The sequence below is a fragment of the Panthera onca genome, chromosome B2 (assembly GCF_046562875.1).
Source record: "Panthera onca isolate mPanOnc1 chromosome B2, mPanOnc1 haplotype 2, whole genome shotgun sequence".
NCBI classification, from domain to species: Eukaryota; Metazoa; Chordata; class Mammalia; order Carnivora; family Felidae; genus Panthera; species Panthera onca.
The window spans coordinates 117,086,318-117,230,496 of NC_138343.1; the positions used below are offsets into that span (position 1 = coordinate 117,086,318).

Here is a 144,179-nt window from a genome sequence, read left to right on the forward strand (position 1 = left end):
CTTTTTTCATTTAACAGTATCTCTTTGAAATCTACCCATATCACTGGATATGGATCTTTTCTGTTTAGCGCTGCATGGTATTCCGTTGCGTGAACATATCATAATTTGACTGCTCCTACTGATGAGCCCAGAGGTGCTTTCCAGTTTTTATTGAAAAGCAGCTAACAGTTCTTGAGAGCTCAGATTCTGGCATCAGCTTGCATGGCTCATAAGCCCAGTGGCTCTGCTTACTAACTTGTGTAAATCACTTCACTTCCATCAGAATGCTTAGAATTATGCCTACTTCATAGTGAGTACTATATGAAGGTTCGCTATGGTATTGTTGCTATGGATAATAATGCAAACCATTGCTTTTATATATACCTGATTTTTTTTAATGTTTATATTTTTTGAGAGAGAGAGAGATAGAATGAGAGAGGGAGACACAGAATCTGAAGTAGGCTCCAGTCTCTGAACTGTCAGCATAGAGCCTGACGTGGGGCTCGAATTCACAAGCCAGGAGATCATGACCTGAGTTGAAGTCAGACACTTAACTGATGAGCCCCCCAGGTGCTCCAATATATACCTGAATTTTAACTCTTTAATGGATCAGATATTTTTGAGGACACAGAATTATACCATGGTGGAAACCGCCGATGAACCCTTACCTTAGTCTTCATTTCTTATTTAGCAGGAGAAGAATTAATAGAAAAAGTATGCATTGCTCTGCTCATTGAATACCAGTGCTAGAGAGTGTAAATAAAAATATGTGTTTTCTGAATTTTTCCAATTCATCATTACTTCCAATGTCCTAATTCAGCCCATCATCTTCCCTCACCTGGGCTATTACAAAAATCTTCTAACATTTTTGCCTGTCTGCTTCTGAGTTTCTCACCCCTTACATATAACCTCTGCCACTTCTGCCAAAGGAATAGTCTAACGTTCGCTAATTTTTCCAGGATAAAATCTGAACTCCTTAACCTGGAATGCAACGCCCTCTGTGAGCTGGTCCCTATCTCTCTCTCCAAATTACTTTCTATAGCTCTGGCTTATTTCCATACTCCTGCCATATTGGCTTTACCTACACTCCTCTGAATGTACCACACTGTTTTCTCCTCTGGAAATTGCACACACAGAAATTCTGTTTCTTTGAATTCTGTTTCCCCTGTCCACCTTTGAAGCTTCTTCCTCTTTTAAGACCAAGATCTGGCCTCCCCATGTCTTTGAAATCTCCTTTGAGCTATAGCTCTCCAAAGGATTTCTGACAACCCTACTTTATATCATTTTGTACCCCTATTAGGGCACTTTTCATATGGCAATTGTATTCGTATGAAAGTTCAAAAACACACCAGACCACAATAAATATGAGGGAAAGGGCTCTGACTCGTTCATTTTTATATGGCTTTAAATGAATATAATGTCCAATACATTATGTGAATGCTTTCTGAATTAATGAATGAACAATCTAAAACTGAATTTCTATTCACATTTTATTATAAGCCTGTTTTCTTAGGTGTGGACATGTGGTAAAGCTGGGGAAATGCATTTACTTCCAGGGATATACTAAAATCTTTCAAACAGTCACTTTAAAGCTGACTTTAAGGCAGCCCAACATGAATCATGTTTTATGTGAGTGAATATTGAATAGACTCTGAAGTAGGAATAAAATGACCCAAGTTCTAGTCATGCCCTTACCACTCTCTAGTTATATGATCCTGAGACAGGCACTTGTGTTCATAAAGTAAAAAATGAGGGAGCCAAAAGGAATGATATGTCAAGTATTTCAAAGCCTTTTTTTCCAATAAGTTAAAGAAATGAAGATCATGCCTAAAAGAAGATTTGGCCTGCTCAAGTTCATTATAGCTCATTCCCTTATAGAAGAAACACCTTATAGGTGTTTTCAGATCAGCAGTGGCACAATGAGCAGTGATTCCAAGTGTCAAAACTCATTAAATGACTATTGTAACAGAACAGATTATCAGATTTGACATTTCTTTTGAAAAATGAATGTGTCAACATTTTCTCCTGTTTTAAAATAAGTGTGTGAAAGGGTATTCCCAGGGATCCTAAATAGCACAATTTAAACTGCATTCCAGGGGCGCCTGGGTGGTTCAGTCAGTTGAGCGACCGACTTCAGCTCGTCATGATCTCACGGTTTGGGAGTTCGAGCCCTCTGTCAGACTCTGTGCTGACAGCCCAGAGTCTGGAGCCTGCTTTGGATTCTGTGTTTCCATCTCTTTCCGCCCCTCCCCCACTCATGCTCTGTCTCTCTCTGTCTCAGAAATAAATAAACATTTAAAAAAGATCTTAGCGGCGCCTGGGTGGCTCGGTCGGTTAAGCGTCCGACTTCGCTCAGGTCATGATCTCGCGGTCCGTGAGTTCGAGCCCCGCGTCAGGCTCTGTGCTGACAGCTCAGAGCCTGGAGCCTGTTTCAGATTCTGTGTCTCTCTCTCTCTGACCCTCCCCCGTTCATGCTCTGTCTCTCTCTGTCTCTCTCTGTCTCAAAAATAAATAAATAAATGTTAAAAAAAATTAAAAAAAAAAGATCTTAAACTGCATTCCATTTTTTTAAACCAACATTGTGGCTTAATTAGAGACTATACATAAGTGTAAATGGTTACTGTTTACAATGTCAGCTGTACACGTGTATGGATTTTTGTTGGTAGTAGAATTAAGGCATCCAGATATTTATAAACATTTTTACAATTCAAAATAACAAGTCATCTTGCTTTAATTTAATAAGAACAGGCTCACATAATTGTCAAGAAAGAGCATATCCTTCTTTCCTCTAGGTCATAATTATGGGTGGAGACACAGAATACCAAAAGAAGATTTGTTAGGTATTAAAATCGTACTTTATTAACTAATTTAATGTCGTTGTACTGTGATTTGGTGGAGCAGAAATTAAAGATTAAATTGTTTTACAATAAATTTTCACCATGTCCAAGAGTGTGATACTGAGAGGGCACCCCAGTTTGGTAAAGGATGTAGCACTCACAAGGTGATTGAGAGACTTGTTGAACATTTGCTACCTGCCAGGCTAAGTGCTTTACAAATACTATTTTATTATCATTGAATTCTTAAAATGGCATTATAAGGACATACTATAATGGTTGACAGTTCATGAATGAGGACAATGAAGCTCAGAGTGGTCAGTACAAGTTGAGATTTTAACCTAGTTGCTTGATTCCAAAGCTATGATGTCTGTGTAATACCACACTCCCATCACCAAATAAAACATAGCTTAAAAGGCAGCATTTGGGCTGTGCCTCAGGAAGGGACTGGAATGAGGGGTGATATAAGCAAAGCACCAGGATAGTTACAAGATAATGTGAACTGTGTCCTAGTGCAGCACTTCTCAAATTTTCATAAGCCAATGGATCATTTAAGGATGTTGTTAATTGCAGAGTATGGTTCAGTAGGTTTGGACTGGAGCCCGAGATCCTGCTATTCTAACAACCTCCAGTGATGCCAATGTTCCCATCCTCAGACCACACTTTGAGTAGCCAGGCACTGAGGCCCAAATGGTTCAGTACCATGGACAGTGGAACAGGTAGGTTACCATTACCATCTTTTCCACTATTTCAGCAAAATCTACCATCTTCTGTGGGAAGATTCTTGTAACAAAACACACAGTCAGAAACTTTTTTGAGAAAGTGCTTCCTGGATTGCCAGCAGTCATAAAATGATCCTTCCCCACATTTGGTACAAATCTGTACAAAGGAAAGAATTGGGACTTTAGAAGAAAGACATTTTGAATCTATATGCTGTTAGTGTTCCTCAGGGAAAAATAATCTAATCCGATTATCATCAGATAAGGGGCTTAATACAGAATTTATAAAATATTTAAGTAATAGTGTCTGCTGTAAAGTTATGAAACCTCTATTTGAGAGGAGTTAGTACTCTCACTTGCATGTTTAATGAAATTAGCAGCATCTTTCTCCTGCTAAATATGCTGAACTATCAGCCAATTGCCCATAATGAGAAAGAAAAATTAAAAAAATGTGCTAGAGTGGTATTCAAAATCATGGTGAAATAAAAATGACCTTAAAGATTTATTTGTAAATGTATTCCTGCTACCTTTTTCTTTCCCCTGTATTCCTTCTGCCTAATTCCAAATTTTAAAGATAAAATCAGATAGCTCATTTTCTTTAATTGACTTTGTCCTTTTTTTACCCCTTACTTTGAAACAGCAACTATGGCTTCCAGCAGAGATACCTTGGGGGCTTTGAGACTATCAATCTATTTCACAGCTGGAGTGAAATAATTCAGATGAGAATCTAGCAAACAATTGCATTTGTTTTCCATTGAAGATTTAAAAAAAAGTTTTTTTGATTGAGGACCTCTTCTCAAGTCTGGAGATGCTATGGGTTACATTTACGGAAAAAGAAAATGGGTATATCACACAAACTTTCCAACACTCCATTTCTTAGCCTTGTTACATGATCTACTTAAAATACTTACTCTTTTTATTCCAGTGTATATTTTCAAAATGAATTTACTAAAAATTTGTTGCCATCCATTGGGCTTCCATTTATAGTATACCAGCAATGAAAATGTAGATCTTCATATTTCAAAAATTTTCTCAAGTTAATTCTTGATTCCAAAGGAAAAGTCTTCTTTTTTACTATGTTAAATAACATTAAAACAAGTTTGGTGTGTGTGTGTGTGTGTGTGTGTGTGTGTGTGTGTGTGTTTAAACATGTATTGAGAATCTATGTCACAGCTGTGAAGAGTCTTATATGTGTTGTTTCATTCAATTTGCACAAAAACTTTGTTCCTACTTAAGGAATGGGAGAAATGAGGTTCAAAGTTCCTCTGTTAGTAGTGTTTGTAGGTAGTTGAACTTGAATTACAGAGATGAGTGCTCTCTTCCCGCTGTGCACTCTTTCTTATAAGATGGACTTATTCTAGTGGAAATTTACGAATCTCATAAGGACAGGGCAACAATATTATGTGTGAAGTGCAATGCAGCCTGATGGTGAGAAGTCCCATCCATTACTTCAAAGGCAGATATGGAGCTAAATTCAAAATCCATTATCAGCATGTTATACTTACTGGACTTTTTTTTTTCCCCCAGATGGAGAGACACTGGCCATTAGCAAAGATTAAATAATTTACCTGAGCTTGCCCTGAGCACTCAATGCCAGGAAAGGATTTGTAGCTATTATCTTGGGAGTTGCTTAGTCTACTGAATTGTAGATAACTATTTATAAAACATTTAATCTTAGTCTTATCTGAGACAGATAATAATTATTTTTAGAAGAAATGTAAATAATTCTTTTTTGGTGGTCTCATGTAGTCCATCTCTGCTTCTTCTTCTTTTTTGGCTGAATCACTGAAATCTAACTTCAGGAATGAGGGATCATCAATACCTGTGGCCATAAGAATGGGATTATTTTTTCTTTCATAGCCCTTATCACTTCCTCTTTGAGGAAGGAAGGCTCAGGTACCCAATGTGTAAAATGGTTAGATGACCATTTTAAATGTTTCACCACTTGTATTACACACAACGTCATGTTTGATGATTCTATGGACACTATGAACCTGATATTCATTCTCCAGAAAGCTAGTGAACATGACCAAGAGATGTCTACTCTCAAGAGCTCTATAGTAAAATGTGGTTTCATAAATATATAGAGACTACAACTAGAAGAAAGTCCCAGTGAAATCACACTCCTTTGGCGGGTGCCTTGAAAAATGTGTAAGAAAACCAAGAGAATCGAGCAAGGGGCTGTGGGCTAAAGACTACTAGTTGCAGGTGGGGTAAAAATGAAACCTGTGGAGGTGGTTTATTGGTGTGACTTATTTCTTCACCTCTCTGCCTACTCCTTCAGTTTTTGTTTTTGTTTTTTTAACATGTTGGTTGTGAAATTTTTACTAAAAGTGCCAAATCTCCAAACTCTTTAAGACAGGAAGATTGAACCACAAATCTCCAATTTCTATAGTCTCTCTCCTCATTGCTATGTCTGAATTCCGAAATGTGGAGTTGTTACACGGAATCCCTCTCCCCACTCCCTCTTTCCTCCCATGTCAAATACACAAATATACTTCCTGGGAACCCCATACTTGCTTTCTAGTCCGTCCCCTAAAACATATTCAGGATGCACACAGGCGTATCTCACTCCCAGTGCTGCAGCTGATGTGCTCAGCACATGCCAGTGTCATGGCTGGAATATCTAGTAACCCAGAGTTTTACATGAACCTTTATTTACTGAATTGACCTGTATATAATAAAATCACCACTCTGCCACTGCCAGATTGGAGGTAATTACCATATCGTTTTACTCTATGAATAGGGCAGTCTCCACTCACTGGACGTTTGGGAGCAAGGAGGAGTAACCTGTACCCCTCACTGACTTTGATGTTTGCAGTTCAACGTCAGCACCTTTCATCAAAGCTTTCAGCCATCTGGTTCGCCCTTATCAAGGCTTCCTGCCCATAACCCTCACCCCCTAGCCATCTCTCAGAGCCCTTTCGGAGGCCGACCTGCGACTGACCTGTTAGACGTCCTAGGGCGATGTAGACAGAGGGGGCGTCCGCAGTGTCAGGTGGGAGCAGTTTGGCTCCGCTCGCGCAGCGCCCGAGCAGCCCGCCAGGGGGACCCCGACCCGCCCAGGCGGCGTCTGATAGGAAAGAGTCTGAGGGGCGTGGGGCCATAGCGCCTGCTCCAGGAAAACCGGGAATCCGCAAGGGCTCCCCTATTGCTCCAGAGGACTGGCGGGGCGCCGACCTCGGTTCTGGGACCCGGGGCTCCACCACAGCAAGAGGCGCGCCCCACTGGTGGGTGTGTCCGTTTCCACCTTCTGGCCTTCCAGCCCAGAGAAGAGCTCCTGAAAGCGGGTATTTTGCTCCCACAGATAGGTTTTGTCTGTGGTAATCCCGGCTCCAGAAGTGCAACTTTGCGGCCGGGTCACCCGTTGGGGGACTGGGGACCTGGGAGGGGGAAGAGCGGATCTTGTCTGCATCATCAAGGAGGAGGCGGGCTGCGAAAGCGGGGGCAGCAGGGCGGGGGGAGTTCCCACGGGTGGTGGGCGGCGGCGAGCTTGGCTCGGACCCGGGTCCGGATCGTGCTGTGACGCGCCTGGAAGCCAGCCCCGCCCCCCGCCCCAGCCCCCAGCCCCCAGCCCCCAGCCCCCCAGCCCGCCTCTTCCGCGCTTGGAGCGTGAGGTTTGGTGGGGATCTGTCTGGAGCCGAGCAGAAAACTTTTCCCCTCCCAGCCCCCGGGTCCCTTTTGTCTTTCTTGGAGGCGGCGACGACGCCTGAGCCGCGAGTCGCGCGCCGCACCCGGTGACCTCCGAGGGCTGGAGCGCTCAGGCTCCTGCGCTCGATGGCGGCGGCCGGCGGCCCCGCGACCCGCGGCGGGCACAAGCAGCGGCACGTCCCCCGCCCCGAGGCCGCCGCCGCCCCCCCGGCTCGGGGGTAGGGGAGCCCCCCACCCTCCCCCGCCCGCCCCCTCGCCTGACTCAGCCGCACTCGGTGGCCGCGCCGCGTCCGCTGCCCGAGCCCCGCCGGGATGGGGAGGGAGCCCGAGGCTGCCCGCGGCTGCCGAGATTCCCGCTGACGCCCCCGAGCCCGCCGCCGCCTCCTTCGCTGGTTCCGGAGGCGCCCGACGTCCCAACTGCTCCTGCAGTGCGAGTCCCGAGAGGCAACTGGACCCCTGAGGCCCCGCGCTCAGGACAGGTGAGGGGGAAGGGAAGAGTGCTGCCGGGCGGCGGGGAGGTGGGTGGACAGCCACAGCAGCCTTAGCGGGGCGCTTCTTCACCCCCACGCCCCCTGCTTCAGCCACCAGAGTTAGGGTAAACACCGTCTCCCGAAGTTTGGGAAAGGAACCAAGTCCGCCATCAGTTTCGGACTCCCCAGCGCCGAGAGCGCAAGAGAAGCTTTGCGGGGCAGCAGCCTCCCGTAGCCCAGAGCCTTGGAGCGCCTGGCTAGGTTTCTCCGAGCTACACCCTCCTTTGTCTCCGTTCCAGAGAGTCAGCATTCTCTGTGAAGACGTCCACAGCGGCAATTTATAGTAGTCCTTGGCAGGAGCAAAGTGTAGTCAAGGTTTCCTAAAGCAGTATGTGGTAGTATCTACCTGGGCGGAATGGGGAGGCGAAGCAATTATTTGCCAAATTCAGCATTACTTTTCTCCCCATGCAGTCATTTGGTCTGCCCTCAGGAAAAAGAGCTTGGGGTTTGCAAGATTTGCTTCAGTAATCATTCTTTTGCTGTAATTAATTGTCCAAGCCAGCCTTTCACATTGTGTAGGTGCAAGCTCTCTGTGTCTATGTACTGTCCTTAGATTTTGATTGAGAAGTGTATGTGTGTGATAATTGGAAAAAAAAAAAAAAAAAGATTCATTATTCAGTACCAGGCACTGGTAATGCCAGGAAGTCACATGCTTCACATGTATGTAATTTACTAATTGGAGTCATCCCAGTCCACCTTAGCCTGGTGTATTTCAGAACTAAATGTTGCACTAAAGTGTCTCTTCACCTTGTTCTTTCTTCTGAAGACCTTCAGAAGTACTTGTGGACAACTGTATATAGAGAATACATGTAAGGAATCGACAACTATTCTTATTTGTCAGTAAGAATATTCAACTCTTCTGGATTTGCAGTGAAACCAACTTCTGAGGTACACTTTCTGAGGGGCATTATATGTAAATATTCCCAGGTCCTGTGAAAGCTACTCACTATGATGGTTTGTCATGACTTGCATTATAGAAATACTTACTATCAAATGACCTTCAGTTTGTTACTTGGCTACTGACTCTAGAATATATTACCATTTTGTGAAAAGCAGGCTGAGTTTTGAAACTTTTTAAACCTTTGTTTTTCTGCTGTTTATATAGCAGCAACTGCTTGTAGTTTCCTGCTTTTCAAACAGCATAAGTGAAGAAGAGGAGTCCTTCTAAACAAAATAATATTTAAGTGGAAACTATAGGGAAGTGTTTTAGCAATTTAATATTATGAGATTTTTTTTTACTCTTACAAATGTATACTGAAGTGTTAGGAATGATTTTCTCTAACCAAGTCCTAGTAGAGAGCTCATAATTACAGGATGATTTAGCTGTAATTTGTAACCCTGGTTATAATTAGCTTTGTATCCTAGGCTGGGAAAGCCTTCAGTGAAGGAGGGAGTTGTTGCCTGGGAAGTCTCTGTGTGTGATTTCGAGGCAGTTGGCACAGAAAGTCTTTACCTGTTGCTCCTGAGTCTGGTCCAGGTAAAGGTATGGGGTATCCCAAGGGCACCCATAATCAGAAGGGATTTTTCAGGAAAGATCACTGTTTGGAAGGATGACTGTACTTGTTATTTTAACTTGGAGGAATTTTTAGTGAAGCTTTTGAGTGCTCCAAGGGCTAGATTGCTATAGTCAGACTTGGGTGGTTTCAGCAATAGCTTATTGGCAGAAGAAGAGAACTACTCATACATAGGGGGGAGTGAGGCTGAACTGATTGTTTAAATCCATTCATTCTCGTAAAGATTCTCAGCATCAAGGAAACAAAAATACATATTTAGCTTAGGAAAATAGATAAGAACAAAGATAAAAGCAGATGTCACCTTTTACATTTCTTGAGCAAAATTAGAAGATAAATTAATAAGTCCTCCTAATAATGCACTTTACTTACTAAACACAATGTAGAGTCTAAAAGGGAAGGCAGCTTTAAAATAAATTTTGTTGACTGTTAACTCTTCCTTGATAGGAGACAGCACGGAAAGTCTTCCTCAAGCAAAACACATTTGGGAAAAAAACAAACATGTAGAGACCAAAAAACAATTCTGCAGTGAGATAGACCCCTCATTTTATTAAGGAGTATATGATGTGTGTCCATTCCATTTCACGACTTAAGGCAGGTTTTGTCTGCTAAGGTCTGTTATGTGCGCAAACACTCAGAGAACACGGAGGGACAGCTGTTGTGTCCTACTAGCCGATGGACTCCTCTGGGAGCCAAAGACGGGTGAGGAGAGGGCTGGAGAGCATGTCACAGATCCCTGAGCACCTGGGATGGTCCTTGAGCACTGGGGGTCTGGTGCATACTGGGAGCAGTGCGGTGGGTTGCAAAGAACCCTGGATGAGCAGTTGGAAAACCCAAGTTGTCCTGACCAGGCTGCTGAATACGTGGCCATGGATATGTTCCTTGGCCTTTCTGGGCTTCTGTGTGTGCCCTTGTCCCCACATTCCCTTATCCGCAGATCGAGGGCTTTGGACCATGATCTTCTGTCCTCTTTTTAAAATGTTGTACGATGGGTTCCGGTGGAATTGAGAGGGATAAATCAGAATGTAGTGTGCGAAGGGTGCAGTGAGTAGAGTTTGGGTCAGGGGAGGACAAGCTGGAGACCACGCTGGGCACAGGGAAGGGGTAATAATGATGCTAATACCAAGTAAAGGGGCACCTGGCATCTGGCCCATCATTGATTATCTTCGCTATTTATAATATGTAATAAAATAATAAATACCAACTTTTGCTTAGTTGGCTTAGTTGCTTAGATGGCTTTTCATGAGTTTTTGCAAATAATGGCAATTGATTTTTCACAACATCCCCAGGAGGTAATTAGAGCGTAAAGGTGCCGAGGCCAGGACTAATACTGCAAAGCATGCTTGCACCAGTGCACCTCATTGCCTTTCTGCAGAATTGTAGAGATGGGAGAAGTTAGAACGTGCTTTGGAAACCCTGTGTTAATGGGACAGAGTGATAAGGTTGGTGTCAGATTTTAGTGGAGGTGCAAATTTCTGAATAAAAATTTAGGTTGCCTTCTGGAAGCTAAGTCTGCGATTATGGGATCTCGAGACTTCCTGAAATGTCTTGAATCTTATTGTTGATGTTTAGTCTGATTATTTCTGTATGCTTCCTCCCCACCTAACCTTCCCCAGCAGGAATTCTGGGGATTTGATTACAGGGTCATCGATAAGACTCTTCCAAGAGCTTTGAGTGCAGATGGGAAAAGGAAATTCTCATAGAAAGGTGGGGATTTGGGGACCATTGCACTGCTAATAGGATATGTTCTAGTAGCAAGTTGTGCTCTGGAAACTTTGTCACTGGGGGTAAAATTACATAGAGTCATAAGAATGTGAGCAAGGTGTGCAGATGTGAAGATGTGTGTCTATACATTCCCTTCTGCTGCACACTCATCTCTGCCCTAAGCATTAAGTGCATCGCCAAGGGTGAGCAAGTTCCCCCCAACCCCGCCCCATTCTGTGTTCCTGGTGAAGGGAGTTCGTCAGGATTCATCTGATTATTTGTGTGAGGAGCCTATATTTCACTAGCTTAAGCAAAAAAGGATTTATTGGCTCATGTGACTGGAAAGTCCAAAGATGGACCTTGCTTCACTCATGGTGAGAACCCAAAGACTCACGCGGCTTTGTCAGGGTCCTTTCTCTCTCCCCCCATTTCTCAGCTCCGCTTGTCTCCGGATCAGCTCCATTCCAAGGCCCCTTTCTATGTACTAGAAAGCTGACTCTCAGTAGTTCCCAGCCTATATTCTTGGGCTTTTGAGACATAGAAAAGAGAGGTCTTATTTCTTAGAGGTCCCATTCATAGAAATTTCCTGGAAGAGCTCTGATTGGCCCTGCTTTGGTGGTCACCGAATCAGTCCACATCCACCAGAGAGTGCAATATGTTAGGTCATGTGCCCCATGCTGTGTATGTGGTGCTGGTGGTGGGGTGGAGGCTGATAAGGGCACCATGATGGACAGTTCCCCCATGATCACATACAGTTGTGCCTCTCCGAAGCTGATGATGCTGCTAATCAAAAAACAACATTATTGAGGAGAATTGCCCTCTCCTTTTGTGGGACAGACCCCCTAAACAATGATGTGAAGATTACATGTGGAGGCAACTCAGAGGTCCAGGACCATGCAAATTCCAGAAATGGGACCTTCCTCCCAGCCAAGACAAAATCCAGTGATGAACTAACACTCTCCATGTCTAGACTTTGCTGAAAGGTTGTGGTTGCCAGATGAGGAGCCTGCCATTTATCCATTTCTATGTACTTTTAGTTAATATCCTTGTGCTTTATTTCCAGCCTGGTGATTTCATTATCAGAAGTCCCAGTCATCTAGAGATCATGGGATTGGAGACCCCCTACTTTGGTCACTATAAATCTAGCAAAAGTTTGAATAGGACAGTGAAGTGATGAACACAGAACTGTTGTTCATGGAAATTCACTGAGGTTGTGGGAGATGGGCCAAGGGGAGGCAGCAGGCATAGAATAGAGTTATCACTTAGGAGGCATAAAATTATATATTGGCATGTGTTAGTGACATTATGAGACTATGGTAAGGGTGTATGTCAGGATAAAGGAGCATCTGTGTGGACAGAGCATTTGTGGGATGAAATGGATCAAGAGGGACCAGACCAGGATGATCAGCTGGGCCAGCAGGTGAAAAGGCTGTGTATTGTGGGTAGGTTCATGGCAACTGGACTATGTAGAAAAGAGGCCAGTGGTCACTGTGAGTCTGGTGGTCAAAATCTTTACATGTGTAGCACTGACATTTATTGAGGACCTACCTGTATGCCAGATCCTGTGTTATATGCCTTAAAATCATTATATGATTTAAATCTCATAAAATCCCTCCATGGTGAGAAAACTGAAAGTTAGGGATGTAATAACTTGCTCAAGGTTATGTGGTCATTAAGTGGTAGCACTGGATTTTCAAACCCTGGCTGTCGAAAACAAATATCCGTGCTTTAATAAACCGTGTGATACTACCTCTCAAGCCCATGGTCAGAATCCTGTAGATGAGGTTAAATTGAAGGTCGAGTCTTCTAACAGGCAACCACAGTGACAGAAGTTCCAGAGGGGATGGAATAGAGGTTATCCAGGCGAAGGTGGAGAACATCCATGCTTAGCAGCAAAATGGACAGGAATCCCAAAGCAAGAGTAGGACATACATAGGTTCTTGGTTTGGGAATTGGGGTGTAGCAAGGGAAGTGGATGGGAGTGGTATCAGGAAGTTGAACAGGTGGGCAGATCAATACAACAACCTGAGTTTGAATGTTGATCTGAGAACAGGAACTCTGCCATCTGTTCTGCTTTAAATACCCTTCCTGATGTAAGGCAGTAAGAACATATATTGGGTGGGTCCTCAGAGGGAAACAGGATTCTATTAGTTGTCAGGGACCATTAGGAAAAAAAAAAAAAAGAGCTAACATTTGTAGAGTATTTGACATGTGTCTTAGATACATAATCTCACCAAATCTTCATTATAGTCCTTGGCAGGTAAATATTATGGCTTTTTATTTTTTTTCTTTTGAGCCAGGAGCTAGAGCCTTAGAAAGGTTAAATGATCTGCCTGAGCTCCTGGAGCCACACTGGGGATGAGGTTGCTGTCATGGAAACCCAGTTCTGTCTGAATCTAGACCTGATTCTGGATCTTCAGGGAGTCATCCCCGCCCTGGCAGGCAAGGTCAATGTCAAGTCTGGGTGATAGAAATGGGGAAGTCAGCAAGGCTGACTTGGTGAAAGGTTGTGAAAGGAGATCAGGAGTGAACTTTGAGTCATCAGAATGTGAGCGGGGTACAGGTCATCTGAAGGGAGTTGTCCAGCAGGATTATATCCGGCTTTAGCAGAGAATTTAATAATCCAGTAGGTTGGTCCCCTTGGTGCAGGATCTCTATCCTTATGCAGGACAGATACGTCAGCAAGTCAGATGTTTGGAAGGCTTAATTTTAGTCACTGATTTCTTTTGAAGGGAAGGAACCTTTGCCAGCTGCCATGGCCTGAATTTACCTTTATATGTACAGGTACTTTGCCCTGAAATATGATACACACACACACACACACACACACACACACACACACACACGCAGAGATGGGGGGGGCAGGAGAGAGAGCACTAGCACATACTGAATATAGTAAGTATGTGGAGCACATACCAGCTATACAGGTCTCTACTTGAAGATACTCTAAATGAAACTGCTTACTAATAGAATATGAGTGACATCATGTCATTTCCCAACAAATCCAAGATCAAACTTATAACTGCTTAGACACGTGACTGTAGATCTTAAGTGCAGTGGACTTTGTGTGTGTCTATCTATCTATCTATCTATCTATCTGTCTATCTATCTATGATAACTGGAAAGGGAATGTGAAGGTATATAAAAATACATGTTTTAGGCCCATATGTGAGAACTGCAGAGGTAAAACAACCATGCATAAAACTTTTAAAGCAACACAATAGAATAATATGATTTTAGAGTTAGAAGGATTTTTTCAGAGAGCAATCAAGACCACAGTGTTAGCTAGTATTTTGAAATACAAACTTAATAGTAGCAGTTAAACACAAATGTTATGGAGACTAAAGGGAATGGAACCATCTAAAACCTAGAAGGCCAATCCAGGGAGGCGTCTGGGAGGAAGTGAGTTCTGATGACTATGTATGAACAGAGAGATGAGAGGAGAGTATTGCAGGTAAGATTAAGAATTTGTCAGTGCTCTCCAGCCAGAGGCCACCAGGAATTACCCGTGGTTGAACAGGTTGGGTTTGCAACTCGTTTCAGCAAGGGAGAAGGTATACCATAGGGAGATACGGGGCGTCTCAGTAAGAGGGTGTTAGAAATTAATTATAAGATTTTAAGATTTGAGCTTGTGTTATGTGATTTGGGAGAAGGTTTAAAGAAGCAGGGCTTTGCTCTGGATTGAAGTAGGGATAATCCTATGACTTTGTATCTTAATAAATCTTATCTAGAAGGAGACAAGACGAGAGAGGCTAATACTATTATTGGCAAGGAAGTAGCAGTTACTGATTAGCCAGATTAGAGGGATATTGGTCATTTTGGGCAATATCCATGTTTTTGTTTGTGTTCAGATATGATTACAGAATGGCCTTGTTCCTGTCCTGCACCGTCATGGTCACAGACTGGCCTGTCTGGTGTTGACGTTCTGTGAAATTGTTTCTATCGACAGGAGCACATCGGGGCCTGGTTGTGAGCGCCAGGCCAGCTCCTGGATGTCGGGGGTGGCTCTGCTCTTTCATAAACTGGAAATTATATCCCAATGTGTTTCTGATTCCATACACCAACCAAGATTTCCCTTACAAGAGGGTCCTGTTAGGGAATGTTTCTCTTGGGGGTTATTGAGTGGATTTTCTTCCTATATTGTAATGGTTTGTTTAACAACATTGATTAAATGCCACTGTTTACTAGGGGCTCAGCTAGATTCTGTGGGTCTCAGGATGACAAGGGTCTCAAGAATTTCATAATCTAGTGGAGCCAGAAGTAAATGAGTGATTACAGGACATTGAAATAAAGCTGGCGGAGATACCAGAGTCAGTAAAGAATATTAGAGGCTCCTGCGATGAAGGGAATGCTGAGAAGGAGCAGGCTGTTTTGCAAATAGTAAGCTAATTACAGAGGTGCCGACAGGTTGGCAGCTGCTAAGGAATATTTTCCTTTTTGAGAATCAGCATCTTTGGGCTGAAGTGCAGGGTGAATCCAAGGAATCTCAGTGTTCTCTCTCTGAGATTTAGGTACAGGAGAGGCACAAATTTGGGCTCACTTGGCAAGCCACATATCGGATCCGCTGTGTGAACACACCTGTGCCAGTATTTGTAATACGGTCGAGTTACTTAGCATTTCTTAAGAGATGTTATTATTTCTAATCATAAAAGCAACAGATGCTCCCAACGAAAACTTTGGAAAATGCATTAAGTATAAAAAAATCAGGGAGAAAATTTGCCTATGACCCCAAAGCACCCATCATATTTTGGCATTTTCTTCTTCATTTTTAATGAATTGTTTCCATAGTTAATAACATGTCACAACCTGCTCTCTTTGCTTAACCTTATGTCCAAGACATTTGCCGACTTCTAGGCAAGCTTAATTCATGTCTGCATAATATTTGATTGTGTGGACACACCACAATTTATTAACTGCTCTTAAAATTGGACCTTAAGGTGATTTCCAAATATCTGGCATTATAAATGGCATTTTGATGAAATCTTTGTTCACATTTCAGATTACTTCTCTAAGCGAGATCTGTGGAAGAGATTAATTCCTGGGTCAAAAGGTATGAATGTCTTAAGACTCCTGATACTAAATGCAAAACTGATTTTCAGAATAGGTGAGCTTGTGACTGACAGTGGATGGAAATACCACCTGTTCATGCCTGTACTAGGGTTCTATGTATTCATTTTTAAATAAGAAAAGCTACCATTTCGAAATGAGTAACAGTGTTTTTTTAACTGCAGACTTTGTTTCTTTGTTTTCAAAACCGCTCTTGGATCATGTAACCTGTTAAACTATTGCGATCAACCATTCAAGTTTTAAAACTTTATTTACCTGTGTTCCTGATTATACAGATTGAGGCACAAGACAGAGAGAAGATTAGCCGGTGAATAATTTTTTAAAATCAGTAATATGCACACCCTGCGAGGGTGCTTTTCAGACCACACTGTTGAGAACGTGCAATGCCAGAGCCCCACTTTGCAGAGTGAACCTGGTTGTCCTCTGCCTCCATAGTTCCGTGGCCAGGTCCTCATAGCCGGGGGGTGTTGTAACTATTATGTTCCCGGTCCCTACACTGTTCAGAGGGAGTGTAAGCCAAGTGAGGGCAAGCTTGTGCCTATTTTGTTTATGGCCGTGTTCCCAGCAGGTGACCCTGGACCGGGTTGAGCCAGTACGCAGTATGTGAAGTCCCAGCTAGAATATGAAAACGCTTGAGATATCCCCCCTGGAGAACATCTGCTCTGTTAAACACCGATTCCTCTCGAATAAGCCAAAGATCTTGAATTCGGAACCTTCTGACTTTGCTCCCTTTTCAAAAACAGAACAAAACAAAAACAAAAACCCAGCCCAATCATTGTATCTAGTTCTCGCAGTTGTGAACATTGACTTCGTCCGTAAGAACGAGGAACTTGCATCCTCGTTAGACCTCGGTACGGGGTTTTGTTCAAAAACATTGCCTGAGACTGCAAGAGAACTGTTAAGCTTACTAGAGTAGTCAATTTGAGGTGGGTGTTGAGTACCATTTTCAACCTTTCCACAACTGCTATTTTTCTATGAAAATAATACACAATTAAAATAAAAATAATTTTGGTTTTCTTCTAAAAGTCGAAGGAGAACATTATAGCATTATAACTCCATTTTCTGTGATGGATCTCAGTCAGTTATTTTGAACATAATTATTTTCATTCATTTACTCACCAAGCCATGATTTAGTGAGCTTCATTCAGGAGTTGCTGCTAAATTATACTTATGACCCATTTTGCCAAATGTGAGGCACATCGTATACAATGATAATGTAAAAAACCACATGGGAAATCATGACCCATACTTTTATTGTTTGCTTCCTGATAAGACATGGATGGATAGGATAGTCAACTCAAGCTCTGTAATAATTAATTAATAATTAATAATTAATTCCATAAATACGTGCTGGCAGCTGGGGATAGGGGAGGGATCAAAACCAAGGTTGTGGTGAGGGTACATTCTAGATGGGGGGAGACAAACAAGGCAGGTTCAGATGTGGAAAGTGCTATGGAGTCTGATGTAACAGAGAGCCTGGGTTTTGCAGATCAGATGATCAGGAAAGGCACCTCTGTGTTTGAGGCTTTTGGGCTGAGACCCGCAAGATAATAAGAGCCAGCCTTGCATACTGCGGGGAGGGAAGGCTTTATCCTCAGGGTACTTGGAAGCTATTGGAAGGTTTTTCTTTTGGAGCATGACGTTTGAGATCGTTTATTAAAAGTAAGGGGTTGGGAGCAAAAACAACATTCATGTTAGAAACTCAAGATGTACCATACATCATTGCATGGCTGAAGACATTCCGTATATGGTATATCCACCTTCAAAGAGTGTTTAATATAAATAAAATATTAAGTACTAATATAAATATAGCTCTCTCAGTAGAACATAAACACCTTAGTCCACTGCACATTTTTTTTGTTATGTGAAACTTGTATTTTTTAACTGTGTGTGGCATAGTGACTTATATATTGTATGCATTCAGGAAATGTTGGCTGAGTTAATTATATTCGCTCCTCTGATGTCAGGGAGAAATATCACTGTGAGATATAAAATCACATTGAAGACACAGACTTTTTAGGAAAAGACTAAATCATTCCTTTGGAAATATTTAAAGTGCACGGGGCGCCTGGGTGGCTCAGTCGGATAAGCATCCTCTGTCTCCTTTGTCTGTTCCTCCCCTGCTCATGCTCTCTCTCTCAAAATAAATAAACTTAAAAAGAAAAGAAAATATGTAAAGTGTTAATTTTACTCTGAATATTGATAATATTTAAAAATTATATTCAGTGCTAAAATGCAATATTCAAAATAAAAATATAATACACAGATATAATTATCTTCTTTACATACTTTCCCCCCTGTGGTGTATATGCAGAAATTTCTGCAAAGTCCGCACGGTGGTCTTATCACACCTTACTTGACACGTGGCAATTCCTTATTTATTTTGTGAGTCTTCCAATTCTCAAACTAATCTCTGTCCACAACTAACTCTGTTCAATGCCTGCATAGTTGAATAGAAGACAATAATAGCATGTAATTAGTGATGTTTGTTAGTGAGTGTTTAGCTCAGTGTCTTTGGGGAGATCTAGTTCAAAATATACTTACTGAGTCATCTGACGTTTTTTGAGAGCAGGCTAAGTGCCAGTCACCATGGAGCACACGGGCTCTTCTGGAGGAGTTCACAGTCTAGAGGTTGCCAGTAAGGCTGAGTACTAGAGGGCGCGGAACAGCTTTGGAAGATAATATACGGGTCTCCCTGAGTCCAAGTTTGCGGGAAAGGGGCGATCGTGAGTGAGACTGTGCACTAATTCACAGATGCCTTAAATTCAGAATTTGGTTAAGTGATTTTTAAAAGACAAATTACAAAAAGATGACAAAGATAACACATGCCATCCATCTCCGGGTAACAAGGCCACCTGCAGGCTCTCACTTCCACTGGTACTGCCCTGGGGATTGCTGTTCTCCTGCCACAGCTGTCAGAAGTTCATTGCTCATTTGGCAGGAGACCTGCTGACTGGCAGCCCCTGGGACTCACCTCCACCTGCCACCCCATGAACCAAGCTCTTTCTTCTTCAGTGGGGGGTGGGTAACAATTTGGGGGGAGGTGCCTATTGGCTCTCCTGCCTTGGGGTCCAACAGCCTAAGCTCTTTCTCATCACACTGCTCCTTTCTGACCTTTACAGACCCCTGTAGCTGTAGATGGGAGACCTTCAGTCCCGCTGTCCTCTTGATTTCTTGTAGAGCACCGCTCATTCATTCCTTTATTCATTCATTCAGTACCTATTTTCTGAGTGCGTACAATGTACTGTTTTAGGCCCTGGATATCTAACAGGAAACAAAGCTCCTCTCCTTAGGACTCCTACGTTCCAGTTGGAGGAGACAGACAATAACCTATAATTTATTGTAACAGATAATAAGAAAAATTAAGCAGGGCCCACAGACAGAGAGCAGTTGGGATGGGGACTCGTGTAGCATCGTCATGGAGAAGTCCTCTGGTATTTGAAGCAGACACCTGAATGAAGGAAGGAAAGTAGTCATTTGAATGTCTGGGGGAGGAGAGCGCCAGGCAGGGGAACGGGAAGCACAAGGCGATGCAGAGGCAGCCTCCCAAGTGGGAGCTGCTTTGGAGTGTTTGAATAGCAAGGAGGCCAGCACGAGGAGAACAAAGCAGAGGATACTGGAGGGCCGTGGGACCACAAAGAAACTTTGGATTTCAATCTGAGTGACTTGGGAAGCATCTGCCAGTCCTAACCTGCAGCGGGGGCTTTGCTGGGCCCAGCCCTCACCATCATTACTAGTCCCCAAAGGAAATATGCAGTGAGTGGAGGCCTAGGTGTCTGCGTTCACCATCTAGAGACCCTGCCTGATGGTTCTGAATTGTAATTCAAGGTCCTCAGAAATCATGGGAGCAAAAGAAAGTGAGATTGATAAAGACCTTGAAGCAAGAATAACCAGAGGATTCTAAAGCCCATAGGAGATGTTTTTTTTTATTTTGGATGTGTACAGAATTTTATTGTGGATTGAAAACACTGTGTATTCACAGATTGAGAGTGTGAGAGCTGTGAGGAGTTTTTTTCATACAACAGTGAGAAATCTGAGGTCTGGAAAAGCAGTTCACTTTTTTATAAGTCTGCCTACTAAGCACAGGTGCAGAGACCAGATTAAAATCCAGGTCTGTCTCCTCCTAATCTTGGCCCCTGGGTGACACATGCATGTTAAGGAGCAGAAAATCTGTGAAATTTGGACTGAAATTAGCCATCTAATATTTACTAGGGCTGTCAGGGTGGGGAGAGTTGGGGCATACCCAGAAAACTTTCTTAAATATCAGCATTGTTTGGTCAACAGATACTCACAGAGCACCTACTATGTTCTAGCCACTGACTATATCTTGTGCGGGAGAAAATCTGGACAGGGAGCTTATCGTCATCTGGTAGTGGGGCACAAAAAATTACATCCTAAATAATGATGTGCTGATAAGTGTGAGTAGTGTCACGAAAACATACAGGGAGCTAGGAGGAGAGGGTCATGAGTCAGTGGGTTTCCTGGGAAACATTCACCTTGTAAGATGGGACTAGAGACAAGAGGAACTTGTCCAGAGAAGCCTTGCCAGAGACAGAAACAGTGCATGAAGGTGGAGGAGAGAAAGAATTTGATGTTTTTAAGGAACAGAAAGAAAGCCCTGTTACTGGACCACAGCAGGGGAGAGAAGGTGGAAGGAGAGGTTATAAGCTGGGCAAAAGCCATCATGAAGTGCTGTATGGAAAATGATAAGGGCTGGATACTTGGCTTCCAAAGAGCAGGCTTTGAAAGAAAGAGGAAATGCGTGAACTGCTTTACGTTAGACACCATTTGGGCTGTTTTGTGGTGAAGGTGTTGGAGGAGGCAAGAATGTATGGAGGAAGAAACAACAAAGCCTTAGACTGGGTGGTGGAAGTGATGTTGGAGATTTCTGGACAGAGTGAGGACAGGTTCTGAAGATAGCATCAGCCAACACTGGTAACTGACAGGACGTGGGAAGTTGTGGTCCAGGAAATGTCAGGATTTTAGCATGACTGAGTAGATGGATGGTGGTATCGTTTCATAGGTGAGGAAGACTTTTCCTAACTTTGGTTCATGAGTTCAATTTTGGACTCATTACGGTTGAGACACCCATGAGGCATCCCAGGGAGAAGAGCAAGTGGACATTTGGACTGATGGGTCTGGAGCTCACATGTGAAATTTAGAATGGAAGCATAAATTTGAGAGTTAATGAGCATGTCATTGGTAATAAGTCATGGAGTGAATAGAGTCTGAGCTTCAAAGAAAGTGACTTAGGATCATGCTTTGGGGATTTCTACGTTTAGAGGTGGTTAGAGAACATACCAAGAAGTAGTGACCCTAGAGGTAGAAGGAAAGCCAGGGCTGTGATATCAGTGATGAAAGGTACATTATATTAGCAGTAAAGCTTTGCTTGCAAATGTCCCTTAGTGAACACTTTCTGAAGATCTGGGTTCAATTTCTTTCTCCAATTTAATCTCCCAGATGTAGCATAGCCTTCAAACTTTTGGGTGAAATGGGATTAGAAATTACTGAGCGTTTTCCTTTTGAATTTCATGTCATAGTTGTTGGTATTGAATTAGAACAGAATAGATACATGAGTTAATTTCTTCACAATAAAATAAGGATTGAGTAGCACATCTGAAGGTCAGTTTCATTATTCCGCTGACTACCAATCTATTCTCTTATCAACTCCACTGCTGCCTTCTATTTGACTAGGTCTTTATTCTTTTTAAAGCATTTGCATATACTTCTAAATTAATAAAGCATATATTTTAAAGCCTGTCATATATTAATTTTGCGATAGATGTTTTTGAAACCACAAATAGGAGCTTAAGCTATTTTATGTTCCAGGACACTATAAAAAATTATGTAATTCAAGATAGTTGCTTGAACATCTAGCTGAAGACTCAGGATTATGCTGGCTCTTATTACTAATGCATTTTTAGCTCATTAAAATGGAAGAGAAAAGACACCTGTTATTAGAGGTTACTTTTAGCCTCTCCATCTGGGAGCTTAGTTTAGTCCATTCAGTATCTGGTGGTGGACCCTGAGGGAGCATCACGTCCTTGTTCGTATTTTCCTAAAGGAAAAAACAGTGGAGAGTCACCAGCAGTATGTGACACTAATGTGCAGAAATCGAAAATCATCTTTGTCAAATTAGAGGTTGATTAACTACGTTTCCTTTACATTTTCTCAAGTCTCCTAATGCAGTCTTCTCATTTTTTATATTTGTCGTTATATGAAAATATCTAAGATTCAGGAATAGTCTTATGTATAAGATGAAGTTATCAGAGCACTTACTAATGCTTATTATGTCTCCAGTACTTTCTTAGGTTATAACTGAAAAGTATGAAACGACAACTCTCTGGACTTTGAGTCCTTTGGAAGCTAGCACCGTGCTGCTCAGCGTCTCTGGTGACAGCGAGAGCCTTTAGTATCTCCTTTGGTACTTTTCCACGTCTTATTTGAATGCTTAGAAGGGGGATGTTGGCAATGGTTTTATCCATTCCGGCCTAAGTGTCCATCGGTTATGTAAGACCTTCATCAATGACGCAGTGCCAGGTACCCCTTGCTGTGTTCGCTGATCCATCCATCTTCTTTCTTGCCCCTAACAAAAAAAAAAAAAAAAAAAAAGAAAAAAGATGGAAGAAAAGAATCTGCCTTTTAGTGAACAATCTCTGAAGATAACCTTTGAAGAGAGGAGCTGAGCTGTCTCCCATTTTCGGAGAGGACTTTTATGAGTATTGGTGGAAGTCGACCTGCCCTTGGACCAGTGTGGCTGGTCACTGAGGTTGCGTGAAGAACCGCTCTCTAACTTTTCCCCAGGCACAGTGCTCTCAGGATGTTAGCTGTCTTCCTGTGGTAACTGCTGCCCATTGAGTGGCAGTCACAAAGCTGCCAGACAAACATCATCACGCGATATTACACCTAGATAACGGGAGGTAGCCTTTTCCTTCTGTTGAGGTGCGCACCTGAAAGGCAGCTTGTGGAAAGAGTCAGAGTGTCTTTGTAAAATTTAAGTAGGGGCCAGGAGGGTTTATTTGGTTTTTATTCTTTAGTTTTCTGTGGTTTACCTGATAGGATTTGGGGAATTGCTAACTAACGGTTATCGTTTGAAAGGCTGGCTAGCTGACCTGCCTGGAGTTTCTCTGGGTGGGATTCCCTCTCTGATCTGTGCTCTCTCTGAACATTCATTCTGGAAACCACTGCCGTCTGGCTCCCTGGCCCAAGTGACTCTCCTTCAGAGATATTTTTAAAATATATAGCCAGCTTTTGATTATCTGAGCTATTTATGATATAAGTGAGATTTGGGGGGGGGGGGGAAGAATCCCATTGCTAGGGATAACTTGAAAATCACTGGAAAATTTCAGCTTTACCACCTAAAAGCTATGTGACCTTGGTTAAATCGCTCAACCTTGCCGAGCCCCACATTGCTTATCTATAGCATGTGACGTGATCTCCTTAGAAGGGTTATTTGGGTTGTAAAAGGTCATGTAAGTTAAAGATCCTGCAGAGTGTGTGACTCTAAGTGGACACTGCCCAGTGCGGTCTTTTCTCTCCTTTGACTTCCATCAGGATGACCTTGCTTTGTACACCTGCTCTGGGTGAGGCAACTGTTAGCTCTGCCTGAATGTGATATTCTTGTAGGGGCTGGGGGAGCGAGGAGGGAAGCACTCTTCATTCTTCTAATCCACCTCGAATGCACCTCTTCTGTGGACTCTTTCTGTGCCTCTCTCGGGAGAGTTGGATGCATTTTCCAGAACTTCCAAGGTGCTTTGCACATGCCAGCAGCTCGGGCCAGTGCCCTGAGAATGACTTGTCCCCCTTCTGTCTCTCCAAACCACAGGGGTGTAAGTAGTAAAAACGGATCTAATGTCTCTTTCAGGACAACAGAAAGAATCAAATGGAGAATGGAAGGGGATTTTTTTTTTTTCTATTAGTGGTGTTACCACTAGTGATGTCACCAAAAAACAGAGCCTACTTCAGTTGTATTGTTGGAGAGCTGTGCACTTGCCTTTGGGAGACCAGTGGATTGAAGAAAGGCTGTCTCCGCACAAGAAGTACCCCCGTCCCTGTGCCCAGGCAACGTCCCCCACCACTTGCCTGGGGCAGGGGCGAGGAGTATGCACCAAGCAGGAACGTTTCTGCTATTCAGGCTGCTGAGTTTGCGCTATCATATTTCTACTGTTAAGTTCTTCGTCTGTGGCCAGGCTCCTCAAGGCACTTGACCTCAGACAGGAAGCAGACCCTCTCACCTGATGAATTGTGTGCACCCCATAAGGCCAGGTGTGATGTCCTATTGTGTTTATGACTCCTCTCAGGAGATTGTGGAATTGTCAAATTAAGTTGAATTAGGACAGTAGTTCTGGGAAGGGGAGTGGTTTATTAGGTGCCTGTAGTATAGTGGCTCTTTGATCGGAGGGTCTTATCAAGCTGAAGGTATTAACTAATTCAGAGGAAGAGCCACTGTATACTTAGACATTTTCTTCTTTATGATTGCTAAGAAGTCAGCAGTGCCATCCTGAGGAGAGTGAGACACTGAGGCGGTGAGTCCGGGCATGCTGGCATTCTAAAACATAGCCAGATGGGAATATTGCATGACAATAGATAATCCAGTCTTTTCTTGGCCTTATTCATTTTGATGTTTTGAAACATCCATGAAGCCATCTTAATAAAATTGACAGCTGAACACTTGAACGCCTGGCAGTGGCTAATAATCTGGTCCCCGTAGCCATCAGAACTCATCAGAACTAGACAGTGTTTTCCGCGTCTCTCTGAGGATACTGATCGATAAATTCTGAGCTGTCGTGCTCGAAACTCACTAAGCGTCCTCAGTTTTATTTTTTAGCGTTTTAGTAAATCACATTTGGTTGCGATAGAGATAAAAATGAATATCAAAAAGTGCTGAGTAATGTCTTTATTATGAGTACAAATGATTATTTTTCCCTTTTTAAATTTTTCTGAATAGTTCTGATAAATAGTAAAACTTTGCAAGAGCCAACGGACCCAAAGTAGTTCGATTCAAATAATCAAAAAAAAGAAGAAATCACTTCTTAAGTACTTTCTGAACATTATTAATTTTTTTTAATCAGTGCTTTATATAAAATAACTTTACCCTTTATGAATGTATTTCTTTTTGTTTATTAACATTTGCCATGTTACTAAAGATTTTGTTAACATACTTTTCAAAAAGCTGCACGATATTGTTACCTATGTTTTTATAGTTTTTAATTAATAAAAAAGGAAATAATAAGTCTTGTGACATTTAGGGTTTTCCTTTGCAATTTTCTTGATTTAGGAAAGAAAAAGCATGTCTCCCAGATGTATCTTCGGGTATTTTGGCATTTCCTATCAAGCTTAACACTTGAAGTGATGATCAAGTCACACTGAAGTGAACTTGCCAGGGTGGGGGTGGGGCAGATAACTCTCCCCTGAAGTTTTCTGACGGAGTCTTTTTCTTTTCCCCTTGTTAGAAGCTTTAGTGTATCAGACAGTTCAGGATTATTTTTGCTTTTTCTCACATATCACAAATGCTTGTGTTTGGAGTACATTTACTTATTGTCTTTTTGCAAAGGGATTTCTATCGCAGCATCTCACCCACTGATGGAAACACGAGAAAACCATTCTGTCATTTTTAATACAATCTTTTGGATATAAATATAGAAGAAAGCAGTCAGAAAAAAAGCAGTCTTTTTTTATGGTTTTTAAAAATGTATTTATTTATTTTTGACAAAGGAAGAGCACAAGTGGGAAAGAGAGAGGGAAATACAGAATCCGAAGCAGGTTCTAGGCTCTGGGCTGTCAGCACAGAGCCTGATGCAGGGCTCAAACCCACAAAGCACAAGATCATGACCTGAGCCCAAGTTGGATGCTTAACCGACTGAGCCACCCAGGTGCCCCGCAAAAAGCAATCTTTATCTAGAAAAGGGGTTTTGCATTGTTAACATGGTGTTCCATGCATGTGCTTTGGGGGCATTGTAAGTTACAGAGATCATAACAATAGAACTTTAATTTCTTGGCTCCTGGAGCCACCCCAAGGACAGAGGAGGGCCAGGGCTCCCTGCTGGGACGCTTTGTCCTGGAGGTGAGTTGAGAAAACACACCCATTCCCCCCAAGACCCAGGGAGGACTCAGCAGCTTTTTATGGCCATTTTTATAATCTGTTTATTCTTCCAGTAATCTAACAGAGTTTGTTTACATTCTAAACAGAGTTTATTATTGGGGATTTGGCAGACCATTTCTTCTGTTAACCTTATTACATAAAACAGTTGTGTTATTTTGTCAAATCAAAGCTCCTCCAATAAATAATTGTAATGCAAAATAAAGCTAGGTCTCTACCCTGGCTAAACACTCACCATAAAACTAAGTTTATAGATCATTTTGTAGAGGAGGCTGTTTAATAGGATTGCTTCCGATTCTTCCAGTTCTTTCAGCTCCACCAAAACCCTCCAAAGAAACGCCCTTAATTAGAAGCTCATTGTCTAAAAAAAAAAAAAAAAAAAAAAGGAAAGAAAAGAAAAAAAAAGTTAATTTCTTTGTACTTCTTTAATTTTAAAGTTATATTATGTTCCACTTGGAGTAAAAGAAGGCTTACAGCCTTGCAACCAGTGATCATGCATGCCACTTTCTTTTTTGAAAACCTTTTCTAGGAGTCTAAGCATCAACCAACTCATAGCTATGTAATCTCTCATTATTATAAATAACTTTCAAGAAGGATTTTCAGGCATATTTTTAGGGGCCACCTTTTGCCCTTTGGCCATGCTTTGAAATGCAAAATGCTCGGTTGAGAGAATTATCCTTTAGTTGAGGAAGAAACTCCCCCTTTTTTCTGAAATCTTACTGATATCCTGGAGAAAAGTTGTGTATTTGTGAGGCGTTAGGTCTTAAACTTGAGTTATCCAGTTATCCTGTGTTCTTTATTTCACTTACATGTATGTGTCTGCGTTTACACAACTGACATGCAGTCGTCGGGTGAGGGGGGTGGGGAAGATCTGAAGTACTGAAAGCTTTGTGGTTTCCATTCTGTTGGCTCATCTCAACCCCATCCAGGAAAGGGAAATGGTCTCTAACAAAGTAAAACAGGAGCCCCATTAGGGACCAGTCCTGTGCACTCAAGCTGAGATGGACAGGGGAGAGATGTCCGTGTGGCCCACATGTGAATGGTATGAAATCTCTGAGGAAAAGACTAGCCACTCAGTTTGCTTGCAACAGAGCTAAGAGCTGTCCTGGACCGAGCTCCTGTTTGTCAGAGAGGCTAGAATTGCCCTAATGGTGCCCCTTGCACAGTTTCCTTTTAGAGTTACTAAAGGAGACTGTGTTATTGTCAGCCATAAAGACTGGCCCTGGGGAATCGATGGGCTTTTCAGACCAGTAGAGAGAATGTGGGGAGGTGATTAGAGAAAGCTTCTAAACTCTTCACCTTGTGTGCCACCACCCCCCCCACCAAGCCGCCTGGCCCACAGATGCAGCACTGCCCAATCTCTGTCCCTGCCGAGCACCAGCTTTCTGGTACAGAAAGGAAACCTTGGGTCTTTAAAAGCTACTGTAGGTGATGAGCACTGAAATATTTTTTTCAACAACAATAACCACTACCCCCCCAAAAGAAAGAAAGAAAGAAAGACCGGTAAAAATGTAATCTCAACAGATAATGACCTTAGAATGTTCTCCAATAAAACAGGTTTGCTTTGCATTACAATACCATTATTTTAGAACTGTGTCCAAAGGCAGTATTCCTTTTTCTTCACCTGCAGCATTGGAAAGCCAGGTCCTTTTATGGATAACCCTGCAGTAGCCCAGGCACTCCTTCTTGGAGAACCTATTTCTAAACCTGATCCCTTTGTGGTGAGGCAGTCATACAACACAGCTCATTCGTCAGTAATCCTTTAATGCTATTAAAGTGAGTAGGTGGAAGAGGGCCCTTCTTTAATTATCAACTCTAAGAGGATTTGGCCCCTAGGATGCTCCGGAACGCTATCATTTTGTGGCAGTACGCCTTTCTTATACAGAGGTGTTAGGTAAAAGATGCTGGAATGCTTAAAACGAAAGAATCAGGGATCACCTGTCTGTGACTGTCTCCTAATCCTCTTGTGTTTATAATAAAAGTAATATAGCCATACTAAAGGCCTTTGGGATAACTCCTATAATTCCTTAGTAGCAGAATGAATGTTATTGTTTGGATAGGGTTTTTAAAAGGATGGGAAACCTGTATCTTTTAAGTTTGAGTGCAGTCATGTAGACTTGACCACATGGCTTCCCAAAGTTTGTTTGCAGTTGGTTGAGTTATGGGGACTCAAATCTGTAGAGGGAATTCTAGATGAAAAATCATGACACAGTTTCCTTACCCATAAGTATCTTTCCCTGAAATTGTCATACATGAGCAACTAGACCTAAGGTTTACACCGACGAGGCTGGTGTAGAGCCCTGTCCCACTTCTGGTGTTTTATTTTTTTCTCTCTGGGAGGTCCTTTTTTATGTCCTTTTGTGACGGTAGGAAAGGACACAAAAATGGGAGGTGATCCAATATGTTAGAGCATTGAAAATTTGTAGTTAGTTTCTGCTTCACAGGCAAAAGTTTTCATAATCAATAGTATGAGAGTGGAAGAGAGAAAGGCAAGTTCCACTCAGGAAAGAGGAGAGTACAGTTTTAAAATTCAGTAACTTTATTATACTCTCCACTAGTGGAGATCCCTTGGGGAATATGTCCACTTCAGCAATCTACATATCGGGAGGGAAGTGAAGGAATTGAAGTTTTAGGTGAGCATTAAGTCTTGATGAAGAAGTTGGAAAATGGGGAAGGATTCTGGAGATGAGAAGCCTTATTTATATTAATGGTTTTCAAATGTGTAAGAATCAGATATCTCCCTCTTTAGGAAAAAACCAATTAAAAAGGAAATGTGCTTAAACTATAACATTAGGAAATTATTTATCTGTAGATGCTTCCAAAGAAAGTTGATAAGCCCCAGAAAGAGTTATCAAGAAAGGTATTATATCTGTCTGTGGAGAAAATGGGACCTGTCCCCTGGGTGAGATGCCTCATTGCTTAGGTTTCTGTTGATGTGATATGTGTATTCTTGCTTAGTGTGTTTTCATTCATGTATAGTATTTTATAATAAAAATTCATGTATCTTTATCTTTTCTATTTCTGATTAAGATGATTGATTCTTTTACTGAGTGGCATAATTAGGTAATTATGCTTTCTCAATCTTGTCATCAGAAATGATGACTATTAATTTTTATGTCTGTAAGTAGATACTGGATTTTTAAAATAATCATAATACTTAAAAATACACACATCATTCAGTTATAAACACTAAAATTATCAAGACTGAAAAAAGAAAGCATTTGAATGTCCTTACTGAAAAATATTTATTGCAGTTTATATGAATGACATCAATTGCTGCAGGTATAGGTGCCTTTATAAAACCATTTAACTCATGACATTCAGCATATCACTAAATGGCAATCATTTTTTTAAAAGATTTTATTTTTAAGTAATCTCTACACCCAATGTGGGGCTCAAACCTACAACCGCGAGATCAAGAGTCACATGCTCTACACCCTGAGCCAACCAGGCACCCCTACATGGCAATAATTTTAACACTAATCATTATGTTTAAGGAGAAGACAAGCAGAACTTATTTTTTTGAAAAAAACAATGCATGATTCATCTGATAAAGATGTATTGATATAAATATAAAATAAAACATGTTTTATATAAAAATAAAATAGATACAATATGAAAATACTAGTATATTCCAGTTCCATTCATTGCCTCTCAACAAATTATAACTTTAGAATAAATTTTAGATTGAAACTATAGATGGTTGGATTTGGGTAGTCCTCTGATTTTACAGATGAGGAAACAAAGATTTAGAATTGGGGCTCAATCATGCAGCAAGGCTTGGAGAAGCAGGAACCAGATTGGGGCGGGGGGCAGCTCCTTTTTCTGAGCCCAGGGCTTGTTCCCACTGTTGTGCCCTGTCCAGAATGCCAAGTGTGGATTTTGAGAAGGGCAGTCAAGATACACACTGGGAATAATGATGAGGAGGATAGCTATTTCGGTGTCTGTACCTTTAGGGGAAGACACAGGCATGAGCCTGCAGAAGAGAACTAGGACCAGGAACTGTAGGACACCAAGCCAACTCCCTTGCTTAGGACTCTTGTGAAAGGTAGGCTTTTCCAGTGTAAAGGACTGTGTGACATAGGTACTACTTTAGAACTTGAATTTCATCTTTCTGTGAAGGATATGCCTAAAGTTTGTTAGTGTGTACTCTGTGTACTTTGCTAGGTACTTTGTTCATGCCTTCTCATTTGATTCTCACTACACCCTGTGAGGCAACAATTCTCCATCTAAGAAGATTCTAGAAAAATGAAGGAACTTACCCTTGGTTGCTTTCCAGGTAAGGGGTTCGTCCCTAGAACTTTTGCTCTTTGACACTATGTTACCTCCCTCAGCCCACAACTCTATCATTATATAAGAAAAAAAAAATTGAGGGGCGCTTGAGTGGCTCAGTTGGTTGAGTGTCTGACTCTTGATTTTGGCTCGAGTCATGATCCCAGGGTCGTGGGATCTAGCCCTGCATTCAGCTCTGCACTGAGCATGGAGCCTGTTTGGAATTCTATCTCTCTGTGTCTCTCCCTTCCTCCCTCTCCCCCCTCCCCCACTCACACTCTCTCTCTCAAATAAAAAATAAAAAATAAATTGAGGGCAAAAGTTGTTATAAACTTGAAAGTAATATACAGTGTTAATATGGATCCCAGGGCTCTCCAACCAAAGATTTTTTTTTTTTAATTTTAACGTTCATTTATTTTTGAGACAGAGACAGAGCATGAACGGGGGATGGGCAGAGAGAGAGGGAGACACAGAATCGGAAGCAGGCTCCAGGCTCTGAGCCATCAGCCCAGAGCCCAACACGGGGCTCGAACTCACGGACCGTGAGATCGTGACCTGAGCTGAAGTCGGACGCTCAACCGACTGAGCCACCCAGGCACCCCCAACCAAAGATTTTTTAACATGATAGGGGAAAACAATGCTATAGTTCTTCAGAGTTGTAAGAAACCATTAATTTTACACATAGAACCTCAACAAGCCAGATTTTAGTACCATCCGTTGATTCTGATGATTTACTGATTTTCAGATCTCAAAAATTTAAAAATTTATTAAAAAAATTTTTTTTTAATGTTTACTTATTTTTGAGAGATGGAGAGACAGAGCATGAGGGGGGAGGGACAGAGAGAGAGAGAGAGAGAGAGAGAGAGACAGAATCTGAAGCAGGCTCCAGGCTCTGAGTTGTAGCACAGAGCCTGACACAGGGCTCGAACCCACAAACCACAAGATCATGACCTGAGCTGAAGTTGGACGCCTAACTGAGCCACCCAGTCGCCCCCAAAATTTAAAAATTTCTGAGTAAAATTTCCAGGTCAGTTGTATTAAGTAAGGGACAAAAGTTCAATATTCCATGGGCTGGTTTCATTCCATGGGCTTCCATTGTTATAAGAAAGCCACAGGGTCTCCACTCAGTTCTTTGTTAATACCCATAACTTAAGGGTAAAAACTGCTTTATAAAAATGGCTCATATTGACACTTAAAGTTACTAATAAATAGTATTCTGCTTTCCAGTGCATTAAGCATTTGTCAAGAATGGCCAGAAATAAGTGTTTTGGTTTCTTGGATGTTCTAGTCAACCAAGAATTGCTCTAAATGCTTTATCAATTTTCAAAAAGTAGAACAAATGAAATGTGCAACAAGCCCCCAAACTACTTTTGACTATAAATCTTTCTTTGATGAAAGAAATCTCATGTCTTGGCACACCTGCGTGGTTCAGTCGGTTGAGCATCTGACTTTGGCTCAGGTCATGATCTCATGGCTGGTGAGTTCGAGCCCCACATCTGGCTCTCTCGCTCTCAAAAATAAATAAACATTAAAAAAAGTGTTTTTTTAAATCTCATGTCTTGATTGACACGATTATAAATCATACAGTTTTATTTATTTTATCTCAGTTGTTTAGGTCCTGGAGATTTTATTTTAACTCTCAGTCATCTAATTTTTTTAACTTTATTTTTTCACTTTAGAGAGAGAGAGAGAGAGCATGTGTGCATGCACGTGCCACACAGGAGAGGGGCAGAGAGAGACAGAAAGAATCTCAGGCTGTCTCCGTGTTCAGCAAGGAGCACATGCGGGGATTGATCCTACGACCCTGGGATCATGACCTGAACTAAAATCAAGAGTGGGACCCTCAACTGACTGAGCCACCCAGGAGTCCGTCAGTCATCTAATTTTAACCAAGAAGCATTCTAAAGTTCTTAACGGTAGCTGGAAAGCAAATTTGAATATGTCACATTTTGGAAATGACCAGCACCATGTACCGTATCATGCAAAGATAGCACACATTATGTAGGGTGCTGTCATGCAGAGGCTAGGGGAGCATGAGTGAGGCATTCAGAGAAGTTCTGCCACTTTGTGGTCTGAAGAGTGTCATTTAATCTCAATAAACTGTTCCTGAATTTGCAAAGCAAGATTAGTACTAACTACTTCATAGGATTGCTGCGAGGTTTCAGTAATGAAGTATACGAGAAAGCTTGACAAGAATTAGTATTCTTTATACACTTAAAAGGACAAACTATCTTTCTCATGAATATCTCTCCTCCATAGCAGGAGGGGGATGCATTGCATATGGTAGGTGCTTAATAAATGCTGATAATGGACTAGGACTGTGAAAAGAAAAGACTGCCCAGTAAGAAGTAGATGTCCACTAACACCAGATATTGCCTCATTGCTGGTAAATTCCTTCTGGATCAGCTCCCACGTTTGTGGGGTTGTTCTGATCCTCCAAGGCAACCTTGAGTGTTTGGTTTCCTCTGCCCTGGTCTTCGTGGGCTCTCCTTCATTACAGCAGGATTCCTCAACCTCCACACTAGTGATAATTAGGACCAGATAATACTTCGCTGTGGGAGACCATCCTATGTGTTTTAAGATGTTTAGCCGCATCTGTAGCCTCTACTTACTAGATGTCAGTAATGTCCCACTCCAAGTTATAACAATAAAAATGTCTCCAGAGGCGCATGGTGTCTCAGTCAGTTGAGCATCTGTCTCTTGATTCCCACTCAGGTCATGATCCCAGGATCATGGGATTGAGTCCAGTGTTGGGTTCCATGCTGAGTGTGGAGCCTGCTTGGGATTTTTTGTCTCTCTCTCCCTGCCCCTCTCCCCTGCTTGCACTCTTTCTCTTTATATAAAACAAAGAAAAAAAAATGTCTCCAGACATTTCCTCTTGTCCTCTGGGCACAGGTTGCCCCTGGTTGAACACTACTGTTGACAGCAGACCTACAGCATTCCATGCTTTGCAATGTGGTAATTGGTTTGTCTGTGCGCCTGCCCCTCAGACTGCCACCTCCAACGGGAAGTGCCGTGTCTTTCTCTGAGCCGTGGTTCCCATGCTGGTCAAAGAGCAATAAATACAGAAGGGGGAAAAAGAAAAGATGCCTAAAGAAGGAAACAGAGTAATCGCGTTGGCCCCTTACGTATAGAGGATTTTTGTTTCCTTTTAGAACAAAAGGGCAAGGACTCCCCATCACCTCAGGTCTCTTTTCCTGAAGCCATTAATGTCACCGCCTTCTTTTCAGATCTTCTTCCCCCTTCATGCCTTGATCATTGACAGAATTATGCAGTGTGTCCACTCAAAGTAGATGTTAATCTGGGATTGAATACTTGAGATTTTAGACTTCAAAGTCCAGGCAGGGATTAAAGGCACCTCTCTCTCTTAAACTCCTTCTACACCTGGAACTCCTTCTACTCCTAGAACACCTTCTACACCTGGGCTCCAACCACCTGTTCCCTGAAGACCCCCCAATATGTGTCTTTAGCTGAGAACCTCAGTCAAGTGGATATTGATCTCCCAGGGCTGTTGTGAGGATTACAGGAGACAATGTATGCAAATTACTTAAATGAAATAATGTGTATAAATAACCTAGGGGAAAAAAATACCTGTTCTGCTTAATAAATGGCAGATGCTGTTATTGTCTAAAAACATGTTTTAACCAGCTACCTGAAAGCCGTCTCTTACTCTTTTCCTCACCATTTCCCTCTTAGTATCCAAAAGGTCCCTACCTTTCGTTAGTCCTGCCTCCCATTTAAATTCAGGTGGTCCATTCTTGCCCACTTCTGGTGCAGTGGCTTCACTGATCCTTGGTCCTTTTAACCGGTCTTTCTGCCTCTAGTTTCACCTTCGGCCTGTCTATTGTCTTGTTCCTGGACAGAGAGATTCCTTAGTGTCTGCCATTGCCTTTATAATAAAGGTTAGCCTTGAACATGATGTAGATGGCCCTTTGTGACCTGCCTCCTGCTTCCCGAAGTTCAGTCTTACCATGGATAGTATCCTGACATGCTTTAGCAACTCTGATCCCATCATGCCAGCCCCTCATACTTCCGTGCATTTGTGCTGGCTGTTCCCCCTTCCTTGTTTTCTTTTCTCTTCTCTGTTGAACTAACATCTCTTTAAGACAAAGCACCATCATCTCTTCAACTCAGAAGCAATGCTTGATCACCCTCCACTGAGATGACTTTCCGCCATGTGCTTACTAGCACGCCAACGCTCTGTGCTGGTGTATCTTCTAGCACTTACCATGCATAACTTATGTTTCTTAATTGTGCCCCACACTAAATTGTGAAATTTTGATATCATGTTCATTTTGGTTTCCTGTTCATTTTGTTTTTCTGTGATGGGTAGCCCACTTCTTGACACATAGTAGGCATTTAATGACAATTCATAGTCAAATGAAGCTAGGATTCCATAAGATTGAATCAGGCAATATAGACTTACAAACATGTAGGAACGATCGAATCAGAATAAGTTGACGGCATTAACCAGCAACAATTAGAAATGAAGAAACCAGGCAGGTATCTTTATTGGGTAGAAGCAGGAGATCATAGATACAGAATCTAAAACAGAATCTTAAAGCTGAGATCAAGTTAGAAGTGCTAGCTGAGTAAGATAAGCTTACTAGTAACAGGTAGTAGAGGGAGAAATACCAAGGGGTCTGGGTATTAAGGTATGCCGCCTTCTTTTATTGCCCCAACTTCAAGGAACTAGATGTCATGAGGGAGAAACAACAGAAGAAAAAAATAAATCAATTCTTATAAGAGAGTGCTATTTAAAAAAGTACGTACCTAGTGTTATGGCAATAGAGACTAAATAATTTTTCAACAGCTGGAGTCATGACATTGCCTGGGGACCAGAAATGACCAGCTAAGATATCAGAGGCAGATGTGTGGTAGGCAGATATCTTACATCAGTTTCAAGCCTCCAGTGTCAATAACAGCTTCATGTAAAGGGCCTGATCAAGGATCATATTGAATCTGCCAGGCTGCCCCCAGATCACATGGTCTCAGCCGCAAAAGGTGCCAGTATTTTGTCATTTTCTGCCTAAGCATTTTTAAGCTAGTGTGCTGCTAGAAGCAACAGTCTCAAGAGCCCTTGTTTTTCAGCAAGATTATTTTCCAGGCCCATCATGTAAAGCAGGGAAACATGACACCCAGGTTTCTCAGCACGAAGATGACCAAAATCACTTAATAACATCACTAACCATTTTAACCCATGATTTCGTAAAGAACTGTGTTGATCTGATTGGACAAGGAACATGTTTGTACATTGCCCAAATATGTGCCTTCATAAATTAGATTTGAAAAATCTCTATCCGTGTTTTATCTTTTGAAATCTCACCTCACCTTTTGAGAAAGGATTTTGCTTCCATTTTTTTTTTTTTTTTTAATTTTTTTTTCAACGGTTTTTATTTATTTTTGGGACAGAGAGAGACAGAGCATGAACGGGGGAGGGGCAGAGAGAGAGGGAGACACAGAATCGGAATCAGGCTCCAGGCTCTGAGCCATCAGCCCAGAGCCTGACGCGGGGCTCGAACTCACGGACCGCGAGATCGTGACCTGGCTGAAGTCAGACGCTTAACCGACTGCGCCACCCAGGCGCCCCTGCTTCCATTTTTGATCTGAGTATCACACACTGCTCTTCAATTAGAATAATGAACGCGTTTCCGTTCCCATTATTTGTGCAGTGCTTTGTTGTTGAGGTGAAACAGCAATGAATCACATCCCTGGTTGTATTTAATGATTCAATAAACTATACTTGTGAGTCAGTTGTTCGGGTTTGAAGTCAATATTTGTCCGTTTCTCAAAACTTTATACCAACCCCGGAAGATTTGGCTCTTGACTCTTCTGTGTCGAAGGGAGCCAACCTCCTTCGGCTAAACCCAGCCTAGAATCTGTAAGATCCGAGACCACCTGAAGGGAAATACTGAGCTGATATGCAAGATGGAACCTTTATCAGGGCTTGAGATGATTTTTTGCCATTTCACAACTATCGTATTGAAATTCCCTTCCGTTCCTGCAGAAGGGAATAGTTTCTTCTGCCAGCGGGTTCCTGCCAGGAACTGGAACGAATCCCTGTAAATACTCAGAGTGCAGGGGTGGAGAGCTTTCTTCTCCCCCTACGCTGCTTCTGCTTCTGGCAAAGGTTTGGGTGTTGGCACGGGCGCCCCGCCTCTGCACAGTCTGCTCCAGGAGGTGGGGGATTCCTCTTCCAATTACCAGTTTCTTTACATGTGGGAGGACATTTTTTGGCACAGATTATCCTCATTTCTTCATGTCTGGCTGACAGTGCCCTTGCTAATTTATTTTTTGGCATCCTTTATGCATTTGTTAAGATGTCAAAAGGTATGTGCAAAGTATTGGAGTGAAGGCTGAATTTACATTCTGGAGCTTCCTGTGGATATGAGATATTAGAAATTCTCTCTTTGGAATAGAGGTTACAAGACTGGCCAAATAGAGGATAGTGAGCGTGAGTTGCTGGCCTTCTTGCAAAAGTCAGAGGACCCTTTTGTGAACATTGAATCACACAACCCTAAACTTGTAAGCAGGTAAGGATTCAGAAGTTAGTGTGATCTATTCCCAGATGAGGAAATTGAGGCAAGGAATACTTAAGTGATTTGCCCAAGCTCACCCAGCTGGCCCGTGCTAGATCCTATACTAGCATTCTGGTCTCCTCTCTTTGTTCTGAATCATTTTCACTACATTGCAATGTTTTTACAAGTAGTAGGCACTCAGTAGATTGTATTAGATATATCTAGTTATTTATCTGCATAGTTCTTTCTGCATATAGGGTGGAACAAAGTAAGAACCTCTCCCGGTTTCTCCTCCAAACAGTTCTGACTAGCTATGTAGCCATTCTGGATGGATTGGCTATAATTCCTGCAGCTAGATTGAGTTGCCTGGAAAAGGGGTCATTTCAGTAGTTTTCCCCTTTCCCAAGTGGTTGGAACCTTAGATGAAATGCCAGCCAGCTGAAACATGTCAAAATCAATCTGTAATTTTGGAGACTTGAAAAAGCAGTTCCAATTGCCTGCCCTGGACAGTCTGTTCTATTATACTATCTGAAACATTAATAGCAGATTTGTGAAGGCATACTCAGGAAGAACGGATCTCCCAAATTGTTTCTTCATAGGGAATGATTATATAAACAATCTGAGTAAAAGTAGCTCAGAATATTTCAGGTTCTGGTTGAGACTCTATTCAATTAAGTGATTAAAAAAAATTTTTTTTAACATTTATTTATTGTTGAGATACAGAGAGAGACAAAGCATGAGCAGGGAGGGGCAGGGAGAGAGGGAGACACAGAATCAGAAGGAGGCTCCACGCTCCGGGCTGTCAGCACAGAGCCCGTTGCGGGGCTCGAACTGACTGTGAGATCATGACCTGAGCCAAAGTCAGACACTTAACCGACTGAGTCACCCAGGCACCCCTCAATTAAGTGATTTTTAAAAAGCTGTTTATTAAACCTGATATTAGGAAGTGACTTTTTTTTTTTTTTACATAAAAGGTTAATGAACTACATTTCTATTCATAATAATTGCTTCTAAGTTCTTGGTCAAAAGGAGAAGATTTTGCTGGTAATGATGATAGAACAGGCTTGCCACAAGAACGTAACTCAAGCTGGATCAAAGTTTGAATTTAAAGCAAATGCTGCATGTAATGGCAATTAAAATATAGAGGACATAATGGTGTGATTATTTAAGACAATGACCATTATTTATTTATTTGTTTATTTACTTATTTATTTTTCTGAGAGAGAGAGAGCAGGAGGTAGGGGCAGAGGGAAAGGGAGAGGGAGAGAGAGAATCTGAAGCTGGCTCCACGCCTTAGGCTGGCTCGATCCCATGACCATGAGATTATGACCTGAGCCTAAATCCAGAGTTGGACATTCAAGCGACTGAGCCACCCTGGTGCCCCAACCATAATCATTTTTTGATGGCTTTTCTAAAAAGGGCAGGGATATCAAGCTTGAAGTGTTTCCCTTATGTTAAGGGCTGGCACTTAACACTGTAACATCTACATCTTCCTCCCTGGAGTAAATATTTAAATAGTGAGAAGGGACGTTTGATGTCAGAATTATTTTCAACGAAAAGTATCAGACATACTTTAGTCTGAACTTGTGTGCAAAATCGTGATTTTTTTTTTTCTGGCTTAAAAATACCAACTGCAGCTTAAAAAAATTTCTCCACTTTCATACTTTTTATGTATTAATTTAGTCGTTTCTACATTTACGGACATGGGGCTAGCAGTGTCTTCCACATGGTGGGTGCCTTGCAGATATTAGCGGGTACAGGAGATCAGAAAATTCAAGAAGAATCTTTTGCACCACTTTTTAATTTATGTATTTTTGTTTTCTTATATTTTTTAGAATTTTGAGAAATTCCTCAGACTTATTTTGGATTTTGGATTTTGACCAGTTTTTTTTTAAACTAAAATATTCCAAATTGGTGAGATAAAAGTTGTAAGGAATCAGATTCCTCAGGAGGAAATGAGGGAATTGGTTTTTGTGATTGTCATGGTCATTGGTTTTATCAAAATAATATTTCTAAAAAACAAATCAGATAAATTAGAAAAACTTAAAGAAGTAAATAAAAATTAACGATAAACTCTCTCTAGAGAAATTAGCTATCCATATTTTGGGCATAGCCTTCCTGATTTTAAAAAATTTATAAAAATATATGCACATTCAATATGTATATACATGTGCACATTTATATACTTAATGCATCGAACAAAAATAGAATCATCATATACCGACTTCTAAATTTGTTAATGTTTTATGTTTAATAGTGAAATACCTCAAATATAGAAAAATATACACAGTAGGAGGCACTTTATGTACCCTTCTTCAATTTAATTTATTTTAACAGTTTGTCATTAAAAAAATTACTTTTTAAGAAATACATGCTTTGGGTACCATTGACAGCCGTCTCCTACCAGATCCCGTGCTCCGCCCTCCCTCCTTGGAAGTAACTGGCACCTCATACAGCTTCCACCTCCCTTTTTTTTGTACTTCTGTTGTATATGTTTGTACCTCATCTATTTAGAGCATTGTCTTGTGTCTTTTAAAATTTACATAAATGTTTTCCTATCCCACATACCCAACTTTATGAAGGAATAAATGCCTAGAAAGGGAATCATTTCTTTGTGTATTAATAACCTTTTTCAATTTTTTATAAATTGCCTGTTTATGTCCTATTTTTCCCCCCAGTGGGGTGTTATTGTTGCTTTAGCCATTGATTTCTAGGAACTTTTTACATAGTAGGGAGGGTATTCCTTTGCCTGTCATATATGTTGCAACTTTTCTTTGTTTGCAGTTTCTTTTCTAAATTTAACTACAGTGATTTTGCCTTACAATAATTTTAAATTTTATATATTCATAGTTTCTCTTCAAAAAAACCCAAAAACCTTAATGGCTTTTGGCTTTCTTACTATGACTAAATTACTCAAAAGAAGGAATTTGTGAAGTGCTTTTATCAGAAAAAAAAATTCTAACTTGCCATGAGTAATTCTAACTTGCCATAATAAATAAATGGAACATTATGTAAAAATAACATTTCTCAGAATATATAGGGGGCAAAGTTATATGTATACACTTAAAATAATAAAAATAATGAAACTTTAAAGTGTAACACAAGCAGTTTTCAAGGAATGAAAATTCAGGCACTCTGCATCCGGTAGAGATATTACAATACTGTTCATGGAAAATGGGACACAGTTCAGTAAAAAATGGGAAAAAAACGTTGAGACTAAGTAAATCTAAATGAAAGAAATAGAAAACCCACAGTCAGCCGTTCTGTGTACATATTACTTGGCGATTTATTATTAATTGGATAAGATCTACAAAGGAACTTTTTATTACACTTAGGAGCGTTACTTGGGCATCCGTTCAACTTTCAATAAACTTAATTTTTGCGTTTGTTATTCAGTAAACATGTTTCATTACCTGCTGTGTTCCAGAAAATAATTTGTAACTGATTTTGGCTTATTGATCCCGATGAAATTGCCTGCACCTGACCTGTTTCTTCCTGACGGCCTCAGCAGTGTCATCTGTTTCAACCTCATACCAGCGCGGCTCATCCGGCCCTTCTCCCGTCTCCTTTCCACTTGACCCCCAGCTGCTAGACGGATCCAAGGCTCATTTAGCCACCTCAGGACTCCATAATTCCTTTTTCTCTTCCAGAAGTTGACTACATTCATTAAGCCTCTCTTTCTGTAGTTCCAGCATTTCCCCCTTTCCCTTTGGTTCTTGTCCTCTAACGTATCCCATAACCAAGATTTTTCAAAATGGATGTATTTTACTGTGAAATGCACTGCAGGAGCCAAAGAGAAAGCTATGCTGTGTGCAGCTTATACAACTCACAACCACCTCAAGGAATTTCTATAAATCCTAGGTTTACAATTTATTTCATTTTACAGAGATTTGTTACACAAAATGTATTAAAAAATACATAAAAACAGAGAGAGAGGCAAACCACGAGAGGCTCTTAAACACAAAGAACGGGCTGTGGGTCGCTGGAGGGGAGGTGGGTGGAGGGATGGGCTAAATGGGTGATGGGTATTAAGGAGGGCACTTGGGATGAGCACTGGGTGTCATACGTAAGAGATGAATCGCTGGGTTCTACTCCTGAAACCAAGACTACACTGCATGTTAACTAACTTGAATTTAAAAACATAAATTTAAAAATTCACATTAATGCACAAGATTAAAAAAAATACATGTGTTAGATAAAGTGAAATACCCCTTTCTTCTTTTAGAAATTTATTTACATAATAACTTTTTAAGTTATTATGTAACTACATTGCATATTTAACTTACCTATTTGTATACAAGAGCGTTTCTTCACCTCTTTTCTCTGTCCTCCCGCGCACTTCTACCGTAGGTTTTACATCTTAGTCCCGTTTCCCACTCTCCATCCTTCGAATCTGCAGGGCTTCATTTTGTATCATTTCGGTCATGGGCAGCACAGCTTCTGCTTCTTTAGGTGCAGCCACACCAGGTACAAACCACCTGGAAAAAGCACAGTCATGGAAAGTTCTGTCTTGGGCTCCTCACATTAATGGTCCCATCGCTTCTGAGGGGTATCTGACATACAACCGCCTTAGTGATCACTAATTACTAAGTTGAACGCTGTTGATAAATGTGACAAAAATTCACCGGAATGTTACAATTAATGACGGCAGCTCACAGATTTCCTTTCCAGTTGTTGGGATAGAACGAATGACCAAAGAAGACACCAGTTTCATACCAAGTAAATTCTAGATACTGTAAATTCTAGATACAAGTAAATTCTAGATGACGAACTGTTCCTTATTATTGTGATTACTTAATAACTTGTGTCCAGAAATAGTTCCCTCTTTTTAACATCAAGGGAATTTGTTTTCCTGCTAATTTACATTGATGATCATTTAGATAGTTATTGGAAAAGTACAGTATTTTGAATGAGGAAGACATAACCTTTGATAACTTGTATTTTTAAGTGAAAGGACATGGAGTGTTCATTTTACTGCTTTTTAAAAAAATTTTTTTTAATGTTTTTATTTATTTTTGACACAGAGAGATAGAGCATGAGTGGGTTAGGGGCGGAGAGAGAGGGAGACACAGAATCCGAAGCAGGCTCCAGGCTCTGAGCTGTCAGCACAGAGCCTAATGCGGGGCTCGAACTCACGGAATGTGAGATCATGACCTGAGCTGAAGTTGGACGCTCAACCAACTCAGCCACCCAGGCGCCCCCATTTTACTGCTTTTGCATGAAATCCTTATTTCTGAAACTTTTCAGGGCTGCTCTCAGTGCTGAAACGCACTACTGCAGCTGTTTTCGGATTTCTTCTTACAGTTCACTTGCCATTAGTTGACTTTGTGTCATGGCAGGAGAGTCATTCTAACTAAGAGTAAGAAATTACGTGCGTTCATGTCCGTGTGCCCAGCCCCTCACCTCTGACAACTGGGTTGCTCAGGGCCACTGGAGAAAATGCCACAGCTTTGCTAGTTGGTGCCATTACGCCGTTGTGGTTTCCACCCCGGGTGCACTTTCCAGGCTACGCCACTGCCCTCTGGCGCATCTCGGGTCCTCTCCCTGTGCCTGCTCTCACCGCCCACGGCAGGCCTCCTCCCTCACTTCTCCCTAGTGCAGATGACAGACCTGTGATGGTGAGCCCCTCAGTGGACCGTCGTCTGTCCACGTCTTGTATGGACCCATGTGAAATTACCAGCGTCTCACTGGTGTTGGCTCGCCAAGTCAGCAGCCGCATCTACTTCGAGCTAATCCGTGCTTGTCTTCATCCTTTTATCATTCTCCGACTTCCGGGAAGAGATGATCCTCTTCTCCAAGGTCAATTCATCCACCTCAGAAACCCATAAATTGCTTCCCTCTTGGGCTCTGCCGCCCTCAGTTATTCTTGTCAAATCTTTTCATTTCTTACCTTGCACCTTGGCTCCTTTTTATTAGCAAATAACGTAGCCTGGTCTTTTGTGTCCTTGTATTTGGTTTTTAAGACCATATACAACATACCACACATAGAAAGGAGAAATACAAAATATATGAGCAGTTTAAAGAATACTCATATAACAAATGCAATCTTAAAACAAGACCCTTTCCAATATGTCTGAAGCTCTTGTGTGTTCTCCTCCTTCTTCCCCCAAGCACTATCTTGAATTTTGTATTTTATTCCTTGCTTTATAGTTTTGTCACATGCATGTATCTCTCCTAAAGGTCTTTTGTTTAGCCTCACATGTTTTTAACTGTAAATAGAATAAAAATGTATATAGTCTTCTGAAACCAGCTTTTTCACCCTCTGTTACGTTTGTGAGATTAATCTATGTTAACAGGTAGTTTTCTCTCATCTGATTCCCATTTGCCTGGTGCACCCTTGTGGACTCTGCACCTGATGCATAATGTCCTCAATTCCAAACAAAATAACCTTACTTCTCAGTTTTTATTCCCTGAAAATTGCTTACTCTGTTTCACTTGGTCAGCCTCGTTGCCAGAAACAACATTCTTCTGTCTTGAACAGAAAACCAGATCCCTCTCCTTAATTGTGTATCCATCTCAAACTTCGTCTCTGCCTTTCTCCTTTCCTTCAAGACTAAAAGTCTTAGAGTGAGTGGTTCATACTGTCTTTATGTCTTAGCCTCCCATTCAGGCTTCATTTGACCTCTTGATGGTTGATCTCTCTGTGTTTAAAAAAAAATTTTTTTTTTAATGTTTTATTTGTTTTTGAGAGAGAGAGAAACAGAGTGTAAGCAGGGAGGGGCAAAGACAGAGGGAGACACAGAATCTGAAGCAGGCTCCAGGCTTAGCTCTCAGCACAGAACCTGATGTGGGGCTCGAACCCCACAAACTGTGAGATCATGACCTGAGCCGAAGTCGGACGCTTAACTAACTGAGTCACCCAGGCGCCCCTCTCTGTGATTTTTAAACTCTCTCCTTTGGTTTTCTTCATAAAGCTCATGGTAGGTTCTTTTTTTGCCTCTGCTAAAGGTTAGTGTGAGCCTCAAAGAGTTATAATCTGGTTTTCTTGGTTTTGAGCACACTGTACCTGGTTTTAATGTAGTGTTCCATTCATTTCATATGGATAGGGTGAAGCCTCCCTCACAAAGTGTAAAGGGCTTCTGGAATTATAACTGTGCTCTGGAAGCTTTGTGGGGCATATTAAGCCTGTGTAACTGAGGGGATGAAAGAAGATGGAGAAACTTGACCTTGCATCTGAAGATGCTTAAACATATTTTAAGTACCTTCTGAATAACAGTGATGAGAAGCAAAATTAATTGGAAAAAATCTAAAAATGTTTCCTTTTATTCAGGGATTCAGTTCGCTTTGGAATATGGCTCAGGCATCAAGATTGTGAAATATCAGACATACTGGGTGGCAGGATGAATACTTCTTATTTGGGCAAGACTCTCACCACAGAATTGTTGATATTTAGGAGCTATATTTTGTCTGCGTTTCCAAAGTTCAGCAAAGAGAATTAAAATAATGCGCTAGGTACGTTCAAAACCCAAATCTCTGTTGCCACAATTTTCTCTGTTCTAATAATTATCTCGGTAATTTACCATTAATTACCCACGTCCCTTTACACCTCTGTACATGAAGATATTCATTTGACCAATATAATAAATGCCTACTATGTTGAAAACACTGATCGATGCTGCAAGAAACCCAGAGATGAATGGGGGATATAGCCCTCAAGTTGCATCCAATCTCAAGGAGATAAAGCCAAAGTAGACAAATAAGTTATGCTGCAAATCAGATTACAAATTGCCTTTACGAAACAGAAAAGGTAAAAAGGTTCATATGAAGAGGGAGCTTGACTCTCCCAAACTTTGAAACATTCTTTTTTGAAGCAGGTTGAAGAGACTGTATATCAAACATGAAATCTCTATCCTCTGTCCTTCTAATTTTTATATAAACACTGTATGGATGCATTATTTACATACCACCTGTATCCTAACATTTGTGCTAAATGTAGTTCATTTATCCTACTTGCATTGGGTACTTAATGGACATACAAAGATTGGTCAGATGTGGTTGAGACGTTCAGAGCAGTGAGGAGGCAAATATGGACACCATATTCCCAGTGTGGTACAAAAGTGCCCCATTTTGCACAATACTGTAGTGACCCGAAGGAGGGAGGTATGAACTCTGAATGTTCAGCTAAAGCAGATCGCACAGGTTTCAGGACCCAGTGGGGCTCTTGAAGGATGAATCAAAAGTTAACCAGAGGGACGCAAAAGGAGTACATTCCAGGTTTCTACCCAGAGGGGGCGCCTTTCAAGGGTTTTTCTTTATACCTGAGGCTAGAGAAGGTCTATGACAGACCTCTTCCCACACCCTGTGATTAGTTCTGTCACTGCTTCTGTCTCCACTCTGCATCCCTGGAGGCTTCTATTTCTTACCTGTTTTCCATGATTCCTGTCTCTGAGCTTTGAATGTCTGCAGAACCCAGATTGGATTTAGCAGACACTGTGGCTTCAACAGGGCAGGGGAATCAGACACAGAAAGAAAGGAGCATGTGAAAAATCAGGGATGCAAACATGGCGTGAGACAGGGGCACCTGGGTGGTTTAATTGGTTAAGCGTCCGACTTCGGCTTAGGTCATGATCTCGCGGTTCGTGAGTTTGAGCCCTGTGTCCGCCTCTGTGATGACAGCTCAGAGCCTGGAGCCTGCTTCGGATTCTGTGTCTCCCTCTCTCTCTGTCCCTTCTTCACTCATGCTCTGTCTCTCTCTCTCAAAAACAAATTAACAATAAAAAAATTTTTTTAAATGGCATGAGGCATGTGGGGGCGTGAGCAAATATGTGTGGCTTGAGTACAGGTAGGGCGCTTTATGGAGAAGAGGTGGGAAATAGAGTTGACCAGAAAAGCAGTGTCCAGACCACGAAAGAACATGTGTGCTTTGTTGAGGGGGTTTGGATGTTATTATGTGGGAATGGGAAAAACCTGAAAGGCTTTCAAGTAGCACAGTACTCGAAAAGACAGGCATTGTATGCGTAGTGTTTCCTAATTTTATTGTTTCTCCTTTGAGGCTGTTGATGAGGTACACCGCTCCCATCCCCCTTCAAAGAACCTGCCCGTCTTGTTCGTTGGCCAATAGCCTGCAGGTGCCACATCTTCTGATCTGCCTCCCCTCCCTGGCTTCTCCCCAGTGATGACTGAGCCAGGCAGGTTACTGGTGCCAGGCCAGGTCTGCCCAACGCAGGACTCTTCTAGTAGGCAGCCTTTGCTTGAGGTTGTGCTGGCAGAGACTGTCTTAGAGCCAGCCACATTAGATCCTCCTTCTTTCCCCCTTTCCTTTCACGGGTGCCAAGGGTTTATGGTGGCCTGAGGCTTCTGCTGCCTGTTCTGAACCCTCCCCATTCTGTCACGGGGGTTTCCCCCAGTAATCTCTTAACATTTCTAATTATGTCTTGACATCTGCTTCCCATAGGACGGGAACTGACACCTGATGCTTCAAAGTCTATTTTTAAATTTTAGTGTATGTCTTCACGTGGTTATTTATATGTTTTATCTTCTGAGCTAGCATGCTTTCCATTATATGAAATAAACTGCTGTAGGAAGTGAGAAGTAATCTCTAAATTATCTCAGGAGAGATTGGACTCCCGGGAGAGCCAGGCTTCTCAGCACAAGTTTATCATTACTGCTACCGGGGATCTGACGGGCTTCTGGCTGACCAGTGCTGAATTGCCAGCCTTGCTTCGTTGTACTTAGTAAGTAGTTCCCACATCCCATCATGGCAGAATTGGCTCAGGTTCAAAGAGCTCATGGACAGGAAATGCTTCAGACACGATTTTTTTCCTGCCTGTCATTCTTATAAGTATTTTGATATCTCATGACTGGCAGGTGGTTAGATAAAAGAGGGAGATAATTCAGCATCTTAAAAGCCTGTGACCTAGCATGTGGGGGGGGGGGGTTGTGGGGGGCGGGGCGGCGGGGACAGGATTAATTATAGCAAACTACCGTGTGATTTTTTTGAGGCAGTTTTGACTCTGGAATATCATGCCTTATGCATTGAAAGATGCTTCTTCACTCATGTTTTAGTACAAATTCACTAAGTGAATCATCTTCTTAAAGTAAGCTATAATCTTCGAACATCAGACAAGTATGTAAGCTAATTTTTAGTTTTGAGAAGGTCTATCATATTTATTGCAGTTCATGTAATAAGGCTAACAGCAAAATTCTATACTACATTCATTGAAAATAGAGTGCTAGGTCAGCTGTGATGTTTTTCGAAACTAAAATGAATCTGTTTAAGTTGTGGAACTGAGCTTTATCTCATCTCCCGGCCTGACTTGCAAGTGTTCCTGTGATCATAGCTCCTTTGTAAGTTCTCTGTGAATGAGAATTCTCTGGGTGGGCCAGGACTTAGGGAGGGACTGATGATCAACCTCGTCTGTTGGTTGCACTGCTTTGTTCTCAATGTACGCATTAGAAGCTCTTCAGTAAGAGACAGCTAAAACGCCAACAAAAATTCAGATGGATTCGAAATCTGTGGAGTGATAAGATGTTCAATGCCTTTAACATTAACTTTTCCATTAAAAACACACATTTTTTTTTAAGTCCAAATGCTCTAATTATAACTGTGGGCATTATCTAGTAAATTTTCATTTGAAGAGAATACGTAATACGTTGTTTAAATGTGAAAAGAACCATGGAACGAAAAATCTCGTATTTCTGTGATACTGGTTATTAGTGCTAGGAGTCTATTTGTTGAAAAGATTTCATGTGATATCATAACTTTGCGGTATTTAGAACCCATGCACGAATGAGACATTGCTCCTGTTCAGTGTGACAGATCTCTTGTTTAAACAAAGACAAATGATCATCAGCGAACATGACAAGAATGATTACTTTAAAAGCCCAAGTGAAATGTTAGTGAAGTTATGTCTTAATTCTGATAAGATTGAATTTGGGGGCTGTATGACCTTCTTATTTAATTAATAATGAGTTATCAGTGTGTTGTTGGAGCTGTAGGGAAACCACAGTGGAGTACAGAGCGGCTACTATACTTGTGTCAAATGGAAGTTTGGGAAAATCAATATGGCACCTCACTCACATTGGCATTCGAGATTTGTTTCAAACCAGTAATTGATTGTGTTTGATGGGGATGAGTGGACGGGGTGCTAAGGCAAATCAACGCCAGATTTCAAAGTGCTTATTTTTCTTAAACCTCATGCTTACGGAGATTTTGCAAATATAGTACAAAGAACTTTTTTCCCTAAACCACTTGAAAATAACCTCTTGGCACGCAAGTACCTTAGTGGGCATTTCTTGCAAAGACATTCTCTACATAGCTACAATATAACCATCAGATCCGAAACATTAATATTTATACATTACTACCATCTGATCCTCAGACCCCACTCAAGTTTTGCCAGTTGGCCCAGTAATGTCTTTTATAATGAGAGGATCCGGTCCAGAATCACGTGTTGGGCTCGGTGGTCACATCTCTTTCTCTCCTTCAGTCTGGAATGTTTCTTTGGTCTGTGCTAGGCTTCATGATCTTGAAAGGCCAGTTATTGAGGGATGTCTTTCAGTAAAAGTTTGTCTGATGATGCTTCCTTGTTCTTAGATTCAGGTTTGGCAGGAGTATCAAGAAGTAGTTGTTGAGGAGGAAAAATAACTTTGTACCCTCTTCGGTTCAATGTATGGAGACCTGCAAATTAAACTGACAAAGATGGGTTAGTAAGAGGAAAGAAAACTAGATTTAGTTACAGATGTACAGGAGTTCGCAATATGACTCCAAGAAGTAGTAAAGATTTGAGACTTCTATCCCATTTTAATAAGGAATAGGGAAGGCCAGATAGGTACTTCTAAGAGAACTAATGGCTTTATAGAAGGGAAGTGCAGAGAAAGAACACATAGGGAAAAACAAATGACTCTGGACTGATAAATGGGCCCTTTGGAGAATAGATGGGAGATATGATGGTTAAGTGACAGTATCTGTTTGGGTGTGGTACCAACTTCTCTGTCTGAAAGAGAATATTGGAGTTGTTCCCAGAGATGGGATTTATGACAATGGGATTTTTTTTTTTTTTAAGTTCTTTTGGGCCTCTGCTTTTAGGCAGATTAGGGATTTCAGGAATTCAAAATGCCTATATCTTAAAATAATTTTTATGCCACTGTGGCTTCCTCCGGATCCTTTCATGGTTCTCTATTGTTATTGTGTCATTCAAGTGCATGAGTTCAGTTCATCTCATGATAATGATGTTCACTTTGATCTGGTGTCTGCCACCCTTCAATCAAAGTTTCACAGTGTTTTCCATTTATAATTAATGAGTATTTTGTGAGGGGGTACTTTGAATTTATGTGAATATCTTGTTCCTTTTTAAACTTCCAGTTTATGCATTTGTTGGTTTATAGTATCACAGTCTCATGGTTTCATAGGTCATAATCTGTTACTACCATTATTTATTTTGATGTTCAGTTGTTCCGGGTTTGGCCAGAGGGAGCTCATTCAACCTGGCTTCTATGTCCTTTCGACATATAGCCATCATTGTGAGCATTTCCTTACTTTTGGGGGGCACATGTTACACACTTTCTCTACCCTAGTTCTGAAATTAGCCGTTTCTCCCGGGAGCTCTTGTTCCTTGTAGTGGAGAATGGTATTTAGAAATGAAAATCTGGGTGATAGGTGTGTACATTGCTGTCAGGGTGTTCTACTGCTCACAGACCCTCTCAGTAGATAATAGTCATCACTGCTGTCCCCACCCCACCCTAGGGGGACTCTCTCCTCACTGTTTGTGCTCTGATTCCCTATGCTAGGCTACATACAGTGCAATAGCACTGCTCCTTTGTGCTACTCTGGTCTCAGCACCCACATCAGGACACCTTGCCCACTCCCACAGGGAGTCCTATCTCCCCTTGCTCAGGCTATGACACCCTGCACTAAGCCACAGCCCCATGTGAAAATGCTCCTTGTTCTGTTTGGGCTCTGAAAATCTGTGCCTGGATATCCCCTGTGGGGATATCTTCTTTGCTCAGATTTTGATGCCCAGGTTAGCCAAACATCCTCCTCATTCTAGCTAGGCTCTGACACCCCATTCTTGGTTACACCATGGCTTCCCTACTCCCATGTGGATTTCTGCCTTACTTAACCTCACCAAATGGCTTTAGGAGTGAATTGTTCATGAAGCAGAATGAGGCTCAATACCATTTTTAAACGTTGATGTAGAAGTAACCTAATAATTTGCTAAACTCAGAAGATGTATGGTCATATTTTTTAAACCAAGATTCTGGAACATACCATTAAAGAGAAATGATTTCTTAAGTATCTTCATGTCGGGGTGCCTGAATGGCTCAGTTGGTTAAGCGTCCAACTCTTGGTTTCGGCTCAGGTCATGATCTTGCAGTTCGTGAGTTCGAGCCCCCATCGAACTCACGTCAGGGCTCTGCACTGACGGTGGGCAGCCTGCTTGGGATTCTGTCTCCCTCTCTCTCTGCCCCTCCCCAGCTCACTCTCTGTCTCTCTCTCTCTAAAAATAAATAAATAAACATTTTTAAAAAATTAAAAGAAAATTATCTTCATGTCAATTTATTTTTTTAAGATTTGTTTTTTGATACAAAGATACATATTTTAATACAGAAGAGCTTTGATGTTTAATTTATTCTGCATTCAATAAGAAATGAACACATATTTATAGCATATCATCTCCAAAATAGACATGTGCATTAACTACTTAGGAGTAAGTTGTCTTCAGAAGATTTTTGTGTCCAAAGAAATCCATGATGAAAACTTCAGAATCGAGAAACAGCAGTTCCTCATTTACATTCCATCAGATCTGTGATCTTTGAAATTAGACAAAAGGTCTAAGGGGGTGCCCATTCTACACATAGGATGTGTATCTGTGACCCCAAATTTATATTTGCAGCCCAGATCTTGACTGCCTTCAAACCCCTCTACTTTAGATTGTTCTTTTGTCTCAACTCAATTGTGTGAAAGCTTTGTCATTGACATGCCTGTGGGATATCAAAATGGAGATGTCAAGTAAGCATTCCTTGGATTTTGTGTTTATTTTATGCCTCACGGGCATCTCAGACTCAGCATGTCCATACCTGAACTCTTGATTACCAATACCACCCTTCCCAGAACAAATCTTCTTCCCAGTATACCCTGTCCCATGGCACAACCATGACCCCAGCCAAAGATCTGGAAATGTTCTTGGATCATCTGTATCCCTGTGTAGACTAGGTCAGTGCATCCTGTGGTCGGTTCTGTTCTTTTCAGTATTTCCTGACTCAACTCTAGTTGGCGTGGGAATGGGATAAAGCTGGGAATGAGATGTCAAACTTCATTTCACCTTGACCTTGAAGTGAGGACAGCTCCCTCTCAAAACCTTTGGCCCTGCCTACACACAAACACATCCTGCCTGGCACCATCAAATGCCCGAGGCCTCCCTTTGTCAATATAGTTCCCAAAGGCAAATTACAAGGGGTTCTGTGGTCCAACTGATGACAGAGTCACAAAGTTTCTGCCAGACTTCCCAGTTTAAAGCATAGGATATTGCTCTGAGACACTGGCTATGAAGGGCCCCAAAGGAGGACCTACTTGGAAAAAAGAGCAAAAACATAGAAATGGATATATAGAGGGCTAAAGTTCTTCATTCTAGATGAAAATGAGATAAAGTTGAAAATGAAGAGCCTAGTACAATCCTCCTGGAAAGCTGGGTGCCTCTGGAGTAAGAAACACCTGTGGGCTGGGGAAGAGAAAACTTCCATTGGCTGTACATGGAGCCCAGTGAGTGAGAGGCCTGCATTCTTCTTTTGAAAAGAGGAGGAAAGAAAAAAAACAAAACAAAACTCTCTTCCTTCATCTACTTCTCATCCTCATTCATTAGCCTTACAGCTGTCAGAGTGATATCTGCATACCAGATCATGTCACTGACCTGCTTAAACACACATAACGCTTAACAAACCCCATGATTCTTATGTACAGCTGCGTGACCAGCCCCTTTCCCTCTCTCCACTTTTATCTTTCTCTGTTCACCCCCTCTACTCTCTATGCCCTGAGCACCTGGCCTTCTTTCTGTTCTTGGAACATATCAGATTTTTTTGCTACCTGAGAGCCTTGGAACATCCTCTGCCTAGAATATCATTAACTTCCCTATTCCAAATAGAACCTTTGAATCTTTACACCAGAGCCACCTGCTTACTGATGAGTGTGGTTTGGGGACTAGTTTCTGTTCTTCAGTATTATTTATTTTGTACTTGAAGGAGAATCTCAGTGGCAATTAGTATGAAACAGTTGTTAACCTTAATTTACTATTAAGAAAACAACAAGAAAAAGTCCGCATCCAACTGCTTCCAAAATAAAAGTCTTAATAAAAATCAGTGTAATTGTGACATTGAAAATGTACAAAGGAGAATAAGCCACAATGTCTATAAAATATTCAGCATAGAAAACGCTTTGAAATCCTGGGGAGGGTGGGGAAGGAAATTCAAAGTATTATTGTTACCGAATTATCTCTAGTTCAGTTTTCACATGACTCACTTCAGGAAAGATGATGAATTTTTATTAATGGTGTTTGTAAGTACTATAATAATTTCTCCCATGTACATGGGATAGTCCAGTGTACAACGGGGTGGGCACACATTGTCTCTCTTGAATTTCCAACCTCATGAAATCAGAGAAGGGACCTGTGTAGCATCACTCGACCAAGTCCAATGCCCTGGGCTCCACCTTCATTCAGTAAATAATTGAGGAGCACACTCTGCATCAAGCCCTAGGCGAGAAATCTGTGAACAAAGTGTGCTCATGATCTACCAGAGGAGAAACATAATAAACAATTAAGCCAACAAATACATTGATGTGCCTGGAGGGATATTTTTCCTTGCTCATACACACTGTATTTCTGGAGCCAGGGACATACTGAACTTCCAAACCAACCTTTAGATATGAAATACAGAGGAAAGGAAGAGTCAGAGACTCTTTTGATATATTAACTCCTAGGAGATACTTATAAAGATTTTATCATTTTGTAGATGATGTATCCAGGAGAGCTGAGAGCTCATCCCCACCACCCCATCCAGAGTAGAATTCAATGGCATGCAAGGGCTTGAAAATCTAGCCTCTGAGGAAGCAGGAGGAAAGAGAAGAGAGAGGGGGTTAGAGACTGTGGAAGGTGGAGAGAACAAAGGTTTGGCCCAAACAGAAGGGTTTTCTTCTGCTCAGTGCCTGATGAGGTGCCAGGTCAGGGAGATGAGCAAAAGAGTAAGGAAACCTCCTTCACCTCCAAATCCCCATGCACGCTGTAGGGACTAACAGATAAAATTGGAACACGGAGAGATGAACCATTTAGTATGTTCTCAATTCTGTGTGCCTGGCTTGCCGACAGCAAGCTTCATTATTAATGAATTACGTCGTTCCTTGGTGAAGAAAGCAGCTGTTTATAATTTCAAGAGAACAATATGTCAGAAAAAAAGAGAACCAAAGACTCCATAACATGATAGAGGCCTAAGTTTTGATAGGACATGGGGACTCCCTTGAGCCTCACTGTCCTAGCTTACTAAGATTTTTTTTTTAATCTTTATTTATTTTTGAAAGAGAGAGACAGAGCGTGAGCAGGGACGGGCAGAGAGAGAGAGACACACACACATACAGAATCCAAAGCAGGCTCCAGGCTCCGAGCTGTCAGCACAGAGCCCGATGCAGGGCTCGAACTCACAAGCCATGAGCTCATGACCTGAGCCGAAGTTGGACGCCTAACCGGCTGAGCCACCCAGGCACCTGATAGTTTTCTAAATTAATGAGAGATCTGCCCACCCCTCTCTGCTCTAGAGATCTTCCTTCTACCTTAGTGTCTTCCCTCCTTCCCACAAGATCATTCTTGGAGGGTGTCTGAGGTTGTGCTTTTATCTAAAAGAAAACTGCAATCTGATATGTAAATGAGTTGCTGTGCTAGGTATGTGTAAGGAATTATTACAGTATTTGTAAGCATCATTAGAGAAAAACCATCATCTTTAATGAAACAAGTCATTTGGATATTAGACTAGAGATAATTTGATAGCAATAATACTCTGAATTCCCATCTCTTCCAAGGTTTCAAAGTGTTTCATATACTGAATGTTTTATAGACATCCCTGCTTTTTCTTTTCCTTTTTGCATTTTAAATGTCATAATTACATTGATTTTTATTAAGACTTTTTTGGGGGGAGCAGGGTTTTTTTCTGTTTTTGTTTTTTGTTTTGGTTATTATTGCTGGTTTTTTTTTTTAATAGTAAATAAGTTTGACAATTTTTCCATACTAACTGTTGCTGGTATTCTTTCCAGGTCAAAAAATAAATAATGCTGTAGGAAAACAGAAATCAGTTCCAAAATCAGGTCTATCATTTAGTCTTTGACTCTAGTGTAAAGATTCAGGGGGCCTATTTCATAAGGAAAAACAACATTATTATGATTCACAGTCATTAAACCTCATGCTTGTTTTATCAGTGAATTCAATTTTCAACTTTTGGGGCACTTGGATGGGCTCACTTGGTTGAGTGTCTGACTCTCAGTTCCAGTTCAGGTCATGATCCCAGTCATGGGACTGAGTTCTGGATTGGGTTTCACACTGAGCGTGGAGCCTGCTTGATTCTCTCTCTCCCTGTCTCTCTCTGCCCCTCTCTGCCCTGTGCATGTGTGCGTGTGTTCTCTCTCTCTCAAAATAAATAAACTTAAAAAAATAAAAATAAATTTTCAACTTTTGATTATACGATTGCTCTGTGTGTGTGTGTGTGTGTGTGTGTGTGTGTACATAAAATCAATTAACAGGAAGTCTGCAGGAATATGAGACCAATAACATACTCAAAACTAAAATTTTCCCGCAAACAGCTTCTTTTCATTTGTTCCTTGTTTGTCTAAATGGTGTCTTCATCCATCCAGTTGCTCAAGCAAGCAAGTGGCCTTATCTTGACATCTTCCTTTCCCTTACCTCCCACATCTGCTTTAACACCAAGATCTCTTTATTCCTCTTTCTCAGTTCTGTCCATGGCCACCACCCTGCTTCAAGCCACCATCATCTGTTACCTAGATTGCTGTAGGGCTTCTTAACTGGTCTTCCTAGATCCCATTTTTGCCTCCTTTCCCTCTGGCAGCAGGAATCTTATAATCATGCAAATCTGATCCTGTTCTATCTCTGCTTAAAGCCCACTTATGTGTCTCCCAAGGTAGTTATGGCCCTTAATATGATCTATGAAATCTCATGTGATCTTGCCCCTACTACCTTTTCCCTCATCCCCTTGCCCAAGTCACATTGCTTTCTGCTCATTTCTTTGAGATGCGGTACTCTACCATTTCAGAGTCTTGGCACACGCTGTTCTTTCCTCCTTTCTCTACCCTATCTTAGAGTCACGTCCTCAGACTCCTTAAGACTAAGGTAGATCACCTTGATATTCACTTCCATGCTATCCTACATTTTCCCTTTTTAACACATGTAACACTTGTGATTATTTGTTCAGTGTCTGTCTTCCCCACTCAACAGTTAGATCCAAGGAGGGAGGATCAAGTCTGAATTTCATCATTTTATCCCTGACTCCTAGCAGAATGCTTGGCACATGATGAATGGTCAGTAAATATTTTTTGGGTGAGTGAAAATGAATAAATGAAATGAGTGAGTGAATGAATAACAGACTGATGTGAATATCACTCAGAAACTTACTTTGGTGTTGAATTATTATGACAATTCAAGTTAGAAAAAAAAAACAGTGGGGTGCCTGGTGGCTCAGTGGGCTTAGCGTCTGACTCTTGGTTTCGTCTCAGCTCATGATCGTCTCGGGTCATGATCTCGTGTCGAGCCCTGCACTGTGCAGAGCCTGCTTGGGATTCTCTGTCTCTCATTCTCTCTCAGACCCTCCCTGTGCGTGTGTTTTCTTTCACTCACTCAAAATAAATAAACTTCAAAAAAAAAAAAAAAGATTCTCAATAGTCTTGTGTCTCAGATTCAAATTGACTTGGTAGTGTGTGGGAATACAGAGCATCAGGTGAAGAAACTTAAATATGTTGGTAAGCCCTGAATAAGTGGAAAGCCTTCTTTATGAGAATGTATATAGAATGTAACATCTAGAAAATATCTTCTCGTACTTATACTACAACATATTTAAACAACTTTCTAACCTATAAAGGCTGATCCAACATAATAATTTTATGTTCTCTAGAAATTTGCAGACTTAATAAGAACACAGCAAAACTAGGAAGTAAGCACACCTCCAAAAGTCAAAAAACAAGGTAAATAGATGTCCTAAAGCCCAAAGCATATGTATACCCAAAGTCTTCACTCCAACTTTGTTTGCCTTCAATTTGCACATAAGATCAGTCAACTTATTTATTTGGCTCTCTCATTTCTAAGGACAAAGCCCCACATAAGAACTGGAGAGGGAAAAGCACTTGTAGTAACCAGATTCCCAATGGCAATGTCAGCCAACAGCACATTCATCATTTATCTCCCCCTCCCCCAGACTTCTGGGCAACTTTACTCGCGTGGCAACACTAACCACATTCACCTAGTGACACAGTTATGCTTTTAAAAAGTCTCTTTCCAGGGGCGCCTGGGTGGCTCAGTCTGTTGAGCGTCCGACTTCGGCTCAGGTCATGATCTCGCAGTTCACAAGTTCAAGCCCCGCGTCAGGCTCTGTGCTGACAGCTCACGGCCTGGAGCCTGCTTCAGATTCTGTGTCTCCCTCTCTCTCTGCCCCTTCCCTGCTCATGCTATCTCTCTCTGTCCCTCAAAAACGAATAAATGTGAAAAAAATTTTTAAAAAAGTCTTTTCCCATTTTTGATCATAAACGTCTTAAGGCAAGACCTTGACTTTTCACAAAGCTTTCAGAATATCATACAAAACCATGTCATTGTAAATAGTCATATTCAAAACACAGCAAAACAACTCAGACATCAAGAGAAAATTAAATTATGTTTAATATTGTTTGAGGAACCTGGAATGAAGTGTTATATTTTAGAAATACTTTTATCCCTAATAATGAAAGTTAAAAAAGGTGAATACAAAGTTCTGTTTTTGTAGAACTTGTGAATACAAAGCCCAGAGAGTGTCCCAGGGCTGATGTTTTAGTGTTGATTTGTTCTGATTTTACAAGCCCTTTAAACCCAACCTAGCTCACGGCAACCTATGAGGGATGGGAGGGTAAATATTCTCGCTTTACAAATAAAAACTTGAAGCCCTACCTTAAATTATTATCTCAAGATTACAGCTTATTAAGGACCAGAACTTTTAGTCTTTTCAAGATACATTTAGCCATAAAAGCAATATAGCAGGGTGATAAAATCACAGGTTTTAGTGTCAGAAAGATCTAGGTTTGGGTCCTTCCTCTAGTCACATACCAGCTGAGTCACAGTGGGCAATATGCTTAATCTCTGTAGATGGGGGCAATCTTTGAACAATTTTTAGTCATGTGATACTATCACATAAGTTTGGTGGAAAGTGAACTGGAACCACAAGACTGAATCTTTGAGAAATCAGCTAATGAATTTCCTTCAGCTCTGGAAGCTAGAGGGTCAAGCATTAAATGAAAAAATATTTACTTGGTGACAATACCCTTCTGCATTTAAGTCAATTTTTAGCCTTTCTGGCTCCCAATTTGTTTTGGTTTTTTTTCAATGTTTATTTACTTTTGAGAGACAGAGATAAAGAGTGAACGGGGGAGGGACAGAGAGAGAGGGGGACAGAATCCCAAGCAGGTTCTGCTCTGTCGGCACAGAGCCTGATGTGGGGCTGGAACTTGTGAACCCTGGGATCATGAACTGAACCAAAACCAAGACTCTGATGCTTAACCAACTGAACCACACAGGCGCCCCCGGCTCTCTCAGTTTCTTTATAAAATGTTGGAATAATAGCAATACCTAGCTGTATCAGTCAGAGTAGGTTATGTGCAGTAACAACCAACACCCACATTTCAATGATTTAAAATAACGAAGATGTATTTCTTATTCATGCCCACTGTGGGTTGCCCGGCAGCTTCCACATCATCCTTACGTGAGAACCTGAGATGATCGACTTTTACCGTCTGGAATGTTGTCAGTCATCCCGGCGAGGAGAAGGGATCATAGCAAATTAGCACTGGCTCTTAAAGGTTTTTGCCAGCAAGGAACACATGTCTCTTCACGCATATTTCAGTGACTAAGGCAAGCCACTTCTCTTGCCTAGATTCACGGGGTTGAGAAAATGCAATCCAATAATGGGTTTATGGGCCTGGGAAGAGAATTGGAATATTGGTGAACAGTCCAAATGACCACCACCCGGCCCTATTAGGATTGTCAGGAGGATTAAGTTAGTGAATGTAAGCCTAAGCGCCATGCTTGGGACCTTACAAGAACTAAGTAAATGTTAGGGATTGTTCTGACTTACAATGGTTACAAACTTTATTAACAGTGATTACTTGAAGCTTATTTCAGCTCATTGCCTGTCGTGTCCCTTAAGAAAATGGAACTTCTGAAAGAAAGCCTGTGTCTAGGGAAAACGTAGGGCTGCATAACTTCATAACCTTGCATGACAGAAATACCTCAGTATACTACACAGACATAGCATAATGACTCAAATGACTTAGGTGTGACAGTGGTTATTCTTTTCTATCCAGATGGGAAACTTGTGGTTTATAAACTGCTAAGGACAAAGAGGATTGGAATTATACATTTCATGTTACAAAGCCAAGTACATTATTTTTGAGAGGGCAGCCCTGTTTCTGCACATTCCCTTGTGCTGTGTTAAGCAGCAAACACAGCCAATCTGCTTCTAGGTTGATAGTGAGCAGGTCAGGTCATAGAGCCGTTCAGACAAAAATAAGCCCTCAGTTTTTAGAGTCCTTGTTCTTCTCCTTTCATCTTGGGTCCCTAACGCCCCAGCAGCATCTGGAACTTGGTTGGTTGTCACCAACTGAATGAAGAACAGAATGAATATGCAACAAAGATATTGTCCCCGTTTAAGAGAATCTCAGGCATAGAGAGAGCACAAGGGGGCATTTTCTCAGTGCACAGGATTTTGAACTTCTATGCTAATCGTCTTTCCCTTCCCCCTCATTTGTTCCATCCTTTGTGACCAGGCCATAACCACTGGGAGAGGAGCAAAGAGGAGTCCCCTGATCCTACAACACCACTGGACACTGTTGCCTTGAGCCTTACTTCTCTAGTAATAGCATTCCCTTACCCACCTCCTTCCACTGCTGAAAAAGAATCCTGTTTTAGAAGAAACACAGTGGTCCCTTCCCCAGTGTTCTGAGTAGAGGCTGGATCTCTTGAGGAAATTCTTCCATCTCTGTGGCTCAAACTTCATCAGGCATCAGAATCACCTGGAGAGTTTGTTCAGACAGATTGCTGGGCCCATCCCCAAGATTGCTGATGCAGTAGGTGGCAGTGGGCCCATGAACTTGCATTTCCAACCAACTCACAAGTTATAGCAATGTTGCTGTAGTTTGAACGGCGTTACTCTGAGCCCTGCCCGGGCTCCTTCCTCCAGATGCCTCCAGACTTCCTGGTGCTAGTTTCTTTTTAGGTACTGGTTTTGCTTAATTTTCTCATGTTGCTTTTGAACTGCTGGAATGATCCTAATTATTCCTCTTCTGATATTCTAAGAGAACTCGTGTTCTCTTTTATGTGTCTGTCCAAATATTGTTTTGATTGTTATGGATTATGAATTCCTAAGGATTGGAACCATTTCGTCCCAGAAGACCTTATAGAGAGAGGGGAGGCTGAGGGAGTTGCCTGCCCACCCAGCACTTAGGAAGGCTGTATTTGGTCAGAATAGTAAAGGGATGGCTTCCTTGTAGCAAAGACATTGGATCCCTTCATCAACTATTTAAAAAATTTATGAGTGTTTTCATTATTCTCCTGGTATCAAGCTAGTTAGCCAGTTGGCCTTTTTTGAAATCATTGAAAAAAGTTACATCAGCTATATGGGTGGAATGTAAAATTAATGTGTCTGCAATTTTGCACAAGGAGTTTATCATTTGGTTGCCCGAGTCAAGTTGCAAATTCATAGCCGTAGCTCTTGAATCGATCTTGGTGTAACAACAAAGTAATTTGACTTTGACTTTTGAGAATAAAGACACACATGAGCCTGAAGGAATGAAAGTCTGGATTTTAAGTGATCTTCTATTTGGGATATTTGTTACTAGATGAGCAAACTAGGGATTGTATTTGGTTAGATGGTTAGAGTGAGCTCTTTTCCAAATGGCTTATCTGGGTATTTTCTCTGTGTGTCTCTAGTTACACAGAGGCGTTTGTGTGGCTCGATGGGCAGTTGGCTGTAGACACCCGTGTATCTGCTTTGCAGCCGTGAATGTGTGTGTGTGTGTGTGTGTGTGCACGTATGTGTGTGTGTGAAATAGGTTTTCCAAATAAATTAGAGTGCTTATCACTTTGAGTTTTTTATATTCAGTTAACATATTTGTTGACCAGTTCTTCTCGTCATTAAATGTTTTTCTACATTTTTGAGAGGACTGCTAGTTATTTCTTTCTTTGAGAGTACCATAATTAGTTGGTCGAATCATGGTGTTAGTATAATTGTCAAATTACCCTCTAAAAAGAGAGAAAACGCTTTTATGTAAACATTGCTAACCAATAAAAAAAACTTTGCTGATATTTCCTTAGTTTATACATATGATACTTTAGAGGAAAAAATGAAATCTTTAACCTGATGGGATTTAAAATATTCTCAATCAGTTTAGGGTGATGGGGTCGTTTTTAAATAATCTTCTCTTAGTTTTGGTCACATCTGTAGCAGGGAAGAGATAAAATACCAATAAGTATGCCTCACAGTAATAAGATACATAAGAAACTAAATAGAAGAATGTTGCTTTTTGGAATATTTGATTTTTATGTTATCTATGCATTGAGCGATGTAGTTTTGGTAGGTTTTTTTTTATGTTTTGTGTTTTTTTGACGAACTCGATTATTTCTCACATACAACTCTGACGGTTTTTACAGAAATGAGTTCTTATAAAGGTTAGAAATGGAACTCATTTTTCATTACCAACAAATGCAAGTTATTGAGGGCATGGCATTGTGCTGTGCAGTTCAGAGATGCATATGATTTCTTTCTCTAAATGACATTTTTTCTTTAATGACATACTTTGTTGTTTCTTTGAGTAACCTATTTTTCCCCACTGCATTCCAAATTCATGAGCGTAAATTTTTCCTTCTTCCCCTCATCTCCTTGTTTTCTCTGAACATTTCCAATCATGCCTCATCCTTCCCCTCATCCTAGTTCTGTTAAATGTGCAGTATGATTGAAGGAGAAATCACATGTTCTCAGAGCTAAACAGATCTGGATTTGAAGCCTCGCTCTCCTACTTCCTGGCTGTGTGACATTAAGCAAATTACTTACCCTCTCTGAGCTTCAGTGAAATGGTACAGTTTTTTCTCCCTCACAGATTTTTCTGAAGATTAAATATAATCATGCATATTAAGTTCCTAACAAAATATCACAGCTCAACAAGCACTAGTTTCTTTCTCATTTCTAATTTTTCAGTCTTCCTTCAGTTTTCATACTTTCCCCCAAAGTCTCCAGATAAATAATTTGTACTTCTTCACTGTTTTCTTGGAAAAGATTCAAAGTTTTTCTTTGTTTCTGGAATTCATCATTTTATTCATTTTTTTTTTTTTAATTTTAGATGTTTTTATTTTAGAGAGAGAGAGAGAGACAGAGCAAATGGGAGAGAGGCAGACACAGAATCTGAAGCAGCCTCCAGGCTCTGAGCAGTCAGCACAGAGCCCGACGCAGGGCTTGAACTCACCGCAAGATCATGACCTGAGCCGAAGTTGGGTGGTCAACTGACTGAGCCAGCCAGGCGCCCCGAGGAATTCATCATTTTTTAAAAAAGTCACCATTTAACTAATATTTACTTTGATCTCAGTAAGGCTATAGAGCTTAGGTCAGTCAACGTTACTCCTTTTAAATCTAAACGAATCCTAAAATGACCTTTGAAGTTGTGCATAATCCTCAACTATTTCCTGAGGGCAGGCAGGGCTGGGTTGGGGAGCTATGGACGGTGACTGGCGTCTCCATCAAGTAAGACTCGGGGATTTTACCACTGAATTCTGTCTTGTGCTTGGAGATTGCCGATAGGAAATTACGCTTCTTAGGCCTAAACCCCCAGCCCGCCTAAATTCCTGCACGTCCATTCATGTTATACTAACGGCTCTCTCCTCCATTCTCTCTCCTGGGAATCCCTGTCTCTCTGCTTTTCTTCCTCCCTCCTTTGAAGACAGTGTGAAGGTCATCTTGTTTATGAAACCTCTCCTGCTCATTCCCTCGCTGTATCCCCACCCTGTACGGTCACTGTCTCCTTTTGGCCTTCTCTGTACCCCATGAATGCTTCTGTGATGTGCCTAGAATGTGTCTTACCACCTGCTTGTCCACCTGCTTCTAGGCTGTCAGCCTGATAAAACGCGCAGGCGATGTCAGATTCACTTCGGAGCTCTGGCACATAGTCGGTGTTCAACAGATACGTACTGAGTGCCGAAATAAATGTTAGACATCACAGGCATGGATCCCTCAGATAAAAGAGCACAGAAGGTTGAAATTATTGTAAGTGGTGATCTGAATTAAAAGCAGTCCAAGCAGTGCTAAATAGAGATGAGTGAGATTCTCTGCTTTCCAAAGGGAACTAGAAATCTGAATAAATTACCAACATCGTTCTGGAAGGATTAGGAATGTTATTTGATTTATTTAATTACTTGACTTCATTATCTTATATGGATTTAGGAAGAAGGAAGACTTCTCTTCATCATTCAAAAAGTAATAAAAAAAAATAACGCAGACGCCCTATAAATAAATGCTTCAAAACAAAGGATTTTGAAGCATGAACCAGCTCAGCAGTTACTTCAATCCTCTACATAATTTTCCTTCTGAGGATCCGCCAGTTTGGAAGGAATGAAGAGGCTACAGGAGTTGTATAGTCAGAACTCGAGTTGGCAGACCTGTAAAACCGTTATTTCTACGTAACGTGTGTATCTTCTTGGACTCTGAGCTCATCGGTAGGAGGGGATGTTGATAATTACTTTTCGGAGTTGTGAAGATTCAATGAGCCAGCATATGAATAAACCAACACATTTTTGATTCATCTCCAAAAGGCTACAGGTAAAATCCGTGGGTTAGCGTGGAACCACAGCAAATCTAAAAAATACTTAGAATATTAAAGCAGTTATTATGTTTGTGGGTTGGATATCATTGAGGATCAAAAATGTAAACAAATGCTAAGTATGTGTTTAGAAAGCACACACATCAGAAACGCATCGCTGTAACCCTATTAGTATTTGACTTTGGTGAAAAAACATCAGGACTGAAGGCATGTTTTAAAACTCAGATTTCAGTCATGTGAATTTATAGGACGGCTCAACCTTGGCATGAACTCATCTTAAATAAGCCCCAGGGATGTTAATGCCTGAAGAAAAGGTCCACATAAATATGCCTGCTTGATGTTCAGATGAAGCAGGGAAAAGGCGTGCACGGGGTAACCCTTGAGTGCAAGAAACCATCTCCTTCCCACGACCCCGCCCCACTCCTCACTCCTGCCACAAGGCCCGGCTGGAACAGGGACGACGAGGACGATACTGGGTCTCTGTAGACACAGGGCTGTGCTGCACGTAAAGCGATGAAACAGGGCCAGTGGAGGGGGCCGCACAGATCTAATTTCAGGGCCTGAAAATTAAATAAATTTCAGTCTTGCTCCATCATCTGTGTGAGGAGACGAATGTAAATCAGGTTAAGTGGAAGAACCCTTTCCGGAGCCCCAGCCCCGGTTCCCCTCGTAAGGAAGGCTGAAGAACTCTGTCCAGCCTCTGTGGCTGCATGCGTTATGAGAATAATAATTCTGAAGTCGCAGGCTAATCTCAGACAGAAGCCCACTTCCACAAGTGAATCAAAGTCATCGGGTTAGAATAACTGAAGATCGTCAGTGAGGACTGAGTTTTGGGGAAAGAATAATGCCATAGCCCCTCTGACCAGCAGGGAGCCATGTGAGTAAGTCAGGATGACCCAGGCACAGGCGAGCCAGTCACCCAGATAAAGGATTTGCTTGACAATGCAGCGCGTTGTTCTTGAGCATATCCTAGACTGTAAGTTTCTTAAAGACAGATTCAAGTTCTTAATTCATCTTTGCACCCCATAAATGTAGATGTTGCGCTTTGTTTTCTCGGCATGTAGCACGAGTAAATCTTTTATTCCTGAATTTCTGATTCAGTCTCTTTAGTGATTTTAGCCATTTTCTGTTTTCTCTAGTTTTGCGTTTTTGCCTCAAAGGCAAAATTACACCTTCTTTAAATGTTTATTTTTTAGAGAGAGACAGAGAGAGAGAGACAGAGAGAGAACATGAGTGGGGGAGGGGCAGAGACAAAGGGGGACGGGGGATTCTAAAGCGGGCTCTGCGCTGACAGCAGCGAGCCTGACACAGGTTCAGACTCATGAACCGTGAGATCATGACTTGAGCCGAAATCGGATGCTCAATGGACTGAGCCACCCAGATGCCCCTACACCTGTTTTTAAATGAGCAAGCCGCCACATTACCCAAATGTGTACTGGGTTGCTCTGCCTTCTATTCTTATTTTTTAAGCTGTAGCGTCCTTTTGTTGTTGTTGTTCTGTAATTAGAGTTCCAAAATGGAGATGAAATAAAAGCAATACATGCTTCTTGCAAAAGAGTGAATAATTTGGTTATACATAAAGTGAGCGTTCCCACTTGTTACGCATAAGAACTGTGAACAGTCCTGTTGCCTTCCGCGTCCCTTCAGTGCATATCCAAACACACATTCTGTATGTTTGACATAAACTCGATCTTAGTCTCTATTTCCTTTCTAAAAATCTCAAAAATCTGATGTGGTTATTTTTCCTTATTGGCACATACTCATTATTCTAAATACCTGTGTACTATTCTGTCATACAGATGCAGCCTAGCTGACTTAGCCAATCTTCTCCCGATGAACTTTTAAGTTTTTTCCAGGTTGTTGCCATGACTATCACTCTGGATGCACACGTCGTGGATACTTGTACAAGTCTTTCTAAAGGATGCAGTCATAGAAGTGAAATGGTGCAGGGAGGCGAGGGCAAGGGGAATGGACACTTAAACTTTCGAAAGTCACTCCCAAACTAAGCACAGAAAAGGACCCATTTGTCCTCTCAGTGACAGCTCGTTAGGGTTTATTTTCTTACACCTCACCAGTGATGGGCATAATCAATCCCTCTGTTTATTTTTTGTCAATTAGTAAATGAAGTTCTGTCTTTGCTTTTGAAATTGCTTTAGTCTGCATTTCTCTCTTTGCCGTAGAGCTGCTCTTTTCCTTTGCTAACCGGGCATTTGTACTTTTTCTTCTGTGACTTGACTATGAATGTCTTTTGTCCATTTTTTTCCTGGATTGCCATCTCTCGCAGGAAATCACCAGTGAAGCAAACCATTATAACAGATATTTGAAGCTAAAAATATCTCAGGGATGATCCCCAAATACCCTACCCTTCTAGAAAGCGGTGGTGTGCATGTATGGTGCTTTTAGAAACATGGTTTCATCTTTTGTTGTTGTTAGGTTAAGCCTCCTCTGAAATCATTTTTACTGCTCAGCACTCTTTCCAGTTTCTTTTTTTCTATTCCTGAAATCGTATGCAGTTTATCCTTCTCCTCAAGTCTCCCCTCTCAGCTAATATATTTAGTCAGGATTTGTAGATGATTCAATAATCCCAGCAATCCTAGAAAGACAATTCCTGACCTTATAATAATTATTTTTTAACAGAAGAGATGGACAGAAGTAAGGATTTTTAAGAAAATATATAGAACTGACTCATGGTTTCAGATAGTTAACACTGCATTAATAATCCAGAATTTTCTGCCCCAGGACATGTTTCTCCTCTTCCTCCACTGCATCCACCTTTCCTTCTTCCTTCTTTTCTACCCTTCCCCCTTCCCCTCCTCTTTCCTTTGACTTCCTCCATGCCCCTATCCAGCAGCAGTTCTGACACAATTAATTTTGTCACTGGAATGCTAGGTAGAAACTCTAAACAAAACCATCACTGACTGGTACTTCTTCAGTGGTGAACAGTAGGCGTTCCCATTAAATCCAGGGGCCAGGCAAGGATGGCCACACCTCTCTGTTGTTTACTTGTTTGCCTTTGCTCTAGAGACAGTACAGACAGTAGTAGACGGTACAGTTATAAAAGAGCAATTTTAGGGGCATCTGGATGGCTCAGTTGGTTAAGCATCTGACTCTTGATTTTGGCTCAGGTCATGATCTCAGGGTCATGGGATTGAGCCGCATATTGGGCTCCTTGATGAACATGGAGCCTGCTTAAGATTCCCTCTCTCTTTCCCTCTGCCCTTCCCTTCCACATGCACATGTGCTCGCACTCTCTCTCTCCCCCTCAAATAAAAAACAGATAACCAAAGAAAATAGCAATCACAGGTTTAAAATTGGGAAAGAGGAGGGGCGCCTGGGTGGCTCAGTTGGTTAAGCGTCTGACTTCAGCTCAGGTCATGATCTCACACTCCATGAGTTCGAGCCCTGCGTCAGGCTCTGTGCTGACACCTCGGAGCCTGGAGCCTGCTTCGGATTCTGTGTCTCCCTCTCACTCTGCCTCTCCCCTGCTCATGCTCTGTCTCTCTCTCTCTCAAAAATAAATAAAAACATTACAAAAAATAAAAATAAATAAAATTGGGGAAAAGGAGGCAAAAATATTTTCTCTGGATGATGTAATTGTCCTTCTAAGGCACCTAAGAGAATGAACTAAAATATATATATATATATATATATATATATATATATATATATATATATATATTTAATCAGTGAACAAGTTCAGCAGGGCAGCTTAGTAAATTAATGCACAAAAATTAGTAGACTTCCTACATCCAAACGGCAACCACTTGAAGATAGAAATAATAGTGACAGAAAACATACCGATACACAACAGAAACCCAGTGACAAAATACCCAAGACACAAAAAGTAACAAGAAATGAGAAAGATGTATGTTTTTTAAAAAAACTATGACATAAAAGAAAACATTTAAATAAAATGCTGCTGTGGTATAATAGTGTCAGTTCTCCCTGTATTTATTTAGAGATCTAGCACGCTCTCAATAAAAGTGCCAGATTTTTAAAAATCAAATTCTGAAGTTCATAGGAATGTAAAATGTGTAAGAATAGACAAGGAACTTGAATGAGAATAAGATAATCTTATCAGGTATCCAAATATGTATTACAACGTGAATAGTAATCAAATCAATTTGGATAAGGCAGATTAATAGAGTAATGAAACAGGATGGTCAGTCTTAATATTGATCCAAATGCATATGGGATTTGGTTTTTGTACAACTATAAGAAATTAGTATGCAATGAAAGTAGCATTTCAAAGCAAGGGAGGGAAGATTTATTACCTGTAAACAAGTCAGATCCCTACCTGTATTCTTACACACACACACACACACAAATCCAGATTCGGGAGGAAATTAAAATGTAAGAGAATTAGAACATAAAAGAACATAAAAGAAGAAAACATGGGAGATTTTTTGTAATGTTTATTTATTTATTGTGAGAAAGAGAGAAAGCACACACGAGCACAAGTTGGGGGGGCGGCGGACAGAGAGCTAGGGAGAGAGAGAATCTCAAGAAGGCTCCACGCTGTCAGGGCAGAACCCGGTGTGGGGCTTGAACTCACAGACCTCAAGATTAGGACCCGAGCTGAGATCAAGAGTCAGCTGCCTAACCGACTGAGCCACCCAAGTGCCCCTAAAACATGGGAGAATTTTTAACATGATCTTCCATTGAAGATCTTTCTAATGATTCTATGAAGCCATCAATCAACATGCTGATAAGGCTGACAACATACAATTGAGTATTCTGTTTGATAAAAGATACAATAAAAAAAGTAAAAATATAAGCTAAATGTGTTTGCCAGGCATATCACTACCAGAGAGCTGATTTCTTCAATATATAAAGAGTTCATATAAATCAATTCTAGGAAACCAAATGAGAAAACATTCTTCCTACTTCTCCAACAGTCTGCTGACCTCTGGGAAGGGGAAACTAGGGAAGCCAGAGACTTCCTCTTCATTTTGCACTGCTGGGTTTTTACCTTAAGTACAAGCAACTACCAAATAGAGGGAGAGGTGGGGGAAGAGGACAGACTGACTAACAAACGCTTTCTTTAAATTGGAAGTCTAATACATTCATTCTTTGTGACTGGTGAGGAGTTTGGTCTTGCCCTGCCTCATGAGGCTGCCTTTCACACCTCTTCCTACCTTGCCTAAAGGGCAGTCCTCCTCAGGTTTCACTTACAGGCAAAAAAGAAATTCTCTAGTGGGAATGATGTGGTTTGAATTATTTCCTAATATTTTTCTAGGGTTTTAAAAATACTTCGTGGCGGCCTTGAGCTACCATGTGATGACACAGCTCTGTTTCGCTCTGGTGAGAAATGGTTGCTAATATGCAGTAGAGAAGAAAGTAAGAAGTTTGGCATCCTTAACAGTTCTGGCCCAGCTGTGTTACATAGAAAACTGGTGGACTTACATGAGATATTGTTAGAAAGCCAAACAAGAGAATTGAAACTTACTACCATGCTCCAGCTTTCCTTCCTATAGGAATGTCAACAGTGTGTTTGGGACTTTCCAGGCATTTAAAATCGCTGGAAAGGTTATTAATACTTGCTGGAGTCTCACTTTCCAATGTTGTCTCCAAACACATGGCCACCGTACCTCTAAGTGAAGTTACCATGTATGTTCTTCTGCAGAAGAGAAATCTGTATACACAGTCCAACTTAAATGTTGGTTTTAAATGTTTTTCGCTCTCGATCCACAAATATCTCAACTAATTTCCTGCATTTTAGTAAATCTGTGACTCATTTAACAATAGCTCCTGGACATCAGTTTCAAGTCGACTTCCTACTTGGAACTTCAGTGAACAGGGAGTGTGACAGTCATTGGAAAAGCTTGTCCAGGTTTGAAGAATTAGGGTACAAGGCGGGAAGCATATTTCTACTTTGGGGGAAATGGGCTTCTAGTTTCTTCTCTTCCTGTGGAAAATATCTCCCACTGGGTCTCAGCAGGGTTTTTTCTAAAAGCTCATTATGGATCTGTTATTTGGCCTCCTGAAGACTTTTGTGTTCTGTGAGCTTCATGGCTTTTTTTTAGTCCTCGCAGAGCAGTTGTTCCATGTCATTATCACACGGTTCATAAGAGATCTGGACCCATAGTTTACAGTTTATCAGGCTGGCGGGTTCTGAAGGCATCAGTAACAAAGAACACGTATAGATTTCCAAGTGCATTCTCTGTTCCTAGCATTTTCTGCCTGTGTAGGATGTACTTGACCATAAAATGGTATTTTGTATTGAATGACTTGGGTATCATTCTGCTAGTTATAAAAAATTCTGTATTTCCCTTTAGTTCTAGCATTCATGATGATGTAGAACCATACTGAATGTTAAGAAACCCTTCTCTCCAAGGCAGACCAGCAAAGGTCTTCATAGTGTACAAAATCATAGCTTATACCTCTTGCCACAAAATTAATATTTTGCAATTTTCACTTTATATCCCCCTAATGGCAAATTCTCTAGTCCCTGTATCCCCAAGCCCCAAATTGCTCTTCATTTTCAGGCCGTTTTATGCCCAAGGGTCCCAATGGAAACAGAATGGTGGTTGCAGAATTGATCCGATACTCATGCATTTGGTTCAACAGCATCATTAAGATAAGTGAAACCATCAGATGAACTGGTTTGGGCTTTCCTACTTTATTTTGTATTATTGCTGGGGTTTTTTGTGGTTTTTTTTTTTTTTTTTTGGTCCCAAGACAGGTCTCCAAATCTGAAGAAATAGAGTAAAAAAGAAAGGCATGCTTTATATTCTTCTATAACCCCCACCTGCCTCTCTCTCCTAGAAATGCAGCTCTTCTTTACAACTGCCAAATTATTAATGCTTCTGCCACTAAAATACGATCTGCATTCCGATAGGTTTAGACTCCACGACCCAGTACAAACTTGCAGCCATAATTTTCTCTCCGTGTACAGTAAGCCATCATTAATTATTTAACTTAATGTATTAAAGTATATTTTGGTTTGCCTAGTGGAGCGATGAAAGTGGTAATAGTACTGAGAATAAAGAGTTAATAACAACAGCTGTTGTTTATTCAGAATTTACTATAATCAACGCTACAGGAAATATTTTATAGATATTGCTTCATTTTATCCTTAAAATGACCTTATAGTGGACACAGCTAATGTCACTAACATGGACCTTCGTTCCCAGACACTGAGCTGTGCACCACATTCATTATTGTCTTTGTTCTGCAACAACCAGTGTTATCCTCATTTTACAGGTGAGGAAACTGAGGCTCCAGGACGTTGAGTCAGTTGCTCACTTGTAGCCATTAAGTGGTGTGGAGGAATTCAAGCCCTTCCCATCAGGTCTTCTGCCTCCAGTGCACCATATGCTATGTATTAAAGAAGGTTTTTGCCATTTTACAGATAGTGGAACTGAGATAAGAATTTAAAACAACTCGGGGCGCTTGGGTGGCTTAGCTGGTTAAGCGTCCAACTTCATCTCAATTCTTGATCTCGTGGTCCTTGAGTTCGAGCCCCATGTCAGGTGGGCTCTGTGCTGAGAGCTTGGAGCCTGGAGCCTGCTTCGGATTCTGTGTCTCCTTCTCTCTCTTTGCCCTCTCCTGCTCGCACTCTGTCTCTCTCTCTCTCTCAAAAATAAATAAACATAAAAGAAAAAAATTTTTAAAAAGAAGAATTTAAAACAACTTGTCTAAGGTTGCCTGGCTATCAGGTTTCTGTGATTCCAGTGTCCATGTGCAAAACCATCGTGCTACACATTAAAAAGTGATTTCTACTCTATTCTTATTTTTTAAACTTTAATATAATTGAACTATTAGTCACCCACAGGCATTGTCTCTTCCAACTCTGGTAAAGATATAGATTAAAAATCCTACTCTGAAAGTTTAAAATGTCTCTATTGGGAAGAAAGTCCTAAAACCGTTCTAGCTGAACAGAAAATATTTCCAATCTGTCACATTTGTGGATGCCACGTGGGATTTTTATATAATGTTTTTGTTTGGTCCTGAAGGCACAGATTAATTTTTGCTTTCTTTTGGCAGATAGCCTCAGATTCTGGTGAATTTTTAAACCTTGAGCTAAGAATAAAAATTCAAATATATAAGTAAGACAGTAGCAAATACATATGGGATGATAAGCACACTTCGGCTGAGCGGATGAAGAAAAACCATAGTGCACAGACTTTGTGAGAAACAAAAATGAATTAGAATCCATGTGCGTGGCAAACCTACCGATTCTGTTGCTTCTTGGGACCCTCCCCTGATCCCTCCAGCGAGTGGGAAAGAGCATTCCTCAGTATAACACCATCGTAACAATTAGTTCATTTCATTTTAGTTTTTTAAGCTTATTTATTTACTTTGAGAGAGAGAGGGAGGGAGAGAGAGAGAATGAAAGGGGAGGGGCAGAGAGAGGGAGACAGAGAATCCCAAGCAGGCTCCACACTGTCAGTGCCGAGCCCAGTGCAGGGCTCAAACTCAAGAACCGTGAGATTATGACTTGAGCCAAAATCAAGAGTTGGACACTTAACCGACTGAGCCACCCAGGTGCCCCTAGTTCAGTTCCTTTAAAATTATTATTATTATTTTTTAATGTTTATTTATTTTTGAGACAGAGAGAGACAGAGCATGAACGGGGGAGGGTCAGAGAGAGAGGGAGACACAGAATCTGAAACAGGCTCCAGGCTCTGAGCTGTCAGCACAGAGCCCGACGCGGGGCTCGAACTCACGGACCGCGAGATCATGACCTGAGCTGAAGTCAGACACTTAACCGACTGAGCCACCCAGGCGCCCCTAAAATTATTTTTTAATGTTTTATTTATTATTGAGAGACAGAGTGTGAGCAGAGGAGAGGCAGAGAGAGAGAGACATTAAGAATCCAAAGCAGGCCCCAGGGTCTGAGCTGTCAGCACACAGCCTGATACAAGGCTCGAACTCACAAGCCCTGAGATCATGACCTGAGCCAAAGTTGGACGCTCAACCAACTGAGCCACCCAGGCGCCCCACATTTCCTTTTAAATACATATTTGATGGCTCTCCGATTTCACTCCATACTCATTGAAATCAGGGACCAAATGTTACTGACTTGGTGTTCCTGGTCTCTGGCACATTTTAGTAATATGCAGACATTAATCAAGTGAGTTCATAGTCAACAGAGAAACTTGCTGAACGTTTATCACATTCCCGACACTCTGTGAGGCACTGGGATAGCGTGACATCAAAAGAAAGCGGAATATTTAACCAAGAATGGACATTGGACTGGGAGTCGGAGACCTTGAATTCCAATCCTATTCTTTTTTGCTAATTCATTGTTAGACTTTAGACAGCATTCCTGAAAGGACATCTGATTCAAAGACCTCTAAGGGGCACTTGGCTGGCTTAGTCAGTAGAGCATTCGACTCTTGAGTCTCAGGGTTGTGAGTTCAAGCCTGGGTGTGGAGACTAGTTAAAATAAAATTTAAAATTTAAAAAAAAACCCAAAACATCTAAAGGTCTTTCCAACTCTGCAAGAATACTTACTTATCATTGTCTCAGATGTATGTGTGTGCGTGCATCGGGAGCCATATCTTGGGTGTGGGAGGCTCACAGTGTGGTCGGAACAGTCGGTCCGTGTGGTCAGAAGAGGACATAAGAGTACAGGAAAATGCTTCCGTGAGGGTGTGAATCCTAAATGTGGATGAATGCCGTGGAGAGCGAATTCTACAATGTGCATAAGCTTGCGAAAGGGCACAGGACTGCAACAACAAGGCTTTTAAAGTGATTATCAGAGCAAGAATAGGAGAGCTTAAGCCTGACGATGAGACATGATGGTGTGGTGTTGATAGATGATGTGCAAAGTGGGAATCTGCTCAGTGAAGGAGAAAGAGCTTTTGGCTGAGGGGGTAGAATAAACATGGTCCAAAGGAAAGGTGAGCCCCAGGCAAGCAAGTAGACGAGAACAGAGTGCATGAGTGAGTGCCAGAGTCTACGTCTGCAGTGAGAAAGGGAGCCACTGAGACTGAATTCCTACTGTTTGATTTATGAGACCCACAATGATTGGGTAAGGCCCAGAGACAGCCTAGCAGGAACCTGGTTTGCACAGTGAGGAAGAAGGTGCGTTGTGCAAGTTACAGGCTGATAATAGCTATTTCTACCAACATTGTGGCTGATTTTCTGGATGCTGGGAACGGAAAACAGGCTGATTAATATGGAGCTAAAAGTTAACTTCAACTATTTCTTTTAATGTTTGGTTGTCCACAGATGATTATATCTGTCTTTCAGTTTGACTTCTGACAAAATCATGATGTCTTTTTGGAGAATATGGAAAGTGAGTGTGGCTGACCCTCTAGTTCGGTTTATTTATAACTAGTCAAAAGGCCTTCTCAAAATGATAGTTGCTGATTATTATATTTTTCAGGCCTGAACATATAGCAGGTATCAGTGTTTACTAATTACTGAGTATCTACACAGACTGACAGTGCCCCTCCTGGGAGGAGGACGCTATTGGAATACCACAGAGCTTTCTTCAAGTTCCAAAAGTTAGGTAAAGCTGTGGATCCAGAGAGACTGGGAGGCACAAACTCTGTGCCCAAGTGATCAGAATGAAATACAGCGTCGTAGTGAGATTTTTCACTTGGATCTTTGAGGAAGTAAGTCCCCGCCCTGGCCTGGGATGGTAGAGAACACACGCACAGTGGTCAAAGTGTGGGGTGGAGGGATGTGTGTGGCTTTTCAAAATAAATTAGAAAATAGACTTCAGCTGCTTTCACCCACACTGAACACTGTGGACCAAGTTGACATCGCAGTTTGCGGGTATGGAGGCCTGTGTGTTTTTCCCTCTAGGTTTACAGGTCCAAAGGCTTCTTTTTGCAAAATTGCCATTAGCATCATTATGCTGTTACCAGTATCCATCCCTCAGTACTGCTTCTGCCTGGAGACTAATTTTCCTAAGACTGTAACGACAGTGTTTGTGTCTTACTCCAGTCCTGTTGCCTATGAATGTAATATTGAAGCACTGGGGAATGACATTTGCTACCTTCCAAGACCTGGCCTTCCCCTTCCTCGCGAGCCTTACCTGGTTTCCTCCTTCAGTGGTGAGCTGTGTGCTTGGGACAAGCCTGGGCTCTGTTCTCCAGCCTTGTTTTCTCTTGATCTTACTTGAAATGCTGTTCATGTGACTTTTCACCGTAAAGAAAGTTAGCACGCTGTCACCTGCAGGAAGCCGCAGTAATGGTCCTCCGTGATAGAAATGTTCATTCTAGGGGTGTTATTTCTGTTTTATGGGGATAGACTAGCTCCTTCACTGGGATTTAAGCTCTTTGAAGCAGTGGCTATGTTTAAGCACCTCTGCTTTCCTGTTGGGTCACTTTGGGGCTCAGTTATCACAGAAGCTGGCTAACGGACTGCATCGGCACCCAACCTGAACTTCAGATCCTTGAAAGTCATGGCGCCCTTGTCTGTGCCTGGCCAGGGCAGCCTGGCTGAAGAAGCTGTGGGATCCTTTCATTTCCCCCCACCCTGTTCTTTATTTCTAAACTCCTCCCCGACCCTTTTCTCCTTCCATTTGCTGTAAGTTTTCACATGTAAACTGTGCTTGCTTTTTATTCCTGTCTAGTCTGACCTGCTTGCTTTCTCACAAAGCCCACTCACTGTCGCTCTTTTCTCCCTTCCTGTCCTCATCGATCTTTCTCAAATATGATTTTCTCTTCCAGCCTCCTCTCCTCTGTCAGCCTCAGGAATGGAGAGTGGCAATGCTCGCAGGCGTGTTTTAACAAATGGAGGTGGACGCTGACTCTGTATGGAACGGTCATTCGCGGTGGTGGCTTTCAAACCAGATGAAAGTCTTTGCCCTTGTTTTCATTCTCTTTAGAAGGATTTCCAACTAAATCCTTATCCTGCCACCTGGAAATAACTGAGTTAGATGGCTGCTATCTAATCAAAGTATTTTATTCAAACATTTGAAGCTGTTTGGGGATTAAGAAAACACAGGTCGACACTAAAGCTCCATGGTAGCCAGGGTTTGGGAGAAGTTCTGAACTGCAGTATGTATACTGTGATGAATTTCATAGACTTGCGCGATGGGTTACAGTATAGTCTGTTCTTTCAACATTGAACTATTTTAATCCTGGTTATAATTCCATTGAAGGCTGGCTTCCCTCACCAGCTTGTTCAGCTAGCTAAAAGTGTAGATATCATCCACAACCCTGGTTATTTAAACACAATTCAGACATCATAAATAGCGATTCCAAAGGGGAGCTTGGTTTCACAAGATGAGATTTGATGCGGTGAAGAAACTCTCTCAGAAATTTGCCAGAGACCTTGTGAGTCCTAAAATATCCTCTGTTTCCTACCAGATCTGGCAGCTTGGGAAATATTCTTACAAATAATGACAAATATTTCACCAACTCACAACATGTTGCTTTTTGTTTCGGTATTAATTTTGTTTGTTCATATTTTTAACTAGGAAAGTTAGTAGAGTAGTGTGATGGCCAGCCAGCAAATCTCAGGAAAAGAATTACTCTCTTATTGAAAATTTAAGCAAATGTTTCTTGAACACTGTCCATGTGCAAGTCATATTGAATGTTTTTGGTAATAGAATATGAATCGAACAGGATGTTTGACCACAAGTGAAAGAAGAGGGGCATTATAATATAGCAGTTGCTATAGAATACTTGCTAAAATGCTCTGAGAAATGGCTCGGGCGGGATTTGATGAGTCAGTCAGAGAGGGCTTCCTAAAGGAAGTGGGATGTGAACTTTGATGACTAGCCAGATTTAATACATGAAATGTGGCATGGAGGGTAAGGGGGACTCTAGATGAATGAAACATTATTCACAAAGTCTCAGAAATAGTATACTATCAATTACGGAGAATATTGTTCGTTTTTAGCTTTATGTAAATGAAAGGGGGCAGTTAGAGGTAAAGTTAAGTCCCGTAGGTCTGAAATCCCAGATTTAACTGGTAGGTGATGGGGAATGTTGTATCCATTATTTCACTCTTTAAACAACTTCAGAGCTGTGTTTGAGAATAATTAATCGGATAATTAACCTGTCCTCAGCATATAAGTTTGACTGTGGAGGAAGAGAAATTGGGAGTTTGGAAGGCCAGTGGGGAAGTTATGATAATGGTCTACTGAGAGTAACTTAGAGCTGACATGGGCTGGGAAGGGTAGGATTAAGTTGGAGGATAGAATTGAGAGACAGCAGGTTGTGAATATTTCTAGGATTTAGAACCCGATTGGAAGATGAGAGGAAGAAGGAAGGGAGGAGTTAAAGATGCTTATGAAGAGTAAAACCTGAGAAGTGACCCCATTAAGGAAGTCAGACAAGTCAAGCAACACTGGTGGAAGGGGAGTTAAGCTTCGCTAGCGATGCATGAATGTACATGAGTTCCCCAGTGGAGAGTCAGAGATGTGAAATGGGAACTCAGGCTACAGTCTGAAATACAGGCTCGGGATTCATTAGCACAGAGGTAATGGTGGCAGATGTAGGAGTGGATATGAATGCCATGGGAGGGTATAAAGAGAAGATGGCCAGAGATATGCTTCTCAGGGGAAGGTGGTCTACTTGTAGGTGAGGGAAGATGGCCAAATTGAAATAGTGAGCGAGGTCAGGGAAGAGCCAGACTTAGGATCATAAAAGACTGGATAAGAGAGAGTTTCAAGGAAGGAGGGGTCAGCAGTGTCTATGGAAACAGAGAAATAAGGAAGTTGAGAATGGAGAGGGAGAAATTAAATGTGGTAGTTAAGAGTTCATTGGTGACTTTCACAAGAGGAGATTTTAAACCGTGAGTTGCTGGAATGTATTTTCTTTGTGAGTCTAGGGTTTGATGGTTTGGGGCCTGTTAAGTGTTCTGAATTTTTCCATTTGTTTAAAATAACACAGATAATGAAAGATGGTGTGTGTGTGTGTGTGTGTGTGTATGAGAGAGAGAGAGAGAGAGAGAGAGAGAGAGAGAGAGTACTTTGTGACCAGGGGACTGTTTTATATAATAAGTGATAAAATTATCAAAGTAAAATATACTTTGAGCTCACATTTCATTAATAATAGAAACACTAATTCAGCCATAAAAGGAAATCTCCAGAATTTTACATTATCCAGTAAACAAAACTTCTCCCCAAACTATGTCAATTCAAAAGATGGCCCCTTTTCATCATGAAACAACAGCACAAATATCTAAACAATTGTTGAACTGACGAGCATGCCCCAGAACTATTGGATTATCATCTTTTTTCCTTCTTTTCAGAACAACAGACTGAGCTATGATAGCAACCGGTGGAGTGATAACTGGCCTGGCCGCCTTGAAAAGGCAAGACTCTGCCAGATCACAGCATCACGTCAACCTCAGCCCATCACCTACTGCCCAAGAGAAGAAACCAGTCAGGCGTCGGCCACAAGCCGATGTCGTAGTCGTTCGAGGCAAAATCCGGCTTTATTCCCCATCTGGTTTTTTTCTCATTCTGGGAGTGCTTATCTCCATTGTGGGAATCGCAATGGCGGTCCTCGGCTATTGGCCCCAGAAAGAACATTTTATTGATGCTGAGACGACACTGTCGACTAACGAAACTCAGGTCATTCGGAACCAAGGCGGCGTGGTGGTTCGCTTCTTTGAGCAACATTTGCATTCTGACAAAATGAAAATGCTCGGCCCTTTCACAATGGGGATTGGCATCTTCATTTTCATTTGTGCAAATGCCATTCTTCATGAGAACCGTGACAAAGAAACCAAAATCATACACATGAGGGATATCTACTCCACAGTCATCGACATCCACACGCTAAGAATCAAGGAGCAAAAGCATATGAATGGCATCTACACTGGTTTGATGGGAGAAACAGAAGTAAAACAGAATGGGAGCTCCTGTGCCTCGAGGCTGGCAGCAAATACCATTGCCCCTTTCTCAGGTTTTAGGAGCAGTTTTCGCATGGACAGCTCTGTCGAGGAGGATGAGCTGGCGCTAAACGAAAATAAGAGTTTGGGGCATCTTATGCCACCTTTGCTTGCTGACAGCTCTCTGTCTGTCTTTGGCCTCTACCCACCTCCTTCCAAAACCACTGATGATAAGACCAGCGGCCCTAAGAAATGTGAAACCAAATCAATTGTGTCATCGTCCATCAGCGCTTTTACATTGCCTGTGATCAAACTGAATAACTGTGTTATTGATGAGCCCAGTATAGATAACATCACCGAGGATGCTGAGAACCTCAAAAGTAGGTCAAGGAATTTGTCGATGGATTCCCTTGTGGTCCCTTTGCCCAACGCCAACGAGTCCTTCCAGCCAGTCAGCATGGTGCTCCCCAGGAATCATTCCATCGGGGAGTCTCTGTCGAGCCAGTACAAGTCCTCTGTGGCCCTTGGGCCTGGGGCTGGACAGCTCTTATCTCCTGGGGCTGCTAGAAGACAATTTGGGTCCAACACATCTTTACATTTGCTCTCGTCACATTCAAAATCCTTAGACTTAGACCGGGGTCCCTCCACCCTAACTGTCCAGGCAGAACAACGAAAACACCCAAGTTGGCCTCGGTTGGATCGGAGCAACAGCAAAGGATATATGAAACTAGAGAATAAAGAGGACCCGATGGAGAGGCTGCTTGTACCCCAAGCTGCAATCAAGAAAGACTTTACCAATAAGGAGAAGCTTCTTATGATTTCAAGGTCTCACAATAATTTGAGTTTTGAACATGATGAGTTTTTGAGTAACAACCTAAAGCGGGGAACTTCTGAAACGAGATTTTAATGTTCAGAAATATATCATTTTACAAGGCTACATATTTTAAAACAATTTTCACCAGTGTTTCCTTGTTAAAGTATTGGTTAAAAGCCCTTGTAATCAAATGATGTAGTGTAGTGTTAGACCTGGCTGTTTATACGGGAGATGGTTATATGTTTGGGTTACATATGATTGCAGCACTTTATATTATCACAAATGATTTTACATTTTCCATTCCTTTGAAAAGATTATCTCTTTTATTAATATGAATACAGAACACTTCCATCTGAATTAAAGCTCGCATTCTTTACTTTCAAGTTCTTTCATTGATGGTCATATACATAGAATGAAGTGTCCAGTTTGGAAGAGGTAAGGTACCAAAGTGTGGACTAGAAGTACCAAATTTAGGGCCAAGATTCAATATATACTTCTAAATGAGCATGAGTGCAAATCTTAGATGTGATTTTCTAAATAATTGCTTTTTTACAAAATTGGTTAAATTATCTAACAGGAAAAAGATCTGGTTTCTGGGCGAGCTAAATAATGTGAATTCGTGACATTGGTTTAGTTCTACTTGAGCTAATTGATAGGAATTGTTTAAGTTGGTTGTGATCAGTACCCTGAGCTCTAGGTAGGTAGTATTTTTTTTTTCAGCATTAGTTCTATTTTAGTGATATTTTATCAAGAAACCATGTATTCAAGCACCATGGCTGAGAATGCCAGGGATTTGTAGGGGTAAATATCAAAATGCTAATAGCTATAACTTTAGATATTCAGAATCAAAATTTCTTTGCAACTAACTTGAAAAAGGAATGAACCAATTAGTTTGTAGACATGCTATCTTGAAATAATTATATACATGAAGAAAATGTTGACTAATCAACAAAAATACACTATGGGTTAGTTAATGCTAACTAGTCTCAGTACCTTTCCCAGCCATCTCTTTTATTATCCAACATCCACTCATCCCCAAATCCTCACTTCCCCTCAATATTTTTTAGATCCTGTTATCTGGAAAATAATCAGCTAACCCTGACATTTCTTTTTTATCTTTGCCTCTCACTCGCTTGGTGATTCAAGAAACTTTAGTCCTTGACAAATTGCTTTGAAATTTACCTTGTGCAGGAAAGCCTTATGATGACCCCAAAGATTTTCTTATGATGTAAGGCCTTTTGGGGATTTTGGTTCTCAGTTACTGAAGATAATAAATATTAAAATGGATGTTTCCATTAGAAAATGTTTATGTTTTCCATTAAGGTAACATGTGACTTTAAGAACTGTTTAATGGAATACTCAGGAAATTTTACAGGTTTTTCCCAATGCCTAAATGTTTCTGAGCATCAGTATTGCAGCTGTTGTGGAAGCGGAGAAAGAGTATACATTTCTGTTCGTAGCTCCCCGTGATTCCAGCTTGTGTTGGCGTCACGGGCTTCCCTGATTTGAGTCCGTGTTAATTGTTAGAACACCAAGCCTGTGTATTGTAATAGAGTGGGCTCAATATTTTACTATCAAGCATTTAATAAATTTCTGTTCTTAATAGAAATTTGTGTTCTTCCTACATTTGCTATTGCTTTTTAAATAAAATGTACAATTCTGTTTAAAATACTGTTTTTTGAACTTTCAAAATATCTTCCACTGAAGGCACCTGATACTTTAGTATATGTATCGGGCTCTGTGGCTTTCTTATTTTGCTTCCATTAGACTAAAGTGCTAGTCTATCCACCTATTGAATTAGGCCATTTTCATATTTATTCTCTTCATGTGATGATTGATGTTTTGAGTCAACTTGACTATAGTGAGGGATGCCCAGATTTCTAGGTGCGTTTGTGAGGGTATTTTCAGGAATTCTCATTTCAATCGGTCAACTGAGGAAAGACCACCAGTGCAGGTGGACATTACCTACTCTGTTGAGGAATTGAATAAAACAAAAAGAGATAGAGCAAATATGTTCTCTGGGCTTGAGCTGGGACATCTGTCTTCTCCTGACCTCAGACATTGGCACTCCTGCTCCTTGGACCTTGGGACTTAGACGGAGGTTTATACCGTTGTCTCCTCTGGTTCTTAGGCCTTCAGTTTGGACTGGAACTACACCATCAGATCTCCTGGGCCTCTGTAGTTTGAAGATGGCAGATTGCGGGATTTCTTGGCCTCCACAATTATGTGAGCTTATGCTTCATAATAAACCTCCCTATATATATCTCTATCATCTATCTATCTATCTATCTATCAATCATCTATCTCCTATTGGTTCAGTTTCTCTGGAGAACCCTGACTAATATACTTGGGATCATTTTCACTTAAAATTTCAGGAAAATAACCAGAAATATAGCACCTAGCATATGTCAGTGATACTTCCAGGTTTGAAAACTGGCTCTAAACACCCCTGAGGTGACAAATGACTAAAGCCATGTAATTTGCTCAGTTCCCCCCTGAAAGAGCTGTAGCAATTAGAAGAAGATTAAACGGCATGGGTCTTGGAGAATCCAAATAAAGGAATTGGGGCTCAAAGCAATGATTCCTGCTCAAACCTTCTCTCCATCAAACACCCTGAGTAGTTTATTTCCCAAACAAATCAACTTTATTAAATGATTAACTTTACCTTAAATTAATCGGACACATGTTGCTACTTAAAGCCTCGGATGAATATGAGACCGTGGATGTGACCATATTGACTTGATACAATTCTACCCAAAAGCACTTGGAATTTTAGTTAGAGTGCATTTTATACATTTCCTTTAGGCTTTTGTAAATATTGAAAATTACTTAGGAACTCCCATTTCTTCCTCTGGGAAACTTCAGGTATCTGGCTCTGGGCTAACTGCCTCTAGCCCAAAGAGTTTCTAAGACCTGTGGCCTATCTGAGATGTATTGGTTTGCTCAGGCTGCCATCACAGAGTACCACAAATTGGATGACTTAAACAATAGAAATTTATTTTCTATTGGAGGCTAGATCTGGAGGCTACAAGTCCAAGATCAAGCAAGGTGTTTGGTTTCTCTTGAGGCCTATCTCCTTGGTTTATAGGAGGCCATCTTTTCACTATGGCCTCCCATGACCTTTCCTTTGCATGCACATCTCTGTGTCTCTTTTCTTATAAGCATCAGTCATATTGGAATAGGGCTTTATCCTATGGGCCTTATTTTCACTTCAATGACCTTTTTGAAGGTTCTACCTACCTCCAAATATGATTCCATTCTGAAGTACGAGGGGTTAGGATTTCAACATATGAATTTGGAGGGGAACACAAATGCCAAAGGGTGTCCCTTTGAGAAGTAGGGGAGCTGAGTGAATATTCTTACCCTAGAGTAGGTTAGGAAAACACAGTATGCCCCCAATGGCTTTACCACCCCAGCTGTGTAGTGTTGAGTAAATCAATCTCTCAATTTCGCTGAATTCAATTTTAATTAACTTCTTATTTCAAGCCTTATTCCCCAACTACGAAGTGAGATGAGTAAGAACATAAGCAATAAAGCTCTAACTCTAAAGGCTCAGGGTTCTTGATGCCCTGGGATGGAGACCCACTGCCTGTTACTGTCTCTGCAGCAGTTTGCTTCTTAAATAATGAGGGGCAGGCACCGCAGTAGAGCAGAGTGGTTAGATTCTTGGATGTTGGACCCAGAGTACCAGGATTTGCACCTGGCTGCCACTTTCTGGCTTCTGTCAGCGCTGAGGCAAGACCACTGGTGAGTACCAACTGAGTGCCAGCCCCACTCTCTGACTAGTATAGATTAAATCGAATGATGTTCATAGAGGTTCCAGGATGGTACGTAGATGGGCACATAGTGAGCATGTAGCATTACTATTACTGTCTGAAAGTGTTACCTAAGAGCTTTGCCATCTTCTTCACCCCATACACATCCCATGCCCAAGTATATTCCTGGTGCCAGGGTGAATAAAGCCCTCCTAAAAATGTTGATGTCCCATTCCCCAGAACCTGTATTACCTTATATGACAAAATGGATTTGTAACTCTAACTACATTAAGGATCTTCAGATGGGGGTGATTATCCTGGATCATTCAGCTGGGTCCAATGTGATCACAAGAATCCTCATGAGAAGGAGGAAGAGAAAGATTTGACCACAGAGAAAATGATGTGACCAAACCAGAAAGAAAATAGAGGATGCTAAGACCCTGTCTTTGAAGATGGAGGGAGGTGCCACAAGCCAAGAAATGGAAGGGACAAAACTCTAGATACTGGAGAAAGCAGAGAAATGGATTCTCCCCTTAGGCCCTCTGGAGGAACCAGTCCTGCTGACACATTTATTTTAGCCCAGTGAAACTGATTTTGGACTTCTGGCCTCCAGAGCTGTCAGTGAATATATATGCGTTACTTTAATCCACTAGGTTTGTATATTTTGTTACAGCAGCCATAGGAAATTAATACATTCTCCAAAACCAAAGGAGCTTTTTCAAAGAAGTGAACCAGTTGTCAGCAGACTAATAAGCAGGATGAAAGCATGCAATGCAGGTGATAGCAGGTGACCCAAACCAGGATGTATGATCAATTTTAAATTTACTTTAACTGACAATGTAAGTATAACAATTTAGACAAAAGAGATAGAGCTTCTTTGAAGCAGGAAATATTGACTTTGATAGATAATTTAAAAAAATAGGTGGCCAACAGACACATGAAAAGATGCTCAACATCACTAATTGTCAGGGAAATGCAAATCAAAACCACAATGAGATATCACATTACATCTGTCAGATTGGCTAGAATCAAAAAGACAAGGAATAACAAATGCTGGTGAGGAAGTGGAGAAAAGAGAACCCTTGTGCACTGTTCATGGGAATATAAATTTGTGTAACCACCATAGAAAACAATATGGATTCCTCAAAAGGCTGAAAATGGAAGTTCCATACAATCTCGTAATTCCACTTCCGGGTCTTTACCTGGGGAAAATGAAAACGCTAATTCAAAAAGATATATGCACCCCTATGTTTATTGCAACATTATTCACAATAGCCAAGATACAGAAGCAACTTAAGTGTCCATCAGTAGATGAATGGATAAAGAAGATGTGGCTATAGACCCAATGGAATATGGTTTAGCCATAAAAGAGAATGAAATCTTGCCATTTGTGACATCATGGATGGACCTAGAGGGTATTATGCTAGGAGAAATAAGTTGGACAGAAAAAGACAAATACCGTATGATTTCACTTATATGTGGAATCTAAAAAACAACACCAATGAACAAACAAGCAAGCAAACAAACAAAACCAGAAACCGATCATAAATAATGGGAACAAACTGGTGGTTGCTAGAGGGGAGGGGATTAAGAGGTACAAACTTCCAGGAAAAAAAAAAAAATATATATATATATATATATATTTTCCCATATTTGGATAAAAGCATATCTTAAGCTCTTGGCTTAAGAGCAGCAATCAATTGGAAAAGTTTTCAGGGTCAGATGAGTGTTTCTGTTTATATAATTTTAGAAGAAACAGTGGTAATATCAGGAAAAAGGAAGCATTGTTTTAGCACAGCTTTGTATCAAAATGGATCTTGTACTAGCAATTAACAATCTCCTAAAGATAAATTTTTAATTACATGTCTTAGCAGTTCAAATTTAACCCTTTTTAATTTATGGAAACATGCCATGAATGACTAAAAAAGTAAAATAAATTTTAAAAAGATCCATCTGTTTACCAAAACTTTACCTATAGTAATGATATACATGCATCCAACTGCTATGGTATTCAGATTGTTCAAAGATCTTAATCACCATTTTCTGAATTAGAGTGGCCATACATGGATTATTTTCACTTACTGCCAAAGAATTGCCCTTTTACCCTTCCCCTATGCTGTATCTAATCCCATGTTAGACCTAATATTAATAATAATAATCGCCTTGATATTGGATCAGATCCCCATTTAATGATCTAAGTCTTTTGTGATCTGAATTCAAACTGAAGTAATTCAGTTGGTTTCTTTCTATATTTCTTTCTATATGCAGTTTCTTTCAGGATGATGGCACAAAAGGGGAAAAAGGCCAACTTCACTGAAGTGCCTTTTACTCATTGATGCCATCTTGAGATAGAATTTAAAAAGCTGGTCTGTCCAAGAACAGCGTTCATAAAAGTGACAGAATTAGATCACTCAGCTGTTAAATGTTGGCAAGTCAATTCCTATTCTTAAAACTGATAAACTGGTAAATTGGTAAACTGATTTCCATGTATATTTTTCCTTTTGTTGACTGTAAGAAAAGAGAAAATAAGTAATAAAAAGGATACGAGAAACTCTAGACATGCCTTGTCATTCTCAGGCATCAAGTCAGTTTTCACCATAATCTTAAATTTTGAGTATTTGTATTGCTTCCCTTTACAACTGGCTGGTTCAATAGTTACTTTATTACAGAAATGATTGAGAAATCTACTTTTATTTTTGCTCCTCCCTTTTAATTCACCACTGACTCCTTTGAGACTTCTAACACTTTTCTAGTTATTTCTCATCACCAAATAGTAAAAATTGTGTCTCCAGGAGTATGTGTTCACACATAGTATAGAGCACACGTACTATAAATTAAATTTAGAGATTTTGTTTGCATTGCAATTACTTACAATCTAGACAATAAGGCCATGATATTTGTGGTACAAAAGATTGAATACTTGCTAATGGAAACATAAAAGCCTGGAATTTAGGAGCATTAAGACCATTGGAGCTGACACCCAGGGGGACATACAAGTTAGTGGCAGAACCAGGATCTGAATCTGGGACTATTGATTCCCAGTGTCCACATTAATTAAAAAATCAAGCCAGGTTTTTGTTTTTGTTTTTGTTTTTGTTTTTGTTTTAAAGTTTTTAAGAAAACATGTTCAAAATCTGGTGAATAGATTTTGAGTTTATTAGGACTGGTAAGGGGAAAAGTATCTAAAATTTGAGGCAGAAAATATAGTATTGAAACTTTCATCACATCTTAGAAGGATGTGCAGGGGGTACAGGGGGTGATATGCTTGGGGCAGACATTAGACAAGGCAAAGTTTGGAATGGGAATTTTTAGCATTGATTTTACACATTGATTTCCTGTGTTTTAAGATATTAATTATGTAACTCTGCCATGAAAAGTATGCCATTATGCCTGTCTGAGCCATTATATTGTCTTTGAACAAGATTTATGAAACTAAAATGAGTCATTTGCATCCATATTCAATAAACCACATGTACAAGAAGCAAGGCAGGAAGACAAGGAGGAGGGAAGGAAGGAGTGGGGGAGATTTGAGGGATAAAGAGGAGAGAATACCATATGTTTTTAATGCTTATTGAAAACCCATGCACAGCAAAAGGCATTTCATTTACACTTTATTTTGGAATAAAACCAAGCTTATAATTTTTAATCATTGAAGCAGTGAGAAAATATCCTTAGTTGACTTAAACATACATTTTAATAGATATTATCAGTGTTTATTTCCCAGCTCATTTTTGTCAGTAACCATAAGGGTTTGTGAATTAATCTCTAATTTGAAGTCATCAAATATTGAGCCATCAATAGCTCAAAGCTGTTCATAGATTATTATTTTAAAAAGTGAAGTCACTTTCTTTCTACACTCAGATGACTTCCGTGTTCATTCGGTAAACTTTCTCTAAAGGGCTTCCAATTCCAAATGGGGTTTATCATTTACAATGTTAATAGGCTGCAAAGTCAAATGAGCTTCCCAGTCAGTTAATTGAAGAGTTAAGGAAATATCTTGCAAAGGCTCTTGCATTTTGTGTTTGTTATTCTAGTCTATTGCTGTCTCAGGACCTTAAGAGGGTCAAATAAAATATAGATGAGCAAGAATCAAAGGGCATTTAGAACCTGGATCATATCTAGTATAAATGATAATTAATATCCCTTACAGTACAGCATGCTCATTACCAACTCACGGGAAAAAAATTCTCTGATGAACCAATCGAAATGAAATACACTCTGGTGTGTAAACGCCACCTTGTGTTTTATGCTGGCTCGCGAGATATTTAGCACCTTAACAAAGCAAATTTAATAGAAGCCATTCTTTTCTCACGCTTGACTTCTGGCAATGATATACCTTAAGAAATTCTGATACAAAATTATTGTATGTCTACAAACTCATACCAAAAATATCTAGTCCTAAAAGTGCAGCTGGCTATCAAATATTTACATGTTTAGTATTTCATCTGTGGATGCTTCAAGTTCTTCTCTTTCAAATTCTTTTTTTACTTGTATATGCCATTATTTACTTTGTTAACACAATTTTATGGCTATGTTCTCTGCTTGATAGGCTAAAGGAGACCTAAAATTGAGTATTGACCATCTGCAACATGGTGGTAACGCTGCCACAGGCTCGCAATGGAAGAAAAGGGAGAATATCTGAGAAGGTGCGATGTGGGTATTTCTAAGTATATACTTTTTATGTGTTATTTCTGTTGACTGCTCCCACAGTCAACCAAGGGTTGACTTTTGTGCAGAATGGAGATTATTGTCAATTTTGGTGTTTTACACAATATGAATAATTTGGGCACCGAAAAGTCCAGGAAATCCAAGAATTGATTTAAACATGTTTGTTGTAGACTCTCTGCTCGATATTCCTATTCTTCCAGATTTAAAATTTACTTATCAAGATGCCTCAGAGTCTTGCACAATGTTGGAACATATTGAACTCCTAATGGATATTGGTAGAATTTACTTTTTAGTTCATGATGAAAAATATAGGCGGTATTTCATTGTCCTACACTTATGGGTCAGTTTGCAAAAATCTCTGTGGTAAGAAGGGGAAAACATATGTGGCTGGTTATAAAAGTTGAAGGCATAGACTGGTCTATAAACCAATTGCAGGAAGGTAAAGGTGGAATTAATCCAGTGGTACCCTTGATCCTAGAATGAATAAGAAAGTAATTTCAAAAGCTGTATATATCTTTTTAAAAGCAAAGAACACAGAAAAGCTACTTCTGAACTGCAAAAGGAATTCGGGACTTACGGAGTTGGTCAGTGACCTTTTTGAAACATTAACTTTGTATCATCTTTCTGTCCCTTACATTTGCTTTTAATCTTTAAGGCCCATCGCCTATCTGAAATTTATTTCATCAATGAAACAGTTACCCATGTGTACATAATCTGACAATTTCATGAATCTGTGAGTCGAAATGATTACCTTCAGTTAGCGTTTCTTTAGAGTTGCAAGGTACATTTCATTACCAAGGTCTTGTGACTGGTATAGCACATCTTCCCATGTGCACGTCTCCCAGGAATCCCAACATTACCTGAGCATGCAAATTACCTTCATTTCCTAGATGGAAACCTGAAATAGAAACTTGCTCTTAATGAAATTTTATACCTGTGCGCTAACAGCAGATAACCAACAGAGTAGGAAAATAGAAATTTAAGATGCAAATATCCACTCTTCCAAGTTAAGTGAGAAAATAAAATCCTGCCATTATTTATTTTATTAACTAAGGTAAAGAAATAGATTCTTTAAAAGATTGTTAAGCATCTCGTGCACGCCCATGTGACTTCTGTCTGTGGCGCTGGGAACCCTCTGTGACACCTGGACCATCCTTGACACACTGAAAACACATCAAAAAGGAAGTAATGCTCTCTAAAGTGAAACAACTTGAACTAGATCTTGAAGGGTTGGTGTGAATCAGGGAAATATTTCAGGAACAGTCTCTTAGAGAGAAATTGCAGCTCAGGTTAAGACGTAGAATCAGGCAGGGGCTCCTGGGCGGCTCAGTCGGTTAAGGTCAGGTCATGATCTCACGGTTCGTGGGTTCAAGACCCACAGCAGGCTCTGTGTGGACAGCTAGGAGCCTGGAGCCTGCTTTGGATTCTGTGTCTGCCTCTCTCTCTGCCCCTCCTCCGCTAGCGCTCTCTCTCTCAAGAATGAACGTTAAAAAAATGAATAAAAAATAAAAAAGACCTAGAATCATGGAGAAGTAAAGCCTGCTGTACACAAGCCCTTCCTAGAGTACTGAGTTTGAATTGGAGATGAACAGGAGATAAATGGAAAGGAACATGGGGTTCAGATTAGCAGGAACTTTTTAAAAAGGCAGGCCAAGGAGCTAGGTCTCAGGGCATTGGTGAGGACCCTAAGCATAAGAGAAATACACTGAGAAAGGTTTATGGTCACCCTCTTCCACACTCTGTCCCTCCCGCAGCTCCCCAAGGGATAGCTTGAACCTTCACCTGTGTCTTGCCTCTTCTGGACAATGGATGCTGGCTCTTCCTAGACTCTGTCTTTCCCATCTTCCTCTCTTGCTCTCCCTGCCATTAACTGTCCCCTGTCTATTTAACCTCTCAACCATGTCTCGTTTTTTCCTTTTGATTTGACACCCCAAGCTATTGCTTCTCTCTGCTTTCAGGACTTTCTTCAGTGATATTATTTCATGATTATTAGTGGTAATGGAAATAATGTACGGTCACTATTTGAAAACCAAACACATGTCAACAAAATGGAACTGCATAATTTAGAAAATGAAAGGTCCCCCATGATCCCACCCATTCATGGCCAATGTAACACTCACTTTTCGAAAGCTCATTGTGTACCAGGCATTGTCTAAGTGCCATGAAAACAAAACCCAATAAGACATTGTTTGTCCTTTGAGGAGTTGATAAAGTTCAAACAGCTAAATCCCCCTTCACAATGTGGGCATAGCCACTGTGCTATCACTGTTAGCTTGCACCTTGTTCTGGGCACTAACCATCTACTCTGGCCAGTCACCTTCCTGCCTCCCTGGACTGCCCTAGCCCTGCGCATCCTTGCTGACAGTATGAGGGAAGGGATGAGGAAGGAGAATGCTTGCACTAAGAATGAAGAGGTTGAATGAGGCCAGGAAGAGTAAAGCAAACATTTTTAAAAGACAGTTTCTCAGATGATACAGAAACTCAAAAATTATTAAGTCATTTCACCTATATATATTTTTTTTTATTAGAGTGAAAGCATGAGCAGGGGAGAAGTGCAGAGGGAGGGAGGGGAGGAGAGAGAGAGAGAAAGAGAGAGAGAATCTCAAGCAGACTCCATGCCCAGCGTAAAGCCCAACATGTGGCTCGACCCCACAACTCTGGGATCATGACTCAAGCTGAAATCAATAGTCAGATGCTCAACTGACTGAGCCACCCAGGCTCCCCCATTTCACCTATCATTGAATGGATTTGCATATATTCTAAGCTTCTTGCTTTCTCAGTGACAGATCTTCCAAGAACTAAAACTTTTTTTATTATTAAAAAAAGAAGAAGAAAGTCCCCTAGGCTAAAATGGAGTCTTCTCAAACCTTGAGAAACAGATTGGCAGCTACACCTAAAAAAGCACCCAGGCAGGAGGTGTACTGGACCCAGCCCACAGGAGACCCTAGGAAATTTTTAATATACACCTATTAGCAATTCAGCCTTCATACTGTCCTCTTCCTATCTCTACACATGGCTTTTTGGGAGCAACTTCCTCCCTCCCTTGAGCTCCCAACAAGAAAGATCTCAAATGATCATTCATGCTTGTTAATCAAGTAATTGATTAGACTTTGATTTTTGCCTTTTATCTCTAACTGTGGAGTGAGTATCTTTGTTCCCCAGTAAATCATCCCAGTCTTTGCAAGTAGGTGGGGCAGGGAGAAAGTATACCTCTCAGGCTCTACTCTGCGTCTGGAAACTCCTTTCTCCAGAAGAGAAAACCAGAGCTGGCTTGGCTGCCAGAGAGATATTACAGGAACTGCTGGGAATGGAAGAGCCTAAGACCCATATCACGTGCTAGAACCTCTACACCTAAAACCTCTACATTCCCTCTATAACGGCCCCTTCCTCCAACTTCCCAATCACCTACTCCAAGTCTCCCGAGCACATGCTTTATGGTTTTCATTACTGGTACAAATCGACTAAGTCAATGGGGGCACAAATAACCATTAAGTTCTTTTGATGGATTATAATACTCACCAATAGTTACAGATCGGTGCAGCTAGTCTCTTAACTTGCTGCTAGGCTATAATGAAGGCAAGTCTCGTAACAATAGAGACTTTTATTAGCAAGTGGGAGTAAAATAGTTTGTTCTGCAAGCTGGATAAAGTCCTAATTCTCCAAAAATGTATATGCTTCTATTACACTGAAGAGGAGGAAAAAAAATTTTCCTTGACCTTCTTAGAGTTTCTGGTGGGGTCTAAAAACGAAACTGACAAAGAAAGATTGACAGGAGAAAGAATACAAATTTTATTAAAATCTTACATGTGCATGGGAGCCTTCACAAGAGAAGGGCTGAAGAAGTGAGCAAAGCAGGAAATTTTATACCTTTTAGCCAAAGAAACAATAAATTTGTGAAGAATTGACAAGACAAAGGGTTTTGGGCTACAGGTAGTAAATGGAGAAGTAACAAGATTTGTTTATATAGCTTTCCTGGCCCTAAATCCCCTTCTCTGGTGATAAGAATGTCTTCCTCCTGATACAGGGAGATTTATCTCCTGCTTTCAGGAAAGAAAAGCAAATGTGGAGGGGAGATCATCCTGGCTTTCCTGCTTCTGCTGTCTTCTCAGACTCGTTCAGCTTAAAATATTCAATATGCCAAGGTGCCATATTTTGGAGTAATATGTCCTGAACCCCATCAACACCCTGAATGACAGTTTTACTCAGAACACACATGATAACAATCTAAAGTAGGGGTTCTCAAACTTTTGGGGGCTCAGGAACTCTTCACACTCTTAAACTTTATTGAAGACTCCAAAGAGATTTTGTTTTTGTATTTTCTATCTATAGGTATTTATTGTATTGGAAAATAAAACTGAGAACTTTAAAAAATTAAACCACATTCCATTAGCTTTCAGAGCAATGATATTTTCACATATCATGTGGTTCTGGAAAACACTGTACACTTTTAAGGGAACCAGAGTGAGAAAAGCCTCCTTTCTAACCTTATTCTTAGAAAAATGATTTGAGAGGGGCATCTGGGTGGCTCAGTCAGTTGAGTGTCCGACTTCAGCTCAGGTCATGATCTCATGGTTTGAGTTCAAGCCCTGCGTCGGGCTCTGTGCTGACAGCTCAGGGCCTGGAGCCTGCTTTGGATTCTGTGTCTCCCTCTCTCTCTGCTCCTCCCCTGCTCACACTCTGTCTCTCTCTGAAAAATAAATAAAGGTTAGAAAAAAAAAATTTGAGCTTGAAACCTGTTTCAGGTCTTGGGGGCTCCTGGAGGTCCTGACAACATACTTTCAGAATCACTGATCTGGAGTCAGGATTCAGTTGTTATAAATAGATGCATCTAGAACCCTCTGAACCAACGTCTGGATGTAGAACGATTTAGGAATAAAATCTCAGGCCCCATCCTTGAGGGTGAAAGATGAATAAGGAAATAAAAGGGATCACAGGACTTTTAAATTAAATCTGTTCATACACGTGTAGAGATAACTCCAAACCACTGAACCCAATCCTCTTGTCTTAAACACTATGGATGTCACAAGTGACAGCCCATCTCTCACCCATTTTGCTTTTAGAAAGCCACTGATATTAACAATGGAAGGGGTCCTGGGTGGCTCAGTCAGTTAAGCAGCTGACTTCAGCTCAGGTCTTGATCTGGCGGTTTGTGGGTTCTAGCCCTGCATCAGGCTCTGTGCTGATGGCTCGGAGCCTGGAGCCTGCTTCTGGTTCTGTGTCTCCCTCTCTCTCTGCCCCTCCCCCGCCCATGCTCTGTCTCTCTCTCTCTCTCTCTCTCTCTTTCTCCCTGTTAACAATAAATTTAAAAAAAAAAATTTAAATTTTTAAAAATAAATAAATAAACAATGGAAGATCCTTTCTAATATCATTATACTAATTAGCAAAATCTCTGTTGTTGCTGAGAGTTTAAAAAAGCAAAAAGGTGAAGGTCACACTTCTACTGCCTATCACTTCCCACTGAATTATTTTGGAGCAGATCCCAGACATACCATTTCGTCTGTAAATGTTTCAGCATTTACCCCTAAAAGAGTCTTTTTTTATCTTAATTTAATTTCAATGCTATCATCACAGCAAAAAAAAAAAAATAACATGAATTTCTCTTTTTTTTTTTTAATGTTTATTTATTTTTGAGAAGGAGAGAATGTGCACATGAGCAGAAAGGGGGCAGAGAGACAGGGAGACAGAGTATTGGAAGCAGGCTGCACACTGACAGCACAGAGCCTAGCATAGGACTCGAACCCACGAACCGTGAGATCATGACCTGAGCCGAAGTTGGACCCAGGTACCGCTAACATTAATTTCTTAACGTTATCAAATACTCAGTTGGTGTTAAAACTTTCCTAGTCATTTCATTTTTTTCATATTAGGATCCAAATAAGGTCCACACATTACAATTGGTTAATATCTCTTAAGTCACTTTTAATCTTTAAATTCCTCTCCCTCCCTGCCCCCTGATCCTTGTGATTTCTTTATTGAAAAGAAACGGACCATTTGTCTCTATTATTCTCCATATTCTGGATTTAGCGGATTGCATCCCTCTGGTGTTATTTGACAAGGTTTTCTGCCTCATATGTCCTGTGTATGGATCATTTGATTAGTGAGGTTTTTTGGCAAGAACATTTGATAGATGGTATTGTGTACTTCTCATTGGATCCTGTCAGGAGGCACATGAGCTCTGTAGCCCTTTTTTGTGATAAGCGGGCTGTTAAGTTTGCATTGAGAAATAATACTTATTGAATTAAACCTCTGCGATTGCTGGAATTTTCTGCTACAGAAGTCATGTTACTCATCATTATTAATACGTCTATAATAAAACCACTTTGTCCAGGAGGAAATATTATAAATTAATTACAGGCATGAAGACAATCATTTTTGACATGATCAATTTTCAATAATATTTTTATAATGTAACCCCTTTACCTGAAAAAAAAAAACCCACAATTACTTCTACTACTATTTTTTTCTCTGATACTAAAATTTCTGAGAGAACTATGCGACTGGAACAGGCTCTGTTGAACAGTCAGATCACCAACCAACCATGCGAGGTAACAAAAATTTGTTTCTTGTCTCTACATTCCATTAAGAACTCTTTTGTTTAAACAATAGCAATTACTCCCTGTTCAATAATAGACTGTCTTGATAACATCATCAGGTATTGATGGTTTGACAAAGCTCTCTTAAGCAAAGCAAACTTTGTAAAAGCCACAATCAAAACCTCAAAGATTATGATCATCTAGAGTCCCCAGATTCTCAAAAGATGAAGATTCACAGCAAAAGGAAAAAAAATGGAAAAAAAAATTGCTGAAGAGCGTTCCTTTACAAGGTGGACCTTCCTCGTTATACCTTCATTCCTGCACTATCGAGAAGTCATTCAACAACCCTACAGCTGAGCTAGTAAAAAGCTGCTCAGTAAATGAAAATGTAACTATTTACTAGGAGACTTCCTTCTGCACAGAGAACAAAACTAGATAATAGTTCTTAAATGGTCTAGAGAAGAGGATTTGGGCTCATATGCCTTTATAAAAGTGTTTGCTGCTCTTTGATCATGATTAATTTGGCCAGAAATGGTGTGATGGCAACCTCTGCTGTTAGCTCTGCTGGTATTAATCATCTCCAAGGTGATTCAGTTTCTATGGCAACTATAATATTTATTTTTACGCCACAGCCCTGGCTGGTCTCTAATGGTTGGGAGGGCTGAATAATCCTGAAATGTTAAGTTTCAGTCATAAATTTCTCATTGCTGATGTTAGGAAACTGGTTCAATACTTCCAGGCGTTAATATGAATCCGTATTCAGACAGTTGAATTAGAAAGGTGTTCGGAGCCAATCCTGTCCTTTGGCTCCAGGTTACCAGGCTTTAAGGTCCAAATGGCTTTTGCTGACTAAAGGAGCTCCTGGTATTTGCATCCAAATTTTCATAATAATTTTAAACATATATAATGTATTACTACCATATTTATGTGGAAATAGACTGAGGCGGTCTAGCTATAATTCCTTCAAGGAAAAAGAAAATAAATATTAAATATGACTTTATGTATTCTCCAAACCAGAGATACCAATCAAGACCAAGTGACGATGAATTAAAGTTTCTGAATTTCTCCAAAATTAACAATATTCAAGGGTGAATTGTAAATGAGAAGTCTCCGACCTTTCCTGTCCTCATCAGAAGTAATAAGTATTGTACCAGGTATAAGATTTTCCTACAAAGTCTCCTGAACGATAAAAATGAGCAGGCTGTCTTACACCTTAGTAGATTTAAATGTGGAAGAAAGCCTTTTCTGAAATATGGCCTGAGGCAAAACTACAGGTTCTCCGTCCTTTGGATTAATAGTGTTTGTATTCCTGTCACATTTCTTCAAGTTCTTTCCATCCTGCATGTCTTCTAAAATATCCAACTGACCTATTAGGTTAATAAATTTATGCTAGCTCTCCTAGACTTAAAAAAATGCCATGTAGGCATCTTCCATCATCACGATGCACAAAATTGGCCGCATCTTTTTCCATTGCCAAGGGTTAGAATGGTACCACAGAATACAACATTGTCCTCTTAAAAACCCGCTTTTAGCATCCCTGGGACAGGAGCAGGGAAAGCCGAGAGCAGGGATAGAGCCGAGAAAGTGTGAGGACAGAGAGCGAAGTCACCATTTGCAGCTTGGCCATTTAGAAGGGCCACACAGCTGTGGGCACTGAGGACTCCTACCCTGCTCTCTGATGACAGCTGCCCCACAAAGTTTGCAAGTGTTGACATCTGATGCCTGCTGGTTGCAGAGACAAACTTTAGGGAAGCCGGGCACCCAGGAGGGGAACGTCGCCCTCCATGTGCTGAGGACACACTGCAAGAGGAGGGAAGGAGAAACCTTATTTCTAGTCAAAGGGCTGGTTTAAACAAAGAATAATCTCAGGATGCACCTATCCAAACTTTTGAACCTTTTCTACTTTATTCCTTAATTCAGAGACAGTGAGTATCTCCAGATGTGACAATAACTAATCACCCAGACTGAATCCCCATCCTGACTCTTCCTCCAAAATTTGAAAGTCAGCAATTAAGTCTTCTATGTATTTCTCTCAATTCTTCCAATATAAAGCGGTTGAGGGGCAAGGACATAAAAACACTACCAGCATTGGGACACAGTAATTAGGTATGCTTCTCTGTCACATTTTTGTGCTCATAATGAGGAAAATCCCCATCGAATCTCAGACTGGTTTCAAAGTCCACTGTCATCATGATAAAAGGAATCATTTGAACTAGACATCAGTATAATTAGCTCAGTTCTCTTAAGAGGAGCACTTTATCTTTGAGGTGGCTATTCAGAGAGTGGACACTCCCCCAGGGGAAGACATTAAAATAAATAATGTCTAAATTATTCATAATTTATAATAAATTTATTTATAATAGTGTATTTTATTTAAAATAAAATTTATTTAAACTTGTTCATTTATAATACATTGATGTGATTCTTTAAGACCAAATTATTTTCTGAAAGCAAGCTATAGAGTCTGGGTTCCTGATGGTGACTGCTCTCCACTGAGTGAATGGAAATCTGGGTTTCCTGACAGCTCTCTCTCTTTCTCTCTTTCTTGGTGGAGAGCGAGTCATTTCCTGCGGTTCCTTTATTTCCAAGTTCCATTTCCTTTATCCCCCTTCAAGCATTTTTCTCATTGTGTAACAGCTATTTAGTTCTCTGTCCCCACAACAGGGGCACGAAGACACTTCTTGGTTGTTGGTGTGGAGCGCTTACAAGGTACAGGATGCAACAGTCTTGGAATGAAAGCCTCACCCTCTCCACTGACTTGCCCCCTGCACAGGAAAAAGAGGTGGTAAGTGACCCAGTTAGAGCCAGGTTCTCCCCCGGAATGAATATAAGTGCACCAGCCTGAAGCAGCGAGGCCCTGAAGTAAGTACAAGAAAAGCTCTCGATCACAGCATCTTCGGTTTGCAGGTGGCTTACAAGATGACCTTGAGCAGAAAGAAAGAAAAGGTGGCTCTGTTCTCCAGTAGCTCTGTCTGTGGCCAAGCCTCAGGCCAAGTGCCCGCTCTCTTGAGGGCATGTCCTACTGTAGGGGCATGATATGCTTTGAGGACAAAGACAGCTCAATTTTACGTTCTGAAAGACATTTTCTGTGTGACTTCAGGAACTTGAATTTGGGAGGGAGGGGCGCAAATAGGATACCAGGTAATACAGTGTCCTGGTAACTGTAAAGGTCACATTGTCATTGCCTGAGGTCCTGCCTCCAGAGGCATCATGTTTTTGAGACCAAATGAGAAGCGAGAGCAAAAACAAAGTCGTTAAAAGGCATCATGGGGCGCCTGGGTGGCTCAGTCCGTTGGGTGTCCGACTTCGGCTCAGGTCATGATCTCGTGGTTCACGAGTTTGAGCCCCGCGTCGGGCTCTGTGCTGACGGCTCGGAGCCTGGAGCCTGCTTCTGATTCTGTGTCTCTCTCTCTCTCTCTGACCCTCCCCCCATTCATGCTCTGTCTCTCTCTGTCTCAAAAATAAATAAACGTTAAAAAAAAAAAAAGGCATCAAAGAGGACAGCATCACGGAAACACAGAGTAGACCAATACAAGTAAATTCTAATCTGAATATCCTTGATTGGACATTAAAATTCTATGGTTGGAACAGAATACCATGTGTTTTCTCTTTGTTTCCTGCTTTGAATAAAGCAAGCTTGCTGCTGCTTCTCTTAGCACATTCAGCTCTGACAGCTACCTTCCTTTCGACCCTGACCTTCTCTGTCCCCCACAGTGTCCAACAGCCTCCTCTAGGGGCTCTGCAGATTTCTAGAGCCTCGTCTTCCCTATGGGGCTGCAGAGATGGGAAACATCTTTTGGAATCATCCTCCTTGCCTCCCTTTTATTCTTTATTTTTTTTAATTATTTATTTTTGAGAGAGAGAGAGAGAGACTGAGTGTGAGCAGGGATGGAACAGAGAGAGAGGGAGACACAGAATCCGAAGCAGGCTCCAGGCTCTGAGCTGTCAGCACAGAGTCTAATGTGGGGCTCGAACTCAAGAACTGCAAGATCATGACCTGACCCGAAGTCAGATGCTTAATCAACTGACTGAGCCACCCAGGCACCCTGTCTCCCTTATATTCTTAAGTGAATTAAGTCAGATGGAAGAGAAGGTCTTAGGAAGAGTATGCAGCAGAAGGGCAGAGTGCAGGAAAAGAAATTGAAGGACTCTGGCTTGCTTAAAGGGCTCCAGTTCACATCTGCACCAGCTGGGAGAACTGCCTGCTTGCCCACAGTCTCTTGGATCCTGGGCCCTCCCAACCTACCATTGGGGGGTGGGGGTGGTGGAGAGAGAGCCCAGATGACTATATTGCATTCCTCCAAGATCTTCCTTCACCCTTGGGACAGCTCTGCAGATATGACACTGATATAACAGAAGCCCACATCGTGGAACTCAAAGCCATGTTCATAGTGTAGATTAACTGCCAGATCACAGAAGACTGTGAACCTTCGTCCCTAGAGGGTGTTTTCCAAGTCAAATTGTCAGGAACCTACTCAGCCCATCATGTGGAGGTAGGAGCATGGGTTAGAGAAGAGACATCTGTGTTCTGGCCACGGGTCTTTCTCTAAACTTCAGCTTTCTCATCTGCAATAAAGAGTAGGAGGAGTACCTTCCTCCTAGGGCTGTTGAGAAGATTAAATGAGATAATGACCATTAGACATGCAGTGAGTGCATCGCACACATTAGCTGTTGTTACTGGCAGTCGGCCTTAAGAAAAATTGTAAAGCAGCCTCTGTTAATTTTTAGTCTTCCAGTTCTTTCAGTTCTTCCACATCTTATTGGGCAGCTTTAACCTTCTGGTGTCCAGAGGAACGTCCCAAAGGGATCACATTCCCTGTAACTACCACACCCAGGACTCTGGTGACGTAAGCCTCTCTTCCAAATTAACCAGGCATATAGCATCCAGCAACCCCCCCCCCCCCAACCAAATCAAAGAATGTTGAGACTGAAGCTGCTTCCACAAGCAGCATCTTAAGAAATTGTCCAGTTCAAACAAAAACAAAACAAAATTTACTTTATATTCAAAACTCAGGAAACATCTTCTCCCTCATGTAAATGGAAATGTCTGTTTCCCATTCCTCCATGCAGCATGCTGGGACTAACCTTAAAACTAAGTGGTACCAAGTGGGTTTTTTTTTTTAATTATTTTTATTTTTTAAATGTTTTTATTTATTTTTGAGAGAGACCAAGGGAGAGAGCACAAACGGGGAGGGGCAAAAAGGGAAGGGGACAGAGTTCCCAAAGTGGGCCCTGCAGTGACAGCAGAGACCCCAGTGTGGGGCTTGAACTCACAAACCAAGATCATGACCTGAGTTGAAGTCGGACGCTTAACCAACTGAGCCACCCAGGTGCCCTGAGTGGTTCCAAGTTTTAAAGAGTTTCCTCTACCAAGTAATATGTTTGCATAATAACAGGAACTTTCTCTGCCTCAGCCCACAGGGACATCCAGTGGTGGGACTCACAGGCCATTGGACCAAATAGAGCAGAAGGGACATCACTTAGTGCAGTAAGGAATGTCAATGCCAGGTAGATGGCTATACTTTATTTGGGAAAATTTATGTTAATGAACTAAGCAAGAGTTGGTTATGATAGCAACAGGTCCTATCCTTCAGAACATGGAAATGCTTTCTCAAACAAAATCTTGCATTTGAAGGAAATTCATTAAAATAGTTTTACTTACAGGTCACACATTATTGGATTATTTGTAAAGATCCTTACTTCAAGTATTAGTGAAGACCATGACTGCAAGTTTCATGTATATAAGAGTTTCTCAGGACAGGGGCACCTGGGTGGCTCAGTCGGTTAAGCGTCCGACTTCGGCACAGGTCATGATCTCACGGTCCGTGAGTTCGAGCCCCGCGTCAGGCTCTGTGCTGACAGCTCAGAGCCTGGAGCCTGCTTCAGATTCTGTGTCTCCCTCTTTCTCTGACCCTCTCCCATTCATGCTCTGTCTCTCTCTGTCTCAAAAATAAATAAAACATTAAAAAAATTTTTTTTAAATAAAAAAAAAAAAGAATTTCTCAGGACATTCATCAAACACTCAGATGTTATCATGCCAGTAAATATGTAATGGCCTCTAGGACCGTGTAGTTTAATGAACACACTAGGTGTTTCTGCTACAGGGTTAGAATAATATTTTGAGAGAAACTGCAGCAGACACATTCTCTATTGGAGGTGAATTTGCCCCCAGAGACAATGCCTGAAGGTGTTTTTAATTGTCACAATTTGGTGGTGGTCGTGGGGGGTGCTCCCGGCATCTAATGGGCAGAGGTCAAAGATGCCACTGGATGTGCTACAATGCACAGGACTGCCCCCCACCCCCCGCCCCAATGAGAGAGAATCTCCTGATTCCAAATGACAATGGTGTTAAGGTTGACAAAACCTTCCCTATAGTCATAACTGACCTCTTCAGATGTGGGTCCAAAACTAAGAACATTCTGCCTTTAGGTTTATTTTTGAGAGACAGGCGGGGGAAGGATGAGATGGAGGGGACAGAGGATCCCAAGCAGGCTCCACACTGTCAGTGCAGAGGCCCATGTGGGGCTCAAACCCACGAACTGTGAGATGGTGACCTGAGCCAAAGTTGGACACTCAACCGACTGAGCCGTCCAGGCGCCCTTCTGCCTTTAGATTGCAGTCAAGCCTGTGCATGGCCCCTGCTCGCCACTCACCCCAACCTGCAGCCACTCTGTCTCAAGAGTTTACTATGGAGCATTTTGACAACCTGGGTACAAAGATGCAGGATGGAAAATGCTGGCTCACAGCTGACCCTTTGGAGGCAATTTGTTCACAGGCTTGAAGGCCGACTGGCTGCCACGTGGCCACTCCTGAGTCACCACTGCATTTGGCAGCCACACTGGTGCTGGAGAGATTTCTCTGTGGATTTCAATTCCACTTGCAGTTCAGAAACAGTAGAGTTGGAATCAAAGTAGATGATAGAAAAGCACGGTTAAACTAGAAAGCTGTGGAGGCTCTGCTGACCAATTATGTATGTCTCATTCCAACTCAACAATTCAACAAATGGTTCTGTGCCAGGCAAAGTGTAAGACACAGGGAAGGAGTCAAAATTGGATGAAACATTCTCTTCCACAAGGAGCCACAGCCTCAGCTGTCTCCACCTTCCTTCTCTCTGCTGTGTACGTACTTCCTCCTCGCCCGCCTACAAGCCCTTCCTTATGAGCGACTTCTATTTATTGGCTGCTTAGGACCTGCAAAGCTAAAAGGCCCCAAAGAGACCAATCTAGAAGTCCCAGAAGAGGCAACAGAACAATATCCCTCTGTATAGGAAGATTCTGTTAATTTATCACTTACAAGGTAACAGCCTTCAACGGGGCTATTAGGTACTGCATTTCTGTATACAAGAACGGTGTCAGTTAATGCCTATAATTTGTAGAAAGCATCTCTCCACAGATGAGGTTACTCTGCTCGTTCAGATATAATAACCATAGGACTGGAGTTTGCCTAGAGAGAAAATGCAAAAGACATTGGAGTAACATACTGGAGTCAGAGTAGCCAGGTGGCCTCTGAAGAGCCAAGAAGCCAGGTCATGGTCAGAGTACACAGAAACTCAGTGGGGTGTTTACCTGAGAAAGAAAAATTACTCAATGAACCCCATCCACTCTCCTTTTACTCCTATCAGTTAATCTCCTTTGCAAACTTAAAAGCAACTTCATGTTTCTGTACTCTAAGTACAGGATGGAAGTTATCTTTCCAGAAGAGCGGAAATTTCCATCAACTGATGAATGGATTAAGATGTGGTGTATACACACACACACACACACACACACACACACCATGGAATACTACTCTGTAATGAAAAAGAATGAAATCTTGCCATTTGCCAACACAGTGGATGGAATTGGAGGGTATTATGCTAAGTGAAATGAGTCAGTCACAGAAAAACAGATATCATATGTAGACTTTGAGAAACTCAACAGATAAACATAGGGGAAGGAAAGGAAAAATAAGATAAAAACAGAGAAGGAAGAAAACCATAAGAGACTCTTAAATACAGAGAACAAACTGAGGGTTGCTGGAGGGGAGGTGGGTGGGGGGCGGGTTAAATGGGTGATGGGTATCAAGGAGGGCACTTTTTGGGATGAGCACCTGGTGTCATATGCAAGAGATGAATTACTGGGTTCTATTCTGAAGCCAAGACTACACTGTATGTTAACTAACATGAATATAAATTTTTAAAAATGCAGATTCTAACAGTAAAAAAATAAAATAAAAAGAGGTAAGAATAAAGGAAAAAAAGAAGTTCCCTTCCCAGGGCAAGAGAGGTGGTCTGGAACTGGCACCCAGGAAGTTTAAACAGTGGGCAATATTCTTTTTCTTAAGTTGGGTGGTGGGTATATGATGCATTATCATGATCAACTTTTAAAGAAATGTTATTTGCATTCCTTGGGATATCTAAAATATTTCAGTATAACGAAAAACAAAAGTCCCCATAAGTAATTCTTATGATCAACCACATGTGCATTTAGTTTTGTTTCCCAGGCTTTCGTTGTTCTTCGTGCTTCCTCCAAACTCGTGTCCTTCCTATTACCTCCTATTCCCCTTCTCCCGAACTCCTCTCTCCCACTTTCTCGATCCCGTATCTCCACCTGCTACTTCCTCCCACGGCCTTCCCTTCCCTTCTGGCTCTGTGTCCCATTTCTGCAGAACCTCCCACTCTTTCCTCCCACAGCCCAGGCATCTGTGAGGAGGGTGGGGTGCTGGTGTGAGCAGGCAGTCAGGTTAATTCTAGACCAAAGCTTCGCTTTAAGATTGTCCACGTGGTCCCTAAATCCTCAGTGTTTTCATGGTCATACTTCTTTCAAAGTGTTCCTTCCCTAATTTTCTGCACCAAGGATCTGAGACTATTTCCAAAGATGCACAGAATATAGAAAAATTGAATAAATAGGGCAAGAGAATCAGAACAAACATCCCACCCCTTTGTTGGGCTGTGTTTGTATTAAACTGTTCTACTACCAACTGACTTATGCTGCAGCTATGCTTCCTACAATCTCATCCTTGAGCGGTTCCTGGTTGGAATTGGCTGGACGAGAACCTTGGGCAAGATCTGGAAGGCAGAATGAGGCAGCAACTCCCTCTCCACAGATCGTGGGGCCAGATGTGCCAGCAGGGGCCAGTTTTCAGCCATTCCTCCCGACTTCTCACCCTGCTGACCCTGCAGTCCCAAGCCGTAAACCCAGACACAGAGCTATGGACCCATACACTTCTCCGGTAGGCTTCTCCACCAGCTCCCCCTTGGTGACCCCTTCTGTGCCTGCATGAGTTTTCCTTCTCAAAGGGCCTGGTCAGGCACCTCATGGATCTTCTACCTCCCCTGTGAGGCCATCAGTTCCTCAGGGCATTCCCCCACCCACCCCAAACTGTGAAGGGTCTAATTCCTGTAATAAAGCTATTGGCGCATAATTCTTGGAGGCTCCTGAACTGATACAGTGAGAACAGCGTTCAAAACCAAAGTATGCAAATCAGACGTTCTCTTTGGTACTTCTCTTCGGTACTGTGAGTATCACCGAGGTAATCTAGTCCACCAACCTCATTTATAGATGCGGAAACTAAAGCCCAGAGACATTAAGTCAAGATCACCATCGAAGCCACACAGCTGCATTGGCAGACATGGGAATAGGTCCCAGCTTATTTACTTGGTCGATTTTTCATTTTAACAATGACTAGAACCGTATTTTAAATTATTGACTTTAAATCAGTTTGCTTTAGGAAAAAAAAAAGTGAAGGATGGGGGGACCTGGGTGGCTCAGTAGGTTAAGCATCCAGCTCTTGATTTCGGCTCATGTCATGATCATACAGTTTGTGAGATCGGGCCCTGTGTGGGGCTCTACACTGACAGCATAGAGCCTGCTTGGGATTCTCTCTCTCCCTCTCTCTCTGCCCCTCCCCCACTCACTCTCTCACTCTCTGTTTCTCAAATAAACTTTTTTTAAAAAGGATGTGTCAAAGCAGTGATTAGTACTTTGACACTACTTGGAGCATTATTTTAATAAAATAGAGAACAGTTATGATTATTTAGTTTAATATCCCACAGAAAGCTAGGTGGCATATCACATAGGTACTGAATTTCACTTTCCTTAAAAAAAAATCAATAGAAAAGTGTTTTAGAATAAAAAATTTATGAGTGTATGACAACCTCAAAGTTGATCCAGAATCTAAAGTTACTATGGCAACATTACTTAGCAAAATTATGTGTATTAATTTTGTGGTTCACTGCAGACATTAGCATCTTTGGCATTTAAAAATAAACATTCATCTCAAGATGTTCCTATTTATATATTTAACAAGTGGTCCATGGAGTATATTCTAGCCGTCATTAAGACAGACACACAGACTCTGGAATTTCCTCACTTCCAGATTAGAAATGTTCCCCCTTAAAATCAAATTTGCATTTATAAAAAGTATAAATAGAATGTGTGTTGATCGAAACAGCAGTGGCGGCATAGAATTATTTTCTGGGGATGAAAGGAAAGCCTGAGATTGTGCAGCTCCCTGGGCAGGGCCCCTGGGGAAGGGCGCAGCTCTCTATGCTTCCCACCTGCTGTCTCATGGGGCTGACCATCCAGCAGCTCGGGGTAGGAGAAGGTGCTCTGGACACCAGCGCCTCTGTGACAATGGCTGACTGGGTAACCCTGAGAACATCACGTCGCCACTACCCACCTGCGAAAAAAGAGAGTAAATCTGGATAAAATCTGAAGCGTTTTTAGTAACCAACTGAAGCACTTGGTAAATCCCATTTTTTATAGTGCAAGATATATAATAATGGTATAAATACAATTTAATTAGGGATAGTGCACTGGTATAGATAGACTCTACTTTTTCTTAAATTACGGAATTGTAATTCTGACAGATTTTGAGATACTGTGGCAATCTTTATAAAAAATTAACTTTTGGGAGGCATCCACGATGCAGGCAGAGTAGCCTTCGGCATGAGACAAACTTAGCTCCGTCTCAGATAATAAAGATTTCTTTCGGTTCAAGAACCCAGAGTTCCCTCTAAGGCACTTCTGGAGCATGCTGGTGCAGATGCTGTGGGTTATCCCCACATCTGTTCACAACCCCCGCCTTCCTTCTTTTCCTCCACTACGAGAATCCAGAAAGCTACCACACTCACCTTCCCAGGCTTTTTTTTTTTTTTAATGTTTACTATTTATCTCTTTGGGGGGAGGGGGCAGAGAGAGGGAGAGACACAAAACCCGAAGCAGGCTCCAGGCTCTGAGCTGTCAATGCATAGCCTGTCACGTGGCTTGAACTCACTAACTGTGAGATCATGACCTGAGCTGAAGTTGGTTGCTTAATCGACTGAGCCCCCCAGGAGCCCCCTGCACCCCCAGGCTTTTTGGTATCTGGGCTGACAACATGACCCAGTCTGGCCAGTGATATTGAGGCAGGAGTCCCTGAGAAGAGCACTGGGAACACATTATAGAAAAGGCACGCAGGCTGGAACCTCATCTGTCCTTTGGCTCACCTCCTTCCCCTTGCAACATGGACTCAACACTGAAAGGTGCAGTGGCCCTCTTGCCACCATGAGGCCAAGGCCACCTGCTAAGGAAGGGGAAGTAGCGAGTAGGAATCTGGGCCTCAATGGCATCTCTCTGAGCTATTGGCCAGCTTAACAAGCACCAGACTCCTCGTTGGGGAGGACAGATTCCTGATTGGTTTAAGCTTTGGGTGTCCTATTGCTTGTAGCCAAATAGTCTAACTCATACACACGAAGTCTGTGAACAGTGTTAAAACAGGGCTCTTACTTGCACGGCTTAAAGTGGAAAAGGGGACAAGTAAGTTTAGATCACAATGCCTCAGTGCCATGATTCAAGCAGCAGATTTTATATACCTAGAGTGAGAGCAAGAACAGTCACAAACAGAACTGCAGAGTGAATGTGGCTGCTTTGTAGCAAAAGCAAGGTAAAGCCACAAAGCCATGGAGGGTGGTGGGGCAAAACAAGGACGTGGCTCCTCCTGTGAGTGGTGGGCACGTCCTTTCCTCCTCTTCCTTCCCTTCCTTGCACACAACATGGAAAAACAGCAGAACAATTGGAGGAACATGTGTTTTTAAAGTTGTTGGTTAAAGGGCTTCTGGGTGGCTCAACTGATTAAGTGTCTGATTTCAGCTCAGGTCATGATCTCACAGTTTGTGAGTTCGAGCCCCATGTCAGGCTCTGTGCTGACAGCTCAGAGCCTGGAGCCTTCTTCAGATTCTGTGTCTCCCTCTCTCTCTGCCCTCTCCTGCTCACTTTCTTTCTCTCTCTCTCTCTCAAAATAAACGTTAAAAGAAATAAAAAATAAAATAAAATTTTTGGTTAAAAGCAAGTACAAGTTTTGAAATGTTTGATAATAATTGCTCCCCTCTATTCATCACTTCTTGTTAGTGTGTGGGACAATTCTTAACTCTGCACATGCTCAACAGCACACATGACTTCCATTCTTTGTGACTTTTGCTGGTCAGACAGGAGATTGGATTTATAGCACTTTGGATTTTTACTGACTACAGTATGCTGAATAATGGCACCCCAAAGATGTCTACACCCTAATTCTCAGAACCTATGAACATGTTACCTTACTTGGTAAAGGAAACTTTGCAGATGTGATTAAATATCTTGGATGAAGGGTCTTGGGATGGATTACTTCCTAGGTAGGTTATCTGCATGAGCCCAATGTAATAAGGGTCTTTATAATAAAGAGACAAGAGGGTCAAAGTCAGAAAAAAAGCCACATGACAACAGAGGTAAGGAAAGAGATTGGAAGATGCCTATGCTTCTGGCTTTAAAGAGGAAGAATGGGGTCATGAGCCAAGGAGTACAGACGTCCTCAAGAAGCTAGAAAAGGCATGCAAATGTATTCTGTCCCCTGGAGCCCCCAGAAGAAATAGAAATATGACAGCACCTTGATTTTAAGACCTCTTACCTTCAGAACTATAAGATGATAAATTTGTGTTGTTTGAAGCCACTGAGTTTGTGGGAATTTCTTACAGTAACGGTAGGAAACAAATACACAAAACTTTTTCCCTTCTGAAAACTTAATCTGAATGATGCAGATCTGAAAGCTGGCAATTCCAAGCAATGTCCGGGGTTGACCTTAGAGAGCTTTATTTTTTTATTTTTTAGATTAGGAAATATTTAATGTAAAGCTTTTCGGAATTTTGTTTTCTAGCTTTACTGAGACATTATTCACATATAACATAAGTAAGTTTAGGGCATACATTGTGATGAATAAATACAAGTATACACTGCAATATGATTATCACAATAAAGTTAGTTAATACCTCTATCCTCTCACATAATTACAATTTGTGGTGTGTGTGTGTGTGTGTGTGTGTGTGTGTGGTGATAACATTTATGATCTACTCTCTTAACCTTCAAGTATAGAATGCCACATTGATTGTAATTACCACGCTGTGCATTAGACACCCAGATTTTATTTATCTTACAGCTGGGAGTTTGCACCTTTTCACCAACATCTGCACGTGTCCCCACCCCACCCCCAACCCCCAGCCTCCACAATTCTATTGTCTATTTCTAGGAGTTCCACTTTTTTTAGATTCAACACATAAGTGAGAACATACAGTATTTATCTTTTTCTGTTTGACTTATTTCACTTAGCATAACACCCTCATTGTCCATCCTTGTTGTTGCCAAAGGCAGGATTTCCTTCTTTTTTATGGCTGAATAATACTCCATTGTATATGTACACACCACATTTTCTTTACCCATTCATCCATCAATGGACACTTTGGAGGTTTCAAGTAAGACCCAGGCAGGTTTGTTTCGGAGGACTTCTTGTCCCTGTACCCGACTCTCCTCCACAGGTGCCCCAGGCCACCCTGCCCTGTCTCTCTCTCTCTCCTTGTCCTGGGCCTCTCCTGCTCCCCTCTTGACACATGTTCTCTGTCCTATTTCCTCAGGAACATGGGCTACTTCTCGTGCACCTTAGTTCATAAATGAACTTGTCAATATAAAGTAAGGTTTAGGAGGCCCGGCCTTGGAGTAGGGCTGTAGGATTTGACTACTTACTGTTCATGTGGTCTTATACAAACTCAGCTGGGCAGAGTAATAACTTTCTGCATTTACAGAATAGGAGTAAGAGCAAATGTCCCCTTGGGACAGGGTCGGGATCTGAATATTTGTGGAGTGGTTAGCATGGACACACAGTAACAATGACAAACTTTAATAATGAATGCTGATGACTTGACATTATTTTATTCAAGTCATTTGGAGTTTAGAGAGCTTTTTCAAAATACCACCTTAACACAAGTCATTTCATCTCTTATTACAGAACGTCCCTCAAACGACAGATTACTTTGTGCGGTACTGGGGAATACGAAGACCTTCCCTGGTCCATCATACCAGTCAGTCAATCTATAACTATTCGTTAGGCATTTCAATGTGCTTGGTGATGTGGTAAACCCTAGGGCAGGATGTGTGTGCGTGCGTGTGTGTGTGTGTGTTGAGGGCACACAGATGAAAAGGACAGTTTCTTTCCCCTGTGAGTTTGCTATGTCACAGGCTGTCTGGGCTTCACTGTCCTGGGCATCCTACTACCTGCACAGATCACCTGATGCACCAGGTGGGATTGAGCCCATGCCAGGGTGGTGGGGATGGGGTATATCGGTAGCTTGGGCTGCAGAGAGGCTGTTGGAGAAGTAACCTGCTGCATTTGGAGATTAGGGGACAGGAATGGAACTGGCTTCATTTTGTGCAAGTCAACGGCATCATCTCTCTGCGGGGGGCCATAAAAGGACACCTCAGATGCTCCTGAGTAGACACTTCCTAGAAAAAGAGATGGTTTTCTGAAGTCCATAGCATAATTACTTATGTTCTTAGCCTGTGACAATCTCTTTCTTTCCACTATTAAGGTGATTTTCCAATACTAAATGTTCTAAGTTTTAGTTCAACCAATTTAACTGGCCATAGGGGGTAGATTGGAGGTGGAAAGAGGGACTGTGAATCAAAAGTAAGACCATTTCCACCAACATCAAACAAAAGTGACAAACAGGTCATTAAGGCTAGCATGTTTCTAATTAAAACTCTAATTGCACCAACCTTTTCTGACCCAAATAGCAAGCCACAAGTCTTACTGCTTAATGAAAGCAGAATTCTTACCAATCGATGCTCCAGACTAATGCTCATTCATTTATATAAAGGTCAATTGCCACATAATATCCACCGCTGATTGCCACCCACAGAAAAAGTGGTGGGAGGGAAAAAAATTCATGGGACGTTGTTCCTCTTGCCTACTTCCCCACCTTTTAAAAATACCTGTGTCTGTGTGATGACTACACCAGGAGGGCCTTGATTGCAGCCCATTTTTATATAACAGGTTAGAAGCGACTGTGCTTTCTAGCTGTTATAATAGAATATTGGCTTGTACCTACAGGACCGCAAGTTCTTTTGTTTATCGTCGTTATCACAGTTAGTCATACAGAGGAGAGTACGTAAGTGCATCCAGCTCGGTTTCTTAAAATGCCTCCATTGCTTATTTGAAAAGCATTGTCAGACACGAATCATGTTCCCACCTGTCAAATTGCAATCCTATTTACAAACACTTATGGAGCAAGATAACATACCATAACCAAACCCTAAAAAGATCTGATCTTAAAAGAGCTGGCAGCCCCTTTGTGAAGCAAAACGCTCCCCTCCAGATGCTTGCTTAATCTTCATGCTGGAAAATTCTAGCGAATGAACTGACCGTGAATGGAAGAGCAACATCCCACAATTCAGCAGAGGATGGGCAAATCTAGAGCAAAATGTAGGGAGCTACCTTTTTTTTATCAGAGGAAAACAAAGTTGTTATGAGTCTAATTTGTAATAAGGGGCATAGTTGTGTTTTTGAAACCATTTCCAAACATCAAGACAATGTACTCGACAGTGCTGTTCTGAAAAGCAGAAGGGAAGCATGCTTCCCACTGAGTTTATTTGTCCCAACAAACAAAAGATGAGGTAACATTCTAGAATGGAGTGAGATAATTCAGTTTCTCTAAGACATTCACAGTCCCTGATGAATCAGTCACATGGAGCCATGCCATCCTGTACAGCTGACAGATTGCACATCACACTTTTTACCTTGTTCTTAGGGACTCTGGTTTCCTTTCCTCTCTAGGGTGCATTGTCAAGGCTATCCGGCTCTTACTCTGGATACCTGCACACTCTTGTCCCCTCTCCTACCTGTACATGGTTTCACAATGTGGAACACCTTAGACATTTCTTCACCTGAAACTTACCCCTTCTATTTTTTTCAACCCCTCCTCTTATTCTGCTAACCTCAGTGAAATCAATTTTGCCTGAAGTGTTAATGGCCTGCAATGGTTTCACTGGGTTGTTATACTTCGCCTTCCAACCTCTGTAACACCGGATACTCAACTTGCAGTTAGTTAGGAGCTTTCTCAAAATAACATCTTAGTTTCATCATATCTTAATGAAACGGGGGTATAGATTGTGCTACCAGTAAGCACTTTTCCTCAGAGCCCCGCAGCAATCTCAGATGGGGTGCTGGAGTCACTACGAATACCCCCACACGACGTATCCTGAGCAAGTTGGTCATGCCAATCACGGCTAACGTCTTTTAGCTGCAGGTGGACTTGAGGAGCACTAAGCTGTGGCCTGACTGGAGATTTCAAATCCCTGTGGAGACGTGGCCTCTGGTGGTGCCATGTTGTATATGTACAAATGAGTTCATTTTTCTTTCATGTCCCTTTACATACTGGAAAGAATTTTTAAACTGGTATTGGTGCTCTTTGTAAAAGGCCAAAATGATCTTTCAAAAATGCAGATCTGCTCACGTCTCTGTGTATCTTTAAACTTTTCAATACCTTTATTCGCTCTTTTAACAGAAACCAAAATCTTTAATGTGGCCTAGGGGTCCCTGCCTGATCTGTCCTGTCTGCCTCTCCCAACTCCCTTACCCTCTGCTTCTTCCCCCTGCTGGGAATGATTAAAGAAGGCAATTTAGGTGATGTTAACACTTCATATTAATGGGTGGTCTCTGTTCCCAATGGTCCAGAGAACTGCAAAATGGGGTGGAAGGCAGGAAGTTTTTATAGGATAAAGAGTAAGGAACAAGGGATAGAAAAAATAGAAAATGAATAAGAAACCAGGAAATAAGTATAGAGCCTAGAGTTGGCTTGGCATTTGGGCATCGGCTGACCAGATACACTGCATTTCTCATCAAGCAGATAGATGCAAAAGGACAAGCAGGGACACAAGAGTTATCTAAGTTTCAGCTTGCTGACGTGGCACCCTCGGCAGGAACAGTTCCATCTGGGGCCTAGAAATTTATTTCATCACGCCCTCATTCTCGTCTCCCCCGACACCTTGCTCTCTACTCCTGTTAAAGAAAACAGTGATCTGAGACTTGTTAAAATGGTAAGGAAGGCGTAGTTCAGGACTATTGCAATAGGAGAGAAAGAGCTGGCCCCACTCTCAATACAACAAGGACAGCAGGAGTGTATAGGCAGTGAGCAGCATGAAGAGGTCAGTGATGGAAAATTTCTAAGAGGAGACGTCAAGGCGGAGTGGTTCTGCTAAACTGACTTCACAGGATTCTTGCTGCAGGTAGACCAGGGTGATCAGATATCAAAAGTGAGAGATTCTTTCTCAGCTGACTTAGCAGAATTTTTGTTAAAACCGGGCTAGGCAGGCCAATGATGGGGATAGAGGGCAAGGGGCAAGGTCAAGAAGAGGGCTCAGAGGAGCCTGACCAAAGTTTGGTCAAGGAGAGTCTTTGTCACTCCCGGCCTCCCAACCAGCTTCCTTTCAGACTCTTCTGCTCCTTGCTCTTGCTCCTCAGTGGGAACATTCTTCGCTGCCTCCCCTCCCCCAGCCCTATTCATTACTGAGATCTCAGCTCACAGTTCTCCTCCCTTTGGAAGCCTTCCTTGATTTTGCGCTCCAGACTAGGTTTCCCTACTTGAAGTTCACCCAGAGACCTTGTGATGGTCTATCACCAGAGCATAGGAGGAAGGCTCTTGTTATGAACTCAGCCTGTTGTCACAAAGGCATCAGCCACTGCTGGAGGCTGTGCCAACAGAGCATGAATACAGGCAATACATTGCAACGTTCCTGGGTGCTTACTTAGATATTTGCTTAAAAGCCTCCATCAAGTTAATGAAAATTATTTGTTGTGCTATTTTGTAGTTTATTTATTTATTTATTTTTAACTTTTTTTTTTTTTTAACGTTTACTTATTTTTGAGACAGAGAGAGACAGAGCATGAACGGGGGAGGGGCAGAGAGAGGGAGACACAGAATCTGAAACAGGCTCCAGGCTCTGAACTGTCAGCACAGAGCCTGACGTGGGGCTCGAACTCACGGACCGTGAAATCATGACTTGAGCCGAAGTCGGACGCTTAACCGACTGAGCCACCCAGGTGCCCCTATTTTGTAGTTTTTAAAGATAAGGGAGTAATAAATGATGTAGAGGACTCAGTTTTTTGTTTTTGTTTTTTTTTTAAAGACTCAAAACCAAGTATATGTGTTGCTTTGAACTCCTAGTTCTTTTAAGTTTATTTATTTTGTGCGTGTGAGAGAGATCATGTGTGAATGACCGTGGGGGAGGGGAACAGAGAGAAGGAGGGAAAGAATCCCAAGCAGGCTCCATACTGTCAGCACAGAGCCCTACGTGGGGCTTGATCCCACAAACTGTGAGATCATGACCTGAGCCAAAACTAAGAGTCAGATGTTTAGTGGACTGAGCCACCCAGGCACCCCTAAACTCCTAGTTTATCCAGCTCCCCAATCATGCCAGTGTCCGCAGTGATGTAAAGGGTATGCTTAGATGGTTTGCCTCATTTGTTATAGAATGTAGTTTGTGTTTTTAGTAACAAATAATAAAATTAATGTTAAGGGACAATGAAATGTTTCCTGGAATGTTTGTGGTGTTTTCATCAGCATTTAATGACATACTGGGGTGTGACCATGCTTTTCTGGATTATATCCTTCTAAGTCATCTGACAAGAAAAGGCTTGTAGCTTTTTTTGTTTTTCTTAACAGAGGTGATTGAGTTCAATTTTCAACTTTATCTTTTGATGTTGGCTCAATTTCTAAGCCTTCTTTTCTAATAATTATAACTGAAAATTTTAGAAGAGTCCTGTTTGGGTGATTCTAAGCTCATAAATACTTAACCATACATGATTTTTTACTAAGTTGAAATGGATGTTTGACATTATTAATTTGTGCTTTTGTTATACAACCCCCATTTAAGATCACTGAATCAGAAACATTGAAATGTTTTCTCTTGTGTAGATTCAAGAAGTTACTTGAATCATGTGACATATGTCCTACCCAAGCTCTGAGATGACACATTGACAATTATGGTAGAACAACTTAAAGTTCTGAAATAGGTATTTGTCTGATTTGCTGAACTATCAATCAGAGTATCTTGTATATTTCTTTCAGTGTGAAAACAATCTGATTCTGAACTCACAGTGATGTCTAGAAATGCCCAGAGTCAACTTCTCAGTACTTTGCCACCCACAGTGCATAACACACACTGTCTCCCTTTGGCCACTGTTCCATTTATTCTTTAAGCCCATTAGCCGTGTCATAAAAAATGTGGAGAAGATTGTTACTACTGATTGTCATTGTTGAGAACTCATGATCTTAAATGTGCCATGAAGTAAAAATCATACCATTTAATGGACCAGCCAGTTGTGAATATTGCAACCAACAGTTGACAATCCTGTTCTCAAGGAGCTCATTACAATCATAAAAATAGCTATTTTATGCACTCTCTTACTATTGTGCACTTATCAGGATATACATACTGTACTTAGTTTTTATATACATTTCCAGTATAATCAATGGACTTGTAATTATCAACTGATGAAGACATTCTGTTGGGGCCATTACAGTTTTAAGTTGCATAGTCAATACTATAACTATAGTATAATACTATAATATTTTGATTTCTTTATTGGTCATGATAATTCATTTCTTTTGAAATCCCAAAAATACTAAAATGAGGTATTGGGGTTTTTCCCCCCAAAGGGAACACAGATTAAAGAAATTGAGACAGATTATTTTGGAAGAAAAAAATAACTATAATATAAAGCAGAAGAAGATAAATGCCATGAAAGATGCATGAACAGTTCTCTAGCTCAAGAAGGGGAAGCAAATGGTTAGAAAAAAATCTTAATGAAAAAGGACAGAATTGAGAGAGGCTTTGCATGACTGGCACTTTTTTTTTTTTTTTTTGACAAAAAATGGCATATGGGGCACCTGGGTAGCTCAGTCGGTTAAGCATCTGACTTCAGCTCATGATCTCACAGTTTGTGGGTTCAAGCTCCACATTGGGCACCGTGCTGACAGCTCAGAGCCTGGAGCCTGCTTCTAATTGTGTCTCCTTCTCTCTCTGCCCCTCCCCTGCTAGCGCTCTGTCTCTCTCTCTCTCAAAAATAAATAAACATTAAAAAAAATTTTTTTAAATGGCATAAACATGTTCATATGTCAATTGTTGTGGAAGAAATAGCACAGTTAAGGAGGCAATAAAGGAGCGGGGGTTCAATGAAGAGGAAGAAGATAGAGTCTAGTTGACAGTTGCAGGAAAGGTGAAGGAGGAGAAATGAGAAGGCTGGAAGCAGAAGGGGGAAAGTGCTCTAAAGGGCCTTTCAATAGCCACAGAGGAGCTTGGGTTTAGCCTGATCCGCACCGAGGCGGTGGTGGGGGGAAGGGGGGGACATTAAAGCTTCTGAGCAGAGCTGTGACATAATCAGCACAGCGATTAAAGACAATGAATCTCGCAAGAATATTTCGAAAGCAGAGGTTCAGGAGGGGACTGATTTGGAGGAAACCAGTAGAAGGCTATTAGACAGCCCAGGTGAGAGCTAATGAGGACTGAAGCCAGGGTGGTGGCAGTGCTAATGAGGAGCTGGTAAAGAATGAGCCCACACATGGCTGAGGACCCTCATCTCTGCACGTGATCAGCCCTACAATTACCGGGCAAACGACACAAACTGTTCTCACGAGCTGTGAAAACACTTCATGATTTTATGTTTAATTCAGCAGATCACTCCCCACTTTTGGTCCAGGGCAAAGCTCTTCCTTGTTGGTTACTTGTAATGGAAATGAATTTTTTCCAAGAGTCATTCAAAAAGAAGAATTCAGATGAGAAAAAGTACAAAGAAGTGTTGAGTTTACTTCTCCAAGGATGAAGAGAATGAGCCACGTGTGAAGTTCGAGGTTAACTGGAGACTATGGACACAAAGGCCTTTGATACGGTTCATGTGGGTGATGGTGTGTGCCATATATAACTGAGAGTTGTGCTATATTTAACTTTCTGAAAAATATATACTTAAGACGAGACAATCCTTACAAGATTGGTCCTTGGTCAAAATGGCCCAATTGATTCTGAGTTATTAAAATGCACAAAATTGCATTTTTTAGGATGCAAATGCAGGAAAATTCAAGTTTCTGACCATGCCTGTAACTTTCCATGCAGGAAAGTCCAGGACCTGCAACACGATTAATTCATATTACAATTATATTTTTAATGAAATTACTTTTACTTTCTATTATAATTCCTAAAAATATATTAAACACGTCATGCTTTATAGACTCAGTTTTATCAACATGGGTAACCGCTGGTTTGGAGAAGGTTGAGTTTGACCACTGCCATTAACTTTTTGCTTCAGCAAAATCTCTCATGGGTAATGGCAGCAAGGTTTTATAGCCACTTTTTAATTTTCTAGTTCTCCTACCAGGGACTCAAGCTGTGTAGCTTGTGTCTAAATTTCCTTGCCAAGTTTCTGTGTTTCTTTACATGTAACACCCTTGAAGCCAGAAAAGAAAAAAATGTGAGTCCTGAAGCTGGGGTGGATGTGGCAAATTGAGAGGAACGGCCCATTTCTTTAGCTACTGAGTAACTCTTCTTCTCCCCTTTAACTTCCATTGCCTGTATATTTAAGTTATGAGCAGCTACTCATTCTCCAAGAATGTCAGAAAGAAGAACAGAGCTGAACACAGTTTGATATTGTAGTTGGATGAAATCTGCATCACCAAATCTCTGAAACCCACTAATTGATCGAGCATTGACAGTCACAAAGGGTCAGTCAATAATCTGTATGAGATTTGTACAAGCTAATTTTAGGAGGGATTGTCTTTTTTTTTTTTGGTCTGGTTATTTCCAAGTGACTATAGTTTTGAGTGCTACAATGAATCTGCTCCCTTGTTCTTTGCTGTTACCCTATAGCCGTGTAAACAACAACAACAACAACAACAACAACAACAACAACAACAAAATCTCCACATGCACACATGCACAGATTTGTATTTCTCTCATAAATCTCAAGTACAGTAGATCCCAAATGGAAGCTCTCATTCCCTTCCCATACCCTCTAAGACCTGTTTGCTTCCTTATATTTCATGTCTCAGTACCACCACTATGCCTCTTCCACACAGAAGCTTAGAAATTATCTGAGAGCACTCCCTATCCTTAATCCTTACCCTCAGCATCCAAATTCCTAGCAATTTCACCTTGTAGATACTTCTGGAATGCATTACTCTTTGTTAATTTCCATTATCACCCTCATAGTTCTGGCTCATCTTTACTCTTGACCTTAAACAACTATCTCCAGCCTTCTCTTTTGCAACCTGAAATTCAACTAAAACAAAACCCTGAACTCCCTACTAAAATCCATTCAATTATTTGCAGATTAAGGGCTCTATGCTGCAGCGGAGCATGTGAGTCTGTCTATGACTCGTCTTGGTCTTCTTCCTTAGTCTTTGTTTTGTTCTTTAAGATCAAAGATTACGATCAAATATGACTGCACATTATGGTGGGTGAATTACAAATATATCCTCCCAAGATTCCCATTACTTAGTTATTCAATCATACACTATTCTACATACTACTATGAAGGGGTTCTGTACATATAATTAAGGTTCCTAATCAGCTGACCTTAAGATAAAAAGAGGGTCCTGGATTATCCAGGTGAGCCCGGTATAATCACATGGGCCCTGTTAAGCACAAAACTTTCTCCAGTTGGAGGCAGGGAAGATGAAGCAGAAGACTGGAAGCATGAGAAGGAGTCAACATAAGGTTGCTGGCTTTGAAGATGCAAGGGCCATGAACATAAGCTGACAAGAATCCCCAGTGTATAGCCAACAAAGAAACAGGGACCTCAGACAGAACTGAATTCTGCCAACAACCTGAATGAGCCTGGAAGCAAGTTTTCTTCTGTAGCCTCCAGATAACATCTCAGGCTGGCTATACCTTGGTTTCAGCCTTATAAAAACTCAGCCAAGCCCACCAGACTTCTGACCTACAGAACTGTGAGATAGTAAACTTGTATTTTTTAAATGTTTATTTATTTTTTAGAGAGAGAGAGACAGAGTGCAAATGGGGGAGGAGAGAGAGAGAGAGACACAGTGTCTGAAGCAGGCTCCAGGCTCTGAGCTGTCAGCACAGAGCCCAACACAGAACTCCAACTCATGAACCATGAGATCATGACCTCAGCCGAAGTCAGAGGCTCAACTGACTGAGCCACCCAGGTGCTCCCAAACTTGTATTGTTTAAAAATGTTATGTATGTTCATACCATCTTTTCAATTCTATTCAATTTGCTGTTTGAGTTCAACATACGTGTTTTGAGTGCCTATTGCCAAGTGTTATGCTAGATGCTGATGGTTTTATTTATGTGTGTATGCTATGTTTGTGTTTATTTATGTATTTCTGCATATATATATATATATATATGTATATGTATATATGCACACATACATATACATCTGGTGATTATATAGATATATTTGACTTTGCACAATTATGAGAACTGACTAAACAGTCAAAGTAAAACTGTTTTTCTTACATCTGTGCTAAAATCTGAAGTCCAGTAGAGCAGATAGTTGGGAAGGGGAAAGAATATAAAGCGAGGGGTAGAGAGAAGGCAAACTGGAACCCAGAAGCACAAACTGAAATTCATGATAAACCGGAAACTGTATTTCTTGCTCACCACCCTCAAGCCTCCAAATTAATGAGAAAGTGTTCTTTTATGACACAGATAAATACACACCTGGCCTAGGAGTCAGAGAAGGTAAACAAGAATAGAGCAGAAGCTGGAACAGGTACATGACCATTGTCGCCTCATGCCAACCAGGTGAACCAGTAGATAAGCACCAACGTGTATAATATACAATTGCTCCTGGTGCCTCTGCACCTACTTTCTGAGAATTGAAGGAATATGGTGGCCTCTTCTGCCTTCTAATCTTGCACAAAATTGACTTTGGGACTCATGCAAAGAAAGGAATTCTAGAAGGTATAGTCTCAGTTTAGCTAAGTCGGCACAACGTAAATCTACATTCTACCCATTGTCAATTTGCCATCTATAACTACGTCCTTTAACCATACTTAATGTACAAATACAGACAAGACCAAGCGTCTCTTCAGCAAAATGCAACAGTCCCCTCATATAATTGAAAACATGATAACCTTCTTCTGCAAAGAAATCGAATCTATTTACCCATCTTTAAGTGATGTTCATTCCTGTTCTAGGTGAGTCACACTCTCCCCTGGATATCCTGTAACTTAAATATTGACATATAAAGTTAGCTCCTACTAACTATCTTATGTTATATACTAGAAACATGGGACAGGGAATAATAAATATTATATATTTATATCAAAATGAAATGTTTAAACTATTACATTCTTTGTTTCTATAACCAGTCATGTAGTCATAGTTGATGACTAGAACTACCATTTACCTCTCCACAATTCCTTTTGCCTCAGAAAGCACTTCAGATAGCTATGGTTCCTTGCCTAGTGGGATAACCAAGCCATTCCTGAATAGTCTAGTCTTTAGCAGTCCTTCCAGGATTGAGTTGATATAGTTTTCCACTGAACTAGTCACAGAAGATAGGAATACTAAGAGGTGCCTTGTGGGATCTCTTCCATCCCAGACATACTCCTCCTTTCTCCCATGGTGAAGAAACAGCCTAATTTCCCCTTATTCATTAGGATCAAGTATCCCAGCCAATACTGTAACCCCATTCTTTGCCTGGTGATTTTCTGACACAAGTTACATCAAGAGGTAGATAGCAATCTCGACTTTCAGTTTTGTGGAACCACTGCTGATCTTCTGGGGGAAGCATTCCTTACTTAGAAACCAGAATGTGTAAGATGACCAAAGTCCTAAGACATGAGTACAGGAAGCAAAACTCCCACTAGCTGATCTCTAGTGAGAGGAGCTATCCCACTTCTGGCCCTTTGATTCCTAGACCTGTGGATCCTAGCGATGAGGGAAATGGCTATAGAAAAAAATGAGGATATTGCCCCAGCCTTGGCATTGCCATCCATAACTGAGTCTTCAACAAGCCATTCCATAATTCTTTCAGGCCAGCTACTTCAGGGTGATAAGGAATGTAATCAGACCAGCAAATTCCATGAGCCTGAGCTCATTGCTGTGCTTCATTAGCTGTTATCACTGGGAACATGGTAATTAATGACTCCAAATCTAATCATATAGGTGAATCAATTCCAGATAATGTACAGCCAATTCAGAGAACCTACCCTTAAGGTTCTGTTCTGGGGAAACCCTTCCAGTACCAAAATGTGTATTAGTTAAGTTTCTGTCAGAGAAGCAGCACCGTTAAGATTTATTTAAAAATTATGACCTTACATATTTGTGGGAAATTGTTAAACAGTCTAGGTAGGTAAGGTTGTTGTCTTTACAACTGGTGCTAGAGTTTGAAACCACTGGGAAAGGAAAATGAATGTGAAGACAAGAAGTAGGAAGAAATCCTGGACCCCATAATATGGACTATAATCTGTTGATCTCTCACTGGCTCTAAGCTTCTGACTTTGCTGAGTGTTCTAGAGGAGCTAAACATGCACCTGGCCCAGAAGTCAGGGAAGTTGAAGGAGGATCTGGCAGGACCTGGAGGGGCTGCATGGCCAATGCCGCCTGTGCCACACCCGCAAGCAGAGTCAGCAGGTAAGTGATAATATGAGGGAGTTTGGTTCGCTGTATCACCGAATGTAAGAGAATACGGCGGCTGCCTCATTTCTGCTACCAGATGTCATGCAAACCATCCTTTGTGGTCCATGGAACATGGGACTATTCAGAGAAGGGCATTCTGGAAAATATAGTTTCACCTTAGCTCAGTTGGAATAATACAAATCTCTTAGAATATGTAACTTTTATACCTAACATTGTGAACTAAAACTAGTCCCACTAATGAGACAGAAGCCTTTCTGATTAGTTTGAGATAGCCGTGGTGTGCTGGTTTCAATCTTTTGTCATAAGTGTTTTAAACACTTTTCCCGTCCTACAGATATTCTGTGAAGTATACTGAGTGATTATTTTTAGAACTGTTGTTGCTAACAGTCAAAACCCATATGAAATAAGCAATGTTTACTGCTCATGGTATATTTTGTTGAGCTGACAGAGTAGGCTAAGTTCTGAGCAGAACATGGAGACACAATTGGACGGTGGCCAGCTGGCTTTCCATCTAAATATAGTTCAATGCAGGTAAGGTCATTTTCTTGTGAAAAGTTTTTATATCTAGCCCTCTAAACAGATTTTTTTTCTTTCATTCTATTCTCAAAGGGAAAATTATTCTACACTCATATTTCCAAATTAACTCTTCCTTTTTGAAGAGTTAGCATCGGCAAAAAGAATAAAAGTGATAAATATTTGGGGGTAGTGTAAATCCCTTGTTCAAGATATTGCTAGAGGTTAGGGATCTAGTGGGACCAGGAAGAAACACCCCTCTTCCAATCAAATAGAGAATAGGCTTACACGGTGTCCGCTTCATTAATTACTGTTCACCCCTAGGCTTCTGTAAACTGTGGTAGTCATGTAGTTTAGACTAATGGGATTTTCTTCCCCCTAAGTCTTGGGGCCTGGCTATGAGGACAGTTGAACTTGAAGGGTAGACACCAAGTACACGTGTTTATTCTAACCTGTGGCAAGCATGTACCCAGTCACTGACAGGACAGGGAGAGAGTAAACAATAATAGGCCTATACATGTGGGGGAATAGATGTACTTATGGTACCAGAATAGCAGGATGGTAAGAGGAGGGCTAGAATAAATGAGTAGGCACCTTGTCTGATTTCATGGAGATGCCTGAGAGCAAAAGGGCCTGCCACGCCTGAGTCATGTGCCCCACCCACCCAAAACCTAAGTCATTCTGTTTCCTATGGGGAGGAGGAATAAGAGGCCAAATGAGTTCTCCCCACAGTACTCACCCCTTGTGGGTAAAGGGGCGGAAGTCCCTAGTTACGCAAATATAAAGGGGAAGAGGTAAGGACTGCTCCTCAACAGACACAGATTCGCAAAACTCTGCAGTCTCACACTGTTTTCATGTAAATATCCTAGTCGATCATTTTAATCATTTCGTGGAGAAAGTTGCTTTTCATCGAATCAAATACATTTTATCCTCATTTACCAAAAACAGAAAAACAAACAAACAAAAACAACAAAAACAGCAACAAATTTTGAGGAGGTTAAATGGATGACTCAAGGTCATCGTTAAAACCAGGACATAAAACTAGATCTTCTGACTGCAGTTCACTCTCTATGCACCACAACGTGTGGTTTTTAGAGTGTTAAGGAATCTGCGAGGTCATCCTGCCCAACCTCCAGAAAGCAAACCTCAGGCAATGGCGTATCTCCTAGAGTTTTATTAGGGGAGTACAATCCCAGGGAAGCAAGTGTGAGGGAAGAGGGAAGTTAGGCAGAAGAGGAGTAAGAGCCAATGAGTGTGACTGAATCAGCACCACTTTGACATTTATTGAGCACATCTTCTTTGCCAGGCACTGTCCTAAGGATTTTATGTGTAATAACTGCTTTAACCCTTGTAGCAATTGTCATGATGCATGTACTATTATTATCTTTCTGCCATACATTGATGCATTCTTCCCCCACTCCCACCAATGCTGCCAAATTCATATGCTAAAAACTCATCCCCAGTGTGCTGGTATTTGGAGGTGGGGACATTTGGGAGGTGATTCGGTCATGAATGGGATGTGTGCCCTTGTAAAAGAGAAGCCAAAAGCACTCCCTCACTCCTTCCACCACGGGAAGACACGGCGAGAAGATGGCTGTCTGTGAACCAGGAAGCAGGCCCTCGCCAAACACAGAATCTGTTGTCACCTTGATCCTGAACTCTCCAGCCTCCAGAGCTGTGAGAAATAAAAATGTTTGTTGTTTCAGCCACTCAATCTATGGTATTCTGTTGGATAACCTGAATGGACTAAGATGCTTGTTTTATACAAATAAGGCAATTCAAGCATGAGGAGGTTAAGTAACTTGTTCATGATTACTCAGCTAGTAAATGCCATGCTAGGATTTAAAGCCTGCAGTCTGGCTGTAGATGCTGCACGCTCAACCCCCCTGCTTACTGCCTCTATAGTAACAGAGCTTTCACGCAGGTAGTTAATAGAAGAGGAAGAATTTGGCCCATCCCCCCAAGACAAGACTGCAGCATTGATCAGTGCGTGTATAAGTTGTATGCCACTCGGTCTTGAATGAAAACTACGTGAAGGCGGAAACTGATTTTTTATTCTGTATCAAATCTGCCTAATCACTAGCAGAAGCAAGAACTTTCTATTATATCAAAGATTAGGTCTTCTAAATTTCATTTTGGCAGGGATTGGGGAGCAGAGAGCAAAGGCCGCTTTCCTACTGAGGATAAATTCTTTTATAAGGGGCGTTTTGATCAAAATTCTTATTGAATCATGAGTTTCAATTTTCAGCCATCAGTCCACTGTTATTTTATGCAACACAATCCTAGAATAAAAAGTAAATAAGACTGAATCAAGGTTATGGAGCCTTCTTAGGGATAAGAAGGATAACAGTGCCACATGAAAGCCCCAGATCACCCGGTGTGAACTTATGGAAGCATTTTCATTGGCATTAACTGCCGTGAAGTCAGTGTCTCAGAAAGGTCTAAGCATAAAAGGTAGTTGGGAACCAAGCCAGTAGTCTCCCAGGACCAGATAGCACTCAGAGAGGATGGCATTTGTTGTGTGAGTATAAGAAACGCTCCTGCAATTTTTTGCTTACAGGGGGCTTCTTCAGAGATTTAGTAAACCTTCGAAGAATTCACCTGTGCATTAAGAGTGGTTACAGGAACACGTACAGATGTTACAAGATAAAAATTCTCTGAGTACTGCTGGCTTTTAGAGGAATCAGTCTTCTTCAGCCATTCATTTACCTTACATAGGTGACAGACTGGGATAGAGCAAGCTATCCCCCGCTTTTTAAAGTACAGTGATTTGTGGAGAAGAGCTTTATGGAAAATCACTTTGTAAAAACAATTCTATTTGCATATCTAAAGCTGTAGCTAAGTCAATGCTTTAATTTCCTTGGTTCTGGTTTTTAACACTCCCTCCTTCAAAAGCAGGGACTTTATTTTGATTTACTTTATTCCTAAAGACAACAGAATGGCCATTAGAGATACACAGTATATATTAAATGAATGAATGTGATTCTGAAACAGAATTGTTTTCACGTGATGTGTATATGTAATAATATGATGGTGGTGATAGGTACTCCGCTCTGCCCACTGAAAAGGAGATCTGACCAAGGGACGCTACCATGACAACCTATTCCCAAGTGAGGAGGACCGCCTCCATCTGTCTTAAAGGAGGCACCTATACTAAAGATCATGGCAGTCATTTGTTTCTGATTTATACCGACCAAGCAATATTTTGAATATTGGTTTTCTTCCTAGGTAACTTTTCAACTTACTGAGAGAGTGCACTAAATTTTTGATTTAAGCATTCGAGTCTTCCTTGTCACTTTTATTTCTGGTATATTTATAAATTACAACTTCTCAAATGAATCTGTCTCCTGTAAATTTGATTAGTATGAATCTGTCTGTGAAAATCTTACCAATTTTTGACGTTCTGACAAAAATGACTTCCTAGCCTTGCAAAGTTGGACAAAGAACACAGTGTTTGGAGGGAGACAGATCTGAGTTTTAATTTTTAACTCTAATGACTTAATGTGTGAGCTTAAGCAATGACAATTTTTTTCTGAGCTTTGGTTTCAGGATTTCCTATTTATGAAAATGTGGACAGTAAGTGGGGGTAAAATGAAATACAGGCAAAGTGCCCATAGATGGCTCGTAATACATGCAAGAAGTGTTATTTTTCTTCCCTTTTTCCGCACACGGCAGAAAGACCAGCCCGACCAGTACTTGCTGACCCAAAAATGATGCTGCCTAACAATATGCTTCCAGAAAAGGCTGCAAATATTCCAGATGACATTGCTACTCTACTTTTCCCAAATTGGGATGCCCTAGATGTCAGAATAGAGCTTGCATTACTTCAGGTGTCAGCCCCTGCTTGATCTCATTCGCTCCCCTTGACCTACAGTCAGCCCTGTCTAGCTTCTGTCTACCAGTCCTATTCCTACCAGCAGGTAGATCTAGAAATAATCTCTTTGTCCTAAGCCTCTTGTGGACCTTTGGGTCCTGCATGCCTGTATTAGGGATCTCCAGAAAAACAGAATCAATAGAGATTTATTACAAGCAAATTAGTTCACAGAATCATGAGATTGACAAATCCCACAACCTGCTGTCTGCGAGCTGAAAACCCAGGAAAGTCAGTTTAAAAGCTTATGAGCTGGACAACCAATGATGTGAATTCCAACCTGAATCTGAAAGTCTGAGAACCAGTCGCACCAAGGGCAGAAGATTGATGTCCCAGCTGAACTAGTCAGGTAGAGAGTGATTTCAACCTCCCTTAGGCTTTTTGTTCTATAGGATTGGATGGTGCCCACCCACACAAGGGAGCACTCAGCCCATTGATTCAAATGCTAATCTCTTCAGAAACTCCCTCACAGACACTTTCAAAAATAATGTTTAGAGATCTGGGCATCCTGTGGCCCAGTGAAATTAACACATAAAATTAACCATCACAATGCCTATCAAGCTACACATCAAGTTACCATTCTATTGAAGGCTTGTCCTTGGGTGGAACCTACTACTTGGCCCCAACCCCAGCCCCATTCATTTCCTAGTTTTTAACCTTTCTCCGCCTGAGGCCCCAGACCACCTTAAAGCTGGTGCTATGGGAGGCTATATTCTCTACTTTTATAATCTTACAATTGGTTCTAGGGAGAAAACAGCCCAATCACAGGGTTCACCTCATTTCCTTCTCTCAGGGATCACAGTACCATGATGCCAACATAATCAATGTTCGAAAACAGTTGTCGCATATATATATGTCAATCTAAGTTTTCACGGCAGGAGGTTAAGTGCTGTCTTTGTTACTCAATCTTGGCCAGGAGTAGAATTTAAAATGTTGATTTTCATATCTTTCCTTACTCTTAAGCATGTTTTAGTGCTAATTAACCAGTAAAGACAGTAAAAATGTGTAAAAACTTGAGATCAATTATTTTAAATTACCAGACATAAGGGCACCTGGGTGGCTCAGTTGGTTGAGTATCCAACTCTTGATTTTGGCTCAGGTCATGATCCCAGGGTCATGGGATCGAGCCCTAGGTTGGTCTCCAAGCTAAGCATGGACCCTGCTTAAGATTCTCTCTCTCTCTTTCTCTCTCTCTCTCTCTGCTCCTCTCCTCTACTCATACTCTCTTCCTCTGTCCCTAAAATATAAACAGACAGAAACAGACAGACATAAATTCTTCAAAACAAGACTAGTTTTTGTTTAAGCAAAATGAACTGAAAGCCATTGGTGTTGAGAGTATCTTTTTGTCTCCTTTCTGTATATTCTTCAGAAACCTAAGTAGGTTGCAAGAAACCTAAATAGGTTTCTAAGCTTTAACGTTGTGGCAATTTTTCCTGGGGTCATCACTTTTGTTTCGGTAAGGAGCTCAATGGCCCAAAAAAGGGCAATTGTTCCACATCCACGTTTTACTTCTGGTCATGCCAACTTCTCTGAAAACTTGCAGCTCGTCCCACTGTTTTTATTTGGCTACACAGGGCTTTCATTTCCTAAGCTTTAAACACCTGACATCTTCCTCAGTTTCCATTGTGTTACAAGTCTTCTCTACCTCCTAATTGATAGGCATCTTACGGTACTTCTGTTTTCGAGCCTGAAGGCAGTGAATATGACAACTAAAATTAAAAAGATGTAGGCACTGTCACCATCTACAGGGGGAATTTAAAACTTTCTAGACAATTCATTTGATAGCTAGGCTCTCTGAAACATGGCTGCCAATTCCATTTCAGCTGTTAGTTTGTTCCAAATTAGAGTATTTGGTTTATATAATTGAAAGACGAACATAGCATTTTATTTCTCTTCAGCTCTATTCTTCATGCTTCTACTTTTTTACTTAACATTTCGATGCTAAAAATAAATTCCAGGCCTCCTGGGGAATAGCACTAACATTGTCGAGCACCTTTCCTTTATTCAACACCTTTCTCGCTATTTAGGCTCTTTTGCCCCACACAGGTGTGCATGATAGATTAACTTAATAGACATTTTAGCCCATAGTTTTCATTACCAGTACATGCCAAGTAAAGATCACGGGTTCATTCATCAACTGAGTCACTCATTTATTCACTCAGCAAGTTTGTATTGAGTCCATTACTATGATATGCAGCAGCAAATTAAGTATAGTCTCTGCCCTCATGAATCTTACAATACCAAGTCAGTTAACGTATCAACAAAAAATGAATAATTACAAAATGTGACTGACAGGTTATGAGGGAAACAAAAGACCTTGAAATGGAGAGGAACAGGGGCCAAGAGGCAGATTCTCTGGTAGAGTTGTCAGTACAGACTCAGGAGGTGATGTGGAAGCTGGGACAGAAATAATTAGAAGAAGCCAGCCATGCAGATACGGGACAAGAACTTTCCAGGCAAAGGGAACTACATATTTAAGGGCTAGAAACACTTGGCATTTCAAGTAACTGAAAGCAGGCATGTGAATTGACTACAGTGAACCAGTGGAAAAGCAATGCAAAAATAAGCAGGTACCAGATTATTTAGGGCTTTTTCATCAAGATAAGATGACTGGATTTACCATCAGTGCAATAGAAAACCCCAGAAAGAGTTAAGCCAAGAAGTAACATAATTTCTATTTTTAAAAGACACAATCTAGAGGGTTGCCTGGGTGGCTCAGTGGATTAAGTGTCTGACTTCAGCTCGGGTCATGATCTTATGGTTCACGAGTTTGAGCCCCACTTTGGGCTCTGCGCTGACAGCTCAGAGCCTGGAGCCTGCTTCGGATTCTGTGTCTCCTTCTCTCTCCACCCGTCTCCCACTTGTGGGAGATTTTTTTAAAAAGACACAACCTAGAGTATGGAGACTGGATTGGAAGAAGAGGAAATTTAAACAGTAAAACAGGAAGGCAGTTATCATAGTAGCCCATGTGAGAGGGGATAGTACAAATAAGCAGAACTAAAGTATATTTTAGTCATAGAAACACCTGGGCATGCTCATGTATTAGTTGTATGTGTAAATATGTATGTTGCCGTTTGCAGAGTTGAGGAGGGGAGGGGTGAGAGCATAGGGGAAGGAGAGGAAGACAAGAGAAAAATCAGGAATCACTTTCATGGTTTTAGATTGAGCAAGTAGGTGGGAAGAGGTAACATCTACTGAAATAGCAAAAGAATGGGAAGGAAATGATAAATGGTCCATATTCTGAGTTTTTAAACTAGTTCAAAGCACGATCAACTTTAGCAAGTGAAACATGAAAGCATCAGTGTTTCCCCACTTTATTCATAATCAAATTATCATTGAGTAGAGAGTTATCTCAAAGAGAAAACCAACAAATGCAATAAATGTGATTAAGACTTCAGTTAGAATTAATCTTCATAGGACTGCAGTTATGGCTATTTTTCACATATATATGACCTCTGCCCAAGTAGTCCTTAATCTTCCAACGTGTTTCCAACACAGGTTAAAAATAACTCTCAACACATCGGAAAGGTCTAAGGCATTTGTTGTTGTCCTTGGTGCTTAAGTCCTTTATATTTTCCTTTGTTTATAAAATTTGGTATTGGGAAAAGGGTCCTCGATAACAAAGGTTTAAGTCTTGCGATGGGTTACCGGAGAAAGTTTGGAAATAGCCTCCTTAAGGAGGTTTCATGTGTAAGATAATTGGGTGCATTCCACTGGTGGTAAAGAGACACTTCCCCTCCCTAATATATGATATACACAGTCATTTTTATATGATAATTATACGTACTAACCATTACCTGACTCATGGAGATCTTAACATAAGTTATGTACACATTTAGCTAAATATTCATTAACTGAATGTATTTATTTATCTCTCGCTGTCACTGACTCATCTCCCCATTTCCTAGACCCTAGTGAGTGGCAGGGCCGACTCCACACGTTTCAGGTCTCAACCAATTCAAGCATCACTTTTTCTAAGACTCTTCCTTTGGTACTCTCCCTTCTCAACATCTGGCTGGACCAGATGTTTCTATCCTGTGCTTCAGTAATACCCAGTTTACATTCCTCTCTGAGTACTTACAGATCATATTGTAATTGTTGGTTAACTAGATTATATTTTTTTGAGGGCAGGGACTACTTTTCTATGTCAAGTGCCTGGCACTTGATTGGCACAAAGTAAATGCTCATGGTATGCATGAATGAATGAATCATCTAATAGCACAGAGTTTTGTCCTTGCACTATAATTTTACTTATGGTTTACAGAGATGATATAAGAGCATACAGGCAATAGCATCTTGATCATTCTCAGATTGAATAAAAAATGTCCTTCCTATTATAGAGTAGAGCAATATGGTACGAGTGGGTGACGGTGGGTAGGGCGAGGTGGAGGTGGGGAACAACACTCATAAAAAGTTTTAGCAGGTGGATTAAGTCCATAATTAAAAGACTTTCATCTCTGAAAATATATGCACACTGGTTCTTTACCAAAACATTTGTCTGGTATTTTGTTGACAAGAATTCAAATAGAATTTTGTCATCTCAACGTTCATTTAGCTATTCAGGTTTGCAAAATCAGTTCTGACAGATTTACAAATCACTAGGGGTTATGTTAATCTGATAAGGAAGTGTGCTCTTAGAATTTGGATTCTGTGGGGCTTTCTTAATTCTTAAATTGGTAATTAAAACAAATCTACTTTTCTTTTTTCATATTAACATCCTTATAGGAACTGTAGGCAAAGTATATCATAAAGCAAAATCCAGCCAAATAAGAATCTGAGTCAGGTTAATAGAATAACTACCCCCCCCCCCCCACCCACCCATTCTGTTTATGATAATGGCTTTAAATAAAATTTAGTCAAACTGACAAATGTAATTTCTTTTTTTGGTTTAAATCTATTTTCTCAAATTACTAATAAGTCTGAGCATTTCTACAATTGCTCTGTAACCGCTTGGTTCGCCTTTTTGTCGTTTGCCTATTGTATGACTTGGCAGAAGCTCATTTTTCTAGTTAGGCTCTTGACTTAATTTTGTGGGTTTGTAGAAGTTTCTTTATGGTCTAGACCAGCAGTTATCAAACTTTTTCAATAAAGGGCCAGATAGTAAATATTTTAGGGTTTGCAGGCCACCCAAGGTCCCTATTGCTGTGTGGTGAGAAAGCAGCCAGAGACAGCATATAATTTTCTTTGTCATTGAAATATAAAATATTGCTGAGTCACACAACTGATGTCTGACTTGGATTCTGTGACATTTGACATAGTGTTTGCCATAGGCATTTGGTTCATAATCCTTCCTAAATTGGAGAAATTTTCTTCTATTTCTAGTTTGATAAGATGTAATCCTTAGACATTAGACTTTATCAAATAATTTTTCCAATTTTAGTAAGAAACCGCGTTATATCGCCTCCAATTGACTAAAGTGAAGAATTACATTGATGTTTTTTCTCATATTCAATCATTCTTGCATTTATGTGCTAAAGCCCATTGCTTGTGCTATGGTATTTTTGTAATAGCGTTGTGCTATAACTATTTGTTTCATTTAGTTGATACTTTATTTGGAATTTTTTCATCTGCGTTCATTAGCAAAATGAGCCCATAGTTTCTTTTCTTGTGTTGCCCTTCTGTGATTTTGAAATCAAGTTATACCATCATCAAGAAGTAAGCCAGGAAGTGCCCTTTCTCTATTTTCTACAAACATTTGTAAAAGTTTATTTATTCCTTGAATTTGGTAGAATCTCAAAATAGCTTGTAGCTTTTTAAGATGGTATCTTTTAAGGGCACCTGGGTGGCTCAGTTGGTTAGGCCTCTGACTTCAGCTCAGGTGATGATCTCACAATTCCTGAGTTCGAGCCCTGCGTCTGGCTCTGTGCTGACAGCTCAGAGCCTGGAGCCTGCTTCGGATTCTGTGTCTCTGTCTCTCTCTGTCTCTCCCTTGCTTGTGTTCTGCCTCTCTCTCAAAAATAAATAAACACTTTAAAAAATGTAAAAAAAAAAAAAAAAAAAAGATGGCATTTAAAAAATTAAAACAGTCGTTTTGAAACCCCTTAAAAGCATACATTTAAACAAAAATCAAAATGGCTGCACTAATGTTTCAACAAAGCTCAACTTCTTTTCAAGTTTTTATTTAAATTTCTAGTTAGTTAGCATATATGATAAAATTGGTTTCAGGTATTGAATGATGGAAGATCAATTTTAAAGGGATCTTTTTCCTCTCTTCTGCACCCCCCCACCCCCCACCTTCTTAGCGTTTTGTTTCAGGAACTGGGTCCCACACCAAAGACAGGTGGAAGAAGGCTGGTAACTGTATACAACTCCTGTCAAAACCGGCTAGATACTGTATCTCCCTGTAGCCACCACAGCAGCCCCCCTTCCTCTCAGAGGCCAAGCAGGTTTTGAAGGCCACAGTGTGCTGTAGCCTTCTTTGTCTGACAAAGCAATAAGGCCATCATCCTTCCTCTTTATCCCATACTCCCTCTTCCCTATACGGTTTGGCTCCAAAGCACAAAGGTCATTTTTTGATGACAGTTTCTGCGTCAGGCTCTGTGCTGACAGCTTGCTCAGATGTCAGCTGGGGGCTGCTCTGGATTCTGTCTCCCTTTCTCTCTGCCCCTCCCCCACTCACACTCTGTCTCTGTCTCTCTCAAAAATAAATAAACACAAAAAAATTTTTTTAAAAAGTCTGTCCTAAGCTCTATGTATTTAATCAATCTTTTCAACGAACTATTTCATTATTCTCTTCAATTTTTTATTTCACATATACCTGTCCTTATCTTTATTTCTTTTTTCTTGTTTCTTTGATTTTGCTCAACTCTTTTTTTCTGGTTGCATTAACTGAATTCTTAGTGCTTTTTTTTTCTTTTTTCTTTTTCTTTCTCTCTCTCTCTCTCTTTTTTTTTTTTTTTTTTTTTTAGAGAGAGAGAGTAAATGTAAGCAGGGGCAGAGAGAGAGAGAGAGAGATTCTCTATGTGTGCTCAAAAAAAGTGCATTAATTTATTTGTTGGATGTAATACTTAATATGTTTCTAGAGTCCTATTATCTAGTGTCCTATTATATAGCCAGTTTTTTAGCTTATTACTAATTGGATTATTTATACATTCAGATCTTTGTATCACTTTGATGAAGGTGGGAGACGTAAAAAATTTCCAACTAAAATCGGTAATTACTTTACTTCTCCCTGCTATTCTGTCAATTATTAGTTCTCTGGGTGACTGGTTCTACTGTTACATACATATCTACTTATGGTAATAGTATCTGCTTATTCTATTGTTTTTATTCTTTTTCATTCTTAGCAGTATATGGCTGTATGTTGTTCCTCACAATACTTTTTGTCTTGAATACTGTTATGTCAGATGGCAACATATCGACTCCAATTTTCTTTTGCTGGTATCTTATTTCTTAGTATTCACATTTCAAGTTGTTTTCACATATACTTAATCATGTTCCTTGAATACAACATGTTACTAGATCTTGTTTTTTTTTAAATATTTCATTAGTGAATGTTCTCAAATAATTAAGAAAGAAATATCAATTTTATATTGTACTATATTGTCCATATAATACTAGAGAATGGAATACTTTTCAACTCATTTTAAGAAGTCAGAATTATCAAGATAGCTAAACCAGACATAGATATCGGAAAGAAGAAAACTATAGACTAGCATCCCTCATGAATGTAGACACAAAAATCCTCCACAAAACATCAGCAAATCAAATCCAATGATACATTGCAAGGATAATGCTTCACAACCACTCCTATCCTGTGAATGTAGAGCTGGTTTCAAACCTGAAAAATCAGCATAATTTGCCACACTGGCAGGTCATCTCAATAGATACAGAAAAAACACTGGACAAAAGTCAACATCATCTTTTAGCTGAATTCTTCATTCATATATATATATATATATATATATATATATATATATATATATATATTTAAGGTGTTTTGTTTTGAGAGAGAGAGAGAGAGAGAGAAAGAGCACAAGCAGGGGAGGGGCAGAGAGAGGAAGACATAGAATCTAAAGCAGGCTCCAGGCTCTGAACTGTTAGCACAGAGCCTGTTGTGGGGCTCCAACCCATGAACCATGAGATCATGACCTGAGCTGAAGTCAGACTCTTAACTGACTGAGCCACCCAGGTGCCCCTAGCTGAATTCTTTTTACCATTTTCCAGATACTTCCACCGCAAGTGAAGCATCCATTTCTCCCTACAGGTCCTATCTTTCCTTAAATTTTGGGCCACTCAGTTGCACTGTGACCTCAGATCTCTGAGAGTTTCAAGAAAAGTCATAAACTTGGAGTCTGTTCAAGCTTTTTGTTGGTGGTGTTGTTACTGTGATATACTATGGTAGGAGCAATATCTCCTTCAGCTCTCTGTATCCTAAACAGGAACTAAAAGTGATTATGACTATCATTTTATTTCTAATAGGTATAATCTGTCCTTTTTGACATCTACCAGGACTAGTTCTACTCCTGATGATTTTGATTCAAACTTTCTTAGATTAAAATAGAAGTTATAGACTTGTGTTTCCAAGAAGATGGGGTTGTCACACTTTTCCCTTTCTTGCTGCTAAGCACTACTAAAATCCCTGGACATTATATTTAAAAAATAATAATAAACGATGTATTAGAACTCTAAAAGATGGAGTGAATAAGGCAGATCAGCTAGAGATCTTGAAATGCAAGGAACAACAATGTAGTGAGTTTCTCTGTTTTTTGTTTGTTTGTTTGTTTGTTTGTTTGTTTTGCCTCAAATACATCGGACTTAAGCTGAAGAAGTCAGCAATCCAGATACCATCAGGCATGGGCAAAAAAAAAGTCCCAAGGCAAGCCTGCTCTCTCAAGCCAAATAATCAGAAAATGGGCGGCCTCGCAAGACAGAACACTTTTAGACACTAACTCTTCTTCTGCAGCCAAACACCATGGGAAAAACTGTGGCTCCCTCCCATTCATACCCACAAAGGCTGAGTTGGAAGCCTTTGATGTCCATCCTTGCCAGGCTACAAGGACCATGCTGACATAGTGTCAGAGAATAGGGCTCATTCTAATTGGGCAGCAGTGACATCTGTCCCCATGCAGTGTCAATGGAGACCACGTGGGAAGCCTAGACTTCAACGCCCACCTGGCAGTAAAGAGGTCTCCCTCTGCCTCTCCACTGGAGTGGTGTTGGAGGAACCTAGTGGAGGGTGAGGATTTTTACCACCACTCAGCAGTCCACACGCCTCTTCTTGGCTTAACACCAAAAGCGTGATTCATAAGAGGGATAATTGACGAATAGGATTCCATCAAAATTAATAATTTTTGTCTGTGAAAAACCATGTGAAGAGGATGAAAAGTCAAATTAAAGACTAGAAGAATGGTTTTTTTTAAGTTTCTTTATTTTTGAGAGAGAGAGAGAGAGAGAGAACAAATGAGGGAGGTGCAGAAGGAGAAGAAGAGAGAGAATCCCAACCAGGCCCCAAGCTCAGAGTGGAACCTGACATGGGGCTCAATCTCACAACCATGAGATCACAACCTGAGCTGAAATCAAGAGTTGGATGCTTAATCCTTTGTGCCACCCATGTACCCCAAGACTGGAAGAATATTTTACGAATCACATATCTGACAAAGGACTACCATCTAGAATATATAGGGGACCCTCAAAACTCAATAGTAAAAAAGCAATCTCATTAGAAAATGGACAAGGGATATGGACAGGCATTCCAGGACACAGGATATAAAGACGGTAGTAAGCACATAAAAATCCATTAGAGAAATGTAAATAAAAACCACAACGAGGTATCACTAAATACCTATCGAAATGGCTAAAAGTAGTGACAACACCAAAGGCAGGGAAGATGTAAGAAACTTGATCATTTGTACACTGTTGGTAGGAATATAAAATGGTACAGCCACTCTGAAAAACTGTTTACCAGTTTCTTAAAAACTAAACAAGCAACTACCATATGACCTAGGAATTGTATAAGCTGGGCATTTATTCTAGGGGAAAAAACCTCTTTTTCATACAAAAACATATGCATGAATGTTCACAGCAACTTTATTTGAAATAGGCGCAAACTAAAAACCACCAGATGTCCTTCAACAGATGAATGGATAAACTGTGGCTATCTATACAATGGAATATTATTTAGCAACAAACAAAAACAGACTATTCATAAGTGCAGGATCCAGGATGGATCTCCAGAGAATGATGCTGAGTGATAAAAGCCAGTCCCAAAAGCTTACATGTTGGACAGTTTCATTTATATAACATCCTTGAAATGGCAAAATTATAGAATATAGGAATGCAGAACAGGGGTGCCTGGGCGGCTCCATCAGTTGAGCGTCCGACCCTTGATTTTGGCTCAGGTCGTGATCTCAGTTTGTGGGATCGAGCCCCGTGTTGGGCTCTGTGTTGACAGCGCGGAGTCGGCTTGAGATTCTCCCTCCCTTTCTCTCTCTCTCTCTGCCCCTCCCGCCCCCAAAATAAATAAAGAAACGCTAAAAAAAAAAAAAAAAAAGGAAATACAGATCAGCTAGTGGTTGCTAGGGGTTAAGAATGGGGAATCAAGGATATTGAGGAGGAATTGGAGGCAGCTATAAAAGTGTAACATGAGGAGGCCTTGAGATGATGAAAGTCTTCTGTGTCTGCCTTTATCAATGGCAGTAGGGTAGTCGTAATATTGCACTATTGTTTACGCAAGATGTCACCACTGGGGACACAGGGTAAAGGGCACATGGGATCTTTCTGCATCATTTCTTACACCCGAATGTGAATCTATAATCATCCCCAAACAAGATTCAATTCAAGAACAGAAATTACATATTCTTTATCTCTCTGAAAAAGCGTTCTAAACACATTTAATATTACAGGTCGTGAATTCACGTTCTGACTATTTTCGTTGTTAGTGCCCCTTATCATTTTATCCGTTCACATGTTTGGAATGTTGTTTTAAATGCTTATTTGAAGTGAGAGATTTGTGATGGCCCCCTTCCTCTCCACCCCCGTCCCTCCCCCACTTTTCCACTGGCATATTTTCTCCTCAAGTCTCCTCACTAACAGCTGCCCCTCCCCCAACACACACACATCTGAGCTTTCTTTTCCCTACTTACAAGTTTTTTTATTGCTCCCACTTGACATTTTTGGGCTCCTACTCCAAAACAAGGACTTGTAATGATGTTTGGGGACCTCTATGCTGCAACCATATTGGGGACATAGCAAAGGCAGGCCCCCAAACCAGCTGATGGATTGTGTTAGCTTATGATTGTGAAGTTACGGTTTGCTTGGGGCCACTTCCCTGGGTCCTCAGCTTCCCATAAAGTTGAAGAGCCAGGAGGCAGTTCAGCAACATTTGTGTATTCTCATTTCATGGGTCAGAGAGCTGTACCTGGGCCCATGGCTTTGCATGGCAAGCCTCTCTCCAATCCCTCATCTTGTGGAGAAGTCTGGCTCCCTTTACCTGGCAGGGATGAAACTCCTGGCCACCACCGCTGGCTTTTGGAAACATATCCCAGAATGCCAATGGTTTATTTTGGGGCAGCTTCTGCTTCATGAAGCTCTTCATCTTGTTTTTGAGCCTAGACATGCATTTTTTGGTTTTCTATTTTATCTATCACTTGCTATAGGTTTGGAGCATAAGCTTAGTGTATAAACTCAACTATACCCTCCTGATTTGAAGCACAACCACGGGAACTTGCTTTTTACCTGAATTTTTATTCAAGGTGAGTTGGTGAACAGATCTTCATGAACTGAAGAAAAATAGCTACAAAAAATATATCCTAACCAACTGAAGATAGTATAAGAAATGTTTTAATTCATTATATTTATTAAATGTTCGGTGTTACTGAGTTTTCTAACACGTAAGGGTATTTTCGAGGGGCACTCACTTTTATTTTTAAAAGATTTTATTTTTTTTTAAGTAACCTCCACACCCAACGTGAGGCTTGAACTTAAGACCCAGTATCAAGAGTATCATGGTCTATCAGCCGTAGCAATCTCTTACTCGACACATCCCCAAAGGCAAGGGAATTAAAAGCAAAAGTGAATTACTGGGACGTTATGAAGATAAAAAGCTTCTGCACAGCAAAGGAAACAACCAACAAAACTAAAAGGCAACCAACGGAATGGGAAAAGATATTTGCAAATGACATATTGGACAGAGGGCTAGTATCCAAAATCTATAAAGAGCTCACCAGACTCCACACCCGAAAAACAAATAACCCAGTGAAGAAATGGGCAGAAAACATGAATAGACACTTCTCTAAAGAAGACATCCGGATGGCCAACAGGCACATGAAAAGATGTTCAACGTCGCTCCTTATCAGGGAAATACAAATCAAAACCACACTCAGATATCACCTCACACCAGTCAGAGTGGCCAAAATGAAGAAATCAGGAGACTATAGATGCTGGAGAGGATGTGGAGAAACGGGAACCCTCTTGCACTGTTGGTGGGAATGCAAATTGGTGCAGCCGCTCTGGAAAGCAGTGTGGAGGTTCCTCAGAAAATTAAAAATAGACCTACCCTATGACCCAGCAATAGCACTGCTGGGAATTTATCCAAGGGATACAGGAGTACTGATGCATAGGGGCACTTGTACCCCAATGTTTATAGCAGCACTCTCAACAATAGCCAAATTATGGAAAGAGTCTAAATGTCCATCAACTGATGAATGGATAAAGAAATTGTGGTTTATATACACAATGGAATACTACGTGGCAATGAGAAAAAATGAAATATGGCCTTTTGTAGCAACGTGGATGGAACTGGAGAGTGTGATGCTAAGTGAAATAAGCCATACAGAGAAAGACAGATACCATATGGTTTCACTCGTATGTGGATCCTGAGAAACGTAACAGAAACCCATGGTGGGGGGGGGGGGGGGAAGGAAAAAGAAAAAAAAGAGGTTAGAGTGGGAGAGAGCCAAAGCATAAGAGACTGTTAAAAACTGAGAACAAACTGAGGGTTGATGGGGGGTGGGAGGGAGGGTAGGGTGGGTGATGGGTATTGAGGAGGGCACCGTTTGGAATGAGCACTGGGTGTTGTATGGAAACCAATTTGACAGTAAATTTCATATATTAAATAAATAAATAAATAAATAAATAAACATTAAAAAATAAATAAATAAAAATTTAAAAAAAAAAAAAAAAGAGTATCATGGTCTACCGACTAAGCCAGCCAAGCACCCCGGGGGCACTCACATTTTTAACATGTTAAAATTTTGTTGTAAGGTATAAAATTTATATCTTACCAAAATTATTCAGAGCTATCTGCCAAATTGATAAGATATTTCATTTCTCCTACCCACAGACAACTAATAAATTACTATCAACTCATGTTGCTAAACACTCAAAAAAAAAATTGAAAGCGGCAGTGTAAAGAAGCCCGTCCTTTATCGCATAAACACGACGTCAAAAGTAGTCAGACCACAGCTGCAAAGTTAATGTACCTGTGAATTCTCTCTATACCTCATCCCTGTTCCGTATTTTTTTTATTTTTTATTTTTTTTTTAACGTTTATTTATTTTTGAGACAGAGACAGAGCATGAACGGGGGAGGGTCAGAGAGAGAGAGACACAGAATCTGAAACAGGCTCCAGGCTCCGAGCTGTCAGCACAGAGCCTGACGTGGGGCTCGAACCCACGGACCGTGAGATCATGACTTGAGCCGAAGTCGGCGGCTCAACCGACTGAGCCACCCAGGCGCCCCTCTGTTCTGTATTTTAAAAGGAACTGTGTTGAACTTGCGCAGAAGAATTTGGAAAAATGGACTGCCAGTTTTACAAAGTATCATCTATTAGCACACAATAATAAATGGAGTATTCTGTCATGTTTCCCTGCTCAGTTCTGTTTTTCTTATTTTAAGTTACATTCTTAGCTAACAACAATAATATACCTAGTTAATTATCTCTCCTGCCTACACCCTGGTACACTGAATCATCTAGTCCATGCCTGCTTTGCATGGAGAGATTTGGCTCTTTTTCAGTTCTCATAATAAGAGGGGACAGTCAACCCAGATAATTCAGGACAAATGTTCCACTGGGGCCTTGAAGCGTCTTGCTTATTATCCATATTAGTCACATTAACTAAATCATGGCCAAATTCCATTTTGTCCTGTGTGATATTGAGGCAACCGTAATGTTTTATTAGTCTACGTAAATTTATTTTTACCTGATTAGTTTGCCACAGCACAGGGCAAGCACCATTCATTTAAAAAAAACGGCAGGGTCAGAAACTGAGCACATTTTTGTAAGATATGGGTTCTCCATCTTATACATTCCTAAACAAGTTAAATAAATTTAACAAATGAAAATAATTCATGTTTTTCCTATTGACTTTATTCCCATGACCAAATCAATAAAAACACAATTAAGACATGTACCTCGTTTGAGCAAATATCTTGTTAATCATGGTCTCTCAGTATCAGCACTATTGACATTTGGGGCCAGATAATTCTTTGTTGTGAGGAGCTGCCCTGTGCATTATTGGATGTTTAGCAGCACCCCTGGCCTGTGCTTGTTCAATGCCAGTAGCAATCTTGCCCACCAGGTTAGTTAGGATAAACAAAAATGTCTCCGGACATTGCAAAAATTCCACCCCATCCGCCATTAAAAACCACTGCATAAACTTACATTGTGGGGGGATATTGGCATTTTTCACCTTCCAACTCTTCAGTTCACTGTTAGGGATATGATCTCAGGATTTGTCTATGCAGACCCAGCCAGTAGAACATGACATTTTTCCTATTCTACAAATACTATGAATTAATAATCTGAGATATTCAGCAGCTGTTCTGGTCTGTTTTCTCACTCTACCCTCAATTATCCTCAGGCAGCAACATAAAAGCTACCATTTACCCAGAGACTAAGAGGACAATTTTCAACAATCAGTAAAGATATCAAATTCTATGTTCCTCAGGCTTTAAAGCTATTGGTGGAGAAGGCAAAAAGCAAGTTTTGATAGACACCTCAATCTCCTTAATGACTAGAACTGCATCGATGCTATATTTGAAATAAGCAATATAAATTTTGTAACCAGTTTACGTATAACGTTTACATTTCAAGAACCTCTTGATGTATATAAAATCTCAATGTTGCTAGTAAATTGATCCCCAAGTGATTCAATAGAACTCTATAATTCTTTACACGTCTACCATCATTACAAAGTACCTTAGAGCCGGGTGCCTGGGTGACTTACTCAGTTAAGAGTCCAACTTCAGCTCAGGTCATGATCTCATAGATCGTGAGTTCAAACCCTGCGTAGGGCTTTGTGCTGACAGCCTGGAACCTGCTTCGGGTTCTGTGTCTCCGTCTCTCTCACTGCTCCTCCCCTGTTTGTGCTCTGTCTCTCTTTAAAAAAAAAAAAGATAAACATTAAAAATGTTTTTAAAATGTTTTAGATCTGAAATGAATAATTCAAGCACACAATGTTTTTCTTGACCCTTTGATAGAGATGGGTTTTGTTTCCAAAAGCAGGTTGAGTGCTAGGGCTTTCACATAAATCTGAACGCTGTTCTTGTGTATCATTTATTTAGGCTTCTTTTCAAAAATCCCAATATGTGGCTCAATGTCATTTGCACATCAATATCCTTAGATCGCCTCTGCAGCTTCTGACTCAGTGCTTTGAAGTAATTTTATGAAGCATGTGGGAACAGTCTCTACGCACAGTCTGTAAGCATCCACTATGTGTGGATAACAAAGTCAACTAGAAACACGAACACAAAGAGTTAAATGCATGTCTATACGAATATGGACCTATTAGATAGTGTCCATTCCATAAATATGACAACAGAATTTTATGACTCTAAATAAACAGACTTGTTAAAAAGGATAAATATTTAGCACTGTCTGTGAAAAAATGATTCACATATTTTTTATAGGTACAGAGACAGAAGCATGAGGTTAGAAATAGAAATAGAAGTGATATAGCAAAGATGTATGCCTTCCTAACACAAGCCACAGAGCTGATGTGGAGGTAAGATGTTGCACAGAAAGGGATTTCAACTATTTGGCTTATGAAAGTCTCTTCCGTTAAAAGCAGACTAATAATTTTTACTTGCCTTGCTGAGAATTCCAAGACTAAGGAAGGAACCAGGGGAAGGCCTCACTCTCCAGGATACAAGATAATGCATCAAAGATGTGACATTGTGCAAAGCCATTTCCTTCACATACATTTTCACAAGGTTGCTTCCCAATTTTGACCAATCTCCATAGGGAAGATCCATGCAAGAGATAGACATTTGGGAGTAGGTGACTATACCTAGCTTAGGGGTTGCAAGAGCTAAAGAAGGGAAAGTCTCCGTATAAAATCTATATATTTTGCTGGAACTTATAAAAGTGGATTTCCAACAGCCAAGAGGGGATGGAAAGGTGAGAGGACATGGATAGAGGAAAAAGAAGATAGCTCATGGGCACTTGGGTGGCTCAGTCGGTTAAGTGGCCGACTCTTGATTTCGGCTCAGGTCATGAATCTAACAGTTGTGAGACTGAGCCCCAAGTGGGCCCTGTGCTAGACGTGGTGCCTGCTTGGGATTCTCTCTCTCCCTCTCTGTCTCTGCCCCTCCCCTGCTTGTTCTCTCCCCCTCTCTCTTTCAAAATAAACAAATAAACATTGAAAAAAAAAAAGATTAAGATTGCTCAAGATATTTGGGGGTGTGGGTTCTATAAAGCTAAATTCTGATGGTACAATGAGGAAGGTTATGTGAGGACTTTTAAAACACCAGTGTGATGGCTCACAGCTGTGGACACACTCAGAAATGGCAAAAGACAAAGATGAGGGCAAAGGGGGGAAACAGCAATTAAGTTAGTGAGATTCAATAAAATGAGCTGCAGTCCATTATAACACTAAGGATAAAAAGGTGTTCAGACCATGGACAGGAGAGGGTCACATCTTGGGTCATGTGGCATAATTTTAACATAGAACAGTCGGAAAACAGTCTTCTCCACTCAATCTCTCCTCCTTCCCCACCCCCCTCCTGTTTTGCTTAGGTCTCTTCCATCAAGAAAAATAATTTTCAAACTTCAAAGGTAAGATAAACATAGGAAGGAAGTGCAGCCCAAGATTTCATAACACAGTAACAAGGCATCTGGATACTTTGCAGTGACCTAGAGATCAACCACACAGGCACATCCCCTGGAAGCTTTTCAGAGACACAGACTCTTGGCCCCACCATAGATCTCTTGAATTAGGATCTGCATTTTAATAAGATCCCCAGGTGATTCATATTTTTACAAGCACTGGTCTTCTGAAGGCTTTAGATCCTAATGAAATAAAGGAACTTGTAACTGTGATTGCTTAAATGTAAAATCTTTTGAGAACAACAAAGAGAAGCCTGGAGATGGGTAAATGTCTCTATTTACCAAGAAATATACATTACAAAAAAATACATACTAATGATATTTTATGAAAGTATAGAAAGGAGAGGATATGACCTTTCTGGAAAGCAATTTAGCAATAAATGTGTTTTATTTAGGATAATGGTAGCAATCCATTTCCAAAAAATTATCCCAATAAATAACATGAATTGAAAGAAACTAATGAAAACCTTTTATGTCCAAAGATATTTTTTGTACATTGTTTAAAGCAGGAAAATTTGGAAGACCCTAAATGTTAAGCAATAGAGAAATCTTTAAATATAATGCAAACTAGTGTGATATTTACAGTTTTTAATGTAGAAAAATATTTGAATGCATATAGTAGAATGTATAATTAATAAATAAAAGCAGGAATAAAATTGTGTCATGAGTTTTGAAATGATTTTTTTCTCTTTATTCTTTATAGTCTTTTCTACAGAGAAAATGTCTTATTGTCATAATCAGAAAAATGAGCATTATTTAAAAATGTATATAACTTTTGTACAAAAGCCTGAAAATACACCGAAATATTATCAACAGTTTTTCCCCCTCTAAGTACTAAGACTGAGGTTAATTTCATTTTTTGACACTTCCCTATATTTTGCACATATTTACAAACTATTTAATAAATATTAACTATTAATATTCATTTATAATCAGAAAACATGCTTAAAAGGGGAGACATAATATTATGCAGACATTATCACAAATAGTTAACAGTTGTGTAAGAATTTTTACACTGGTATTTGAGAGAAACTCATTATTTACAGAGTACTTTCATTTTGGTGCAGTGCCTGGCTCAGTAAAGACTTAAGCAGTAATGGATATTTAATAAAGCTGTTATAAGCACAGAAGCACATAAAACAAAGGAATTTTTAGCTGATTAAAGGCCTTTGTCCGAAAAGTATTGATAAATGGGTTTCTGTCAACCTGAAGGGAGGTACCTGATGTTATGCCACATGGTTTTGCTTATTAGATATTTTCCTTGGACGACAGAAGGCATGTGTAGCTAATAAGGTTCTGAGCCAGACTAGAAAAGCTAGCTTAGAGGCTCTGTGACAGAATCAAGATATAAAATCATCTCGACCATGGGATAAAATAAAACAGAAACATGTCCTAATATTTAGACAAGCTTTAAAATAAAGGAAGACATTGTAAATCAATTAGGAGCAATTGTTTTAGCCAATAAATGATACTGGGGAAAATGGCTATTTGGAAGAAAATATCAAATAAGACCCTTATTCATATCATACCCCTCAATAAATTCCAGAGGATTTAAAGGAGTTGAATTTAAAAAGGAAAACCACAAAATGAAGAAAATTTAAGTGAATATTTATCTGCTTTTATAATGCATAGAACATTTAAAACATTCATGAAGAGAGGGTCAATAGATTTACCTACTTAAAAGTTAAACGCCTTGATGTCAAAAACGGTCATAAACCTAAAAGACCAAAACAAACAAACAAAAAAGGGTATGAGAGGGGAAAAGATTTGTGTTGCAAACGGACATGAGCTGCTATCCTTAATACACAAAGAATTCTAAGATACCACGAAAATCCCAAGTAGAAAATCAGCCAAGGACACAAGTAAGTAATTTATATAAAAAGCAGCAACGACTAAGAAAAAGCATCCAATTCACCACCAATCAAAGACATGCAAATTAAAACGAGTAACTATTAAGTAACACTTGAAAAGAGGAAAGAAAAATATAATCGGTTCTCCATTGTGGGAAAGGTAGGGTCAGATAAAGTTCCAATGAGAGCATAAATTTCTCATGAAACTTGGCTGCAAAAATTGACAGGGCTGAAACTTGAAAAAAAAAAAAAGATGTTTACTTATTTTGAGAGATGGAGAGAGAGAGCGTGTACACGTGTGGGTGTGCCAGTAGGGGAGGGGCAGGACTGAGGCTTCTTAAAAAGCAGCATATCAGACTTAAAAATGATGATTACCTCTGGCCCAGTAATTCTACTTACAGAATTTTTTTCCTAAGGAAATAAGCAGAAATCCAGGCAAAACACAAAGATGTTTACACGTAATAAAAAAAAAAATCATAATAATGATGCAAAAGTGAGAACAACCCCAAAATCTATCAGTAGGAGAATAGCTAAATAGATTCCGGCACATGGATATCATTATATCACACAGATATTAAGGATTTTTTCATAAAATGTTTAATAAATATGACAATATGCTTGTTATATATTTAATAGAATAGGATAAAACTCTATATATGATATTATAATTCCAGGCAATGTATTTAAGTATAAAGGAAGAAAATCACATATCCCTCCATTATAAGGTTTCATTTTCTTCTTTAGAAATTTTTGTATTTTTCTATAAGAATATCTTCTATAATCAGAAAAAAAGGCAAATAAAACACAAAAAACAAAAATAGTAACATTATTTGTTTAGCATCTATTCTAATCCAGATTCTCTAGTGGTTTAGATGAATTTCATTTAATCTTCAGAGCAGCACATTCAGGTAGTTATTATTATAATCTCTGTTTTGCAGGTTCATAATATAGATTTTGCTACAAAACTTTCATAAGACAAAATTGACTGACACTCAAAATATTTGCTTTCTTACTAGTACATGCAATAGTGCTCAATAAAAGTGTATTGAATGAATACATTTAAATCAACTATATGAAATTCAGGAGAGTTAGATATCAGACCCTTCACTCAGGTTCAAAGAAATTAACAATGAAGGGCAGGACAAGGAGACAGGTCTTGGCTTTGCTTGTGTGCTCAGCCCTGGGAGCCTCTGAAAGAATGATGTTTCCTACATTGGATGTGGTCTTTATCACCTGACTGCAATGCAGAGGAGATGAATTTTCCTTGGAGTGAAAACACAGTTAGATTCCCTCTACCTTTGAAATCACTTTAAAAACTGTTTAAAAACTAGAATAGAGATCTCATTTATTATCTGCAGTTTCACATTGCAAAATCCCTGTCAACCTCAGAGCTAAATATTTTTTTTCTTTCAATTTATCCATTAAAGGAAGGTTTTCTTAGAAGCAGAGTGAGAACTCTTCATTCTTTTCCAGGAACTAGAAGGGAAAAAAGACACTTGCTGGCTGAATTCCACATCTAGTCCTGAAGCTTTTATCTGT

General features: G+C 40.7%; 1 protein-coding gene across 2 annotated transcripts; it reads left to right on the forward strand.

Annotated features, from left to right (window-relative positions):
* The first annotated feature begins 7,141 nt into the window (after positions 1-7,141).
* Positions 7,142-80,692, forward strand: TMEM200A (transmembrane protein 200A). Of its 2 annotated transcripts, XM_060616635.3 has the most exons (4): positions 7,142-7,662; positions 8,480-8,601; positions 15,928-15,978; positions 77,080-80,692. In XM_060616635.3, exon 4 carries the CDS (start codon positions 77,096-77,098, stop codon positions 78,569-78,571), a length of 1,476 nt encoding a protein of 491 aa, XP_060472618.1. In that variant the 5' UTR covers positions 7,142-7,662; positions 8,480-8,601; positions 15,928-15,978; positions 77,080-77,095; the 3' UTR covers positions 78,572-80,692. The 2 variants fall into 2 exon arrangements, with proteins under 2 accessions (XP_060472618.1, XP_060472617.1); XM_060616634.3 differs by lacking the exons at positions 8,480-8,601; positions 15,928-15,978 and having other exon boundaries at positions 7,143-7,662; positions 77,080-80,691.
* The last annotated feature ends 63,487 nt before the right edge of the window (positions 80,693-144,179 follow it).

Coding starts and splice junctions, on each gene's coding strand:
- TMEM200A (XM_060616635.3), top strand. CDS start 77,096: ATGATAGCAACCGGTGGAGTGATAACTGGCCTGGCCGCCTTGAAAAGG.